The sequence below is a fragment of the Zea mays genome, chromosome 3 (assembly GCF_902167145.1).
Source record: "Zea mays cultivar B73 chromosome 3, Zm-B73-REFERENCE-NAM-5.0, whole genome shotgun sequence".
In the NCBI taxonomy this organism is placed as follows: Eukaryota; Viridiplantae; Streptophyta; class Magnoliopsida; order Poales; family Poaceae; genus Zea; species Zea mays.
In genome coordinates this window covers 147624195-147767161 of record NC_050098.1, presented here as the reverse complement: position 1 = coordinate 147767161, position 142967 = coordinate 147624195, and the positions used below count along the sequence as shown (strand labels likewise).

The following is a 142967-nucleotide window of genomic DNA, read 5'->3' as shown; positions in this document are numbered from 1 at the left end:
AAACATTGGCTGAAGTACAAGTATTGTGACAAGCTATGCAAAGCTGGGATTACAAGAATTAAGTGGCACCTTGCTAGTATTAAAGGGAATAATGTTACAAAGTGTTTGAAGGTTCCAAGTGATGTGAAAGAAGATATGATTGCTTTGCTTACAAAGAAGACGGAAGAAAAGGACCATAAAGCAAAAGAAAAGGAAAGAGAGAGAGATGAAATTAACTTAGACATCTCAGAAGCTGAAAGTTGTGAGCAAGAGGATATTGATCTTGGGAATGAAGTCCTTGTGGTGAAGCAAAAGCCAACAAAAGGTTCTAGTAGCCTTAGTTGTAGAACAGTGGTACATGGTGGCACTATTGAAAAATTTTATAAACCTCCTACTATTGAAGAATTTGTTTAGATGATGCATAAAGGAATTAACCTTAGCAACAAGGTTCAAACAACATTGTCAACTCAGAAAGAGAGAAGAGAGAAGGGATAAGGATTGTGAGTACATATGTCAGTTTTTCTATGAAGCTAGTATTGCACATAACACAGTCACCCTTCCTAGCTTTGCACTTATGCTTGAGTCCATTGGGCAATTTGGTAAAGGTTTGAGAGGGCCTAGTCCTTATGAGATGAGTGGACCATTATTGCATAAAAGGAAACAAAAGGTATTGGATGGTTTCAAGAACCACAAGGAATCATGGGAGCACATAGGATGTACAATCATGATAGATGCATGGACAGATAGGAAGGGTAGGGGAGTGATGAATTTAGTTGTCCATAGTGCTCATGGAGTTTGCTTCTTAGATTCAGTGGACTGCTCGGGTGAGAGAAAAGATGGTAAGTACATTTGACCTTGTGGACAGATGCATAGAGGAGATTGGGGAGGCAAATGTTGTCCAAGTGATGACTGATAATGCTAGTGTCAATACAGCAGCAGCAAGCCTATTGACAGCAAAGAGGCCCTCAATATTTTGGAATGGATGTGCTGCTCATTGCCTAGATCTCATGCTAGAGGATCTTGGGAAGCTTGAGCCAGTGGAGCAAACTATCACAAGTGCAAGGCAGGTCACTAATGTCTTGTATGCTCACACAAGGGTGTTAGAGTTGGGTTACTTGAAAAAGGACAAGAGAAAGAAAGCCAATAAAGTTGTGAGATCTGCAACCTTTTGGAAAAATGTTGATATAGCTGTAAATTTTTTTGAACCATTGGCAAATGTGTTGAGGAGACTGGACAGTGATGTACCAGCAATGGGATTCTTTCATGGATTAATGCTTGAGGCAAAGAAAGAAATTTCTGAGAGGTTTGACAATGATGAGAGCCGCTACAAAGTTGCTTGGGATATTATTGATAAGCGGTGGGATAGCAAGCTCAAAACTCCACTTCACTTAGTTGGGTACTACTTGAATCCTTACTTTTATTATCCAAAGATGTCTAAAATTGAGCATGATGGATCCTTTAGAGCTGGAGTGATTAATTGCATTACAAAGATGATTGGTGATGAAGAAACACAAGACAAAATAATTGAAGAACTCTACATGTACCAAGATCAACAAGGGACATTTGGACATGAAATTGCCATAAGGCAAAGGAGAAACAAGAACTTTAATCCAGGTGATTCTATTTTGAATACATGGTTTTAGAATTCAATTTGTTTCTTGCCTCTGTCACAATTATGTAATTATTAACTTGTTTATGCAGCAAAGTGGTGGCTAAACCATGGCACAAACACACCTAATCTGATGATATTGGCTTCAATAATTCTAAATCTAACCTGTAGTTCCTCAGCTTGTGAGAGAAATTGGTCCGTATTTGAATAGGTAAATATGTGTGTGCAATGTGCTTGATAACTACTGCAATATAGTTGTTTAGACTTTGTAGCAACTATTAGCATTGAATATTAGTAAATACACTTATGTGGGATTTGTTTGGCCACTTGTGAATATTTTAAGTAGTAAAACTGCAAGCTCTATTATCCAAATGCATAGAAAACCATATTTATTATACTGTTTCAAATCTTGTTTCAAACATGTTATCTTATGTTCACTATTTCACTCATAGGTCCATACAAAAAAGGAGAAACAAGCTACTTGATGATAGGATGAGAGGCCTTGTGTTTGTTAAATTTAACTCCAAGCTAAGGGGAAAGAAGGAGAGAACAGACAGAGATCCTTTACAGAGGGAAGTAGATGATGTTGTTGGTGATGATGAAAATGAATTCATTACTGGTATTGTACCTCTTCCGAATGATGTTGTTGAACCAGCGCAAGATGGAAGATCACATGAAGAACAAACATCACAAGCACAAGTTCAAGTACAAGCAAAAAGAAAGAGGTCTATGAAGCCTAGGAAGAAGTTAAGAAGCCTGCAGTCTCTGATGCGTGATGTTCAAGTTCAAGTGCAGCAGTCCTCATCGGATTCAGAAGATGGTGACATTGCAATGGAATCCTCTGAATCTGATAAGTCTCCACATGCCTTTGATTCTGATTGATGCTAGATTACAATGTTATATTTGACCTTGTGGACAATCATTATGGGTGAACTGTGAACTAAACTAATGGTCTCAATGTCTTGGAGTTCAGACATTTTGTTTTAAGTTAAGCTGAGCTCAGACATTTTGTTTTAAGTTAAGCTGCTCAGACATTTTACAGCAGTCATGTATGGAGCTGAACTCCTATATGTATGGCAATATGTATGACTATCAAATTTGTCGTCTATTCATCTATTCAGTTGTGTCAAGTTTATGCTCTGTTTTTTTTTAAATCCGCTAAAAGGCTTAGCTTCCGCTATACACTACCGGAATCCGAGACTTTGCCGAGTGTTGGCTTCTTTGCCGAGTGCCTTTTGTCGGGCACTCGGCAAAGAAAGCTTTGCCGAGTGCCGTACTCGGTAACGTTAGGCACTCGGCAAAACGTGCTTTGCCGAGCGCTGAACACTCGGCACAGAACGGCACTCGGCAAAGACAACTTTGCCGAGAGTCAAACACTCGGCAAAGGGGGCTCTCGGCAAACGGCCGTCAGCGGCCGTCCCAAAGCTGACGGCCGTTAGTCTTTGCCGAGTGTCATCCGTTGGCTCTCGGCAAAGAGGTTCTGTACCGAGTGCCACATAGTAGGCACTCGGCAAAGCATACTTTGCCGAGTGTCATCTCTGGACACTCGGCAAAGTATATTTTTATTTTTTTTATTTTGTCTCTCGAAATTTTTGTGGTATGTTCCTACACTATGTAGACCTACATGTATCATTTGTGGACAATTTTAACAGAGTTTTCAATCGTTAGTAGATTTAGTTCGTTTATTTGAATTTCTTCGGAAAATTTAGATTTGAACTGTAAGTCACTCGAAACTTGGAAAACCGTGCATGCAAAAATGATATTCATGTTACTTAGCATTAGTTACGACCGATTCCAGGAGCGGACCGGAAACTTCGAGCACCATGCTCACTCAACATGACCGTAAACTTGCCATCCAGGTGTTTAAAAATTGTATAAAACAGAAACAAAGTCAGAAAATCATGAAACCTGTCCACGTGTCATGATATCATATGTAGAGGCTGTGATAAAAATTTGAAAAAGTTTCGAGAAAGCTGTAACGCACTATGTGTACAAACCTAAGGGATCCACATTGAAACTCTATGATTTCATGTGTGGTTCTTTTAGGTTTCTACACATAATGTCTCACAACTTTCTCCAAACATTCTAAATTTTTTATCACAGACTCTACATATGATATCATGACATGTGGACAAGTTTCATGATTTTATAAGTTTGTTTGTGTTTTATACAATTTTTAAACAGTTGTGTGGCAAGTTTACGGTCATTTTGAGTGAGCATGGTGCTCGAAGTTTCCGGTCCGCTCCTGAAATCGGTCGTAACTTGTGCTAAGTAGTATGGATATCATTTTTGCATGCACGGTTTTCCAAGTTTCGAGTGACCTGCAGTTCAAATCTGAATTTTCCGAAGAAATTCAAATAAACAAACTAAATGTACTAGTTATAGAAAACCATGTTATAATTGTCCCAAAATGGTACATGTAGGTCTACATAGTGTAGGAACATACCACAAAAAGTTTGGCAGGGAAAATAAAAAAAATAAAAAAGTAATTTGCCGAGTGTCCACAAATGACACTCGGCAAAGGATGGTTTGCCGAGTGCCAGCTGGATGACACTCGGCAAAGTACTTGGGCACTCGGCAAAGTCTGTAGAACATATCTTTGCCGAGTGCTCTACATCTAGCACTCGGCAAAGGCGTCTTTGCCGAGTGCCCGCGATCCGGCACTCGGCAAAGTTTATTTTTAAATTTTAAAAAAATCTTTGCCGAGTGCCGGATCGCGGGCACTCGGCAAAGAAGGTAACTTAACAGCTCGACGGGCTTTCTTCTCTCTTTCTCTCCTTTCACTTTCCTCTCTTCTCCTACCCGCCCGCCACGCCGCCGCTCTCACCGCCGGCCGCGACCGCCGCCCGCCCCAGCCTCCCGGCTTGCCGCCGGCGCCGCCGCGCCTCCCCACGAGCCCCGCCGTCGCGGCCACCGCCGGCCGCGCCCACCGCCGAGCCCCGCCACCGCCACCGCCGTTACGGTCGTCGCGCCGCTGTGCCCCGCCACCGCCGGCCTCCCCACCGCCGTGCCCCGCCACCGTCGTCGCGCCGCCGGCCTCCCGCACCCGCGGCGAGCACCGCTGTCGCGCCCACCGCCGGCCGCGCCCACCGCCGTCGCACCACCGCCATCGTCGACCGTACATTAGTGAGTATAATAAATTTAATTAGTTTAGTATGTATTTATTGAGTTTATAGTATATGTGTTTAGTGGATTTAGTGATTTTCGTGAGTTTAATTAGTTTAGTATGTATTTATTGAGTTTATAGTATATGTGTTTAGTGGATTTAGTGAAATGCGTGTGATGGTGGATATGGATGCCACTTAGATGTGACTTGCATTCATCGTGTCGTTTGTATATGTGCGTGTCAGCCATCGTGCTGTTAGATCTATTTGCAGGTTTTGGAAACCTCCCCGTACAGGGGAAGTGCTGCCGATTTTTTTGACATGCTTGTTTATTTTTTATAGAGAAGATACTTGTCTTCCTAGCCACTGCGGGTCTGCCTGCACCGCGTCGCGTCGCCACTGCACCGACCCGCCACAGCCCCGCTAGCCTGATTCCACCGTCACCCTAGGTATAACCTCTACATCCGCATCATGGTCGTAGATCACGTAACCCAGTTAGGCGTCTCCCGTTCGAAAGAGATACAGTGTAGATATGCAGATCTTTGCATATCTACAAATGTATCAGTTTCGAATTGTCCACGTTTTTTGGACAGCCTGCGGTTGCGTAGATGGTGTTAGTTTCCATGCTCTACTCCGGTCCGAGATAGAGTTTCGGCGTCACCTCCCTGTTGTTCTCCGGACAGTACACTCTCCCTGTCAGGACGTGTATCCGGAGAACAGCGGGTAGGTGCTGCCGAAATTTTATCTCGGATCGGAGTAGAGCATGGAAACTAACTCCATCTACGCAACCGCGGGTGGGATTAGGACCTATCATCACCTATTAGAAGGTAGGAACGTAGTGTACATGCATTACATGTCTATATTAAACTATACTCGGTTATATATGTTAGAGGATGGAGGACCGTGAGTGGATGTACACGGGCCGCGTTCGACGTAATGATGTCACCCCAGAATGGATTAGGAAGACCGATGCTTTTGTGGAACGGGCATATGGCGAAGCTGCTAAAGGAGCTAGCCTAGTCCCTTGTCCGTGCAGCAAATGTGACAACCGGAAAAGAAAACCAAAGAAGGCCATGGTAGAACATATTTGGAAGAATGGATTTACGCCGGACTATACTCGGTGGATCTTCCATGGTGAAGCGCATCGCACGAGAGAGGAGGTGGTGAGACAACGCGTCGAGGATTACGATGCTGATGCCGGGGTAGCGGACATGTTGAACGACTATCACGAGGCACAGTTCGCCGAAGGATGTACAGAGGACGAGCCAGAGGCGACCGCAAAGGCATTCTACGACATGTTTGACGCGGCACAGAAACCCCTTCACGGCAAGACAAAGGTTTCTCAACTGGATGCCATTGGGCGTATAATGGCGTTCAAGTCGCAGTATAGCATGAGTCGAGACGCCTTCGATGGTTTGTTGACAGTTATTGGCAGCCTGCTTCCGGAGGATCACGTTCTCCCAAAGAGCATGTACGAGGCACAGAAACTCCTTCGTGCACTCAAGATGACGTATGAGCAGATACATGCTTGTCCGAAGGGCTGCGTCCTATTTAGGAAAGAACACACTGAGGCAAAGTACTGTCCGAAGTGTAAATCGTCTAGGTTCATGGAGGTAGACTCTGGTGATGGACAGAAGAGGCAGCTCGACATCCCCGTGACAATCCTACGCCACCTTCCGTTCATACCGAGGATCCAGCGTCTATACATGACAGAGGAATCCGCGAAACAGATGACATGGCACAAAAAAGGCAAACGATACAATCCTGACAAGATGGTTCACGCATCCGATGGTGAAGCATGGACCCACTTTGATGTCATTCACCATGAGAAAGCTAAAGAGGCTCGTAATGTTCGTGTTGCGCTGGCCACAGATGGGTTCAATCCCTATGGAATGACCGCTGCCCCATACACATGTTGGCCTGTGTTCGTTATCCCCATCAATCTCCCCCCCGGCGTATGCTTTCAAAGACAGAACATATTCGTGTCGTTGATAATTCCTGGACACCCGGGGAATAAAATGGGCGTGTACATGGAGCCTTTGATTGATGAATTGGTCCGTGCTTGGGAGGAAGGGGTATGGACGTACGACCGAGCTACGAAGACAAACTTCAAAATGCATGTTTGGTACCAGTACTCCATGCATGACTTTCCGGCGTACGGGCTATTTTGTGCCTGGTGTGTTCACGGTAAGTTCCCATGCCCAGTTTGCAAGGAAGCTCTTAGGTTCATTTGGTTGAAGAAGGGTGGCAAATATTCGTCATTCGATAAACATCGACAATTTCTCCCTCCTGACCATGCATTCCGACTAGACATCAAGAACTTTACGAAAGGTGTCGTGGTGACAGACCGCCCACCTGCAATGATGACTGGTGCCGAAGTTCGCGAAGAGATAGATGGTCTCGTGGCCAACCCAGAAGGTGGTTTTGTGGGATATGGTGAGCAACATATGTGGACACATAAGTCGGGATTGACTCGGCTCCCCTATTATGATGACCTGCTCCTTCCACACAACATTGACGTGATGCACACTGAAAAGAATGTCGCCGAGGCACTTTGGGCAACAATTATGGAGATTCCTGATAAGTCAAAGGATAACGTAAAGGCAAGAGTGGATCTGGCAGAGTTATGTGATAGACCAAACCAAGAGATGAAGCCGCCTAGTGGTGGTAAGACATGGAGAAGGCCTAAGGCCGATTTCGTCCTGAGCAGGGCCCAGAGGAAGGAAGTACTAGAGTGGATCAAGATGTTAATGTTCCCTGATGGGTATGTAGCTAACCTTAGTAGGGGGTGAACTTATCTACTCTGCGAGTCTTAGGGATGAAGAGTCATGACTTCCACATATGGATTGAACGAATTCTTCCGGCGATGGTTCGAGGCTATGTCCCTGAGCATGTCTGGCTAGCGCTTGCAGAGTTGAGCTATTTCTTCCGCCAGCTTTGTGCAAAAGAGTTAGCTCGGACCATGATTGCAGACTTGGAAAGGATGGCACCCGTGTTACTATGTAAGCTGGAGAAGATCTTTCCACCCGGCTTCTTCAATCCGATGCAGCATTTGATTATTCATCTCCCGTATGAGGCACGAATGGGGGGGCCCGTGCAGGGACGTTGGTGCTATCCAATCGAGAGATGTCTAAAGACTATCCGAAAGAAATGTAGAAATAAATGCAAAATCGAGGCTTCCATTGCAGAGGCATACATACTGGAGGAGGTGTCAAACTTCACAACAACTTACTATGGTGACAAACTGCCGAGCGTGCATAATCCACCCCCTCGTTACAATGATGGCGACAATGAATCGAACCTCAGCATTTTTCGAGGGCAACTCGGAAGCGCAAGTGGTTCGACCACCAAGACCCTGAGACATGAAGAGTGGCGCCATATCATGCTATATGTATTGACCAACCTTGAAGAGGTGACGCCATACATGGAGCAATTTCTTCATGAATTCTGGCGTCGATCAAGGGACCCAACTCCACAGGAATATGATACCCTTCTTCGAAAGGGTGCGGGAAATGGATTGCCCGATTTCATTTCCTGGTTTAAACGTAAGGTACGTGCTTAGTTTGTCATTTGAAGTTGCTCTTACGTGCGAATAATATAACAATCTAGCGTGTTTGAACTTGCAGGGCCAAAGAGAGCCGTCTATGAGTGCCGAGTTGAGACAAGTAGCCAATGGCTTTGCCTATAGGGTCAGGAAATTTTCTGGGTATGACGTCAATGGATACCGTTTTCGCACAACAAGCTACGACCAAAGCCGGCCCAATAGAAAAACCACGTGTTCTGGAGTCTATACGCCCGGGCTTGACGAGGTCGAGTATTATGGAAGAATTGAAGATATATATGAACTCAATTTTTATGGTTCCAAACCTCTTACTCCAGTGATATTCAAATGTCATTGGTTTGACCCTGAAGTTACGAGACGGACACATTCTAATCTTGGGCTAGTCGAAATTCGACAGGATTCCACCTTACTAGGAGACGATGTCTATATTGTGGCCCAACAGGCCACACAAGTGTATTATCTTCCATATGCGTGCCAAACGAAACAACATCTTAAGGGTTGGGATATTGTGTATAAGGTATCACCGCACGCTAAATTACCTATTCCAAACGATGAAGATTATAACTTAGACCCGGACACATATGACGGAGAGTTCTTCCAAGAAGATGGGCTCGAAGGGCAATTTGAGATAGACTTAACCGAAGCGATCGGAATGGAAGTAGATATTGAAATGGTTGTTGATGACGAGGATGATGAGGTGCAAAATGAGAATGACTTAGAAATACTTGAAGGCAATGCCAATGACGAAATTGTGCCTTCAGATGATGTCGACTATGAAATGGTTGATAGTGATGATGACACTTATGATCCGGCTAACCCGGACACATATGAAGATTATTTTTAATCGATGTAATGCTATATTTCATTTATTTTGCATATGTTTCTAAATACATATTTTTTATCTGTGCTTAATTGTTTACTCTTAATTGCAGGTTGTTGGACAAAGATGGTGGGCGGTGGGACGAGGACGAGGAGGGGGAGGGGGAGGGGGAGGGGGAGGAGGAGCACCCGTAGGACGGAGGAGCAGGCGCAGCAGGACGACGCCGTACAGCAGCAGGTGGAGCAGCAAGTCGCTGTCGATGCGGCACAGCAGGACGACGACGATGCGGCGCAGCAGGACGACGACGATGCCGCTCAGCAGGACGTCTCAGGTTCTGGCTCCTCAGGTTCGAGGAGTATCTACCTGCGAGGTCCCGCGAGCCTCCCTAAGCGACCCATACTTCGTGACAGACGTCCGCTGATACGACCCGATGGAGAGAGGTAGGTAACTTTAGATATTGTTGCTGCCTTTTCATATTATATGTTCAAATTAATAATAGAAACTAATACTTCATCTTAATCACTTGGACAGGTCTTGGATGGTTTTGGAGACTGCAGGGGGTCACGGCCGCAACCCCAATGGCATCCTGGGCCTTCTATGCCGGGAACACTTCCCTGGACTTGTCGAGTACGCCGGAGTGACGAGCCCAGCATACACCTTCGACCACTACGCCGTCGCCCCCGATGCAGTAGATCGGGACGGCAGACAATTCAACAACAAGGCGGAGCGGGTGAAGCAAGAGCTGTGGGTAAGTCTTCCTCGCACTATATTGTTTAATAAGTCGCATTTGTTGCATATTCTTGAAATAATGTATGGATACATCGTCTTTGTATGTAGGATTTCTTCAGGTGCGATGCTGGATACGAGGCCAGGGCGGATGTGGTGTCTACGACATGCTGTAAGAAGCTCGTCGTGGACATGCACTACGAGGCGCGCATCCAGGCCATCGTCACTTACCACGGCTCCGTCCTTGGGGAGAAGGTGAACAAGAAGGACGCCCGAACCATGTCGTTGACTCCGGACCAGTACTTGCAGGTAAATACAAAACTTTATTATTGGTACTAAATATGGTTATTTTTTTCTTCTGATATGTTGTGTACTTATATTTTTTTAGATGATTCCTCATTGGTGCGCCGCGCATCCTGAGTGCTGGGAGCAGATGGTGCAGAGGTGGTGCTCGGCTGAGTGGGATGAGGCGCACAACGCTAGCCGGGAACGGCGTTTGCTGATGCAAGGTCCCTCCCACCATCAAGGCAGCCGCAGCCTGGGCAAATACGCGGAAGCATGGGTACGCGCTCTTTTTTATTTAGGTATATAACTTTCGATTAGACATGATTTCTAACCATCTCGTTGGTTTTCTCGCAGTCGGCGGCACATGGTGGCGCGCCTTGCTCCACGTTCTCGGCATATGCCATGGCCCACAAGGGGAAGGCGACGTCCGACGTCACCTACAACCCGGATGACGGGCCCGAGGCGTACACCAACCCCGCCATCCACAGCCAACTCAGTGAGTACACCGCCATGGCCAAGGAGGTCCATGGGCCAGATTACGATCCGAGGACCGAGGACATCGACAGAGATGTCCTCATGAGGGTCGGAGGAGGCAAGAGGCATGGGCGGTACTGGATTGCCGACGGGGCAATCGACTCGTCCTCCACTCCCACTCTCTCTCAGGTGCGAGCAAGGAGCACGAGCGCGAGCCCAGCCATACGACCTCGGCAGGACACCTCACAGCATCGTATCCAGCAACTCCAGGTTATTCCTTATCTATTCATCGTTCATTGATTTTTATATATCTTCTCTTTGCATTATCGTAACATTAGGGCGAAATATTACAGACTCAGCTAGATGATGAGAGGAGGCAACGTGAGGAGCTAGAGAAGAGGATGGCGGAGATGTTCGCGTACATGCAGAGCCTTGGCGCCGCACAGGGTCATGCTCCACCACCTCCGTTGTTCCCTGCAGCTGACCCTACAGAGTTCACTACTCCTGTGAGTATCAAAATTTTAGTACTGCATGATATATATTCATATGTTCTCACACATACAATCTCTTCTCTGTGCAGGGTCAATCGGCGGCGTCGAACAACCCTCATGCTTCGTCCAGCCCTTCGCCGAACCAGTCCAGATGCCCACCTCGTTGATGATTTGTTTTGTGATGATCCAGACTTACCTTTATGAGTGTTGGTGATGTTTGTTACACTTTATCTTGTGAGATACTTGGTGATGTTAGTGATGATGCAGACTTGTATCTGTTTTGTGATGATCCTGACTTTAGTGAGACTTGTGATATGTTTTGTGAGACTTTGTGATATATATGGTGTTGATGATAAATGTGTTCATTCTGTGATGTGCTTGATATATAATGTGATGTGAATGATATATATCTTTTGTTTGTTTGGATGGAACAACAAAAGCAAATAAAAAAGGGACATCCTGGTCACTTTGCCGAGTGTAACACTCGGCAAAGGGTTGCTTTGTCGAGTGCAATGACCATGGCACTCGGCAAAGAAGGAAACCTGGGAACCGGTAAAGACATCTTTGCCGAGTGCTGACAGTGGCACTCGGCAAAGAAGGAAACCTGGGAACCGGCAAAGACATCTTTGCCGAGTGCTTTTGCCAAGGCACTCGGCAAAGATACTGGCAAAGGGGCCCACTGGAGGGTTCTTTGCCGAGCGCCGGTCCACCAGACACTCGGCAAAGAATCCTCCTTTGCCGAGTGCCTACAAGGGCTCTCGGCACAGGGACTGGCTGTGGGGTCCACTAGACCAGTCTTTGCCGAGTGTCGCCGTTGGCACTCGGTAAAGGATCCGTCACCGTTACTTGGCGCCGTGCCCGACAAAAAGTACTCGGCAAAGAAGCTGTTGCCGATGTACAGTTCGCCGAGCGTTCTTTGCCGAGTGTTACACTCGGCAAAGCCTTTGCCGAGTGTAAAATAGCGTTTGCCGTGTGTTTAGAACACACGGCAAAGAAGCTGATTCCGGTAGTGATAGCCGCTTATAGCTGGACTTAGCTCTTCTGAAACCCAGCCGCTAAACCTCGCCCGCGATTTAATAGACTGGCTCAAATTGAATGCAGAGGGATCCCCATTCTACACGTCAATATATATCAATATCAACACGACGAGGTAGTGTTGACGCAAAGCGTAGTTGTGCGCTAGCCTGGATATGTTTATTAGTCTTTCTTTTACTTGATGAGCGTTCTTACATTACTGTTGCCCAAGTCACTGCAAAAAAAATGACCATGGAAACTATTGATTCAGGTTTTCCGTTGAGCGGCTGCATGTCATCATGTTCATAATGCATGCATTGCTGTTGCTGTGTTGGTGCAAATGGGCTACAATTTACAACCATTATTGTTTTTGTAGCTAATGCCTTTTACTCGCTTCCTGTTTTGATTCTCATCTGAGGAAGCATGTATATTATTCGTTTCGTTTCGTTCTAATCCTGCGTCCTAGAATTTGTTCGACACCCGGAACCAGGTAGTAGTAGCAGCATGTCGCCATCGTCGCCGGTGCCGGCGAGGCCGGAGAATGTCGCCTCCGGCCCGGCCACTACGAGTAACGCATTCCACGTGCTTAACTCTGGCGGCGGCGCCGGAACGTACCTGGGGCCTCCCCATGCCGCCGCGTTGCGTTCGCCACAGGTGCGCCCCATCACCGGCTTCGGCTACCCAGCCACCGGCGTTGTTGCCCCCGCAAACGTGGCTCGTCCTCCCGGAGGACAGCTAGGGGCGCGAATGGAGATAGTGCAGCAGCTCATGCACTTAGCTGGATGGGGTAACCTCCCGTCACCGCCATCGCCATGGCTCCACAACTACGCGGCGTTCATGTCCCCGCGAGGCCAGCCATTGCTGCTGTCCCCCTCCGCGAGCGGTCCGCCAGGAGCCAGCGGGAGCAGCGTTGCCGTCCGTGGTGTCGCCCGCAGGTACGCCCCCGGTCCCGGAGGCCGCCGTAAACCACCGAACGTGAGGCCGCTTCAGATTACCGATGCCGCCACAGTCGCCGCCGGATCAGCCAGCAAGAAGAAGGCAGTTGGCGCGGCGCAACACCTGCCCCCTGTGCTCGCCATGCCGACCACGGTTGGAGGCGAGGTGGCCGCCGCGGCGAATGGCCGTGTCCGGAAGCGCGCACCCAAGGATAAGGACGGCAGCAAGCCGGAGCCGTCCAAGAAGCCCAGCCTGCCCAGGCAGAGGGCCGCCAGCAAGCAGCGAACGGCTGGAGACATGAACGCGGTCGCCGCCGACGCGAAAACCCCCGGTGTCGAGAACCAGACGCCCAGCAACGATCTTCAGATCGTCCCTGTTGTGCCGCCGCCAACGCCGACCAACAGAAGGAAGAGGAAGCAGAAGTCGCCGAGCAGCAGCGTGGTCGCCAGGAGGAGCAGCGCGGTCGCGGCGGCGAAGAGGCACACCATACTGGCATGGCTGATCGACGCCGGGTTCCTGTCCGACGGGGAGAAAGTGTTCTACGTTCCAGTGGACGGCAAGGTCGTCTCGGGCGCGGTGACCAGGACGGGAGTCCACTGCGGCTGCTGCGACGCCGTGGTGCCGCTGCCGTCGTTCGAGGCGCACGCCGGGCGCGACCCCGGGCGGCAGCGGCGGTCGTGGGAGAAGCTCCTGCTCGTGTCCGGGAGCTCCCTGCTGAGGCGCATGCAGGAAGCGTGGGAGAAGGAGCGGGTCAAGATGTTCCTGGTGCAGGAGAAGGCGAGGGCGGCGCTGGAGCAGGAGCAGGAGAGGAGCGCGCAGGCCAAGAGGAGGCTCCTCGCGAAGCAGAAGAAGGGCGCCGTCGAAGGGGTCGTGACGCCTCCTAGACCCAGAACGAAGATGAGGCCCGGCGCGAAGGATTCCAGCGACGACGCCTGCGGCGTCTGCGGCGACGGCGGCGAGCTGCTCTGCTGCGACAGCTGCCCGTCCACCTTCCACCCGGCGTGCCTCGCCATGAAGGTTCCACAAGGGTGGTGGGCTTGCCACTACTGCCGATGCGTGCTGTGCATGGCAAATGATGATCAGGGCTTGTCCACATGCCAACACTGTAGTCTCAAGTGTACGCGCATCTCACTCGCTGTCTCAATCAGTCTCGCTCCCTGAAAAGGAATAATAGCAATGCCGCTGCAGATCATGAGGTTTGCCGTCGTCCATCCCTAAGCAACGGGCGCGGCATCGGCGCATACTGTAGCGAAACCTGCAAGAAGGTGTATACCTGCTGAGTGCTGCCTAGTCTCTCCACTTCATTTGGTTTCTTGTTGGCCGTATCAGATCTGTTCTGTCTTTTTTTTCCAGGTGTCTGCTCGGTTATCAGACATGGTAGGCGTAACAAACCACACCGAAGATGGTTTCTCATGGGCTCTGCTGAAGATCCAGAAAGACGAGGCCGTCAGTTCACAGGACACTGCTGCTGTTCTTGAATGCAACGTGAAGCTTGCGGTGGCGCTTGGCGTGCTGAACGAGTGCTTCAACCCGGCCAAGGATCGCCGAACTAAGATCGATATGCTCCACCAAGCTGTCTACAGCCTCGGGTAAGTTCAGTCAGTCAGCACTGAAACATCTGCGTCTCTTTTCAGTTCTTCGATAGCAAAAAAGGTTTGTGCTTCAACAGATCAGAATTCAAACGGGTGAGCTACGAAGGATTCTACACCATGGTTCTGGACAAGGATGGGGAAACCATTGCAGCAGCCCTGCTGAGGTTTGGATTCAGGAGTACTTGTCAGTGTTCCTGGCCTAGTCGTTGTTGTATATTACTGTAAGCAAAGGTCTTCTTCTTCTTCTTTTTTACAGGATCCATGGCACAAAGGTCGCCGAGATGCCGTTCGCTGCCACGCTGCCAGCTTACCGGAAACAAGGGATGATGCGTCGGCTGGTGAACGCTGTCGAGCAGGTAGGAGGAGCACGACACTGTCTGCCTGCCTGCCTTTCTGTATGCCACTGTCACTGTTCACCAGGTGTGAGTGTGAAGCAGGTGCTGGCGTCAGTGCAAGTGGACAAGCTGGTGATACCGGCCATAGCTGCTCTGGTGGACACCTGGACGAGGTCCTTCTCCTTCAGGCCCCTGCTGGACCCCGAGTCGAGGGAGGAAATCAGGAGGCGGAGTCTGGTGGTCATCGCCGGCACCACCCTGCTCCACAAACCCGTGGCCGCCGCGCGGCCGCCGTCGCCACACAGACACGCTGAAGCAGCGGCGCCGAAGAATGCAGGGCTGCCGTGGTGGTGGAAGTACACGCAGCAGGCGCCGCCGCTCACGGACGACGAGCGGGCCTTCCTGGACACGGCGCCGCTCGCCTGCAGCTTCACCGACCTGCTGGTCACCGGCGAGCTGCGCCTGTGCGCGGGGAACTCGATCGCCTGCTGTTCCTCAGCCTCCGTGCGGTAAGGCGACCGCGACGGGCGCTTCAGCTCTGGGATTTGGAGACGACGCTCGCTCCTGCGTCCATGCCTGACTGTCACGGTGTCACCAGGCGAACCTCTCATTAGTGTCCCGAATCTCTCAGTAGTGTCCGGAGATCAAACTCCGGCGAACCTCTAGCTGCTGTCGGTGATCGGACAATGGAGTGTCCAAAAGTGTTGTGCACGCTATTTAATCACTCCGTTTTTCCTGAATAATTCATCCGTTACAATTTATAATTAGTTTGCCTTTTTATTATAAGTTAGAACGACCCGTCTTATTAAAAAAAATCATAGTTTATTATTATTTTTTGCCGTGATATTATTTAGCATATAATATATCTTAAATGTGACTTTGAATTTTTCGTTTTTTTAAAAAATTTTGAATAGTGTAACACAAAAAAGTCAAACGAATTTTAATTTTGAACAATAAGAGTATATAATAATATAAATAATATATCGTTGATGCATACGAAGACACTAGAGTTTTTCACGTGATTAGATTATACTCCATCAGTTCTAAAATAGTAGTATTTTTAACTTTTGATTTTTATGTCTATATTAAAATAGATGATAATAAGTATAGACACATATATAAACACATATATATTAACTATTGTATAGATCCACTATTTACCCAAAACAAATTTTATTTTATAACAGACGGAGTATAAGAAATGATATAGGAGTATGGCTACATTTGAGTGATGGCTCCCATCTATTGTCACTTCCCTACTACTCTATAAGATCCTATTGTAGGCGTCCACAAGTGCGTCATGTTCTGCCCCGACATCCTGCCCTCGCGCAATCTCAGGAATCACCGCCTCGCGCCATCATCGCCCCTCGGGCACCTTCAACCTTCCATCGGCGCAGTCACAGAATCCCAGGAATCATCCATCGCCTGCGCGCCCCCTCGCGCAATCCCAGGAAACGCTCCATCCCCGCCCAGTGCGACGTGCTCATGCCCCGCGCACCCGCCACCGACATCCTCCCCACCTCTGTCTCCATACACCGGCACCTGCCGACCGGGTCGAGGGCCCGGGCCTCCAACTCCGTCAGGTTCTCGCCGCGCGCCGTCCGCTCCGTGTCGCACGAGTGCCTCCAGGCGTCGTTCCACGCCGACCTGCCGGCGCCGTCCAAGAAGCCCACTGCCATTGCCGTCCCTAGGCACGCTGCGGCGCCGCGCAAGTCTAGCGGCGGCGGCAAGAAGCAGCTCAACCTGTTCCAGCGCGCGGCGGCGGTCGCGCTCGACGCGTTCGAGGAGGGGTTCGTGGCCAACGTTGATAGTCGCCTAGAGGGGGGGTGAATAGGGCGAAACTGAAATTTACAAATATAAACACAACTACAAGTCGGGTTAGCGTTAGAAATAAAAACGAGTCCGCGAGAGAGGGTGCAAAACAAATCTCAAGCAAATAAGAAGTGTGACACACAGATTTGTTTTACCGAGGTTCGGTTCTCGCAAACCTACTCCCCGTTGAGGTGGTCACAAAGACCGGGTCTCTTTCAACCCTTTCCCTCTCTCAAACGGTCCCTCCGACCGAGTGAGCTTCTCTTCTCAAATCAAAGCTGGGAACAAAACTTCCCCGCAAGGGCCACCACACAATTGGTGCCTCTTGCCTTGATTACAATGGAGTTTTGGTCACAAGAACAAGTGAGAAAGAAAGGAAGCAACCCAAGCGCAAGAGCTCAAAAGAACACGGCAGGTCTCTCTCGCTAATCACTAAAGTCTTGTGTGGAATTGGAGAGGATTTGATCTCTTTGGTGTGTCTAGAATTGAATACCTAGCTCTTGTAAGTGGTTGAGAAGTGGAAAACTTGGATGCAATGAATGGTGGGTGGTTGGGGGTATTTATAGCCCCAACCACCAAACTAGCCGTTTGGTGGGGCTGACTGTCGTATGGTGCACCGGACAGTCCGGTGTACACCGGACATGTCCGGTGCGCCAGCCACATCACCAAACCCGTTGGGATTCGACCGTTGGAGCTCTGACTTCTGGGCCCGCCTGGATGTCCGGTGGCGCACCGGACATGTACTGTAGAGTGTCCGGTGCGCCACAATGCGCGAGCCTGTCTTCTGCGCGCTCTGGCGCGCATTAAATGTCGTTGCAGGTGACCATTGGCGCGAAGTAGTCGTTGCCCCGCGGTTACACCGGACAGTCTGGTGTACACCGGACATGTCCGGTGAATTATAGCGGAGCAACCGTTGCAGATTCCCGAGGCTGCCAAGTTACAGAGCTGCGTCCTCTTGGAGCACCGGACACTGTCCGGTGTACACCGGACAGTCCGGTGAATTATAGCGCGTCGGCTTCTGAAAATTCCCGAGGCTGAGAAGTTCTGCGCGAAGTCCCTTGGTGCACCGGACACTGTCCGGTGCGCCAGACCAGGGAGCCTTTCGGGATGCCTTTAGCCTCTATTTTGAACCCAACATTGGTCTTTTTAATTGGCTTGTTGTGAACCTTTGACACCTGTATAACTTATACACTAGAGCAAACTAGTTAGTCCAATTATTTGTGTTGGGCAATTCAACCACCAAAATTACTTAGGAACTAGGTGTAAGCCTAATTCCCTTTCAATCTCCCCCTTTTTGGTGATTGATGCCAACACAAACCAAAGCAAATATAGAAATGCATAATTGAACTAGTTTACATAATGTAAGTGCAAAGGTTGCTTGCAATTGAGCCAATATTAATACTTACAAGATATGCATGGATTGTTTCTTCGTTTTTAACATTTTGGACCACGCTTGCACCACATGTTTTGTTTTTGCAAACTATTTTGTAAATCCTTTTCAAAGTTCGTTTGCAAATAGTCAAAGGTAAATGAATAGGATTTTGCAAAGCATTTTCAAGATTTGAAATTTTATCCCCCTGTTTCAAATGTTTTTCCTTTGACTAAACAAAACTCCCCCTAAATGAGATCCTCCTCTTAGTGTTCAAGAGGGTTTTGATATATCATTTTTGAAATACTACTTTCTCCCCCTTTTGAACACAATAAGATACCAATTTGGAATTTACCAAATGAAAATCCCCAAAGTTAAAATTAGGTGGTGGTGCGGTCCTTTTGCTTTGGGCTCATACTTTCTCCCCCTTTGGCATGAATCGCCAAAAACGGAATCATTAGAGCCCTCGAAGTACTTTCTTCCCCTTTGGTCATAAATAAATGAGTTAAGATTATACCAAAGACGAAGTCCTTTTGCTCTCTCCCCCAAAGATGGAGAGTGGCACGGAGCGACGGCGAAGGATGAGTTACGGAGTGGAAGCCTTTGTCTTCGCCGAAGACTCCAATTCCCTTTCAATACACCTATGACTTGGTTTGAAATAGACTTGAAAAACACATTAGTCATAGCATATGAAAGAGACATGATCAAAGGTATACAAATGAGCTATGTGAGCAAGTTAGCAAAAGAAATTGCGCGAATCAAGAATATTGAGCTCATGCCTAAGTTTGTTAAAAGTTTGTTCATCAAGAGGCTTGGTAAAGATATCGGCTAATTGATTTTTAGTGTTAATGTAAGAAATCTCGATATCTCCCTTTTGTTGGTGATCCCTAAGAAAATGATACTGAATGGCTATGTGTTTAGTGCGGCTATGCTCGACGAGATTATCTGCCATCTTGATTGCACTCTCATTATCACATAGCAAAGGGACTTTGGTTAATTTGTAACCGTAGTCCCGCAGGGTTTGCCTCATCCAAAGCAATTGCGCGCAACAGTGGCCTGCGGCAATGTACTCGGCTTCGGCGGTGGAAAGAGCGACCGAATTTTGTTTCTTTGAAGCCCAAGACACCAAGGATCTTCCCAAGAACTGGCAAGTCCCCGATGTGCTCTTCCTATTGATTTTACACCCCGCCCAATCAGCATCCGAATAACCAATCAAATCAAATGTGGATCCCCTAGGATACCAAAGCCCAAACTTAGGAGTGTAAGCCAAATATCTCAAGATTCGTTTTACGGCCGTAAGGTGAGCTTCCTTAGGGTCGGCTTGGAATCTTGCACACATGCATACGGAAAGCATAATATCCGGTCGAGATGCACATAAATAGAGTAAAGAACCTATCATCGACCGGTATACCTTTTGATCCACGGACTTACCTCCCGTGTCGAGGTCGAGATGCCCATTAGTTCCCATGGGTGTCTTGATGGGCTTGGCATCCTTCATCCCAAACTTGTTTAGAATGTCTTGAGTATACTTCGTTTGGCTAATGAAGGTGCCCTCTTGGAGTTGCTTCACTTGAAATCCCAAGAAGTACTTCAACTCCCCCATCATAGACATCTCGAATTTTTGTGTCATGATCCTACTAAATTCTTCACATGTAGACTCGTTAGTAGACCCAAATATAATATCATCAACATAAATTTGGCATACAAACAAGTCATTTTCAAGAGTTTTAGTGAATAGAGTAGGATCGGCCTTTCCGACTTTGAAGCCATTAGCGATAAGGAAATCTCTAAGGCATTCATACCATGCTCTTGGGGCTTGCTTGAGCCCATAAAGCGCCTTAGAGAGTTTATAGACATGGTTAGGGTACTCACTATCTTCAAAGCCGGGAGGTTGCTCAACATAGACCTCTTCCTTGATTGGACCATTGAGGAAGGCACTCTTCACGTCCATTTGGTAAAGCTTGAAGCCATGGTAGGTAGCATAGGCTAATAATATGCGAATTGACTCAAGCCTAGCTACGGGTGCATAGGTTTCACTGAAATCCAAACCTTCGACTTGGGAGTATCCCTTGGCCACAAGTCGAGCTTTGTTCCTTGTCACCACACCATGCTCATCTTGCTTGTTGCGGAAGACCCATTTGGTTCCTACAACATTTTGGTTAGGACGTGGAACTAAATGCCATACCTCATTCCTAGTGAAGTTGTTGAGCTCCTCTTGCATCGCCACCACCCAATCCGAATCTTGAAGTGCTTCCTCTAACCTGTGTGGCTCAATAGAGGAAACAAAAGAGTAATGCTCACAAAAATGTGCAACACGAGATCTAGTAGTTACCCCCTTATGAATGTCGCCGAGGATGGTGTCGACGGGGTGATCTCGTTGGATTGCTTGGTGAACTCTTGGGTGTGGCGGCCTTTGCTCTTTATCCTACTTGTCTTGATCATTTGCATCTCCCCCTTGATCATTGTCGTCATCTTGAGGTGGCTCATTTGCTTGCTCTTCTACTTCATCCTCATTTTGAGTTGGTGGAGATGCTTGCGTGGAGGAGGATGGATGATCTTGTGCATTTGGAGGCTCTTCAGATTCCTTAGGACACACATCCCCAATGGACATGTTCCTTAGCGCGATGCATGGAGCCTCTTCATTACCTATCTTATCAAGATCAACTTGCTCTATTTGAGAGTCGTTAGTCTCATCAAACACAACGTCACAAGAAACTTCAACTTGTCCAGTGGACTTGTTAAAGACTCTATATGCCCTTGTGTTTGAATCATATCCTAGTAAAAAGCCTTCTACAGTCTTAGGAGCAAATTTAGATTTTCTACCTCTTTTAACAAGAATAAAACATTTGCTACCAAAGACTCTAAAATATGAAATATTGGGCTTTTTACCGGTTAGGATGTCATAAGATGTCTTCTTGAGGATTCGGTGTAGATATAACCGGTTGATGGCGTAGCAAGCGGTGTTGACCGCCTCGGCCTAAAACCGATCCAAAGTCTTGTACTCATCAAGCATGGTTCTTGCCATGTCCAATAGAGTTCTATTCTTCCTCTCCACTACACCATTTTGTTGTGGGGTGTAGGGAGAAGAGAACTCATGCTTGATGCCCTCCTCCTCAAGGAAGCCTTCAATTTGAGAGTTCTTGAACTCTGTCCCGTTGTCGCTTCTAATTTTCTTGATCCTTAAGCCGAACTCGTTTTGAGCTCGTCTCAAGAATCCCTTTAAGGTTTCTTGGGTTTGAGATTTTTCCTGCAAAAAGAACACCCAAGTGAAGCGAGAATAATCATCCACAATTACTAGACAGTACTTACTCCCGCTGATGCTTATGTAAGCAATCGGGCCGAATAGATCCATGTGGAGTAGCTCAAGCGGCCTGTCAGTCGTCATGATGTTCTTGTGTGGATAATGGGCACCAACTTGCTTTCCTGCTTGGCATGCGCTACAAACCCTGTCTTTCTCAAAATGAACATTTGTTAGTCCTAAAATGTGTTCTCCCTTTAGAAGCTTGTGAAGATTCTTCATCCCAACATGGGCTAGTCGGCGGTGCCAGAGCCAACCCATGTTAGTCTTAGCAATTAAGCATGTGTCGAGTTCAGCTCTATCAAAATCTACTAAGTATAGCTGACCCTCTAGCACACCCTTAAATGCTATTGAATCATCACTTCTTCTAAAGACAGTGACACCAACATCAGTAAAGAGACAGTTGTAGCCCATTTTGCATAATTGAGATACGGAAAGCAAATTGTAATCTAATGAATCCACAAGAAAAACATTGGAAATGGAATGGTCAGGGGATATAGCTATTTTACCCAAACCTTTGACCAAACCTTGATTTCCATCCCCGAATGTGATAGCTCGTTGGGGATCCTGATTTTTCTCGTAGGAGGAGAACATCTTCTTCTCCCCTCTCATATGGTTTGTGCACCCACTGTTGAGTATCCAACTTGAGCCTCCGGATGCATAAACCTACAAAACAATTTTAGTTCTTGACTTTAGGTACCCAAACGGTTTTGGGTCCTTTGGCATTAGAAACAAGAACTTTGGGTACCCAAACACAAGTCTTGGAGCCCTTGTGTTTGCCCCCAACAAACTTGGCAACTACCTTGCCGGATTTGTTAGTTAAAACATATGATGCATCAAAAGTTTTGAATGAAATGTCATGATCATTTGATGCACTAGGAGTTTTCTTCTTAGGCAACTTAGCACGGGTTGGTTGCCTAGAGCTAGATGTCTCACCCTTATACATAAATGCATGATTAGGGCCAGAGTGAGACTTCCTAGAATGAATTCTCCTAATTTTGCTCTCAGGATAACCGGCAGGGTATAAAATGTAACCCACGTTATCCTGAGGCATGGGAGCCTTGCCCTTAACAAAGTTTGACAATTTCTTAGGAGGGGCACTAATTTTGACATTGTCTCCCCTTTGGAAGCCGATGCCATCCTTAATGCCAGGGTGTCTCCCACTATAGAGCATACTCCTAGCAAATTTAAAATTTTCATTTTCTAAGTTATGCTCGGCAATTTTAGCATCTAATTTTGCTATATGATCATTTTGTTGTTTAATTAAAGACATGTGATCATGAATAGCATTAATATCAACATCTCTACATCTAGTACAAATAGATACATGCTCAACGATAGATGTAGAGGGTTTGCAAGATTTTAATTCTATAACCTTAGCATGTAATATATCGTTTTCACTCCTAAGGTTAGAAATAGTAGCATTGCAAACATCAAAATCTTTAGCCTTAGCAAGCAATTTTTCATTCTCAATTCTAAGGCTAGCAAGAAAAATGTTCAATTCTTCAATCCTAGCAAGTAAATCATCATTATCATCTCTAGAATTGGAAGTTGAAACATTACAAACATGAGAATCAACCTTAGCTATCAAATTAGCATTTTCATTTCTAAGGTTGGCAATGGTGTCATGGCATGTGCTTAGCTCACTAGTTAATTTCCCACATTTTCTACCTCTAGAGCATAAGCATTTTTAACCTTAACATGTTTCTTATTTTCCTTAATTAGGAAGTCCTCTTGGGAATCCAAAAGGTCATCCTTTTCATGAATAGCACTATTTAATTCATTTAATTTTTCCTTTTGTTCCATGTTAAGGTTGGCAAAAAGGGTACGCAAATTATCTTCCTCATCACTAGCATTATCATCACTAGAAGATTCATATTTAGTGGAGGATTTTGATTTAACCTTCTTCCTTTTGCCGTCCTTTGCCATGAGGCACTTGTGGCCGACGTTGGGGAAGAGGAGTCCCTTGGTGACGGCGATGTTGGCGGCGTCCTCGTCGTCGGAGGACTCGGTGGAGCTCTCGTCGGAGTCCCACTCGCGGCACACGTGGGCATCGCCGCCCCTCTTCTTGTGGTACCTCCTTTTTTCTCTCCTCTTGCCCTTCTTGTCGTTATCCCTGTCACTGTCACTTGATAATGGACATTTAGCAATAAAGTGACCGGGCTTACCACACTTGTAGCAAACCTTCTTGGAACGGGATTTGTAATCCTTCCCCTTCCATTGCTTGAGGATTTGGCGAAAGCTTTTGATGATTAAAGCCATCTCCTCGTTGTCGAGCTTTGAAGCGTCGATTGGTTGTCTACTTGGTGTAGACTCCTCCTTCTTCTCCTCCGTCGCCTTGAATGCCACCGGTTGTGCTTCGGATGTGGAGGGATCATCAAGCTCGTTGATCTTCTTTGAGCCCTTGATCATACATTCAAAGCTCACAAAATTCCCGATAACTTCCTCGGGAGTCATTAGTGTGTATCTAGGATTACCACGAATTAATTGAACTTGAGTCGGTTTAAGGAAGATGAGTGATCTAAGAATAACCTTAACCACCTCGTGGTCATCCCATTTCTTGCTCCCGAGGTTGCGCACTTGGTTCACCAAGGTTTTGAGCCGGTTGTACATATCTTGTGGCTCCTCCCCTTGGCGAAGACGGAAGCGACCGAGCTCCCCCTCGATCGTTTCCCGCTTGGTGATCTTGGTGAGTTCATCACCCTCGTGCGCGGTCTTGAGTAGATCCCAAATCTCCTTTGCATTCTTCAACCCTTGCACTTTGTTATATTCCTCTCTACTTAGAGAGACAAGGAGTATGGTTGTAGTTTGGGAGTTGAAATGCTCGATTTGGCCCACTTCATCCACATCATAGTCTTCATCCCCTACGGATGGTACCTGTGCACCAAACTCAACAACATCCCATATCCTTTTGTGGAGTGAGGTTAGATGGAATCGCATTAAATCACTCCACCTAGCGTAATCTTCACCATCAAATGTTGGTGGTTTGCCTAATGGGACGGAAAGCAAAGGTGTATGTTTAGAAATGCGAGGGTAGCATAGGGGAATCTTACTATACTTCTTGCGCTCTTGGCGCTTAGAAGTGACAGACGTCGCGTCGGAGCCGGAGGTGGATGTTGACGAAGAATCGGTCTCGTAGTAGACCACTTTCCTCATCCTCTTTTTCTTGTCCCCACTCCGATGCGGCTTGTGGGAGGAGGATTTCTCCTTCTTCTCTTTGTGTGAAGACGATTTCTTCTCCTTCCCTTTGGAGGAGTCTTTCTTCTCCTTCCTCTTGTTGCGGGACTCTTCCGATGAAGTCTTCCTGTGGCTTGTAGTGGGCTTTTCGCCGGTCTCCATCTCCTTCTTGGCGTGATCTCCTGACATCACTTCGAGCGGTTAGGCTCTAATGAAGCACCGAGCTCTGATACCAATTGATAGTCGCCTAGAGGGGGGTGAATAGGGTGAAACTGAAATTTACAAATATAAACACAACTACAAGCCGGGTTAGCGTTAGAAATAAAAACGAGTCCGCGAGAGAGGGTGCAAAACAAATCTCAAGCAAATAAGAAGTGTGACACACGGATTTGTTTTACCGAGGTTCAGTTCTCGCAAACCTACTCCCCGTTGAGGTGGTCACAAAGACCGGGTCTCTTTCAACCCTTTCCCTCTCTCAAACGGTCCCTCCGACCGAGTGAGCTTCTCTTCTCAAATCAAAGCTGGGAACAAAACTTCCCCGCAAGGGCCACCACACAATTGGTGCCTCTTGCCTTGATTACAATGGAGTTTTGGTCACAAGAACAAGTGAGAAAGAAAGGAAGCAATCCAAGCGCAAGAGCTCAAAAGAACACGGCAGGTCTCTCTCGCTAATCACTAAAGTCTTGTGTGGAATTGGAGAGGATTTGATCTCTTTGGTGTGTCTAGAATTGAATGCCTAGCTCTTGTAAGTGGTTGAGAAGTGGAAAACTTGGATGCAATGAATGGTGGGTGGTTGGGGGTATTTATAGCCCCAACCACCAAACTAGCCGTTTGGTGGGGCTGACTGTCGTATGGTGCACCGGACAGTCCGGTGTACACCGGACATGTCCGGTGCGCCAGCCACATCACCAAACCCGTTGGGATTCGACCGTTGGAGCTCTGACTTCTGGGCCCGCCTGGATGTCCGGTGGCGCACCGTACATGTACTGTAGAGTGTCCGGTGCGCCACAATGCGCGTGCCTGACTTCTGCGCGCTCTGGCGCGCATTAAATGCCATTGCAGGTGACCGTTGGCGCGAAGTAGCCGTTGCCCCGCGGTTACACCGGACAGTCTGGTGTACACCGGACATGTCCGGTGAATTATAGCGGAGCAACCGTTGCAGATTCCCGAGGCTGCCAAGTTCCAGAGCCGCGTCCTCTTGGAGCACCGCACACTGTCTGGTGTACACCGGACGGTCCAGTGAATTATAGCGCGCCGGCTTCTGAAAATTCCCGAGGCTGAGAAGTTCTGCGCGAAGTCCCCTGGTGCACCGGACACTGTCCGGTGCGCCACTGGACAGTCCGGTGCGCCAGACCAGGGAGCCTTTCGGGATGCCTTTAGCCTCTATTTTGAACCCAACATTGGTCTTTTTAATTGGCTTGTTGTGAACCTTTGACACCTGTATAACTTATACACTAGAGCAAACTAGTTAGTCCAATTATTTGTGTTGGGCAATTCAACCACCAAAATTACTTAGGAACTAGGTGTAAGCCTAATTTCCTTTCAAACGTCCTCGAGCGGCTCCACGGGCTACCCAGCACGGCCAACCCGGCCGTGCAGATCGCCGGCAACTTAGCACCCATCGGGGAGAGGCCGCCCATGCGTGGGCTCCCCGTCTCCGGCCGCATCCCGCCCTTAATCAGCGGCTTCTGTACCTCCATCCACCGCTCAATGCGCTGCATGTAGCCCGCCTGCCGCCACCGCTCCAGGTCGAGCACCATGACACCCGTGTTGAAGTAGCACGGCCACCGCCCCACGAACATCCCGGCGAACCGCTGGTCCGACCAGATAACCGGCCCGTGAAGTACTTGGTGAAGTTGGTGTGTCAGTACTCGGGTGCGCCGACGGTGCGCCCACCGAGGTCAGTGTGCCACAGCTTGGCGACATCGTCCACGAGGACGAGGTCGGAGTCGAGGTAGATGGCGCAGCGCGAGGAGCTCGGCCAGGTAGTTGCGCGCGTAGTTGAGCGGCTGCTCCAGCGCCTGCCGCACCGACGTGGAGATGAGCTCGCGGACGCGCCCGAGGTCCAGGTAGCAGGCCTTGAACCAGAGCTGCAGGAAGAACGCGCGGACGACGCTCTCGGGGCACCTGGCGTGCTGCACCACCGAGTGGACCGCGGCGATGGAGCCCCTCAGGTACTCCTCGTTGAGCGTAATCACGATGTGGACGAGCCATGGGTCGTAGACATTGGCGGTGGTGCCGTTGTTCGCGCCGGCGCCGCAGTCGGCGGCATTGCGGAACGGCGGGGCACGGCGGAAGGCGACCCCCTGGCACCCCCTGCGATCTGTCCCGGGAAGCGGACACTGCCGTCGAACTGCAGCGACGGCGACACCACCACCACCACCATGGCGCGGATAAGAAGCCGGACAGGCGCGCCACCCACAGCATCGCGCTCCGCCGGCTCGGCCACCGCTTCCTCGCGCCAGGTCTCCCGAGCTGCGGCGGCCGCTGCTGCTTCGACCACCTCACCAAGACGCTGTGCAGGCGCGCGATGGTGTCCGGCGGTGGCGCGACCAGGCTTGGGTTGGAAACAAGGGGGAACACACGGACACGCGCAAGCACCCCCACCTCCTGGACCTCAATTGGATCGCGTCGCGCTCTCCTAGAGGTTGGAGGATCGGCGCGTGGAGTTGGGGAGAAGCAAGCATGAATACATGCGAGGTCAATGGGGGCGGACTGAGGAACAGAACAGCGGCACCGGATGCGGAGGTCTGACACTTTGTTAAACTTTGTTTTGTGGTACAATATCCAGGATGCTCTGGAACCTTACATGAGCAAGAGAACAGTTGAACTTCACTGGGGTAAGCACCATCAAGATTATGTGGATGGCTTGAATAAGCAGGTGGCTACCAGCCCTCTGTATGTATACACTCTGGATGATCTGATAAAAGAAGCCTACAACAATGGTAACACATTACCAGAGTATAACAATGCAGCACGGTTAACTCGTTTATGATACCCTGTCCATTCTATTTTGCTTGCATTACTCATCTTTTGTCTGTCATATGCTTTCTTTCAAAAAACTGCAATTTGTGCTCAAATGTTTGAATAAGGGTGGAGTATTATTCAAGGGAAATCTTCGTGGTCAAGCCAACCAAAAGTTATGACAAGATCACAGATCGGCTACAGGTAATAACTGATAAGATGATTGCCAAAGTGGCGCTCAAATGTCTACTATTATAGAATTTTGTTAATGTCTCATATATGCTCAACTCCTGGTTATCAGCAGAACAAAATTGGTGATGAATATAAGCCTTTTCTTCTCATCAACCCAGAGGATGAGAAGCCAGTTGTTGTGGTTATACCCAAGCAGACTTGGTTTATACACTTATTCTTTTCTGTTAGAACCTTGCTCAAGGTTGAACCTTGGTACCAGATGACGATGAAGAGGAAAACAAGGGAAAAACATGTACAAACTTGGTTTGTTGGGCATTTTCTCATCAACCCAGAAAATATGTGTGATAAACGATGCTAGATAGGTAGCATTTGAGAATTCTTTTTCTAATTGTTCGAGCAAACTGGATGTGCACACAGTAACTGCATTAGCAGACGTGATGCTTTCATTCTCTATGTGGTTCTTTTCAGAATTTTGAACACAACAACTTTACCAAAAATGAGGTTCAGTATCAGAGTGGTTAGATCAGCTCTGTTATCCTGGAAGAGATATTGTTAGTTACATCTATTTGATGCAGACAGATTCATAGAGTCGAGGCTCATGAAAAGAGAATCAGAAAGGAGCTTGAAGAGCAAGGTCTTCCTTAGTTATACTAAGAAAGTCCATGCATACCTTCCATGATGCATTGCTAATATTTTCATATTTATGCAGAGAGAAGAACAAATGCGGAGGGAAATGTAGAGACATGATGGTGAGAGACGCAAGGAAGAGGAGAGGTTGATGCGTGAAAGGAAAAGGGAAGAAGAGAAATTCCAAAGGGAACAAAAATGTGAACACAAGCATATGAATAAGTTTATGTATAAACAATCTATATGAGAACGAGTAGCCATTGTGGTAGATAAAAAAATAAATAATACAATGTTCCTCTTCTATGGAACCATTGTGGTATATCATGTGTCCATCAATCGTTAATTCGTTATATGATTGTGTGTCGTCGCAAAGCACGGGTATCGTACTATTTGGTAAGAAACACCTTTCAGATGTGTGCCATATATAATATAGATCAGTTTCATATTGATTTTGTTTTTTTAGGAAGGATACCAGTATACCACACATTCTGTGGAGGATTCTGCAATTATTTTAGCTTGGTAAGAGTTCTCTGTAGTCTACTTATTCTACCACTTTGAACCGTAAATTTTTTCCTAAGGAATGTTTGATGGTGTATGGACACTATAGTAGATGCAAACGTTTGTCATTTCTAATAGGGAATTATGATGTACCAGTGAATCCTTACGTATTCCTGCTTGAAGTATACATCGAAAAAGGTTAGTAACCATGATAGTCGTAATTTGAACATACTACAGGAATGGATGCACAAGTATCTTATGAAGAAGAATGAGAAACAGCAGGCGACGCACTATGGGCAGAGCCAGTCGGAGCCGACGCAGGAGCAGGGCAAGAAGCAGGACGCGAGGATGAGCAAGTCGAACTCGAGTGGCGTCGTGGCGGAGGCGGAGGCGCATCAGTGCGTGAACACACGCGCGGACGACTTCATCAACAAGTTCGGGCTGCAGCTACAGCTGCAGCAACTAAACTCGCTGCTCAACTACAAGGAGGTGCTCAACCGCGGCGGTGGCAAGCAGCAGCCGCAACGTTCCATGGATTCCAAGATTATGCATCTTAATTCAAAGGTAATCAACTAAAAGAATCAAATATGAGAGGGTCCTTAGTACCCCTTAATTATTTACACATATTTAACTACAAAAGTATTCGAGTTGCTGATGAGGCAGCAATGTTATTGCTCTTAGTATTTTTTTCGTGGATCATGGCTAATATTACACATTCCATGGATTCCAAACTTTTCTTTGTGAGTTCTATTATTCAAAAAATGTGAGTTTAAATGGCTATAAAGAATACCACAATACCATGTTAATACCTTATGCTTTGTGATTAACGTGTAATGTTGATAGCTAATGAGATCCTTCTACTGTTTCTTTTCACATGTCCTCTTTATTGTTTATGCATTTTGTCTTTACTCTTTAGTTAATCGCAGTCACTAACTCAGCTTATTTTCTATTGCCCATCAATGGCTTCTCACATAGAACTACTTTGGAGACCATCATGACGCTAGAAGTATACATGATGGAGGATCAAGAGATACTTCTTTTAGGAGAACAGATCATGGGTCTTCTGTATCTGTTATCAGTGGTAGTTCTCTCAGTTCAGCAAAGTGGAGGTCTCCTTTATCTATTAACAAAGTAGCCATAAACAATGCTGCAAATTTGCAACGGATGAAGACTGGTGATTGGCGTGTTGAGGTGTCAGTTCCAAAACAGAGTATGATACTGCTGGTTGATAATGACAAGAAGGGATCTAGTAAAGCCTCAGCCTAAAAGATACAAAGAGAAATGCATATGAAAGTGTTGATGTAGACAATAAGTTTGACTATGACATTGTAGATGATAAACGAGAATGCTCCTCTGTGTCAGAAGTAGCCAGCAGGAGTTTTGAGACAGCATGTCACTACTGCTCAGGAATGCACTGAAGATTGTGATTCAGCAGAAGTTACAGAACAATGTCCCAAGGGTCGAGAAAGTAAGAGCATAGGCTCAACAATTACAGATGTTACTACTCATGACACACATAGTTGTTGTCTGAATACTATGAATGAGTTGGCCCTTGTTAGGAAGCAACTTCAAGAGATGGAGAGGAAGCAAGCAAATTTTTTTGATTTGTTGCAGGTAACTGTCATGCTTTGAGTTGTGAAGATATCGTCAATTTGATTTGTGTCTATATTTACCTAATTATGAGTCGTATATATATCGATCAATGTGGTAATATTGTAAGTTATAATGCAAGGCTAACAACTCTAGCTATATGGATGCATAATACCATTTCAAATTAGTTGCAGTTCTTCATTGTGCACTTTATGTTCTTATGCTAGCATACAATATCGTTAAGCTTCTTGGTTATTTATGATTTTGTTGAACACTGGCACCCTGAACTGTGAATCTGTTGTCCTATTTTGTCATGTTGCTTTCCTCAAACTCTCCACTTGCCAATTTAAGTAAAAATGGCAGTGCTTATTGATAGTAAGGATGATTGTCATAAAATTCTGCCAAGTTTTACCTTTCCACTGCATCATGTAGGAAAATCTATGCACCATCTACAAATTCATATGAAGAGACCATGTATGTAAAGAAGTGAATTTATATTTTTTTTCTCAAATGATGTCCTTCATTGTAGGAATTTATGGCCAGCTCAGCAGAGAACATGCCAGTGCTAAATTTGAAGGTGCACAACTTGGAGAATGTTGTAGACGAAATTGTAAACGCCTTTGACCGTATGTGCCTCGATCCAAGCTCAAACCACGGGCAAGCAAACACATCGCATCTCCAACGTCCTTGTCCTCGGTTTGGTCGGCTACCCCAGATCGACAGCTTTCAGGTGTGTGTTCCCCTATTTTTTTATTTTTTGGATGAACACTAACTACATCTTATCTGTATATGACCCCGATGTGGCATGGCATTTTTGCCTCATCCCGAGACAAATACATTGTTGGTAGCTTCTGGATTTCCAGTAACGAGTAGAGTAGCTTCGATCTGGGTTTAGGGTCGCATGACATGGTGGCTATGTACATCTCTTTGTTATTAATCCCTACTACTCTATAAGATCCTATTGTAGGCGTCCACAAGTGCGCCATGTTCTGCCCCGACATCCTGCCCTCGCGCAATCTCAGGAATCACCGCCTCGCGCCATCATCGCCCCTCGGGCACCTTCAACCTTCCATCGGCGCAATCACAGAATCCTAGGAATCATCCATCGCCCGCGCGCCCCCTCGCGCAATCCCAGGAAACGCTCCATCCCCGCCCAGTGCGCCGTGCTCATGCCCCGCGCACCCGCCACCGACATCCTCCCCACCTCTGTCTCCATACACCGGCACCTGCCGACCGGGTCGAGGGCCCGGGCCTCCAACTCCGTCAGGTTCTCGCCGCGCGCCGTCCGCTCCGTGCCGCACGAGTGCCTCCAGGCGTCGTTCCACGCCGACCTGCCGGCGCCGTCCAAGAAGCCCACTGCCATTGTCGTCCCTAGGCACGCTGCGGCGCCGCGCAAGTCTGGCGGCGGCGGCAAGAAGCAGCTCAACCTGTTCCAGCGTGCGGCGGCGGTCGCGCTCGACGCGTTCGAGGAGGGGTTTGTGGCCAACGTCCTCGAGCGGCTCCACGGGCTACCCAGCACGGCCAACCCGGCCGTGCAGATCGCCGGCAACTTTGCACCCATCGGGGAGAGGCCGACCATGCGTGAGCTCCCCTTCTTCGGCCGCATCCCGCCCTTAATCAGCGGCTTCTGTACCTCCATCCACCGCTCAATGCGCCGCGTGTAGCCCGCCTGCCGCCACCGCTCCAGGTCGAGCACCATGACACCCGTGTTGAAGTAGCACGGCCACCGCCCCACGAACATCCCGACGAACCGCTGGTCCGACTAGATAACCGGCACGTGAAGTACTTGGCGAAGTTGGTGTGGCAGTACTCGGGTGCGCCGACGGTGCGCCCACCGAGGTCAGTGCGCCACAGCTTGGCGACGTCGTCCACGAGGACGAGGTCGGAGTCGAGGTAGATGGCGTGGCGTGAGGAGCTCGGCCAGGTAGTTGCGCGCGTAGTTGAGCGGCTGCTCCAGCGCCTGCCGCACCGACGTGGAGATGAGCTCGCAGACGCGCCCGAGGTCCAGGTAGCAGGCCTTGAACCAGAGCTGCAGGAAGACCGCGCGGACGACGCTCTCGGGGCACCTGGCGTGCTGCACCACCGAGTGGACCGCGGCGATGGAGACCCTCAGGTACTCCTCGTCGAGCGTAGTCGCGATGTGGACGAGCCATGGGTCGTAGACATTGGCGGTGGTGCCGTTGTCCGCGCCGGCGCCGCAGTCGGCGGCATTACGGAACGGCGGGGCACGGAGGAAGGCGACCCCCCTGGCGCCCCCTGCGATCTGTCCCGGGAAGCGGACGCTGCCGTCGAACTGCAGCGACACCACCACCACCACCATGGCGCGGATAAGAAGTCGGACAGGCACGCCACCCACAGCATCGCGCTCCGCCGGCTCGGCCACCGCTTCCTTGCGCCAGGTCTCCCGAGCTGCGGCGGCCGCTGCTACTTCGACCACCTCACCAAGACGTTGTGCAGGCGCGCGATGGCATCCGGCGGTGGCGCGACCAGGCTTGGGTTGGAAACAGGGGGGAACACACGGACAGCGCGCAAGCACCCCCACCTCCTGGACCTCAATTGGATCGTGTCGCGCTCTCCTAGAAGTTGGAGGATCGGCGCGTGGAGTTGGGGAGAAGCAAGCATGAATCCATGCGAGGTCAATGGGGCGGACTGAGGAACAGAACAGCGGCACCGGATGCGGAGGTCTGACACTTTGTTAAACTTTGTTTTGTGGTACAATATCCAGGATGCTCTGGAACCTTACATGAGCAAGAGAATAGTTGAACTTCACTGGGGTAAGCACCATCAAGATTATGTGGATGGCTTGAATAAGCAGGTGGCTACCAGCCCTCTGTATGTATACACTTTGGATGATCTGATAAAAGAAGCCTACAACAATGGTAACACATTACCAGAGTATAACAATGCAGCACAGTTAACTCGTTTATGATACCCTGTCCATTCTATTTTGCTTGCATTACTCATCTTTTGTCTGTCATATGCTTTCTTTCAAAAAAACTGCAATTTGTGCTCAAATGTTTGAATAAGGGTGGAGTATTATTCAAGGGAAATCTTCGTGGTCAAGCCAACCAAAAGTTATGACAAGATCACAGATCGGCTACAGGTAATAACTGATAAGATGATTGCCAAAGTGGCGCTCAAATGTCTACTATTATAGAATTTTGTTAATGTCTCATATATGCTCAACTCCTGGTTATCAGCAGAACAAAATTGGTGATGAATATAAGCCTTTTCTTCTCATCAACCCAGAGGATGAGAAGCCAGTTGTTGTGGTTATACCCAAGCAGACTTGGTTTATACACTTATTCTTTTCTGTTAGAACCTTGCTCAAGGTTGAACCTTGGTACCAGATGACGATGAAGAGGAAAACAAGGGAAAACATGTACAAACTTGGTTTGTTGGGCATTTTCTCATCAACCCAGAAAATATGTGTGATAAATGATGCTAGATAGGTAGCATTTGAGAATTCTTTTTCTAATTGTTCGAGCAAACTGGATGTGCACACAGTAACTGCATTAGCAGACGTGATGCTTTCATTCTCTATGTGGTTCTTTTCAGAATTTTGAACACAACAACTTTACCAAAAATGAGGTTTAGTATCAGAGTGGTTAGATCTGATCTGTTATCCTGGAAGAGATATTGTTAGTTACATCCATTTGATGCAGATAGATTCATAGAGTCGAGGCTCATGAAAAGAGAATCAGAAAGGAGCTTGAAGAGCAAGGTCTTCCTTAGTTATACTAAGAAAGTCCATGCATACCTTCCATGATGCATTGCTAATATTTTCATATTTATGCAGAGAGAAGAACAAATGCGAAGGGAAATGTAAAGACATGATGGTGAGAGACGCAAGGAAGAGGAGAGGTTGATGCGTGAAAGGAAAAGGGAAGAAGAGAAATTCCAAAGGGAACAAAAATGTGAACACAAGCATATGAATAAGTTTATGTATAAACAATCTATATGAGAACGAGTAACCATTGTGGTAGATAAAAAAATAAATAATACAATGTTCCTCTTCTATGGAACCATTGTGGTATATCATGTGTCCATCAATCGTTAATTCGTTATATGATTGTGTGTCGTCGCAAAGCACGGGTATCGTACTATTTGGTAAGAAACACCTTTCAGATGTGTGCCATATATAATATAGATCAGTTTCATATTGATTTTGTTTTTTTAGGAAGGATACCAGTATACCACACATTCTGTGGAGGATTCTGCAATTATTTTAGCTTGGTAAGAGTTCTCTGTAGTCTACTTATTCTACCACTTTGAACCGTAAATTTTTTCCTAAGGAATGTTTGATGGTGTATGGACACTATAGTAGATGCAAACGTTTGTCATTTCTAATAGGGAATTATGATGTACCAGTGAATCCTTACGTATTCCTGCTTGAAGTATACATCGGAAAAGGTTAGTAACCATGATAGTCGTAATTTGAACATACTACAGGAATGGATGCACAAGTATCTTATGAAGAAGAATGAGAAGCAGCAGGCGACGCACTATGGGCAGAGCCAGTCGGAGCCGGCGCAGGAGCAGGGCAAGAAGCAGGACGCGAGGATGAGCAAGTCGAACTCGAGTGGCGTCATGGCGGAGGCGGAGGCGCATCAGTGCGTGAACACACGCGCGGACGACTTCATCAACAAGTTCGGGCTGCATCTACAGCTGCAGCAACTAAACTCGCTGCTCAACTACAAGGAGGTGCTCAACCGCGGCGGTGGCAAGCAGCAGCCGCAACGTTCCATGAATTCCAAGATTATGCATCTTAATTCAAAGGTAATCAACTAAAAGAATCAAATATGAGAGGGTCCTTAGTACCCCTTATATTATTTACACATATTTAACTACAAAAGTATTCGAGTTGCTGATGAGGCAGCAATGTTATTGCTCTTAGTATTTTTTTCGTGGATCATGGCTAATATTACACATTCCATGGATTCCAAACTTTTCTTTGTGAGTTCTATTATTCAAAAAATGTGAGTTTAAATGGCTATAAAGAATACCATGTTAATACCTTATGCTTTGTGATTAACGTGTAATGTTGATAGCTAATGAGATCCTTCTACTGTTTCTTTTCACATGTCCTCTTTATTGTTTATGCATTTTGTCTTTACTCTTTAGTTAATCGCAGTCACTAACTCAGCTTATTTTCTATTGCCCATCAATGGCTTCTCACATAGAACTACTTTGGAGACCATCATGACGCTAGAAGTATACATGATGGAGGATCAAGAGATACTTCTTTTAGGAGAACAGATCATGGGCCTTCTGTATCTGTTATCAGTGGTAGTTCTCTCAGTTCAGCAAAGTGGAGGTCTCCTTTATCTATTAACAAAGTAGCCATAAACAATGCTGCAAATTTGCAACGGATGAAGACTGGTGATTGGCGTGTTGAGGTGTCAGTTCCAAAACAGAGTATGATACTGCTGGTTGATAATGACAAGAAGGGATCTAGTAAAGCCTGCAGCCTAAAAGATACAAAGAGAAATGCATATGAAAGTGTTGATGTAGACAATAAGTTTGACTATGACATTGTAGATGATAAACGAGAATGCTCCTCTGTGTCAGAAGTAGCCAGCAGGAGTTTTGAGACAGCATGTCACTACTGCTCAGGAATGCACTGAAGATTGTGATTCAGCAGAAGTTACAGAACAATGTCCCAAGGGTCGAGAAAGTAAGAGCATAGGTTCAACAATTACAGATGTTACTACTCATGACACACATAGTTGTTGTCTGAATACTATGAATGAGTTGGCCCTTGTTAGGAAGCAACTTCAAGAGATGGAGAGGAAGCAAGCAAATTTTTTTGATTTGTTGCAGGTAACTGTCATGCTTTGAGTTGTGAAGATATCGTCAATTTGATTTGTGTCTATATTTACCTAATTATGAGTCGTATATATATCGATCAATGTGGTAATATTGTAAGTTATAATGCAAGGCTAACAACTCTAGCTATATGGATGCATAATACCATTTCAAATTAGTTGCAGTTCTTCATTGTGCACTTTATGTTCTTATGCTAGCATACAATATCGTTAAGCTTCTTGGTTATTTATGATTTTGTTGAACACTGGCACCCTGAACTGTGAATCTGTTGTCCTATTTTGTCATGTTGCTTTCCTCAAACTCTCCACTTGCCAATTTAAGTAAAAATGGCAGTGCTTATTGATAGTAAGGATGATTGTCATAAAATTCTGCCAAGTTTTACCTTTCCACTGCATCATGTAGGAAAATCTATGCACCATCTACAAATTCATATGAAGAGACCATGTATGTAAAGAAGTGAATTTATATTTTTTCTCAAATGATCCCCCTCATTGTAGGAATTTATGGCCAGCTCAGCAGAGAACATGCCAGTGCTAAATTTGAAGGTGCACAACTTGGAGAATGTTGTAGACGAAATTGTAAACGCCTTTGACTGTTTGTGCCTCGATCCAAGCTCAAACCACGGGCAAGCAAACACATCGCATCTCCAACGTCCTTGTCCTCGGTTTGGTCGGCTACCCCAGATCGACAGCTTTCAGGTGTGTGTTCCCCTATTTTTTTATTTTTTGGATGAACACTAACTACATCTTATGTGTATATGACCCCGATGTGGCATGGCATTTTTGCCTCATCCCGAGACAAATACATTGTTGGTAGCTTCTGGATTTCCAGTAACGAGTAGAGTAGCTTCGATCTGGGTTTAGGGTCGCATGACATGGTGGCTATGTACATCTCTCTGTTATTAATAGATAATGAAGTCAAGATTTGTTGCGAGAACCAAAAAATTACGCTAATGGTTATGAGGTGAATAAAGTACCCTGCTATGAGTTTGAGATAATTCAATGTTGTGTGAGAAAGAGCAAAACCTTGATTGGATTCCCTTGTATGAGATAATTTCATGTGATTCTAAACTGAATGGTTATACTCTCTCTTCTTTTGATTTGGTCACTTCTATTTTCTCTGTTTTGTTATAGCACCAAGCTGATTTGTGTCTGATTTATAGGAACGATGTTAGCGAAAGTCAATTTAATCTGGTGCTGAACATTGAGTTGCAACAAATCATCGATGGAGACTGAGTCACCGCAACCAGAAACCACTGTCTCAAGGTGCTGAACATTGAGTTGCAACAAATCATCGATGGAGACCGAGTCACCGCAGCTAGAAACCACTGTCTCAATTTGAGGAGATTTTCCATCTATGTTTGTTAGAAGGCATAATGCCTATTTATCTCTTGTATTCGAATATTTGGCAATTAAGAAATAGAATATTACTTCCCCAATATCCCTTCTTCCTAATCTCACCTTTCATGGCTTCTGGGGAACAATCACTTGCTATTACTGACTGACATGTCCACTCCTCATATGTCAGATATTGGGGTTGATATATATGTGTTCGTTTCCATGTAATTGTTGTGCACTAACATTTATCGAATAATTTGTACACCGTCGCAACGCACGGGCACTCACCTAGTATATCATATAAGCAGGTTGAAAATGGGCGGATAAAATAACGTCTGGATTTGTACCGTTTTTTCATTTGACCCGTCTGTTTCTGAATTTGCAAAAAAAAAATAGAAAATGAGGCGGAAACATGAAAGGTTGTATCTTGCATTTTTAACTGGGTTGTTTTTGTATGCGAGAAATATGTGATCAGTCCAACATACACTAGTACATTAGCTAAAACCCTACATCCTTAGGTGACAAATTATAGCACAAGAGACCATTCTAATCACCTGCTATCTTCAATGAAAGGTGGTCTAAATACTCAAACAACATTGACCATAGCTATATGTACACCACTAGCAAGCAAACAATAATAGAGTGTTGTCTCTCTATATCTATTTGTTTCATGTTTATCGTGCTAGTCAATCACTAGTTAGTGAAAGTGCATTCATCCCTTTTGTGAGTTTTGTTGATTTGGATAACAACACATTTAAAGGTCTAACAAGTTTGCTAAATGTTGAACAGGAAATTTAGTATGATGAACATACTTGAATAGTGTATAATGATCAGTGAACAAGGTTCAACACAAGGTCAAATAACCAGTGAGACAATGCAAATGGATATAATATGGTCTCTATATTGGTTTGGATATATGGACAAGTCCTGAGAAATCACTATGCATAAATATGATCGTAATAGAGGTTGAAGTGATTAAGAGGATTGGTCAAGCCAAAGTGAATAAGATACGAGGAATCGTGAATTGGCTTGACTATATTACTATTAGTCCATATATGAATATATGAGAATCAAACTAGAGCTTGATTGATCTTAGCAGTTATATCTAGATGTCATTCAAGCAAGGTTCACAATATTGAAGAAATGATTCTCTCAATGGATGCTCAATAGGATGTGACTCAAGAATGGCTTGATAGGGTGAAGATAGCAAGGAAAGGGCTTCGAGGAACTAAGCGAAGGTGAAGGCCAAGCGACGGCTTGTAGATCGAGGTACCATGGCTAAGGTGAAGAAGAGAGTACTTGCACTAAGTCGATGAACTAATCAGTTATAAAGAGTTACAACATGTTGATGCATTAGTAAGGTGACTTGAAGCCATGATTTGAACTCATATATGGTGAAATGGCACAAGTCACAGGCTCGATTTGTGTTTTCTTCAAAAGGTGAGACAAGGATGTTAGTGATCCTTATGAAGCAACACCATGGAGAAATCACACATGAGACACCAATTACTCAAGGAGTTTACTTAATTATATTTTATTTAACTTGAGTATAGGAATCGTCGTACTATCAAGGGGGATCCAAAAAGAAGGTTGGTGTTGGTACTAAAGCTCAAAATCCTTGATCTAAAACTTCCATTTTACCCTGGTTTCACTTCGGTTTTCTCAAAATCTGTGCAACAGTTCAAAAACCGGTTCAACCGGACCTAAAACCGGTTCAACCGGTTTCTGCACTGTTCCTCTCTGTCACTGCCAGTCTGCCAGTCAGTCCTGTCAGAAAAAGTCATGTGCAGTTTTTTGGAAAACCGGTTCAACCGATTTTTGAATCCGGTTCAACCGAATTTGAAACCGGTTGAACCGAATTTGAAACCGGTTCAACCGAATTTGAGTCCGGTTCAGTCTCCGGCTGAGTCCGCCAGTGAACCGAAAACCGACTGGTGGAATCCGGTTCAACCGGTTTTAGAACCGGTTCAACCGAATTTCAGTCAGATTTCCCCAACGGCCACCAGCTTTTGGGGCACCTTTATATACACCTCCCACACTCTTCCCCACAGTAGAGCACGCACAAAACTTCATTCCTAACCTGAGAAACACCTCCCACTCTCTCTCACACACCTCTTGCCTCTCCCATTTCAAATCTTTGGAGAGAAATCTTTGAGTGAGTTTGAGAGCTGCAGTTTTTGTGCTTCATCTCCAAATCTCTCTTGCTCTTCTTGATTCGAGCTTTGGTACTACATCGAGTTCTTTGTGGATTCATTACTCTTGGAGCTTCTAGCTCCTAGACGACTAGGTGTCTCTTGTGAGTCTCCAAATCTTGTGGAAGACCACAAGAAAGTTTGTATTACCCGCTCGTTTGAGCAAAGATTATTGTGTGGGCTTGACCTCTGTGGCCGGCAAAGGGAGGATTAGGGTTGAAAGAGACCCGGCTCTTTGTGGGCGCCTCAACGAGGAAGTAGGGCACCTTGGTGGTGTGACCGAACCTCGGGATAAATCTTGTGTCTCTTGTGTTCTTGCTCATTGTGTTTGTTTGTGTTCTTCGTTCTCTCACCATTGCGTGGAAGATTTGTTTATATCTTTTTGGTGTGTGGATTTTGAGAAGTGCTCTTCTCAGATCTACTACTTCGAACCCTGTGGATCATTTAGAACATCTCATTTCCAAAGTTAACTGGGTGAATTTCGAGATCAATTCAATTTTACCCAGTTTGCTTCTAGTTTTTGTTGAAAAAGTTTTAACTTGCCTATTCACTCCCCCTCTAGGCAACTTTCAGTTAGCCATAAATATCATGTGTTTATATTAAATTACGAGTTTCAGCTCAATATTCTTGTTCCTGTTCGTTTTTTGTACATCTATTTATCCCGCTCTCGTTTTCGTTTTTGGCTATTCTGAACCCGGTCCCGTTTCTAGTGATAAATACGGAAACAAAAACAGGAGAGAGGTTTTCCGGCGCCCGCTTCATCTCTACATGCAAGGCAACTTTCACATCCACGATCAAATACATTGCTTCAATTATGTCTTGATCATTCCTTTGCAACACATGATAAAATAGTTGTCATGGTATATGTCGGTACCCTGAAACAGGGGTACCCCCTACTACGACGGTATGAAGGCGCAGTGTCCACGCGGCTATCTCTAGTCGCGTGGCAAGCAGCACCCGACCCCACCACGTGGACGGCTCCCGGGTCACCACGTGGCCAGAGAAGACAAAATCCTCCAAGGTATAAACAGTGGATCCGCACCTCCATGGGAAAGTGTCGGACCCCTGCATATACGGACCGGACCTCCGGGCAAGGTCCAGAGCCTCCACGGGTACAAACTGAACCCTTGGGACGGGTCTCGGACCCCTCTGTGTGGGGTCTGGGCCACTCACGGCAGGGTCCCGGGATTGTGGGACAAATAATTCCGAGGCCTTAGTCAAGGCCAGGCAGGGGTCCGGAGCCGACACGTGTCCGGACCATACCGTGTATGCTTCTGCTCCCCGCTCAGGCGGAGACCCGATGCTTCCACGTGGCCCACGGCCCATGACGTAAGCCAGCGGCGGAGCCTGACGTAAGGCCTCTGAGCCGCGCGTCCTCTGTATTTATTGCGGATAAGGCGTGCCGCCTGTGAAACTGGCAGGTGATGTGCCGCATCAGCATTTAATGAGCCCTGTCACTCCACTGACAGGCGATGTGTCGCCTCAGCATTAAATGTGCCCTGTCCACTCCGCTGACGGGCGGCGACCAAACCATCCTGCAGGTGGCGTGCCTATCCATTCCATTGGCAGGCAGTACGCCCGTGCTGCGGCATACACTATGCTCATCATGGCTCACGCGTTACCAAGGAGGCAGCCGCGAGATATTAACATTGTATGCGCTACGGACATTATGGAGCTCGGAGTTCACCCTGGCGTTACATGCATTAGTTGCTTCCTTCCATTTGTCCCTGGGCCCACATGTCAGGGCTCAGTATCCTTGTACGTGCCCCCTTGAGCTATAAAAGGGAGGGCACACGGCGTTACAGGGCAGGCCGACTTAGACCCAACTTAGGCTCAAGCTCACTTAGACTCTCGGGCTCACAAGTTCATACAAGCTCTCAAGTTCAATACATCACACAGTGGAGTAGGGTATTACGCTCCGGCGGCCCGAACCACTCTAAACCCTTGTGTGTTCTTGTGTTCTTCCCGACTCCATCTAACAGGCAAAACGCTTAGGCCCCTCCTCATCTTAGGATCTAGGGCGGGTGCGTTCCGCCACCCGGCCGAAGAATTTCCTCTCCGACAGTATATATTGTGTTACAACATCCTCTAGTACTTGGGCTAGTTACTGTCTAGAGTCCGCCTCTTACGATGATGTTGCCCAACGTGTCAAATTTTGGAGGTAAGCACCTTAACGTAGCCACAATGGTGTAGATAGTATACTCTCTGTATCAACATTCATGTCATATACAAATCATCCTATAGTGAATCTTTACAATGATGTATCTATATAGATATCCATAGCTATTTTTAATAATTACATACACTCTTTGTATCATCTCAGTTTCTGCGTATAGACTCACTACGGGTTCATAGATAGCAGCACTCTATATCTTCATTTAATTCCTTATCACATGTATAATAGATGCTAACATGGACTCCTTTGAGCTAACTTGATACCATTGCGGCTGCCCTTACAAACCAATGAAAAAATCCTCATCGTCCACCTTATGTCCTAAGTTTTTTATCCCAACTATAATGACATTAAGTCTACAAAACATTTCGTGCACACTCTCGTCTTCTTGGATCTTGAACCTTGCATGTTTGTATTTGAAGATGTATAATTTGGCTTTTTTACAGCTGGTGTGTTCTCATAAGAGTTTTCTAGAGTTACATACAAATTCTAAGTATTTGATTGATTCAAAGACTTTGGGATCGAAGGCTTCATATATGACGTTAAGGGCTTGATAATTTAATTGCAATTTCTCCTCTTCACTATGTGTTGGATCTTTTATGACAATCGCTACAAAAATATCCACAACACCATATATCTTTCTGCTCATAACTTTTAAATGTAAGCACATCATTTTTTCAAATAATTAGTACCATCAAAAGGAGGAGTTGTACCAATATGACTAAAAGTAATTTTTTCACCGTAAGATGTTAAGCCTAAAAACAATGGTTTTCTGGATTTGATACTACTTGATATGACTTAGTTGGCCAGAGGTGGTGAATAGCTCATAAACAATTATTTGACAAAACCTACGATTACAACTAGGACCAATATATTTGAATATGTGGACGAAATTACTTGTTCTAGCTTGCTCTAGGTTATCTCTTAATCAAATTAGTAGCTAGTAAAAGATACGTAGAAGAAGACTAGCTAATCACTAAGCAAAATAAACAACTAAAACACTACTTACATAAATAGTAAATGGACTAGTATGAACCAAGTCTTAATCCTAATTTTAAATAGATTGAAATTATTTAATAGACATTGTTAATCCACCATTAGATAATACTAAATGATTGCACCAGCATAAACTGACTCTAGAGAATTTTTGGAAGATAGGTCTAGAGAGAATTTTTGTATTTATAGAGCCAGACTATAGAGAATGACTAGACAACCAAACATGAAGATGGGATCTTGACTAATGGCCCGTTTGGAAGATAAATTTTACCGTGTCACATCAGATGTTTGATGTATTAAAAATAGTTTAATTATAAAACTAATTAGAACTAAAAGGTAAGACGAGTAAATTAATTAGACTTAATAAATTATCTAGTCGTTTAGTCTTTATCTCTATAATTAATTTTATAATTAAATTATATTTGATGGTCGTAATTGATATTTGCATGTCCACAATACTGAGAGTAGACAATCGGACAAACAATCAGACCTAGAGTACAAAAGCGGCGCTTGGTAATTTCACATGGAGTGCTCTTTATGTACACAAGGCTTTCACATGGCGGTGAGAAGCTGGAGAGGGAGACCGACCGTGGGGAGGAGGACCTGAGTACCTGACCAATCCGCGGTTCGTGTCCACACGGCACTTGCAACACACATGTCGTACCAGCGCGGAACAGGGCACGGAATCTGCTGCTCGTTTTCCCCTCTCCGTCCCCGTCTCCGTCTCCTTCTCCTCCTCCCCGTCGCCGTCTCCGAGTCTCCCTCTATTTCTCTCCGCCCTTGTTCTTCTCCTCTCTCCCTCTATCTTATTACCTCAAGTAGAAGTAGTATATATTTTTTGTCCGCCTTTTCAATTTTTCCTTTTATCTCCCTGCGTCTCTTCGTCGTCCTCCTGCTGTGGCGGCCGCCGGCGATCCCCGATCGGCGATACTCAGGTACCCATCGCTCTTCGACTCCCACCGATTTCCGCTGCGTGGACGCATACGCCGCTCGAACTCGATCGTCTCCCGTCCTGCCGGTGCCGCTGGTTCCGATTGAGTCTGTGCACACGCCCGCTTCGCGGGTCGCCCCCTCGCTTTTCGTATCTAGTACTAGTTCCTGCCCGTGCCGGTAGCGAAAAGCGTCTTTGGTTGTTTTTTTTGGGTGGGGGGACGGACAACGGACGGGGATTTTTTTTATCTCAGTCCTGCCTGCATGCTTGGTCTGCTACGGCGCCATTGCTGACGGCTGACCCCAAGTTTTAGCTCGTACTATTTCTGCGTCGCGTCGCCTCAAGTAGAGGGAGGGACACTCTCGTGCCCATCGAATCATTTCTGTTCACCTCCAATTGATTACTACTGGAATAGTGGGGGCTACTTGGAGCAGGGCGCAGCTAATGCTCCCCCCACAAACCCTTTACTTCTGCTTCTGCTGCATACTGGTTGTTGGGTGGGCGCTCCACTGCGAATCTATTTATGCAGTATTGCTTACTGCAGTGGGATCACTTCATTCAATCGAAAAACCGTGGTGCCGCATAGATCCTACCTTACCATGTTTCGTACTACAACTCCGTGCTATTGCTGCAGCTGGATGTTCCGTTGTCAGACTGGCTGTCCATGCAGTTGGTTGGTGGGAGGCAAGGCCAACCTCCTCCTTCTCCTGCGCTGACTGATTTTGCTAATGTTATAAGTGTGACCCGGGTCTATAGTTGGCTAGTCCTTATTACTTGTAGCATAGTACCGTTGATTTATGCGGACCAAGAGCTCTCGGAAGTATCATGACCTCAACTACGGGCCTGATGCTGTTCATGACTTGCTCTTTTGGATCCTCCAGTGTTCTGCTACTCATGTCATATCCTTCGCACTCTTGATGCAGGAACCGATTCATCTCATTGCTACTGTCCCCTTATCTTTGCTACTCTGTTAACTTATTATTACTGCCACTGATTTTATTTCCATACTGAATTGCCATTGTAACAGTGGTCTCTTCCATATTTGCAGATTCTAGTTGTCCATTGTGCTGCACTGCAGCAGTAGACAATCGTGTTTTTCGGTGTTTTGTCTGTCTCTCCTTGATCATTCAGATGCCTGTACAGCTCAACTGCTATAGCTAGCTGTATATATCTGGTTGAAGAGGACTAATCTAGCAACAATGTCATCGCTTCAGTTATTGCAACTAACAGAACGGGGGCGCAACCTTTTGTCTTCAAGAAGGTTTGCTGTTGAGCTGATCCAGCAGTAATTGTTTTTAAAAGATCGATGAGTTGACCCTTATGTAACTGTTAACAGTTAACCTGTCTTTCCTTCCCCCCTCCCTGTTTTTTTTTACAGGAGAACACTTGCAATTGTTTCTGGTGCAGTACTTGCTGGTGGAGCTTTAGCATATGCGCAGTCAGGTCGATGGAAAAAACACCAGGAAGCAAATTCTTGCAGTGATGCAAACTCACATAGCAGTAATAACGGAAGAACTAGTCAGAACGGCATTGATGGTAAATTGGTTAAAACAAGGAAAAAGAAAAGTGGACTGAAGTCCTTGCATTTTTTGGCTGCTATTTTACTTAAGAAGATTGGCCCGAATGGAACGAATTACCTTATTGGCTTGATACTAACAGCAGTAAGTTATACAGCCTCCATCATTGTGCTCGTTAGAGTTAATTTGTCATATTGATATTAATGCTCTGGATATCAAATCATGCATGCATTCTATGTGCTGTTTTGAAAGTTTCCATTGTTTTGTCATGTTTTTTCTGTTACCATTATTTGGCCTGGACCTTGATTTGTGGATTCTGTTGGGTTTCAGCTCTGGCCTACCCCAACTTGTTTTTGGGACAAAAAGACTTTGTTTGTTGCTTGTTGCTTGTTGCTGTACTTAGTGAGTCTTAAACTCTGCATCATTTTTGAGCTTGTCTTTCTGGACATGTATTTTCTGTTTTCTCTGGAACTATGTTGGGCATTTTTTCTTACCATTATGTGTACAATGTGACTTTGTATTTGCTTCTGTAGCAGTCTAGCAACATGTAAAGCCAAGGACTTTGTTATTCATATTTGCCTACCTATCATTCTAAAGCAGTAGGATGATGTGTCCTTCTATCTTTCTGCAGGTCTTGCGTACAGCTGTTGGCCACAGATTGGCAAAAGTACAAGGATATTTATTCAGATCTGCATTCCTTCGGCGTATTCCGACCTTTACACGTCTCATTATTGAAAATCTTCTTCTATGCTTTCTCCAATCCACGTTATATCAGACATCAAAGTACTTAACAGGGTCTTTAGGCCTGCGCTTCAAGAAAATCTTGACAGATCTTGTCCATGCTGATTATTTTGAGGTATGTTGGGTTATAAAGTTGGACCTCCCAATCCCATGCATTCTTTGTTCCTTGCTATTTCAAATTTTATTATTCTGTCTTCCCAAATGAAATAACTCACTTCTTATCTGGAGTTTAGTTACCCTGTAAAAATCATGTGGCTCTGTGTTTGAGTGATCACATAGAATTGATTGGTTCAACAGTGATGGTATCATCCCAGCATTTCTCATTTCTCTACTAGCCTTATGCTTATGTTAATATGCTGTATGTTGAAATTATGGACCAACCCATTATGTTTCCCAAACACAACAAGTTCGGTTCCTAGCTTGGATCTGATGAACTAAAAATTGCCAAATTCTGGAAAATAAATACATGATAATGGCCGTTTATCTCCCTGCACTTCTCATTCTGCATGTTTATCAGATCCTCCCCACCTCGCCCTCCTCCTTGCAGGATCATAGTAAATCTTCTATGATCAGATGAGTTGATTTTTTTCCTTATATTCAGAACATGGTGTACTACAAGATCTCACATGTTGATCATCGGATCACAAACCCAGAGCAAAGGATTGCAAGTGACATACCAAAGTTCTGCTCAGAATTAAGTGACCTTGTACAGGATGATCTGGCTGCAATTGTAGAAGGGTTAATATACATCTGGCGCCTCTGCTCTTACGCGAGTCCAAAATATGTGTTATGGATTCTGGTAATTCTTCTTTAGATCAACTGTTGCTCTTTATTAACTGCAAAAATGATGCAGTACTTACTGTTAGAAAATAAACTTGACCTAGTTTGCTTCATAATTTTTTTAGAAAAAATGTTCTTATTTTACAAAATACTGTTCCTTCTTAGTTACATTTTTAACATGTGTGTGCTTTCAGGCATATGTTATAGGTGCTGGTGGTACAATTAGAAAATTTTCTCCTGCTTTTGGCAAGCTGAAGTCTACAGAACAACAGCTAGAGGGGGAATATCGTCAACTCCATTCACGATTGAGAACCCATGCTGAGAGTGTGGCGTTTTATGGTGGTGAGAACAGAGAAGCATCACATATTAAGCAGCGGTTCCGGGCACTTGTTAAACACTTGAATGTTGTTCTTCATGAAAACTGGTGGTTTGGCATGATTCAAGATTTTCTTCTGAAGTATCTTGGCGCCACTGTGGGAGTTATCCTAATTATTGAACCTTTCTTTGCGGGGAATCTTAAACCCGAATCATCCACCTTAGGACGGGCAGAGATGTTGAGCAATCTCCGATACCACACCAGCGTGATAATATCACTATTTCAATCTCTTGGAACCATTTCTATTAGTTCAAGGCGCTTAAATATTCTCAGGTAACTGCTGAATTGCTGTGTCAAATACTGATGCAGCCTGTAGGTTAAGTACACACTGATATAGTAATCTAACCTGTATCCGGTCAATTACATACCTAAAGTGGATCCTGAAAAGTTCAGCTGCAAATGAAATATTTTGCCTGTAAAATTGAGCAATTTGCCCTAAGTACCCACTTTCACTTCCTGAGAACTGTATTGGTAATTCATGTTTTAAAAAATAAAGTAAAATCAACCAAACTAGGAGGGGGGAAACAGGAGGAACTAGGCGACTTTCTGAATAAGAATATGCACCCAAATTCGAGTCCAAGAGCACTTGAACCATGTGTGCTCAACCAACTGAACTGTAAATTCATGTCTTAGATCCTCAATTTATATGGTATTATATATGCTGCTAATTTGACTTTGGTTTCATCATGATGTGAGGTTTATTTAATGCCTTTCAAGTGTATACATGCTTCAAATTTCAAATGGTAGTTTTTGATGGTGATTGGCTATTTTTTGTGTGCAGTGGCTATGCTAATCGTATTCATGAATTACTGGATGTCTCGCGTGAGCTATCTGGTGGCCGTGATAGATTGATTACTCAAAATTCTTCTGATGGAAATTATATTAGCGAGGCAAATTATATAGAGTTTTCAGATGTTAAGGTAATAATATATCATAGTCATTTTTTATTTGTCTACCCTATGTGAAGATTCTAAAAAATAATTTGTTACAGGTGGTGACACCTTCTGGGAATGTCTTGGTTGATAATTTGAACCTTCATTTGGAGTCGGGCTCTAATCTGTTGATCACTGGTAATCCTCTATTTTATTTGCTCCCATTAAAACTAGACATGTGTTAGTTATTTGAACACTTTCTCTAAAGGAAACTGAATCAATTACTGAGTATTTGAATGTTCAAACTGCAATGAAAAGAGTGAGAAAAATCATACAATAATATTTTTTATTTCCTATTTTGTGCTCAAAAGTACTGGTTTCTTATGATACATTGTGTTGGTGGTGATTTGGTTTCCTCATCCAATAGTGTGTTCACCTTAATTACTTGGAATCAGTCTTGAAATATGCTCTTAGGCCTGGAATTGCCTGATCTGTTGCTACAGAAAAAGCAATTTGCATCTGTCTAACTTCAATGCTTATGTATTACTATTCAATTTTAGGCATGAAGCAGCCTCTCTCCATATTTGCGGGGGAAGGCTTGTCTCAGTTTATCCCTTCACCATATCCCACTCATGTGTGGGCCTTCGGCATTGAGTCTACTCTTTTTTCTCCCCTCTTGTTTTTCCTGATAACAGGGCAAGAGCTCTGCCATTCTTGCCCAGCACCTGCTGCATTGCTACAGTAGTATCAGAGAAGAAAGCAAAGGTCGCATCACCTGGAGAAATAACTAAAGAAAAGAAGCTAACCTGTAGAAAAGGGCTTGCAGCAACAGGAGGAGCAGGCAACCTGTGTTATATATTTTTTCTGAATATTATTTGTGTTCTTTCTGCCTGTTTAAGTACCCGTAGATATCCTGTTCAGCTTAAAAAGCAATTAAAACTATTAAACCAAGTAAGTGCAGGCTGTTTTCCCAGATGCATTGAGCTTGCTTGCTGGCCAGTCTTGCATAAATTTTCTCCATAATTTGTTTGGCTTATATAGCAACAATAAACGTCTGCTAATCTTAAAAAAAAGAAAGCTAATCTTCTTGAATGTGGGAAAGCTCTGTCAAGTAGATGTTCTTTCTTGACATTTTATGTGTATGCCTAATGCTGATTTATATCTATGTTCTTTTGCTTTATGGAAGTTGCAGCCATGGGAATTTTATGATGTGCCTTAACTTCTATTTCAGGTCCCAATGGTAGTGGAAAAAGCTCCCTTTTCCGTGTTCTTGGTGGTCTGTGGCCAATGGTATCTGGTCATATTGTCAAACCTGGTGTTGGTTCCAATCTCAACAAGGAAATATTTTATGTGCCCCAGAGACCATATACAGCTGTTGGAACGCTTCGCGACCAGTTAATCTATCCACTCACAGCAGACCAAGAGACTGAACCACTTAGCTATGGTGGCATGGTGGATCTTCTAAAGAATGTAATAGCAATCATATCTATGTAGTTAATAAATTAGCCTTTCAAAGCATTACCATCAACTTTTCACTTTGTTTTTGCAAGCAACTGAAAAGTAATAAACTAGGAAATCCTTAATGTCGCCTGTTGGTTGCAGGTTGATCTGGAATACTTGCTAGAACGCTATCCTCTTGATAAGGAAGTTAACTGGGGTGACGAATTGTCTCTTGGTGAGCAGCAAAGATTAGGAATGGCTAGACTGTTCTATCATAAGCCAAAGTTTGCTATCCTGGATGAATGCACTAGTGCTGTTACAACTGATATGGAAGAGCGCTTCTGCAAAAGGGTTCGAGCAATGGGCACATCTTGCATAACAATATCTCACCGTCCAGCATTAGTTGCGTTTCATGAAATTGTTTTATCCTTAGATGGTGAAGGAGGGTGGGATATTCAGGACAACAGGTTACAGAAATATACTTCTATTTTCTTTCTTTTTATTTTAAATTTTGAGCACTGAAAAAGCAATGTTGAATTTGATTTTATTCTTTTAGAAATGGTTCCTTCTCTCCCGAAGTTGAGTTTGATGTGCTGAAGGCATCAGAAAGTGATCGCAAGTCTGATGCACTTACCGTTCAAAGGGCTTTTATCACCAGCACAAAGGTACTTACTGTGTTTTTAGAATGTATCACCTATTATCTCCATGTGTTATTATTTGGTTCATCTTCTATCTTTAACTGGATTCTGTTTCCCAGGGAAATGCGTCAATGAAGCCCAAGAAACATTCTTATTCAACAGAGGTCATAGCATCTTCCCCCAGTATGGAGATAGAACATACAGTACAATCATCTATTGTCACACAATTGCAATGCTCTCCAAGACCTTTGCCTGTCAGAGTTGCTGCAATGTCTCAAATACTGGTCAGTTGTATTTCATAATCCATTGTAGTGTTAGGATACGTTCTGCTTCTTAACATTCATTGACTTCTTTCCTCCTGGACCTGATGTAACACGTGATTTTTGAAGATATCAGAAGATTAAATCTTTAATTGGATTAATATAAACATACCATGAATTTTGGATGTTATAAGTTCTTCAGTTCTAATATTGTTCCTAAATATTTGTTTGCCAGGTTCCAAAGCTATTTGATAAGCAAGGAGGGCAGCTGCTTGCAGTGGTACTTCTTGTATTCTCCCGCACTTGGATTTCAGACCGTATAGCTTCATTGAATGGTATGCTGTTTGATAGCAAGTAGGCAGTTGCTTGCATTGGCACCATTTGTATTCTCTGTGCTAACTACACAAATTAGAGCTGACAGCGTGCCCTATATACTAATACTAATATATTTGATTGTGACAGGAACAAGTGTCAAGTATGTCTTGGAGCAGGACAAAGCTGCCTTCATTCGTTTGGCTGGCACTAGTGTGCTGCAAAGTGCAGCAAATTCCATCGTGTCACCCTCACTGAGGTAATTTGTGGTTCCACTCATTTGAAGTATTTTCTAGATGCTAAATTTGGTTCCTGATAGAATCTTTACTGCATGAATGATGAATCCAATTTCATTCTTCCTGGCATACAGAGCTGTTTATGAAATTAACTAATTTATATAATCAGTTCCATGATCTGATTAATTGTTTCTTTACAGGAACCTTACTTCAAGAATCGCCCTTGGATGGCGGATTCGCATGACCAATCATTTGCTTCAATATTATTTGAAAAGAAATGCTTTTTACAAGGCGAGCTTTCCTCATTGAATACTCACCCAGGCTTTTATTGCACCACGTGGCAGTGTTTTTTCCCTTCCAGTGTTTGTATTTTTGCACGACATACATACATTCATCTATTGATCTTGTATTGATTTCTGGGTATTGTTACTTCAAATTACGTTTGGTTCATGTCACCATGTGCACTGTACAACCTCAGTCTGGTACTATCTTGTTTCTGTCACTGTCACATGTGTATATCTCGAGTAATTGAATAAACAGGGTCTTCAGAATGTGACGGTTTGACACTGATATTTTTACTCCGCATTTGACACTTAGTGCCTGATTAATCTGTTTGTAAACATTTCCTGGGCTATTTACTTTCCTGAAAGTTGATATTGAAAATGTATGGTGGTTGAATTCAAAGTTATGGTACTGAGTTTTGTACATCAATCAGGTTGTTTTATATTTATTAAGTGGGCTATAGATTTGATAGCTGAAGTTGGCATTGGTAATTGTTTTGAAATTTGGGTAGATTTCACATTGTGTGGAGCATAATATATATGTTTTCCACGAAACTGAGTAATCCTAGCTTACCTTGCAGGTATTCAACATTTCAGGTATGAGTATGGATGCAGATCAAAGAATGACACATGATGTAGAGAAGTTGACCAATGACCTTGCTGGCTTGCTTACTGGTATGGTGAAGCCATTAGTTGATATTATTTGGTGAGTCTCTCTCATGATCTCGTAGTCTTGGCCATGTGTTTCTTAGTATTGAGCTTTTGTTTCTAACCCTATTGGAATTCACCAGGTTTACATGGAGAATGAAGCTTTTGTCTGGGCGAAGAGGGGTTGCTATACTGTATGCTTACATGTTCCTAGGTCTTGGTTTTCTAAGAGCTGTGTCCCCTGACTTTGGGGATCTTGCAAACCAAGAACAAGAACTTGAAGGCACGTTCAGGTTAGTAATACTTCATCTAGCACTGGCAAAGTTTACTTTCATATCTTTTGAAAAGATTTAATTTGTTGGCCCTGTAACCTTTATCAAGGTTCATGCACTCAAGATTGCGGACACATGCTGAGTCAATAGCTTTCTTTGGTGGTGGATCAAGGGAGAAAGCTGTAAGTTTCTTCGTAGTACATGAATGCCGCACAAAATTATTACATGTCTGTATTGTGTCGCTTCTGAAATTTTGTTGTCTGGTAGTCTATGATACCTTATTTTAATCAGTCTTAAGGTTCATTCAAAATTCCAAAAATCATCACAACAACAAAGCCTTTTAGTCCCAAGCAAGTTGGTGTAGATTAGAGTTGAAACCCAATAGAAACCACAAGTCAAGGTTCAGATACATAGATAGTTGTTTCCATGCACTCCTTTTATGACTAAATCTTTGGGTATATTCTATCCTTTCAAGTCTCATTTTACTGCCTTTTCTCAAGTTAACTTCAGCCTTCCTCTGCCTCTCTTCCTATTGCAATCGCACCTTAGGAACTCACTACACAATGGTGTCTCTATAGGTCTCCATTGGACATGTCTTAAACCATCACAACCGGTATTGGACAAGCTTTTCTTCAATTGGTGTTACCCCTAGCCTATCACACACATCATCATTTTGGATTCGATCACTTTTTGAATGGCCATAAATCCAACGCAACATACACATTTCTGCAACACTTATCTCCTAAACATGTTCTATTTTTGTAGGCCAACATTGTGCACCATGCAACATAGCAGGTCTAATCGCCGTCCTATAGAACTTGCCTTTTCACTTCTTTAGTACCCTCTTGTCACATGGAGTGCCAAATGCTTGACGCCATTTTATCCATCCAGATTTGAGTCCAAATTACTTCGTTGGAACATTATATTTGTCTAAAGTCTACATAACATTCCTTGTTATTTTGTCATAAGCCTTCTCCAAATCAATGAAAACCATGTTTGGGTCCTTCTTTTGCTCCCTATACTGCTTCATCGCTGGTCTTATTAAGAAAATGACTTCCATGGGTGACCTTCTAGGCATGAAACCAAATTGGTTCATAGAGGTCCTCGATATTCCTCTTAGAAGATGCTTATTAACTCTGTCCCATAGCTTCATAGTATGTCTCATCAACTTAATTCTCCGACAATTAGTATAACTTTGAATATCTCTTTTATTCTTGTAGATCGGTACCAATGTACTTCTCCACTCGTTAGGCATCTTGTTTGACCAAAAAATATGGTTGAACAACGTGGTTAGTCATGCCATAGCTATGTTCCTGAGGCATCTTCGTGCCTTAATTGGGATACCATCAGGGTCCATCGTCTTACCCCTTTTATCCTTTTCAATGCATTGCTAAAAAACTTGGTCGGGGAGGGAATGACCGTCCTCCCAGTATTATATTAAGAAGAGATCGAAACAACGAGAAAATCCCTGAACCCTAGCCCCCATCACTAAAAGGCTGGCGTCAATCGTCCACTCTGCAACGGCCCACCGGAGGGTGGTACACAGGACATCGTAACCGAGAGCAGATGAGGCACAACGAGGGGATTTTTTAATCAAGCTGGAAAATTCGCCTCCGAGGGGAATCAAACTGTCACACCCGGTTTTTAGAAGGCAAACCGAATGCGAACCATGTACGTGCCAGGATCAGTTATTCACGTACACAGCAGTTACATAATATGGACATCATCACACATTGCTCAAAATAGTATTAATAAGGGAAATAGTCGATTACATCATACGTCTGAGACGTCCATATAGTTCTTACAATAAATCAAAGTGCGGAAAAGAAACGTAGATAACGCGGCCTTCACAGGCAGCCGACTGGGGGTTGCCGCTAACCCACACCTAGAACTCGTCGTAATCTTGGAACTCCTGGAAGTCTCCTTCCACAGCTTCATCTTCGCCTGAGCAGTGGTTGCAATGCTGACAACCTGGGGGGGGGTTTGGTGTGTAGAGCAAGGGTGAGTACACATCAACATACTCAGCAAGTATCCCGTTTGGCTGTAGTGGACTAGCTTTATGTGGGGGTAAGTCAAGCAGTTGCTTTTAGTTGGTCAGATTATTATTTACTAGTAGAAAGCCAAGTTTTAGCATTACCCAAGTTATTAACCCGATGTACCCTTTCCAAACGGAAAGAATACCACTTACCAGCACCATAGTCATAACCAAAACCATCAATCTCATAACCACCTGTACCACAATGTCTCTGATCAAGTACCACTAATCACTGGAGCTCCCTTGGCCGCTCATAACCGCGAGCACGGCTGATATATCAGTTTCATAACACTCTGCAGAGGTTGTGCACTTTACCCACAAGCCGTGATTCCCTCTTGCCTCGGGCCGATCAAACCCTTAAACACTACCAAGGTGAATAGGCAGGGTTTCACTACGTAGCCTTTACAAAGATTCCCCGGGGCTGTAGCCACCCGTTAGGTTTCCTAAATGCACCGCACTCCTCCCCAAGGGGCGAACCCAAACTTGGCAGAGCGAGCCGCATACACCGAGCCCCATTGACGGCACGACGGCTAAGTGAACTACACCCCGGATCCTCTAATTATTCAGCTAAGGGCACCCCATTCCACCCTCATGGTTGCACTGTTTTCCCGGGCGGTCATCCATAGAACAGGTCCTTACGGAGAGGCACTCGAGAAACCGCTCGAGTCCCCTTGAAAACCACAAGTATAATCATAAAGAAGAACGGGAAAACAGCGTATCATAGATAATCACATCATGTTCATTGATTAGAGTTGAGCAATAGCATCAGACTAAGTAGTAATAATCCGACCCAAATAGGTAAACAAGGACATGGATAACAAAAGCTAGTCAATCCTTAGGTATAAATGTGTAATGCGGGAGGTGAATTAAAGAATGAATAGGACAGAGATAGGTCAAAGGACACTTGCCTCCACCAAACGACTGCTGCTCAGGGGCTTCTCCTGCAAATTCCTCGGGCTCTTCGACCGGATCGTTCTCTATGCGAGCGCAAACATACATACATCCATCCACACATTTAATACAAAAGAACAGTACGCCATACAAGATAACAAATAAAGTGAATATGCACCAAGTATGACATTCGATAACGCATTTGTTATGGTTAGAAAGAAACGGGAAAGGTCTCGCAGGGGGTTAAATCTTATGCACTAATGACACAATTGGTTTTTAACAAAATAATTCTGTTATATATATTTATATATACTAATGGAAACCTAATCACTTTTAGTTGATCAACATTGCACAGGGTAAACAATTAACTACGTGAATCAATAACATAACGGAATTTCAAATTAAACTTCCTATTTTCCCATAGCATGAACAGTGATTAGCCTACTTAAAATACAGTAATTATGATCACAGAAAGTAAATAAAATAAAATAAAAAAATAAAAAAAAACAGGGGGGGGTTGAACCGGCCCTAGGGCGGTTGAACCGGCCCTAGGCGGGGCGCGCAGGGGGCGGCCGAGCAGCCGAGCAGGGGGGGGCGGGGCGGCCGAGCGGCCGAGCCGGCCGAGCCGGCCGAGCCGGCCATGGGGCGCGCGCGGGGGGGGGCCGGGGGCGCAGCCAAGGGGCCGAGCGGGCGGGGTGGGGCGGGCGGCCGAACCGGCCATGGGGCCGAGCGGCGAGAGGAAGGGGAGGGAGGAGAGGGGGAGGGAGGAGAGGGAGGAGGGGGGGGGCTCACCGGCGTCGGGGATCGACGGCGAGGGGCGGCCGGCGGCAGGGGGCGGCGCGGCGACCTAGGGCAGGGGGCGGGTAGGGGGGTAGGGGCGGCGGCCTAGGTGGGGAGGGAGAAAATGAGGGGGGAGAGGGAGAGGGTTAGGGGATAAGGGAAAGAGAGGGGGGGGCGGCTGGGCCTATTGGGCCCAAGGGGGGGGCGCCAGGGGGCGGCTGGGCCGGCCGGGGTCGGCCCAGGGCGCGGGAGAGAGAGAGAGAGGGGAGAGAGAAAGAGAGAGAGAAAAGAGAAAGAAAGATCTTCTCTTCATTTTCGAAATCCGATCTTTCTACATGCATGCATTTGCACTTTCAAAGCAATCGAAAGAAATGCAAGGTTCGGCATGGTGCATCAAACAATATAAAGTATTTAGGGTTTTCTTACACGGGAAATCCAAACCGAATCCCGCTAGAACTTTGGAAAAGGTCAAGGTTTAGCGAGGGAAAAAAGAAAAGGAAAAGGTAACGCCCGAATTTTGGCGAGTAAAGAAAAGAAAAAATTCGACTGCAAAATTCGGGGCGTTACAAACCTATCCCCCTTAAAAGAATCTCGCCCTCGAGATTCAGGGCTGGCTAGCAAAGAGCTCCGGGTACTTGGCCATCAGATCATCTTCACGCTCCCAGGTTGCTTCTTCCTCAGAGTGGTGACTCCATCTGACTTTGCACATTCTGACGGTCTTCCTTCGGGTGACTCTATCTGCAACCTCAAGGATCTGAGCTGGCTTCTCAACGTAGGTCAAGTCCTCCTGGACCTCAAGACCTTCCACTGGCAACTGCTCTTCTGGCACACGCAAGCACTTCTTCAACTGAGACACATGAAAGACATCATGCACAGCAGACAAATTCTCTGGCAAACTGAGCTGATAGGCCACTTCTCCACGTCTTGCAAGAATCTGATACGGACCAATGTAGCGGGGTGCTAGCTTGCCTTTCACTCCGAATCTTCTGACTCCTCTGATCGGTGACACTTTCAGATAGACAAAGTCTCCGACTTCGAAACTCAGCTCTCTTCTTCTTGTGTCTGCATAGCTTCGCTGCCTTGATTGCGCTATCTTCAGATTCTCTCGGACCATCTTGATGTTCTCTTCGGCTTCAAGCAAAATATCTGGCCCAAACACCTGCTTCTCTCCAGGCTGATCCCATTGCAACGGAGTTCTGCAACTCCTTCCATACAGCGCTTGAAACGGTGACATCTTCAAACTGGCCTGGTAACTGTTGTTATAGGAAAACTCCGCATAAGGCAATCTCTTGTCCCATCCGGACTGATCTTGCAACGCACAGGCTCTCAACATATCTTCAAGAATTTGATTGGTTCTTTCAGTCTGACCATCTGTCTGCGGGTGATAAGCTGAACTGAAATTCAGATGCGTGCCCAAGGCTTCATGCAACTGCTGCCAGAAATGAGAGGTGAACTGCGTTCCTCTGTCTGACACTATCTTCTTTGGCACACCATGAAGACAGACGATCCGAGACATATACAATTCTGCCAATACTGCACTGTTGTAGTTGGTCTTGACAGGTATGAAGTGGGCTGACTTGGTCAAACGGTCCACTACTACCCAAATGGAATCGTAGCCGGCTCGAGTGCGAGGCAATCCGACTATGAAATCCATACCAATTTCATCCCATTTCCACTGAGGGATCTGCAACGGTTGCAACAATCCAGCTGGTCTCTGGTGTTCTGCCTTAATTCTTCGACAACTATCGCACATAGCCACATGCTCTGCGATTTCTCTTTTCATTCCGTACCACCAGAATTTCTTCTTCAGATCCTGATACATCTTCTCACTGCCAGGGTGAATCGAATAAGCTGTCTCATGAGCTTCCTTAAGAATCAACTCCCGAATAGACTGGACATTGGGAACACACAAGCGGTCTTTGAACCATACCACACCTTCTGCATCTTCTCGAAAGTCTTTGCCTCTGCCATCTAGAATCAATCGCCGAATCTCACTGATCTTCTCATCATTTTTCTGCGCTTCTTTGATTTCGCGCTCCAAGGTAGGTTCCAATTCAACTGTGACTCCTCGCGAATTGTTCAGAAATCCGAGACTCAACCTGTCAAACTCTTTGGCCAACTCATAAGGCATCGGGCGAGCAACCATCAGATTGACTTGACTCTTTCTGCTCAAAGCATCTGCCACTACGTTTGCTTTGCCTGGATGGTAATGAATCTCCAACTCATAGTCTTTGATCAATTCTAACCATCTTCGTTGCCTCATGTTCAATTCTGACTGAGTGAATATGTACTTCAGACTCTTGTGGTCTGTGTAAACATCACATTTCTGTCCATACAGATAGTGCCTCCATGTCTTCAGTGCGTGAACCACTGCTGCCAACTCTAGATCATGGATTGGGTAGTTCTTCTCATGAACCTTCAGCTGTCGGGACGAGTAAGCCACAACTCTTCCCTCTTGCATCAACACACATCCCAAACCTGTGTAACAAGCATCGCAATACACCGAGAAGGGCTTGTGCACATCAGGCAAGACTAGGACAGGCGCTGTTGTCAACTTCTCTTTCAGCGCTTCAAAGGCCTCTTGGCATTTCTGGGTCCACTTGAACTCAACTTTGTTGCCTAGCAACGCTGTCATTGGCTTCGCAATCTTCGAAAACCCTTCAATGAATCGCCGATAATATCCGGCCATTCCAATGAAACTCTTGATTCCTCTAGCATCCGTTGGCGCTTTCCAGTTTAGAATGTCTGCCACTTTCTTCGGATCCACAGCCAATCCTTCTTTGTTGATTATGTGACCCAAAAACAGGACCTCACTGATCCAGAACTCACACTTGCTCAACTTTGCATACAACTGGTGCTCTCGCAATCTCTGCAATACCATCCTCAAATGATCTGCATGCTCTTCTTCACTTTGAGAATAAACCAGAATGTCATCAATGAATACCACCACGAACTTGTCAAGATAATCCATGAATACACTGTTCATCAAGTTCATGAAGAATGCTGGCGCATTGGTCAAACCAAAAGACATCACTGTGAACTCATATAAACCATACTTGGTAATGAATGCTGTCTTCGGAATGTCCGAAGGTCGGATCCTGAGCTGATGATAACCTGACCTTAGATCGATCTTGGAGAACACACTGGCTCCTCTCAACTGGTCGAACAGATCTTCTATTCTGGGCAAAGGATACTTGTTCTTGATCGTGACTTCATTCAAAGCTCGATAATCGATACACATCCTCTTGGTGCCATCTTTCTTCTCCACAAACAAGACAGGAGCGGCCCAAGGCGAGGTGCTTGGCCGAATGTAACCTTTCTCTGACAGCTCATCAATTTGCTTCTTAAGTTCATCCAACTCTGGTCCAGATATTCTGTAAGCCCTCTTGAAGATAGGGGCGGTTCCAGGAAGAAGCTCTATAGCAAATTCAACTTTCCGCTCTGGTGGCATACCCGGTAAATCCTTTGGAAACACATCTGGGAATTCAGACACAACCTTGATACTCTCGATTGGGTCTGCTTCACTGCTATCCACAGCCATCTGATAACAACTTCCTTTCTTCGGCTCAGGTGAGACTAACTCGGTCACCACTTTCTCTCCTAGTGGGGACACCAACTTGATTGTCCTTTTATCACAACTGATAACTGCCTGATACTTATCTAGCCAATTCATCCCTAGGATGACATCTATTCCCTGAGTACCCATTACTATAAGGTTGGCGGGAAACGCTATCCCCCTTATTTCCACACTTACATTCAAACAAATGCTATCGGCTCGAATTCTACCACCGGCTGAGTCAATTTGAATAGGGGTTGACATGGTAGTAATTGGAAGATTATGTGCTTCTACCCATGATGCAGTAATGAAAGAATGCGTTGCTCCAGTATCAAATAACACTTCTGCAATATGAGAGTCGACTGGGAACATACCTACTATCATGCCGGGGGTCTCCTGAACTGCTTCAGCTTCCAAGTGATTCAATCTTCCATGATTATAGCGCGGCTGAGAGCGATTGCCTGCTCCAGGTTGAGGCACATTCTGCTTTGCTGGGGCATTGGGGCCTGACTGCTGCTGGGCTGCCTTCTTCGGACATTGCATCACCCAGTGGCCTTGCTCTCCACAGTGGAAACACGCCCTGTTTCCAACCTGAGCTGGTGCTGCCTGACTGTTCTGCTGATTTGCTGGGGCAGGAAGACGAGGTGCTTGCTGATTCTGCTTCTGAAACTGACCTCCTGACTGATTGCTCTGACGGTTCTGGTACTGATGCTGAGGATACTGCCTTTGGAACTGCTGATACTGCTGACGCTGCTGATGCTGCTGAGGTGGACGCTGGTTCTGCCTGAACTGCTGAGGTTGATTGCCTGAGAAACGGGGACGGCTGCTGCTTCCAGGCTGGGGTCCACTGATCTTGCGCTTACGATCTTCCATCTCCTTACGCTTCCTTTCTGTCATGATTGCTCTGTCAATCAGGTGCTGGAATGTCGGGAAGGTGTGATTCATCAGCTGATACTGCAGAGGGTCAACCAAGCCTCTCAGAAAACGGTATTGTCGCTTGGCGTCGGTGTTGACATCTTCAGGAGCATAGCGAGACAATTGCAGAAACCTGTCTCGATACTCACTGACAGACAATGGCCCTTGCTTGAGAGCCAGGAACTCCTCCTTCTTCACTGTCATCAGACCTGCAGGGACATGGTACTGACGAAAGCTACCTCTGAATTCTTCCCAGGTGATGGTGTCGGGGTTGGCATGGGTGGCGAGGTAAGACTCCCACCATGACTGGGCTGCTCCTCTCAACAGACGGGGACCATACAAGACTTTCTCCCTGTCATCGCACTGAGCGGTATGCAACTCCCGCTCCACAGTGCGCAGCCAATCTTCAGCATCCATGGGGTCAGAAGAGTGAGCGAACGTTGGTGGATGACCTCTCATGAATTCAGCACGCTTGTCTCTAGGCATCTGAGGCATCTGAGGCTGGGGTGGTGCTTGCTGCTGTTGCTGCTGCTGCTGCTGCTGAATGGCGGCCAGAGTCTGACCGATGGCTTGAACTGCCTGAGTCTGCATCAGAAACATCTGCTCGATCGACATCGGGGGCGGGGGCGGCAGGTGCTGCTGCTGGGGCACCTCATCCTGCGGAGCGGCTCGCTCCTGCTGAGCACGCCTTCCTCCTCTGCGCCTGTTCTCTGACATCTGCAGAACGCAACCACACATCAGAACTGATCTGGCAAAGCTTGCAGCATAAGAAAAGAGTATAGAATTCTCCAACAGCACTGAACAGATGAGCATCTTCACTGATCTCCAACACAGACCACACAGCTTCTCAGATAAAGAGGAAAGGAGAATAATGGGTTTCCCAACTATATAACTAACTTTATTGACATAGTATGTAAACCAAAATGCAGGGGGTACCCACACTCTGGTGACAATCATTACAAAGATCCAAATCAAACATAGTTCATCATGACAAACATAGATGCACAGGAGATAGCAAACTACCCTGTCTAACTAAGACTAACTAAGACCGAGACCAACGCTAAGACTGAAGCTTCTATGTATATATTTATTTCGTATTAATTACAAGATCCAACTCTAGCGATCTATGGTTCTAGATTTATCTTGGTCTTGCAGGCGGGATTGCCATAAGACTGGTGTCCACGCTGAGGTGAGCGGTACGGGTGCTGAGTCCCAACGGGAGCGGGGGAACCACCGTCCAGATAACGACGTTCCGCGCGCTCAGCCCGCAGCAGGGCGATCTCAGCACGAGCCCTACTCAGCTCGTCTAATGCATGGTCCAGCTCCGTGTTTAGCACGGCGGCTAGGTTGACTGTGCTGCTCAACCTAGGATTGCCCTCACCGACAGGTGAGACAATCACGCCTCCTGTGCTGCCAGATGAACGGCGGGGGTAATACTTCAGGTCAAGACCGTCAGCTGCCCCACCGAAAACCGAGCAGTAGTGCGAAAGCGCACGCCGTGCAGCATCTTGCATGGCTGCCTCAGCTGAGTCCCGCTCAGAGATAGAATAGTGCTCTGAACAGGCCTCTGCACCCTGGAGACTGTCCTCCGGGCAGCGCACCAAGCAAGTTGCCTCCCAGCGGTCCGGGTAGACCCCGCGACTATGCTGGTAGACCACACAGCGATACTCGACGGACCAAGTATGCCGGTCAAATGCCCGACGTAGCAGGGTGTCGAGCGCATCATGGAAGTGACACCCGCGAGCAGCGTCGCGAGTGATGGGTCGAGCAACCCATCCTTCCGGCTCAGGGTTAGCAGAGAAGTCGGTGTCGTGGCTCGAGCTGTCGTCGCCATCTCCGTCGTCTGGGTCTCCTCCAGCAGCTACTCCAGAGGCTGGGGCGCCCAGTGGTGGTGCAGGGGGCGGCTCCAGAGGAAGCACAGGGGAGCAGCTCCTCACAGACTCTATCTCCTGGTGGAGCGAGAGGGAAGAGCTCTGCTGCTCCTGTCGTCGACGCTCCTGCTCCTCACGCAGGCGGTGGTGTAGTCTCTCCAAGTGGCTGGACTGTCCGGCCACGGGACGGCGAAGCGGACGCTCAGCAAGGCGGGAGGGTAAGAAGGGGATGACTGACTTTCGTGCAGTGTGTCTAAGTCGAGCCATCTACAAAAGACATCGCAAGCAAAAGGGTGAGAACAGAATTAATATGACCAGCAAGTAATGAATCATAAGTAAATGAAGGATTGGAATAAAACATAATTTTCAGCAAGGTATAATATATAGTAGAACATAGGTTTGGTCAGTAGGACCAACTTTTGAAGGGGTACCAAAGTCAAGGCAGGGACAGAGGTCTATAATCCTTAGAACGACCATTCTACTCTAGGTTAGCGGTCCTACAGTCAGCACGGCTTTGATACCACTTATGTCACACCCGGTTTTTAGAAGGCAAACCGAATGCGAACCATGTACGTGCCAGGATCAGTTATTCACGTACACAGCAGTTACATAATATGGACATCATCACACATTGCTCAAAATAGTATTAATAAGGGAAATAGTCGATTACATCATACGTCTGAGACGTCCATATAGTTCTTACAATAAATCAAAGTGCGGAAAAGAAACGTAGATAACGCGGCCTTCACAGGCAGCCGACTGGGGGTTGCCGCTAACCCACACCTAGAACTCGTCGTAATCTTGGAACTCCTGGAAGTCTCCTTCCACAGCTTCATCTTCGCCTGAGCAGTGGTTGCAATGCTGACAACCTGGGGGGGGGGGGTTTGGTGTGTAGAGCAAGGGTGAGTACACATCAACATACTCAGCAAGTATCCCGTTTGGCTGTAGTGGACTAGCTTTATGTGGGGGTAAGTCAAGCAGTTGCTTTTAGTTGGTCAGATTATTATTTACTAGTAGAAAGCCAAGTTTTAGCATTACCCAAGTTATTAACCCGATGTACCCTTTCCAAACGGAAAGAATACCACTTACCAGCACCATAGTCATAACCAAAACCATCAATCTCATAACCACCTGTACCACAATGTCTCTGATCAAGTACCACTAATCACTGGAGCTCCCTTGGCCGCTCATAACCGCGAGCACGGCTGATATATCAGTTTCATAACACTCTGCAGAGGTTGTGCACTTTACCCACAAGCCGTGATTCCCTCTTGCCTCGGGCCGATCAAACCCTTAAACACTACCAAGGTGAATAGGCAGGGTTTCACTACGTAGCCTTTACAAAGATTCCCCGGGGCTGTAGCCACCCGTTAGGTTTCCTAAATGCACCGCACTCCTCCCCAAGGGGCGAACCCAAACTTGGCAGAGCGAGCCGCATACACCGAGCCCCATTGACGGCACGACGGCTAAGTGAACTACACCCCGGATCCTCTAATTATTCAGCTAAGGGCACCCCATTCCACCCTCATGGTTGCACTGTTTTCCCGGGCGGTCATCCATAGAACAGGTCCTTACGGAGAGGCACTCGAGAAACCGCTCGAGTCCCCTTGAAAACCACAAGTATAATCATAAAGAAGAACGGGAAAACAGCGTATCATAGATAATCACATCATGTTCATTGATTAGAGTTGAGCAATAGCATCAGACTAAGTAGTAATAATCCGACCCAAATAGGTAAACAAGGACATGGATAACAAAAGCTAGTCAATCCTTAGGTATAAATGTGTAATGCGGGAGGTGAATTAAAGAATGAATAGGACAGAGATAGGTCAAAGGACACTTGCCTCCACCAAACGACTGCTGCTCAGGGGCTTCTCCTGCAAATTCCTCGGGCTCTTCGACCGGATCGTTCTCTATGCGAGCGCAAACATACATACATCCATCCACACATTTAATACAAAAGAACAGTACGCCATACAAGATAACAAATAAAGTGAATATGCACCAAGTATGACATTCGATAACGCATTTGTTATGGTTAGAAAGAAACGGGAAAGGTCTCGCAGGGGGTTAAATCTTATGCACTAATGACACAATTGGTTTTTAACAAAATAATTCTGTTATATATATTTATATATACTAATGGAAACCTAATCACTTTTAGTTGATCAACATTGCACAGGGTAAACAATTAACTACGTGAATCAATAACATAACGGAATTTCAAATTAAACTTCCTATTTTCCCATAGCATGAACAGTGATTAGCCTACTTAAAATACAGTAATTATGATCACAGAAAGTAAATAAAATAAAATAAAAAAAATAAAAAAAAAACAGGGGGGGGGGCGGTTGAACCGGCCCTAGGGCGGTTGAACCGGCCCTAGGCGGGGCGCGCAGGGGGCGGCCGAGCAGCCGAGCAGGGGGGGGCGGGGCGGCCGAGCGGCCGAGCCGGCCGAGCCGGCCGAGCCGGCCATGGGGCGCGCGCGGGGGGGGCCGGGGGCGCAGCCAAGGGGCCGAGCGGGCGGGGTGGGGCGGGCGGCCGAACCGGCCATGGGGCCGAGCGGCGAGAGGAAGGGGAGGGAGGAGAGGGGGAGGGAGGAGAGGGAGGAGGGGGGGGGGCTCACCGGCGTCGGGGATCGACGGCGAGGGGCGGCCGGCGGCAGGGGGCGGCGCGGCGACCTAGGGCAGGGGGCGGGTAGGGGGGTAGGGGCGGCGGCCTAGGTGGGGAGGGAGAAAATGAGGGGGGAGAGGGAGAGGGTTAGGGGATAAGGGAAAGAGAGGGGGGGGGCGGCTGGGCCTATTGGGCCCAAGGGGGGGCGCCAGGGGGCGGCTGGGCCGGCCGGGGTCGGCCCAGGGCGCGGGAGAGAGAGAGAGAGGGGAGAGAGAAAGAGAGAGAGAAAAGAGAAAGAAAGATCTTCTCTTCATTTTCGAAATCCGATCTTTCTACATGCATGCATTTGCACTTTCAAAGCAATCGAAAGAAATGCAAGGTTCGGCATGGTGCATCAAACAATATAAAGTATTTAGGGTTTTCTTACACGGGAAATCCAAACCGAATCCCGCTAGAACTTTGGAAAAGGTCAAGGTTTAGCGAGGGAAAAAAGAAAAGGAAAAGGTAACGCCCGAATTTTGGCGAGTAAAGAAAAGAAAAAATTCGACTGCAAAATTCGGGGCGTTACACAAACCCAGGACTGGAGGTGCTAATCGGAAGCCTTTAACCACTAGGCTAGAGGCCCTTTCGCTTTTCAATGCATTCCTAACCTCAAATTCTTGGATCCTACACACAAAGCACCTATTGGTGCCATTAAAAGAGTCATCCATCTGAAAGGCGTCAAGATACTCTTGTCCATAGTCACAAAGTTCTCGGGTCGATAGGGTTGAGGAACGGGGTCGAGGAACGTGGCGCGCTACCTGTGAGAGGTTTTTACATGGTGGTAATGAAAATGACCCTGCGTTTCCGGGTCGGGGACGACGTTTCCGGGTCGAGGGTCGATACCACCGTACACGTTTCTTGTGACTATGCTTTGTCATCTATGTTTGATCTCATCCTTCACCAAGAGGTGCTTTGTTTCAACCTTAAGGGCATGTACAACCCATTTAATATGAGGTCTCTTGAAGGGTCTTTAGGAAGTTACTTGAAAAAAATACAAGAGATTCTCCACACTATGTGTCTTAACTGCATTTATGATCTAGGGGCTCAGTGTTGTATCATGGAGTCTTTTAGCTGTCTTTAGTACTTGGAAAACCGATACACTGTCCCAGGGTTGTACATGCCCTAGCCCTAATGCACTTAACTTGGTTGAAGTCCCTTGTCTTCCTCTCACGGATCCTAGGTTTCCTAGCCATCTTATATATGTCTTCTCTCCTTTCTTCGTACTCAAATGTTGGTAAAGATCCTCGCCTGTCCTACTCTTTGCGACACTTACAACTTGTTTTGCAGTATTCTTTGCTATCTTGTACTTCTCTATGTTGTCCACACTCTTGTCATGGTACAAACGTCTGTAGCATTCTTTTTTCTCCTTAATAGCTCTTTGGACTTCTCGTTCTACCACCAAGTATCTTTAGCTTCGCCTTCACTCCCTTTGGTTGCTCCACACACCCCTTAGTGCTGCAACTTGGGCCGTGCCGTGCCGGCCCGGCACGAGCACGTCGTGCTTCGGGCCTAGGTTAGTCGGGCCTAGATAGCACGAAAAAGAGTCGGGCCGTGCCTTACCGGGCCAGATGAGTTGAAGTAAGGCCCAGCACGGCCCTAAAGCACGACGGGCTTCTGTCGGGCCGTGCTGGCCCAAGCACGGCACGCAATCAGTGAACACAATAAGATTTGAGCACTAGATATCACCATCATCATTCACTAAATCTGTGAACGCAACAAGATTTGAATAGAATGCGGACTCCGCGCGGCCGCTAACGCACATCGGGCTGCTAACATTGAATCGAAGCATCAATCGGCAGTAGGCACATACGGCCATACGGGCTCGCGGCGGAGACGACGAGTGCAGAAAAGAAAGCCAATCGGACGGCAAGCAGGAGCAGGAAGCCTGGGTGGCTGGGCGTGCTGTGCTCCAGCTCGTGGACGCATGCTCCATGCGGACGTGCGGTGAAGGAAGCCAAGCAGGAGCAGGAAGCCTGGGCGGCTGGACGTGTTGTGCTCTCCTCGACTCCTCCGACCTCCATGCTGCGTGCTCCCCGAGAGACCGAGACGGACGAGGTCGAGATCAACAGCAAGATCCGAATGGATGGCGGCGGCGGGCAGAGGGAAGTTGGAGAAAACCCTAACCGAGTGCGGTAGATGAAACAGGTGCGGACGTGCGGTGACTGAGTGAGCCGGCCTGCGTGACTGCATCCACCGTGTTGTTTCCGTACCGGGCCGGCACGAGCACGACCCACAGCGACGTACCGGGCCTTATAGCACGACGGGCTGATAATTAGAGCACGGCCCAGCCCGCGATTCGTGTCGTGCTAGCCCGATTTTAAATCAGCCGTGTCGGGCCGTGCTTTGTTCTTTTTTTCACGGGCCGTGCTCGGGCCGGCCCATTGGGCACGGCCCAGACCTTCAGGACTAACACCCCTGAGGTCACCTTCCAAATGCACGTTGTTTGTGTCATCTCCTTTCAAGTGCCCTCTTTGATGGTCTTTCTTTGAAGATTTCTGATGTCTCCCCTTTTCGTTTTGACCACTTAATTCTTGTATTCTGGCTTGTTTATCCCTACAGGCATGCACCTGAAAACAAAAGACCCACATCACAAGCTTATGTTGAGAGAAAATACACTCCTTAGGTATCACCTTGCAATCCAAGCACGCTTATTTATTCTCTCTTCTTGTGAAGATACAATCAATCTGAGAGTGTTGGCCAGTATAGGTCACTAAATGATACTCTCTTTTCCTAAAGAATGTGTTGGCTATCAATTGGTCAAAAGCTACCGCAAATTCCAAGACTTCCTTTTCCTCTCAATTCCTACTATCATACCCAAAACCTCCATGAATCGCCTCGAAACCTGCATTTGGTCTACCTACATGTCCATTAAGATATCCTATGAAAAGCTTCTTACTAATAGATATAGCTCTATTCATGCCATCTAAGTCTTCATAGAAAAGTGTCTTAGCACTTTCATCGTGGCCTACTTGGGTCATAAGCATTACGTTCAAGACCAAATCACCCACGACAAGCTTGACTAAGGTAAGTCTATCCCCTTACCTTCTCACATTCACCACACCGTTCTTGAGGCTCTTGTCAATCAAACTTCCTACTTTGTTTCTATTTGCAGTTGTCTCATTGCATCAAAGGTTAAAGCCGCTATTGTCTACCTCTTTCACTTTCCGACCTTTTTATTTAATCTGTTATACACATAAGATATTTTACACGTCTCCTAGTCACTATTTCAACTAACTCCCTTACTTTACCTATGACCCTATATTCCAACTATCTTGTCACAGTCCAACTACCTAAACAGATCCTAGTTGGTTTGACTAGCTTCCTTACCCTTCTCACTTATCGATATGTGAAGGACTAATTGTTGTATATGTTGCTAATTCACAAGTTTATCTGTTGATTAACTCATAATGCTAAAGATACAATTTTGTATTTTCTTTCGTCATCTGATACGTGATCTATTGCTGGTAATATTTTGTGCCCTCACATTCCACTTTCCCCCTCCAAAAAACAGATGATTGACGCTAAATTCATGACATTGCTCAACCACTCGAAGGTTCTATTGAGAAAGAAGTGGCTTTATGGTATTTTTGATGATTTTGTGACGAAACAGCTTCCTCATAACGTGACATGGGGGCTGAGTATGTTATATGCTTTGGAGCACAAGGGAGACCGAGCTTTGACTTCAACTCAAGGTTGGCATTAATCTTGAAAGTTCCATTATTAAAAAAAAACAAAATCTTGGCAGCGCTTCCATTTCTGTGCGGTGTTCCTTTTGGCATAGAGTTTATGCTCTCATGTTTTCGGAATTACAGGAGAGTTGGCACATGCTCTGAGGTTCTTGGCATCTGTGGTGTCACAAAGCTTCATAGCGTTTGGTGATATTCTTGAGTTACACAAGAAGTTCCTTGAACTCTCTGGTGGTATTAACAGGATATTTGAGCTTGAGGAGCTTCTACAGGCATCACAAAGCAGTAAGTGCTAGTCCATACTGAAACTTGGTAGTAAATAGTAAGCATAGCAGGTTGGTTGTTAACTGAATATTTGGGTAGTTCACGAATGGTAAGTTTGGGTTTATATCTTTCTCTTTTGACGTTATCACTTGCTTGCGCCTGAATATGGATGGTCTGCTGTTCATCTAGATCCTGTCATGCCTTCTGATGCCACAAATGCCGGTTCCGAAGAAATAATTTCCTTCCGTGGCGTGAACATTGTGACACCATCGCAAAAGCTATTGGCTAGCCAACTGTCTTGTGATGTATCTCAAGGGAAAAGCCTTCTTGTGACTGGTAATATCATGCTGCAGCGTTTGTCGGGTTTAAATCTACCTGCGCCCTGCTGACATGGTTTCTCTAATCTCTGTTATGGTTTTTGTTCCTTGAAGGTCCAAATGGTAGCGGAAAGAGTTCCATCTTTAGGGTGCTTCGAGGCTTGTGGCCCATTGCTTCTGGTAGTCTTAGCAAGCCATCTGAAGGAATTTTTAATGTTCCTCAACGTCCATATACTTGTCTTGGAACCTTGAGGGATCAGATCATATACCCTCTCTCTCACGAGGAGGCAAAGTTGAAGATGCTCTCAGGCGAAACAAGTAGGTGCCCCGCCTACCTTTCTTTCTTGCTCTTACTTTGAACTTGGTATATAATTTAGCGAACGATTGATGTCGTAGGTGACAAGTCTACAGCTTCCGAGCTGTTGGATGATCACCTGAGGACGATTCTAGAGAATGTTCGCTTGCTGTATCTTCTGGAGAGAGAAGGTTGGGATGCTACCACTAACTGGGAAGATACTCTATCCTTGGGAGAGCAGCAGAGGCTGGGGATGGTCAGTGATTAATAAGGCCTATTATGTATTTACTGGCTTACCTAAACAAATTGATCTCTCTCTACCTCTGTGCTAAGTGGGAGGACCTGCTTTCTTTTCAGGCTCGTCTGTTCTTTCACTGTCCCAAGTATGGCATCCTCGACGAGTGCACCAAGTATGTCTCAAGTGTAAAGTGTTGTTCGTATTTTCGTTTCATTTCTTGGGCACACACTGTGTGCGGTACTTAGCAAGCTATACTCCTCTTTGCAGTGCCACAAGCGTGGACGTTGAGGAGCATCTGTACAGGCTAGCAACCAACATGGGCATAACAGTCATCACATCCTCACAAGTAAGTATGCATGATACTCTTGTTGTTTCTCGCCTATGCCTCTCCTGCTCACTTCTTGTTTGCTTCATTGCAGAGGCCTGCTCTGATTCCCTTCCATTCGTTGGAACTGAAACTCATTGACGGCGAAGGAAAGTGGGAGCTATGTTCCATCCACCAATAACCGATTGCCATCAACCAGTTTATTTATGTTCACCGGAGTAGGGTATTTACAAGTTGCAACGCACAGAGGAAAAAAAACTCGTCCACTCGGGTGTAGAGTGTGTGACGGAGTCTTTTTTTTTTTTGGTTTCCCTTTTCTTTTCTTTTTCTCTCCCCTTTGATGGAAATCTTGCGATACGGAAAGGGAGGGAGGAAGGAAATATACGGCAGGAAAGGAAAGTATTAGGAGAGGTTATAGATGCAGGCTTCGTCATTTGGGATAGCATAGTACATGTTCCTGGCATGATATGCCAGCCTGATTGATTTTTATACGAGATACAGAATAAGTTAAAATAAAAATGGATATGGCACAAAGTGTGCCCTTGTAAATTAAATGGGAAACTAATCTATAGGAAATTCATCCTCTCTGTGTCGCCCTTGCATCGAACGTATCCCAATCCATATGTAATGGCCTAATGGGAAGATACCGTATGCAATCACTCATATTTGCGAGAAAAGGAATCGGCAATTAAAATACTACACATTCTGTGAGGTTGTGGTGTTTGGAATTCTAGTTTATGCTATTTTAGTGGTAATTATCTACAATGTTCTAGAAGCAAGTCACTTTTATGATGCGCCCGCTAACAAGGCAAGGGTATTTTATAGTTAGAATCTAATTGACGGATACCGTACGACACCCTAACTAAATTTAATACTCATAAAAAATAAATTTAATATCAAAGTACTCATAAAAATAAATTTAATATCAAAGTGCTCGTGGGGCGTGGAATCACGTGGGCGCGGAGCCGCATGGGAGGAGGGCGTGCGCCATGATTAGAGATGACGATGCGTACCCGACTATCCGACGGGTTTTACCCGATATAAAGTCGGGTACGGATGATTTCTCTACCCGCGAGTATGTTAATGAATAAGAACCTCTATCGCGGATATGTTAATAAGCAAAAATCTCTATCTGTTGGGTAGACGGGTACGGGTTGGTACTACCCGTACCCGTCTACACATGGATAAAATATATCCGCATCAATACCACTATAACCATCTAATAGAGCTCATCTTAGCTAAAATAAAACGCTCTCTAGCTATCATTTATCTAGCTACCAAGTTATGTAATCATATGATTTGTATGTGAAGTTGAACTTGTTTTTTATGTTTATTTAATATTTTGAGTGATTGATATATTGGAATTTAAGACTTTCCTATCGGGTACGGGTTACCTGACGAGTAAAATTATCTGTGTGGATACATGCATATGTAAGATTTTATACCGCGACCTTATATGGGTAACCCAACAGGTAAATTATTTTTATGGATACGGATATAAAATGACACTATCCGACGGATATGTACATGTTGCCATTCCTAACTATGATGGTTAAGATAGGTAATAAATAGAGTATATATATATATATATATATATATATATATATATATATATATATATATATATATATATATATATATATATATATATTTAAGTGTGAATCTTCCTTCGTGTCTCGCGTCCGCCCACCCTCCCCCACTCCAAACAATTGCCGCTTACCACTGGACCACACATTTGTTTGTGTTTATAAAGAAACATATATTAATATTTGAAAACATTAAAAATATAATCATGTTTAAATTATTATTCCATTTAAATAAGGTATAGACATATAAAAACCGTAACACGGACAATTGACTAGTGTAATTTGGTCTGAAACTGCAGAGCGAGTGCTCTTTGTACTGGGCAAAAGCCCAACCGAATAGAAAAAAAAAAGGCGAAGGCCCATTAGAAAAGAAAACCCAAAGCCAACCCTACGGCCCAACAATCCAAACACCTCCCACTTCGTCTCTCCCCGTCCCTTCACGTCTTCACGAGTCCCCACGACTTTGGCGGCGAAACTCCACCGCCGTCGCCTCCGATGGCGATGCTCTGCAGAGCCACGCGCGTCCTCCGCAAGGTAAGCCACCCTCCGGTTCTCCTCTCTTTCTCGCCTGTTACAGAAAACCAATGCTCCTTTGGCTCACGCTTCGCTGCTCCCGTTCCATCGCGCCGCAGGTGTGCGGACTGGGACCCGCGGCGGCGGCGCGACGGCTCTCCGCCGCTGAAGCCTTCGCCGCGTGTGAGGGCTCACTCCTGCGCCCTCTACCCGGGCTGGACCTCCCGCCGTGCCTCCCTGACAACCTGAGCCGCAGCCCCACCCGGATCACCACGCTCCCTAACGGCCTCAGAGTCGCCACCGAGGACGTCCCGGTAACGCGCAGCACACAGCCGCTGAACCGCCCGAAAATACCTTCTCTCTCTCCCGCCGTTCCTTGCATTTTTTTTTCTTCTCCAGTGCGGATTGATTCTGAAGCTTATTTACGGAGCTCGTCTCCGGCAGGGTCCTTCTGCGTGCATCGGTTTCTTCGTCGACTCCGGCTCCATCTACGAGTCCGGGGAGACCACCGGCGTATCGCACCTGCTGGAGAGGATGGCCTTCAAGGACACCAAGCACCGGAGCCACCTCAACATAGTGAGCGAGCTCGAGCTTGCCGGGGGCAACGTCGGCGCTTCAGCCTCCAGGGAGCAGATGGTCTACAGCTATGACACGCTCAAGGGATACATGCCAGAGGCTCTCGAGATCCTCATCGACTGCATGCGCAACCCGCTCTTCCTCCAGGAAGAAGTCGAACGGCAGGTGACCCGTAATGGACTTCTTCCTCAGTAGATGCTCCCTTGGGGTGCTTTAGTGTTTGGTCACTAACTGACCATCTTGCTGTATTGTCAGCTGGTTCTTGCTCGAGAAGAAGTAAATGAGCTACAAAAGAACCCTGAGAAGTTTCTTCATGAACAGCTTAACCTTGTTGGATATTCGGGTGCTCTTGCAAATCCGCTAATAGCTCCTGAGGATGCCCTTGCTAGAATCAATGACAAAATTATTCAAAAGTTCTATCATGTAAGGTCCCCTTTTCTTTCTTTATTCATTTGATTTCTGCATTCCTCATAAGAATCAACTTACTGCTAATAAGTACATAGTTCGAAGTGACCACACCTCAGCAGTATCAGATTAAACTTGTCAGCATGGAACATCTATATATCTAAGCTATGGTAGGTACTTTGTCATTTAGTATTATCGCACATATACTGCATAATGGTTCAAGTTGTCTAATTTTGAAATGCTGGAATGCAATTCTTGCTACTGTCAGATTACACGCAAGAACCTGAATTCGTCTATAACTTACAGCAGTATGTGTCAATGCTTTGAATGCAATGGTAGTAAGACTAAGAGAATGCTGCAACCATTTGTTGCTAATGTGATATTGCACATGATACCATAGATAGCAAAAATTACTAAGCACACCTCTGTTCTCATATGGTTATTTTCCGTTTTTTCAAAAAATTGTTGAAGCAATGTTATACCAATTTTTTTAGAATAATGATATGCATGTAACAGGAAAATTTTACTGCTGATCGCGTGGTTCTAGCAGCATCAGGTGTTGATCACGAACACTTGCTAGGCTATGCAGATTTGTTGTTGAAAGATTGGCACAAGGGGACCCCAATGGAAAAGCCAAAGTCTACATATGTTGGTGGAGATTCCAGACACAGAGCAGATTCAGATGTAATATGGTCTTTCCACTCTTTGGACTATATATACCCTTTTTCAGTTGGTGTTTTTCTTTTGTTCTACTTTGACGTAACGGATATAGTCTTTGCTTATCTTGTTGTCTTATGCAGATGACACATGTTGCATTAGCTTTTGAAGTGCCAGGGGGCTGGCTTCAAGAGAGAGACGCTACAATTATGACTGTCATACAGGTGGAGCTAATGGCCCAGATTTTTCTATTGATTAGCTAGGGGTACATTGATTGCAACTTCCTATCTAATTGTTAATCTGTGAATGTCCATACACAATAATTACATCTGGCAGACTTTAATGGGTGGTGGTGGTTCATTCTCATCTGGCGGTCCTGGAAAAGGAATGCATTCACGGCTTTGTAAGTCTTGAGCTCTTGATGATTGTTTAACTCTTTGGATTGCTATAGAAAATGTACTTAGATTGCATAAAATCTCAAAAACTGTGTTACACTTTAGAATTATGTCACATGATGCAGTATCTATATTTCAGTTTCTTTGTTTTGCTGTATTAGAGACTTAGGTTTTTTGGTGGGTGAAATATTTCTGATGAAGGCTATGCTCAATTGCTGTTTCTTTGCAGATCGACGTGTCCTAAATAAATATCACTTGGTTGATTCTTTTTCTGCATTTAACAATGTATATGACAGCAGTGGCCTCTTTGGTATCTACTTGACCACAGTGAGCTAATCTTTTCTAAATGGTTCTGTGTCTCATATGTTTTTTTTAATATAACTTGTTTCTTCTTTCAACTAAAGATAAAGATATTTTTGTATGATTGTGTTCCATGATTATGAATTTTTGAGTGGGATTAAAGTTCGGGATGAAAATTGAAATGGGGCGTTTCAGGAACTGTTTCTGTAAAAATGATATCATTTATGACCGTTTCAGACCATAACCGTATTTAAACTTTTGATCTTCTATTTTTTGTACCATACATTGTTAAATTGAAAATCTGGCGAGCTTCTGACCGACCAGGGAATCGATTCTGTATAGAAAATATATTTACTGACCATTTTCATCCCTAATTGAGGCCAGCTCTTTACTGACCATTTTCATCCCTAATTAAGGCCAGCTCTTGCATCCTGCTTGTCTCTACACAACTTCCAGTGGGCACTCATTGGCCTTGGTGCATCTTTGTTGTCCTGGGTCTTCCTGCTAGTGTTAGGACTTAGGATGGCCCATCAGCCTAAAGAAAATGCATAATATGAATAAGAACAGTAGTGATTGAACGCGTTCAACATGATCATCACATGTTACCCTACTATTTAGCATGGTGGGTATACTTGTTTAGCTTTCTCACTGAAAAGTACTGCTGGAGATATGTTTCACATCATAGAGCAATCAACAGTAATATGAACAACAACGGTTTGGTTCATGCTGCAATATGCTTTTGTTGAGCATGACTCTTCTTTGTATGGGGCTCTGATATGTGTATTTTTGTTTGCCTATTTTGACTAGTCCAGCCATCAGATTTTGTGGCAAAGGCTGTCGACATCGCAGTAAGTGAATTAATTGCTGTCGCAACTCCTGGAGAAGGTATGAATGATGCACTACTTGGTTGGAAAGCTTGGCTAATGGCTATTCATTTTCACTGTCTGTTCTAAAACTGCTGGTCTGTGTTTGCTCAGTGACAGAGGTTGAACTGCAACGAGCAAAAAATTCAACGATTTCATCTGTATTAATGAATCTTGAATCTAGGGTAATCATGAATTCCTGGTCTATTTTCTGTCAGGTGTTTCTTAATAAGACGTGTCATTCTCTGTTAACATTGCTGCAGGTAGTTGTTGCCGAAGATATTGGAAGGCAGCTGTTATCTTATGGTTGCAGGTAAGTCTGTATTCTAGGTACTTCAGTGTTAGTTTTGCATTTGTAGTAAATTAGTGATCCTTTTTTCTGCTTTGTTGCCATAACAACAGGAAGCCTATTGACTACTTCCTTCAATGTATGGAAGAAATTACTCTAGATGATGTTGCAACATTTGCCAGGAAGATGCTAGCTACGCAACCCACAATGGCTAGCTGGGGAAATGGTACGTTTGTTATTACTCTCGTCCTAGGTTTGAAGTATAGTTGATCATCTTGAGCATGTAGCTTATGACTTAATGTGATTTGTTGTCTTACCCTTGTTGCAGTTGACAAAGTTCCCCCATATGAATTTATTTGCAAGCGGCTACAATAGTACCCCTACACAATGACCTCTGGACTCTGGTGGTCTTGAAGGATCCTTTCGTGGAAAACTAAACAATCACTTGTATGAAGTGCCCTAGCTTAGAAACTGCTTTTCTTTCAGACATGCAGTTTAGTGAGTTTAGGATTTCAACAGCTATGTTCAATTGTAACTGTTCAAGCAACACATAGTAAATGAGAGGCTGATGAATGGCAAATATCAACAGTTTCTCCATGGCCCATTAGCATTTTATTGTCATGTTCAGTGTTTTTATGTACATTTTCTGCGATTATGGATAGCAGGAGTATTCTGTTGCCCTTAATTTCATGTATAATTGGCTTCTGGAGCATTGAATCATTGATGCATTAATACCATGTTTGGTTTTGTTTGGGGAACGGAGTGATCCGTTCCTCATTTTGATTTGTTTTTGGTAATGGAACGAAGTTTGAAGGGTAGGCTCGGTGCAACGATGAGACGAGCTGTCTTATCGAGTCACTGGGACCAGCCTTTCCATATTTATAAGGAGAGACTTGTCTGGTTTGTCTATCTCGATTTATCTGTCTCAAGAGTACCTGACATTGGGGACAACGGGAAATTCTCTGCTGGGAAATAGTTCCCTGTCACGGAAATCCGGGATTAGTGACCCGGAGGATTGGATCCTCCTAGGATTTCCTTGTCATCAAATTAACCCGACTATGGGGTAAATCCCCGCCCCGTTTAAATTATGTAGTCCTTTGTTATTAAATGCAAGAAATTATTATGTGTACATCAAATAAATATATATTATATTATGAGTGATGTTTTAACTAAATAATTATTTATTTTTATCATTAACTATTATACGAAAATATTGTCACATGCGAATTTAATAGGTTCCGTTTTATCTCCATTCTGTTTACTCGACGACAAGACTACATAATTATTATTTTATCATTAACTATTATACGAAAACATTAAACATTGTCACGTGCACGTTAATAGGTTCCGTTTTATCTCCATTCTGTTTACTCGACGACAAGACTACATAATTATTATTTTATCATTAACTATTATACGAAAACATTAAACATTGTCACGTGCACGTTTAATAGGTCCCACCTTATCCCCCATTTTGTTTACTCGTCGAAAGAGTCGTCGACAGAATTTTCTTAGTGGAAAAAAAACTTTTTCATCTACATCCTCTAATGAAAGAATTCCACACGAGTGTTTGGTTCGGCTTTTTTCTGACCAGCTTATCTGAAAAGCTGGCTGTGGGGTAAAGCTGGCTGTTGGGAAAAGCTGGTGGTTAGAATTTAGGTGTTTGGTTCGCCAGCTGTGCAGAAAAGCTGTTCATCAGAATCTACGTGTTTGGATACAGATTCTCAAATTGCAGATTCTGTTCGAACAAACGATTAAATGAAACCCATAACGCAGATAAAGTTCATTACAAACTAATTAGTAGAGTTGATTACATCATAAGTACCGTTACAATTGCACTAAGTTAACTACGACACTAATGCATTTGCAATTGCATCTCGAAAATCACTCATGTCTAACTCATCAGATGTGCTAGTACTACTCTCACCTGCAGGTAGATCATGACTTAGGCTATTAGGTCTTACTTCATCAAAATCTCTATCGTGTAGAGCACTATCTCTAATGAAGTTATGCAGTGTCATACATGCAATAATTATCTTCGATTGTTTCTCAAGCGAAAATGAAGGGAGACTTAATAGAATTCTCCACTTCATTTTTAGCACCCCAAATGATCGCTCAATAACATTTCGTAGGGATGAGTGCGCATAGTTGAAAACTTCTTTACTCCCAATAGGTTGCCTCGCATTTTGCCATTCCGTAATGTGGTACTTCTGACCCTTATAAGGTGCAAGGTACCCCTTTCTATTTGGATAACCCGAATCGACAAGATAGTATTTACCTGCACAAACTCAAAATACAAATGTTACGTACATATGACATAAAATAGTACTGTATTATACTAATGAACAAAATATTTATATACCTTCCGGTGGATGGGGGAACCTGTCCGCATAAGTTATTAAAGTATCCTGTAGTACTCTTGTGTCATGTACGGAACCTGGCCATCCTGTCACCACAAATGTGAACCTCATATCGAAGTCACATACGGCCATTACATTCTGCGACGTGTAACCGTGTCAGCCAATATATTTCGCTTGTTCCGAAGCCGGGACTGCCGCTGGGAAGTGACTACCATCTATTGCGCCTATGCAATCCTTGAAGTGTGGCCAAAACCTCGCCTCTCGCAAACGATGATGAATCTCGACAAAATGTGGGTCTTTTGGCTTGATTGTGTCAGATGACATCTTATAAAGCGCATTAAGGACATCACTATACTTGCGGCTAATTGTTTCCAATGAGTGACCAAATTTATTTCTGATCTGCCTAAACGATTGTGGACCACCACATGCCCACAAGAATATGCCAAGAGCTTCCATAGTACTGACACCCCTGCTTGGAAGCAGACCATAATTTTGTACCAACGTGTCATGCAATCGACGAAAAACAGTTCTTCGCATCCGAAACATGTCAAAACAGTCGTTACTAATCTCCAACGTTCTTTGAACCCATTGAATACCAGATTCGACCAATGTTCTTCTAGGAGCCCGACTGAAATGCCTGCCCCAAATGTCAACAGCATAAAGAGCAACAAGCATTTCTGCATCTGTTTCGTCATTAGATGTGTGTGCATCCATTTCATCATCAGAAGTGTGTGCATCCATTTCATCATCATATGTGTGTTCATAAGGGTCACACATCTGCATGGAGACAACCAAGAGCCACAATTTCATATGCAACCACAGTTTATAAAACACATATTAAAGAAGCCGAACAATTTACAGGCATATGAAGTTCACAGATTCACATAGCTCACAAAGTTACAACTCTGATTATTCTGATACATGTTCAACTCGAATATGTGGAAAATTGTTTGAAAGGGAAAATGATACTAACGAAAACTGACACGACATGACTCATTAAGCAGACACAACTAACATACTGAACACATAAGAATCAGTTGTCCGAGCAGCAGCATGTAGGTGGACTTTTTTAACATCTAATGAAACGACATGCCTGATGAAAAACACAACCAACGATAATAGTAAACATGTACGACTCTGTTGTCGGACGTCCACCAGCTAAGTGCTCTTTTTAGTTTCTAACTCGTAAGCATTGCGAAGCCAAGCGATTCTTCCTTCTTTTGTCTCCAAGTTTGCAAAAACATCTCTATACTTCTTATGAATCAGAAGATGCGTCGCAAACAAATGTAGTTCGCTCCCTTCAGGTGATCCATCTTCCTTCACTTGTAGCAACTGGTTTTTAATCTCTAATCGAACCGGGTCATTGTCAGAAGAGGTAATGGACTTGTTTGTGGTCAAGGAGCGGGACTCAAAAGCCTCCACAAGTCTTTTCATGTACTCTTCCCTCGAATCTTTTTTCTTCTTTGGTTTTGGGGAATCATGGCGCATCTTACGCTTCCCAGTAGCATTTGTGCAGGGGTCAGGTGTGCTGTTTTCACCCCCACCTAAAGTGTAATCCAAATGATCATCAGAAGATGAATTAGCATCCTCCACGCCAGGAACCAGGGTTCTTTCATTTGTGCAGACAATGGGTCCAAACATAACCTTTAGCTCGTCCTCATTCTCGAGGGGGGCTGTTTTGAACATAATACAACCTGGCATTGCCTGCACCAATTCGTAGTCCTACTTTTAGATGGCCAATACGAATGTTAGTCTACGAAAAAAAAGTTGAACTTACTTCATTTTGCTTGGCCCACCACTCATCTGGCGCACTGATTGAACCAGTATGAGGGTCTCGACCAAGACCTGTAGCCCTTTCATTAAGAGTTTTCCACTGGGTGAACATTCTCTTCAACGAATCCCACCTATTCTTCATTTGATCCCTGGTGTAAGTGCGACCAGTGCGTTCCTTAAACTTCCTTATGAGGTTAGCATACCCTTCTGCATTTAGGAATTGTTGTGGCCTGTTCCGAGCATTGACCTCTTCTACACAAATTTCTGTGTAAATTTTTGTTGCTCTACTATCCCACTTTGCAATCACTTTGCCGGACTTGTCCATCTAGTGCATAACAAGTATATAGTTTTCAACATACGTAGTAGTGTTCCCGAATTAAAAACAACAAAAAAGATGAAGAATATACTGGCCATATTATGTTGAGATAATACCGTAAGTACTAAGATTGCAATTTCATTAATTACACAACGAGAACCTTAAATAAACTGGTACTGGACACAAAATGTCAGGGAACACATTTACAGCAGCCCATGAACCAAAAGAACAAACTGATTCCCTGTTTCCCTACGCCCTTAGTACAGAAAAGCTAAGGGACTTGAACCCTGTTATTCAAACACCTAACTCCAAGGTTGACTCCCTTCTACCTTAAACATCATTGTCACTAAACGAAGGCATCTGATCGGAGTCATATTCAACTCCCCAAAAGTTTTGGAAATGCTCCGCAAAGTCCCAATGTGGAGTCAGGTCGTCGTCAGATGGGGGTGGTGACGACAAGGTAGAAGGTTCATAGCTGCTGTCAACTGGGATGTTAAAGTTGTTCACGATGTCCAAATGCTCTTGCAACACCAGAGAGTCTTGCTCCAGCATGCAAGCTATCTCCTCCAAAGCTACACGAAGTTTGGTAGCATCAAATGAGGTCAATCCGCGTCCAGGACGGATTGTTTCCCTCGCTACGGAAAATATCTTGTCCGAAATCTCTTGCATCCGTCCAATTGCCTTGTCGGCTATGGAGTCTGCTGAATCCATCTGATGTGGATTAGGTCGTTAGTATACCAGACATGGGGACTATCTACAAAAATTTGGCGTAGTCACATGTCCTGTGCATAGGCTGCTAACAAAGTAGGGGACAAGTACCACTATTTACTAGGCACATGTGTACTAATAATAGTACTACCAGACTGTCAATGTATTACCCAAATAACGTCAAAATATTTGGTACTCCATCTTCTAATACATACACAGGCAGTAACTAACAAATTATGACCAAAACCTTGAACATAGAAAAGTTTGTGACAAACAAAGTAATAAAGACCCCGAGTACACCATAGAAACAACAGGTACTAACTACTAAAGTATGAACTAATCAGTCAACAAATAATAGTGACACAACAGATGAATGGTATCCGAAGAAAACCATAATCAAAAATTGGGGCAGCACCTGTTTAGTATAGTGCGCATCAAATTGAGGAGCACATTACCTTGCTTGCACTGGATCTTGGAACCGAAGACAGACCTCCGACGTGATACGGGTATCTGAAGGCGACAATGCACCAAAAATTAGTTTAGTACGTGGATCCATAACACTAATGATTAACTGAATAAACAGGAGATCAGTCGGCAGTGGTTCAAGGCTAAACAAATACCAAACGGGGCAGGACAAACCCTACAAACACGTGATGACGCTCAGGATCGAGGCAAGGTACACCCTACCTGGGAAGATGACGACACGACGTGGGGGAGCAGAGGAACCTTGCCGACGAGAAGCAGCGGCGCCGATGTGGGTGCGGTAACCCTAGCGATAGTAAATGGGTCAACCAACCGTGGCGGCGGCGGTGAATGAGAGGGTCCGGATGGAGGACAGAGCCCGTACCTTCGAAGACGAAGAAGACAGGGGGAGAAGGTGGGGCTGCGGCGAAGAGGTTGCGCGAACCCTACAAATGACGGGAAGGAGACGCCGCTGAGGGAAACAGACGGTTGGGATGGAGGAGTTCGCGGATGGAGGTCGGGCGTACCTGCGAAGACGACGGCGGTGGCGCGTTGGGTGCGCTGCGGCGGCGGCGACAACCCTAACCCAACGCGAAGTGGACAGACTTCTATCCGAAGCCAAGTGAAGGCCGCTTCCAGCGGAGCGTGCGCGGGTGGCTTCTTACCGAAGCGTGTCGGCCAGAATCCACGCCAAAAGCTGAGCGTTTGGTTCCAGCCTCGGCTTCTGGCGGCCAGAAGCCGAGCAAAAGCTGAACCAAACAGCCACATCATGGATCAGGACCCATTGCTATTTGTAATTGGGTCTGTCCGTTTTAGAATGGAACAAAGTGTCCATCGTTCTTATTTCTGATAAAATTAACTCACTCCATTTTGAATTAAAAACATTTGTTCTCTACTATATATCTAGATATAGTGCATATCTAAGTGAATAATAAAACCTATGTATCAAGAAAAGTAAAATATTTTATAATTTAGAATGGACGGAGTAGTTTATAATTCATGCAAGCGTGAGAAAAGTAGTTATTCCACTAAATTATTGGTTGAACCGAAGATGCACCACTCATCTAGAGGGGCTTGGTTCCTCAAATCACACATCATAAATGCACTTGATGGGAAGAGAAGAAAATGCTGCTCAGTTCACATAAAATTGAGGTTTTCACCAAAAAACGATATTCATCAGGCAGCAAACTTATGGTACTAGAGAGCTAGACGCTACTCATCCCATCCTGACAGGCCAAGCCCTCCTGCTCCTACCTCTGGCATTGAGGAAAACATCTTAAGAGCTGAGGAGTCAGTGATGGTGACAACACCTTTTGGTTTCTTTCTCTTCTTTGTGTGATCAATTACCAGACCTCCAACAGATTTTCCATCAGGAGCTGCTTCCAGGGTTGAGATGTTCTTTAGCTTAGTCTCTGGATTGCCCACATTGGAAAACATTAAATCTGCAAACGAGATTTCTGTATTGTCAATTCCTTCAGCATCTACATCTTCTTCGTCAACAAATTTCTTCCTCTTGGCTTCCTTCTTGTCCTTCGTGCTGGTATCATAGACAAAAGATTGAACTTCTTTGTTCTTTAAGCTACTGTTATTGGCATGGTACGGCTCTTCAGATTTCTTCGTCTTAGCTTCCTTGACCTTTTTCTTTTCCTTACTGTCTGGCACTTCAAGTTTACCAGGGTTCGAAGTGGTGATACCTGTAGAAACACTCTGGACTTCAAGCTCTTCAAGGCCCTTTACCTCTTGTTTAGATCCCTTCCTTTTATCCTTCTTCTTCGCATCAATCCCAATGAGGTCTTCATCTTTGCTCGGAGGATTCTCTTTTGTAGACCTCTTATCACTCTTGGAGGTGGCCTCTAGGGGCTTTGCGTTCAGTATGCGCAAGGTTGGCACAGATTTCTTAACCTGAGAGTACACTGGAATTACTACAGAATTGCAGTACATACAAAAAAAAAATTCAAACTGGTCAGGGGGGATCACCTTTTTGACAAGACTGTCTTTCTTGGAAACAGGATTTCCCTGCAAATTAAGGTTCCTCAAGTAGCGCAATTCAGAAAGTACCTAGCAATGCAACAAGTGACTGTTACAGTCAGAAATAATTCATGACAGATTCATTGGCAAACAGTGATAGGTGCAAACCTTCAAATCTGAACTCCTCTCAATAAAGTTATTCCCCAAATCAAGGCTCAAGATCTTCACATTTTTGGCCAAATCTGAAGGGATTGTCTGTGGATTAAAACCAGAAGTCACAGTCATCAAGTGCAATAGACAAATATACACTAGGACACTGATCAAAATACAAAAAGGACCACAAACGAAATCATACACTGATCTTGTTGTGAGAAAGCCTAAGTTCCTTCAGTTCCACACACTTAACAAGAGAAGATCCAATATTTTCTATTTGGCAGTGAGACAAGGATAGCTATGGGAAAAAGTAACAGTGAAACATTAGTCATACAGAGTTAGAAATAGGCTCCATACAGAAGAAAAGAAACGACACATTCTTTTCTATAGTCATGTACGAAGGATAAAGAAATTAATAATACCTTTTTCATAGACTTAGCCTTGACCAAAGCATTGCCAATGGTAAAGACAGGGTTCTTAGAGAGAACTGCAGCAGAGTAAATGTTACAAGTAAGTGAAGGAAACATAGTTATCTATTGTCTCATAGCTCCTATATGAAAAGAACATATAATTTTTTATTAGGTGATTGGTTTGAAATATAAATATAAAAGGAGAAGCAAGACAAATGTCATGTGCACAAAGACTATTATTTACCCTGCAAAATTCTATAGTTGTAACAACAAAGTTGTGAACAGCATTGTATTGTATATCATGATCTCTTAATGAAAAAGCTGTTGATCATCTTATTTTAGGAAAAGGATGCATCAGCAGGGTAAAGTAATCCAGTTCAAGCTACTATGCATGTGTGGTTTTGATTTGCATACCAAGTGTATTCAACTGTTGCAACTGATCAAGCTTGCAGATGGAAGAAATATTGTTATCTGCATTAGAAATTGTAAAGGTTCTATAATCAAGCATATTACCAACAAGAGAAATAAGAGTAATGGACAGTCTAGAATATTCATCAGTTGTGTTACCATTAAGAATCAATGCTCCCAGGCTTGTTAAAGATGTGACCTCGTCCATTTTTGTAAGTTCGTTCTTGCCAGCATTCAGTACCTGTACAACAACTCCGAAGTGAGGTGAGTCAAAGTAACGTGGTAAAATTCAGTACTTTAGGGGGGTGACTCACCTGCAGCTTTGAGAGCCCCTCAACACCTTTTAAGCTCACAAGCTTGTTTTCCTTAACCGAAAGCCACTTCAAATTGGCACAGGAGGACAAACCCTTGGTAACATACAACCAAAAAAAAAATATTGAGGCGAAAATAGAGGGGTATAAGCAGACCAGTTGAGGTTCAAGCGGTAGCAGGCTATATGAACCACTATATGTTTCCATGAACCAAAATCGCCGGTCACCAGTTCATGAAAACGATTGCATAGCTGATAATCTTTTGAACCATGTCTGAGCTTGTATAAAACTACTGAGAGATTGTGAGACCAGATAATGTGGTCAAAGAGATAACAATAACAATAACAATAACAATAACAATAACAATAACAACAACAACAACAACAACAACAATAATAATAATAATAATAATAATAATAATAAGAATAAGAGCATGATATACCAACGACAATGAGATTTCCGCAGAAACATAGTATATATTTAACTTGTGTACCCCCCAAATCCTCATTAGCTTAGGAGGACTTTGCGTGACAGCATTGCTCATTTACCACTAGACTAGAGTAGTTGTTTATTTATGCAGTAACAAGAGGTACCTCGAGGGTGACGAGGCAGTTGAAGCCGAGGTCGAGGTGCTCCAGGTTCTTGAAGCTGCTCAGGCACGACACCTGCTCACCACCAGCCACCACACAGCAGCAGCAGCACAAAGGATTGTGAGTATCAGAGCAGCACGCGGCAGCCGATGAGACTTCACTCCACTTACGTCGGAGAGAGCGCGGTGTGTGAGCTTGAGGGACATAGCGTTGGTCCCCGCCGAGCCCGCCTCGCGCGCCGCCTGCTCCTCGGTCAGCCGCCCCATCGCCGCCGCCGCCGCCGCCAAGTGATTGGCCGCTATGGCGTTTGCCTCCCTTTGATTGGTCTTCCTTCTGATACCCTAACGGCGCCCCGTTGACGGTCTCTTACTGGTGGGACCCACGTGCCAGTCTTGGCATTGGACTTATCGCGTTGGCTCCTTCACGTGCCTCGTCAGCGATGAAACGGAACGGGACGAATATTATCTCAAAAAAAAAAAGTCTTGAGTCCCCCCTCTCCTTCCCCTTCCCAACGCTCTCGCTGCAGAGGAAAGGCGAAGATGGCGATGACCGTCGAAGGTGAGTGCGCCTAGACCCTTCTCCCCCCGAACTTCCAACATTTTCCTGTAGTCCAGCTTCGATTCCCGTCGTTTGGGACGCCGATTCGTGCATGGAGTCAGGCCGATTGGGTTGTTGCTAGGGTTCCGTTCCAGTCCGATGGATGGACTCGGTTGCTCTCTTCGGAATCAGGGCTTTGGAGATCCCGAATAGATTAAGGATGGTGCGCTGTAAGTTACCTCTGGCAGCGCCAGCGCCAGCACTGGATTGCTCGTTCGGTCGAGGTTGGTTTGCAGGTGCTCATTTTGGATCAGAGGCGGAGCTTGTGTTGCCACTTTGCAGCAGTTTTTGAATCCGATTTCTGCAAAAACCTCGTGAAATGCACGCAGTTAGCTCATAGTGCTTTCGTCGTGATTTTCACCTTCTGTTTTGACGAGTTCATTTTTTCCGAAAGAGATTATGTTTAGATTAAAGTGCTCCGATTGGCTCGTACCGTATTAGACTACCAATACCTTTCTTCTTCAAATAGCTTCAGGAGTTCCTTTTACTGATTCTGTTTATCTGTTACTTGTCTGCTTGCCCTCCGTGCCGCTGTGCTGGATGCTGCTGCTCACGTACTGCTGATGTTTCTCTCTACAGTGTAAGCTCATTGTCCTCAGTATTTTCTAACTTTGGCTTTCTAGTTTTGTTCGACTGATTTCTCCTGTTGCAGGCTTGCTGCACTCGCGTTCATGTTCTCCACGAGTATTCTACTGCAGATACTGGTACGATGTGCTCGCTTATGTAATGCTCCTCTTAGCCTCTTATTCTAGGAACTAATTAAGATCACTGGAAGCTTTCTGTGGTACCAGTTAATCGTTACTTATGTGGTGTATGCATTGGTAGTTTTGAGAAGCTACAAATTAGCTGTTTTCATGTTTTCTTGAGCTCTTCCCGCAATGTATGCCCATTAGTTTTGTCCTGTGACTCATGGCATAAGCATGATACACGCAATATAAAACGGAAAAGCACAAAGAGGCACTAGCTGCTTACCAGGGTTATAGCATAAGCATCATATCTGTGTGAGAATCAAATGTGCTGGAGAAAGCACTTCTGCAGTCACTGCACACAAAAACTGTGTAGACACCCCCACACCATGAACTATGTGTCCTAAGTGTAGCATATTCATGCAGAAGGCAGCATGAAGTTGCCATGCTATTATTGTTTGTCGCTTCTTCAATGTTGGATTTCATTTTATGGTACAGGCATGCGCTTTGTACAGCAACTGGTGGCCCATGTTAGCAGGTTATTGTTACTTCATCACCCTCCTCAGTTTAATGAGAATGTTTCCATAGTTGTTCTACTGACATTTTCTACATGTTTATGATTCGGCAGCTCTCATGTACGTCCTTGTACCAATGCCATGCCTGTTTTTTGGTGGTGGATCCACACACTTCTTGACCAGCAGAGAAGGTGGAGGGTAAGTTTGTTAGAAATAAAATCCAGCACTGTGTCCGTAGTGCTGGGGTGTACGCGTGTGTGCTTGCATGTGTCATGTGTGTGCATGCAGCCGTTAGATGCTCTTGGGTGAGTCTATTAAGCCGACGCGAGAAGGCCGCTGTCCGTGTGTGCACGTCGTGTGCATGGGGCCGGGTCGTACGCCCAACGTGGCAGGAAGTTTAGGCGTGAGGGCGCGAGTCTTCAGAGTTGCGTGCGTCCATCTTATGCGGATCAAAGTCCGTCTTATGCGGATCAAAGGCTTCGTGCCATGCAAGCAACTTAGGCTATTTAAACTCCTGTAAGCATCGGCAAGCATTTTAACAAGAGAAAACTGGTGTTCTAGCACCAGGGTGTTTGTGCGCCAAATTCTTGCGTTTAGCTACTGTGCTTCTTCTACCTACAGTTCTCTTCCTGTTCTTCACATCTGAGTGGGGGTAGTAGATTCCAACAAAGTTCAGTGTCCGATGCTCTTGGTTACCTATGGAAATGTACAATTCACAGATATAAATAATAGACCACTGAGTGAATATTACTTCGTATATATACTCAACAGTTTCATTCATATGATCATATCCTGTGCTATATCACAGTGTGATACTGATCAGCTGTGGTGGTAATAATTTCAGGTGGATTAATGCTGCAAAATTCTTGACTGGTGCATCGGCCATGGGAAGCCTTGCTATTCCAGCAATTCTGAGGCATGCTGGCTTAATCGAGACCGGGGCCATGTTCATCGAGTTCACGTCCTTCTTCATCCTTGTATGCACAGTGCTGTGCTTCCATAGGGCGACTCTGGATGAAGACTGGTAAATGCGCATTTCACCGACACCCTGAACCCTAGCGGTTCTTGGCTGCTTCTGTCCATGCTAAGAAATATTCCTGTTGGAAGCTAACATGGATCTGTACAAAGAAGCGTATTTCGAGCGTAGCCGTAGCTGATGTCTTATGTAGACACTTGTGAAGATTATGTGGTCATGTGGCAATGCAGATGTTATTACCTTCACTTTGACTTTGTCGTCACATGTTCTATGGTGAAGGAAGGAATCATCCGTGTAAACCATGGCCAGGGCACGCCCTACTTGGCTCCTAATTCTATCGCAGGCTTTGGGGTTAACCTATTATGAATGGAATAATAGGATCTTGATGACCGAAAGAAAAGGGAGAGCTAATTAGTCACATGGCTCGGCCGATGTATTTTTTTTTCATGTTTGCATTCATGAATCTGTCTAGGATATTACATATTGTGGTCTGAATCTTTATAAATCACTTGTTTTGCGGTCTGAATCTTTATAAATTTCTACCTGTGCTCCTGGTTCTATCTCTAGTTTCATGATCTTGTGAGAGGGACCTTAGTGTTGTTGTGCGACAATATTTTCTAGGTGGATATAAAACTCATCAAATCGTGAAAATTAGTTCAACCCTAACATCAGTTTATTTCCCGCTTCCCTTCGTTTTTCATGTTGAAGAAATCCGCGAGTCATCAGTTCGACATCATTTTGCCGTGCTATTTGGAAACCCATCAGCCATGGAATCGCAACCCGCTTCCATTCACTCATTTCCCTTTCCCACATGGAAGAAATTTGCGAGTCATCACACCGAGAGCATTTTCCCTTCCCTGACTCCAAGTCAAGATTAAACTCAGAATAACTCAATGAGTTTTACCCGATATAAAAGCGGGATAAGATGATTTCTTAACTCGCGGGTATGCTAATACACAAGAACCTGTACCCATCGGGTAGACGGGTACGAGTATAAGTGGGTACTACACATGCCTGTATACTCATGAGTAAAATATACCTGTGTCATATCACTATTTACCATGTAATTAAAGTTGTCTTAGCTAAAATAAAATACTTCTTCGCTTATTGTTTGTTTACCTATCAAGGATATAATCATCTGGTTTGTTGTATTTCAGGTGAACTTATTTTTATGTGTTTGTTTGACATTTTAAGTGATTGACACATTAGTATTTTAGACTTTTCTAGCGAGTACGAGTAACTCGTCGGGTAAAATTACCCGTGTGGGTACTAGTATGAGTAAGTTTCTATACTCGTGACCTTATATGGGTAATCCAACTGATAAGATTTTTTTTGACGGGCATAGGTATAGGATGATACTACCCGACGAATATATACTCGTTGCCATAACCAAACCTTTCTCTCCACCCGACCTTCCTCTCTGTCATCCTATCTCCTTGCTCATCCTCGCTCTCTCTGGTGTCCCCTCCCTGCTCAAACTCTCTATCCTTTGTGGTGGCTGTAAGCATCTGCCCTATCTAGTGTTTTGGTTTAACAAAAATAAATATAGACTAAAAGTTTCATTTGAGGACATGAGATTTAGGTTAATCCATGATAAAGATGGAGTGTATTAGATTACATGGAGTTATCACTAGTTTATATAAGGTGGATAGCTTAAGACAAAGGTATTTATAGGGTTTTAGATATAACCAGTCAAGAGGTGATTAGAAATCATATTAACCAGGTTAATATGATAGATAGTCGTGCTATCAAGATGTACTATCAAGATGGAACAAAGTATTTTACTTGGTCGATCTATAGTGTCTCATGGATCACTCAATTGAGACTTGCAATTTTCAAAGAAAAAGTGTGACAATAATGCTTCTTTGAAAGAGAGATGAATTGTGAGCTATGTATTGTCCGACTCATAGGGCATATTTCCCACTGGTCTAACTAGATGATGGCCAAAAATATAAGTTTCTGTCTTAAATAGAGTTGATTATGATAAACTCTCTGATTTTGATCGGTGGACAGTCCTCCGATCTATTGTAGTGGAATACATAAACTTAGAAGTTCCTATGTTAGAATTTTTCTTTGTTGGAAGACTGTTCGAGACCTTGGGTGGATTATTCGTCATACTTATTCTGGTGGTAGACTTAAACTTGAAAGTTTATATATGGAAATGTTGATTTGTTGGTGCACTATCCAGGCCCATGGATTGGATTATCTGGGCCACTTGGGGTGGATTGTCGGCCATACTTTATATAGTGGACGACAAAACTTGGAAGTTAGTGTGTTGGAAAGTTTCTTCGCTAGCAAACTATCCGGGACTAGAGATGGCATTGGGAAATTTTATGTCGGAAGTTAACTACCCATCCCCATCCTCGTCCCCATCAACTTCAATGGGGGAGAAATTTCCCCATCTCTGTCCCCGTTTGGGATTTTTTCCCGTGGGTCTCCTCCTCGGCTTAAAATAGCATGTATTGAGCCACTTGTCTTTAGACCATTGCATGACATCACATTATAAAATAGCAATTATAACATAATATATAAGTCCTAAACTGTTTACCCACATGACATGCACACACACTTTCTGGTCTTTACATAGAACATACCAAATCACCAAACACACATACACATGCACACATCAGTCACCACTCACTAGAAGCTTAGTATGGCAACAACAATAAGCTAATAACATATTACATAAGTTTATGTCCAGCAATAACATAACCAAATTGCCATATGATAGTACTTAAAAGGTCATAACATGCAACAATGAACCATACACGTCTCGCTAGACTCGATGGGGATGATTCTTTCCCTATTTAATCCCTCGTGGGGAGTACATTGCAATTATCCATGTCCCCTAATGGATGAATTCCCCGCGGGGAATCGGAGAACAGGGTCCATTGCCATCCCTATCTGGTACCCTAAGACAAATTGTCTGTTTCAGTTGGTAGATAATGTGTATGCTAATATTTGGCAAGTGGATTGTCCGAGCCTTTGACGCGGACTGTTAGCCGTGCATTCTCGAGAGGAGCCAAAAACTTGGAAGTTTTCTGTATGTGCTAATAATTGGTTGATAGACTGGTCGCGCTGGTGGCGTACTATTCGCTTGCATTGTTGGCTGACATGTATTTAATTGAAATTATAGACGTTGGATTTCAAATGTGAGTTGTTCGTGAGTTGTACTAGGATTGACCGTGAGTGCCTATAATTCTCGAAAAAAGTAATCTAACATCTACTTATGGGAAGTGGGGCTATAAATAGTGGGTGCTCGGGTGTGTGCATCCCGGCTTGAGCATTTGGATCACTTGTTGATCATTTTGAGCATTCATAGACTTCTTACTCACATTCACTTGGGGTTGATTTCTAGTGAGATCAAGAGAAATTTAGTATATTGCACCAGTTGTGTAGTTTTGAGGCTTTAGGGAGATCATCAAGCAAGGTTTTTGGTTTATTACTCTTGGAGGTTGTTGCTCATTAGACGATTTGGTAGTGATACACCGTGAAGCTATTCAAGAAGATTGTGAAGAGGCTCTAGTAAAGTTGTGAGAAGTTGTGCTTGCGTCGCTAGAGCGGTGAAAAACAACTCTAGCGGAATTAAGGCTAGAGATGTTATTTGATAGAAGACGACTCATAAACGAATTGGACTATTGGTAGATGAGTGACTAAAAGACAATGAATCCACCTTAAAATGGATTAAGGGTGACCAACAAGCCATCGATATCACGAACAATTCCTATCTCTCGTTGCGACGAATTATTCTCTATCTTAATTTAACGTTGTAACGGTTTTTTGTTCATTTACATTTACAAATCTTATGGTTTATTTTGTAGTCGTAAAACAATTTTAGCATATTCTAATTGCTAAATTGAGTCGCTCGATGCTTTTAAGTTAAAACCATCTATCCACCCATCTAGCTGATACATTGATCCTATAAAAAAATAGAGGTCACGACGGCTGTGTGCAGCCGAGATGCCGTGGCAATGCACTCCGAGATGTGGCAGCCTAGATGTGGTGGTGCAAGGCCGAAATGTGATATTGCAGGCGACATAGGTGAATCGAGACTGAGCAGTGTCATAGACAAGGGGGCTGGCGGGGCCCATGGCCCTCTAACAAAAAAAAATTGTTTTCTAGTTATATATATATGGCTAAAATAAATAAGTTAGCTAATAACAAATTAGTATTTATTATATACTTAGCACATATATGTATTAATTGTTATGACTAGTGACTATAGTATATATATATATATTCTATTATTTATAATTATAACTATAGTTATATATATGTGTTGGTCCTCTCTAAAGGAAAATCCTACACGTTGCAGTGGCAGCCAGGATCGTGAATCGTGATGCTACATGCTCTGGTGGCCATCGTCGACCAGTGGTACTCCAGGGTCCACACACGTCGGCAGCTTCTGTGTATGCTCCCGAAATGGTGGATTTGAAATGATCCATCGAACATTTATTTATTCATATAAAAAACAGTAAAACATATACATCAAAGACAGTTTGGCCGAGTGGTCTAAGGCGCCAGATTTAGGCTCTGGTCCGAAAGGGCGTGGGTTCAAATCCCACAGCTGTCAAATATTTTTGAATTTTTTTGGCTCATTCCCTTCTGATTATTTTTCACTGATTCTCTTCTGATGAAATATATACTTACACCAAGGTGTACTAATATTTTAATTTTAAGATAAAAGAACTTCCCCGTTGTGTATGGCATAACGGCGAATAGTCCATCCATCATCAGCTTGAGACGGAGACGACAAGAACGACGCTACCTCACCATCTTAATCTTATTAGCAGCAAATAGCAGATGCAGATCAATAAACCCTTACCAAGCCCAATGCAGGGAGCAGATTCTCTCTCTCTCTCTTTCTCACACACACACAACCCCAATGATCCATACACACATTTTCATTTTTGAGCTGATATGTTGCCACAAAGCGAGGTTCTGGATGCAAAGTGAGCAGCCACAGGCCACAGCAGGTCAGCAGCCAATTGGAAGTCACTGTCTTCCTCTGAATATTCTGAGACCCTCCTCTCAACACTTTGTCGAGTTAACAAAGTCACCTCATCCAATCTTGCATCCCCATCTCTGTCTTTGCTCCTCCATGGCCATGGCCATGGCCCGACCTTGTGCTTTCCTTCTCTTCTTCCTAGTTCTTTTCTCCTACGACGGATCCGGTCCTGGGAGCAGCAGGAGGACTAGGAGGAGTGGCGTCGCGCAGGCCACGCAGAGAGTCTTCCTGTATCCACAGGCTCCCAAGGTCTCCTCCATCGTGAGCAGCAAGTACAGGACCGCGTACCACTTCCAGCCTCCCAAGAACTGGATCAACGGTACTCATCTCTTCTCTTCTCTTCTCTTCTCTTCTCTTCTCTTCTGTTGACTTTCCGTATGCCTTGTAATCCGAGGTTCTTTTACTGGATCAAGGAAAAGGAAGTTCGTCTGATTTTTTTTTTGCCTAACTGGAGGGAGTTTGACCTCCCTTCTCTTTCTGAATAAAAATTACTGGCGAGGTTAATTTCCCTAGTTGCCTAGCTCTGTGTTCATGGTATACATGTGAAAGGGAAGGTAGGTAGGCTACACAATACTTGTGCTGCACAGAGCCAAATTTTCTGTTGGTTCTTGCCGAATGCTGCACAGAGCCAAGATACATATTAGTGAAGGCTCACATTCATGGCACTGCTTTTACATTTTAGTGAAGTCATAGCAATGTTTTACCTAAAGGGATCGATGCTATTCCCTTTTCGCACTACATTGGCATAGTCTGAAGTATTGTGTTAAAGTTTTCAGTTAGGCAATGCATTCAGGCCAACTGAAAATTTGTCTGGAAATGCACTTTGCCCCCGTTTGGTCTTATATATGCTGATTATATTTTCATTTCAAGTTCCTGATACCATCTGAAAAGCATGTTTTGGACTCAGGGTCTTTGCCCTATCAAGTTTCTGATATCATCTTTTATTCTTTTCCCGTCCTTGAAAAATCCAAATGAATCGGGGACCGTTTCAAACAACGACTCAAAAAAAAAAGATCCAAATGGTATGTTATGCATCTCAAATTAAACACCAACCGCTTGCTTCCATACATACCAAACTGCAGTAGAAGAAGCTCCTCTTGATTTTCAGGACCAATGTACTACAATGGTATCTACCACCAGTTCTACCAGTACAACCCAAACGGCTCGCTCTGGGGCAACATAGTCTGGGCGCACTCGGTCTCCACAGATCTCGTGAACTGGATCCGGCTCGCGCCGGCGATAGAGCGGACGACTCCGAGCGACATCAATGGCTGCTGGACAGGTTCAGCCACCATCCTAAAGAGCGGCCGGCCTGCCATCATATACACCGGCGCCGACACCGAGAAGCGTCAGGTCCAGAACGTGGCGTTCCCCAAGAACCTGTCCGATCCGTACCTGCGGGAGTGGGTGAAGCCACACGACAACCCGGTGATCCAGCCGGTCGGACGAGGGCTGAACCCAGGCCAGTTCAGAGACCCGACGACCGGCTGGATCGGCCCGGACGGGCTGTGGAGGATAGCCGTCGGGGCCGAGGTCGACGGCCACAGCGCGGCGCTTCTGTACGAGAGCGAGGACTTCGTGCGCTGGGACAGAGTGGACCACCCGCTCTACTCCTCCAACGCCTCCGCCATGTGGGAGTGCCCGGACTTCTTCGCGGCGATGCCGGGCGAGAACTCCGGGCTGGACATGTCGGCTGCGGTCCCGGATGGCGCCAAGCACGTCCTCAAGATGAGCCTTGACGGCTCTGACAAGTACATGGTCGGCGTCTATGATCTGAAAGGTGACGCCTTTGTGCCGGATACCGTGATCGAGGACCGGAGGCTGTGGTCAAGGATTGACTACGGCAACTACTACGCTTCCAAGTCGTTCTTCGACTCGAAGAAAGGGAGGAGGGTCATATGGGGCTGGACGAATGAGACGGACAGTTCGTCAGACGACGTCGCCAAAGGATGGGCTGGAATCCATGTAAGCTTCTGACTATACTGTAGTTTTGTAATTTAACACGCACGCATGTAATTTTTTGATTTGGTTTAGGCAATTCCCAGGACTATATGGTTGGATAAAGACAGCAAGCAGCTGCTGCAATGGCCGGTCGAAGAGATCGAGTCGCTCCGAGGAAAACAAGTCAGACACCAAGGCCTGGAGCTCAGGAAGGGGGATCTGTTTGAGATTAAGGAAATTGACACTCTGCAGGTTAGTTTCAGTCATTATTCTCATGTAGATAGATAGATAGATAGATAGATAGATAATCTGGCACACTTTTGTTCTTGTTGGAACAGGCAGATGTGGAGATAGATTTCGAGCTCACATCCATAGGCAGTGCCGACCCTTTTGACCCTTCCTGGCTCTTGGACATCGAGAAGCAGTGCCGGGAAGCGGGCGCGTCGGCTCATGGCCCGTTCGGGCTCGTGGTTCTTGCTTCTGAGAGCATGGAAGAGCACACCTCCGTGCACTTCAGAGTGTACTACAGATCACAGGAGAAGCACATGGTTCTTATGTGCGCCGATCTGAGGAAGTCAGTACAGTACACATGCACATTTAATCTAGGAACGGCCTGCTTCATGTTCGTCGGTTCATTAAGCAGCAGAGCCTTTTCTCTCATTATTGCAGATCGTCCTTGAGACCGGAGCTGTACACGCCAGCCTACGGAGGCTTCTTTGAGCTGGACCTGGAGAAGGAAAAGACGGTGGTATCTCTGAGAACTTTGGTGAGTGGAGCTGAGCAAACACCTCAAGCGTTTGTTCTTCATGTCGTCGTCGTCATCGTCGTCGTCGTAGGAAATGGAATAACAGCAGCACCTCTGCAGATCGATCGCTCTGCGGTGGAGAGCTTCGGTGGAGGCGGCAGGGTGTGCATCATGGCCAGGGTCTATCCGGCGGCGCTCGTCGACGACGGCGGCACTCGCATGTACGCGTTCAACAATGGCACTAGCACCGTCAGAGTGCCCCGGCTAGAAGCGTGGAGCATGAGGAGGGCACAGGTTAACAAGGGATGAGGAGGAACACAAGGCCATTTGATAGCTAGAGGAGAGGAACAGAGCATGGGCACATGAATTAAACACACACTGCTGGTTTAATTTGCTGGAATTAATCAATCAATCAATCAACAAACACACGAAGATTAAATCAAAACACTCTCTACTCCTACACTAAATTTCAGTACAACGACCTTGCATTGCTACTTAATCAGATCCGGCGATCGGTCGGCATCGTCATGGCTACTGCGCATCTCTGACTCTGAATGTGGCCGAGTCGGTGCTCGTGCAGAGGAGGAGGAAGAAGACGAGGCCAGCCGGTGGTGCTCGTGCTTGAGCGCCCTCTCGACGAGCATGTTGAGGAAGTTCATGAGCTGCACGGCGTGCGCGAGCGCCGTGAGCGGGTCGTCGGCGCGCGTCATGTTGGGCGCGAACACCATGGCCACGTTGCGCGTGCCCATCTTGTTAGCCTTCTCCTCCCGCGCCACGTCCGCCATCAGGTTCACCGCCCAGTCCAGCAGCGCCGCCCTGGGCGCCGGCAGCCTGGCGCCGCAGAGCCGCGCGCAGTCCTCCTCCGTCTGGCACCGCGTCACCTCATCCGCCGGCAGCGCGTCCAGCAGCCCGCCAGGGAGCTCACGGAACCACGCCTGCTTGCACGTCGTGCCGTGCGTGCGTGCGTGCGTTGTCAGATCATCAGATACGCAATGCAACAAATGCAATGGCGGTACCGTACCTTGATGAGGCCTGCGATGCAGTGCACGTCCACGCCGTCTGGCACGACGCCCGAGTTGTTGAGCTGGTCCCTGGCGTACTGCTCCTGGGCGCCGTCGGCGGCCACCCTGAAGATGCCCTCCGCCCTGAGGCCGCCCTGGTCGACGAGGCGGCGCTGCAGGTGGAGGAGCACGGTGGGGACGCTGTTGCCCCGCCCGTCGTAGGAGCACTGCATCGACTCCGTGGACACGCCGAACACCGTCTTGCTGGCGCTGGGCGCCCGGACGATGCCGTCCACGACGTCCACCACCACCGCCGCCGCCGCCTGCTGCTGCAGTAGCTCCTCGGGCACGCCGCGGAAGCCGTGGAACCGGTCGAACGTCACGTGCGCCACGTGCCGGACGTCCGTCGGCCACCCGATCTCCATTTTCTCGTCGTCGCCACCACCGCGCGGAGGCCGCCGCCCGGCGAGGGCATCCTCCTCGTCACCGCCGCCGCCCTGCATTGTCCTGAGAGGAGAGTCGTCGTGGTCTCGTGGACGTGATGATATGAGAACGAGAAGGGATGACAAGGAGTGCACTGCAATGCAAGCAGAACAGAAGCTAGGGAGGGCAGAGGCGGTTGGGTTGGGTTGGTGGATCCATGCTTGCTGCCGCACCACTACCTTTCCAGGACGTGGGCGGCACCACTACGTACGCCAACTCACCACCAGTTCGTCACTGTATTTTCAATGCTCGATCTACCTCGTATCTTCAAATTATTTACTAGTTTAGTATCCATGCGTTACTACGACACATAAATTATTCGATTAAATATTAGTGCATGTCGATTATATTGTTGAATATCTGATGGTAATATAGATACCAGTTAGTTATGCCCTCACATCAGGTGTTCCTTTTTCAACAACAGCTTGTCAGCTGCTTTTATTATGTTCTCCTACTTCTATTTTCTTAAATGTTCTTCCTCTGCCTTCTCTATAAATCTCTTTTGCTCCACATGGATGCAAAGACTTATTTCAATAACAAAGCTATAAATACCAAGCATTTGTTTCATATACCGCTCTTTGACAAATGGCTCAATACCATTGGATACAAAGACCACACCTTTGAGTTAAGTCTTTGGAGTATTTTCTCTTCATCTTTCAATTTTGCAAACTCCACTTCATCTTTAGTACACAACTACAAACGATGCTTTGTCGATGGAGAAAATGGTGGCAGCCCAACCAAAGAACCTAAATGAGATCATTTTCCCCATTCAGTAGACAAAAAAGAAGCTCTCAACACCACCATACCTTAGCCCCTCGGTGTGAATTTTTGAGTTAAGAAATAAACACTCTATTATTGTGCAGCCATAGATCATGTTGTTGTAGGTTTGTAAGTGCAATCAACTCTAATTGAGGGTTTTTGTGATTAATGACAAAACAAACAGAGATTCTAACAAGTTTGCTCCTAGCATGTACACAGTAATTCTACAGACAGGAGAAGCACATATCTTATGAGCATAAAAATGTAAAGCACAGAGGATTTAAATTCTACATCATATGACGTGCTCCAAGTGCTTGGAAACAACGACAGTGTTCATTTTATAATTCTTGAGTTAAAGGAATCGTCGTTCAATTAAGAGGGATCCGAAATGGTTAAGTAAGTAATGCAATGAGCTAAGTTCAAAATCCTTCAAAATCATCTTAGAGAACACTTTTCCAGATCAGAATGCCTTTGTGAAAAATCATTTTTACTTCCCACAAGAGTTCCACCTTTGTTCACTTCAAAATGTTCAAAACTTTCTTTTCAGCCTTTGAAACCGGTTCAACCGGACCTAAAACCGGTTCAACCGGTTTCTGGACTGCTCCTCTGCCATCCCTGCTCTGACGTGTCTGACAGTCAGGGCTGTCAGAAAAATCGTTGCAGATATTTTTGAGAAACCGGTTCAACCAGAATTTTTCCCGGCTCAACCGGTTTTGGATCCGGTCGAGTCTCCGGCTGAGTAGGTCTGTGAACCGAGATCTTCCTGGTGGAAACCGGTTCAACCGGTGTGTAAACCGGTTCAACCGGTTTTTGGCTCTATTCTCCCAACAGCTGCCAGCTTTTGGGGGATCCTTTAAATACCCCCAACACTCTCTCTCTTCATTACTTCTGCTCTCTCCATGATTTCTCAGCTGACCAAACCCCAAACAAAGGCATTCAATTCACATCTCACACCCGAAATCACATCTCCTTCAATCACTTGAAGGATCCTTGGTGTGAGGTGAAGTCGATCTAACGCGCTGTCAATTTTATCTTGATTCTCCCATTCTCTTTGTTCTTGAGCTCATTGCAAACTTGACCTTGTGCGGATTTGTTACTCTTGGAGCCTTGTGTTCCTTGACGGTTAGAGGTTGCTTGGGAGTCTCCAAATTTGTGGACGACCCCAAGAAGTTTGTATTACCCGCTCTTTGAGCAAATTTGAGACGAGATTGCCTTGACCTTTGTGGTCGGCTTGTGGAGGATTAGGGTTGGAAAAGACCCGGCCCTTTGTGGGCTCCTCAACGAGGAGTAGGACACCTTTTGTGGTGGTTGCCGAACCTCGGGATAAATCGCGTGTTCTTGTGCTTTCTTGTTAAGTGCCTTAAATTGTTGGTTGGTTCATATTCATCTATTTGAGTGGATTTTTCTGTAGGGCAAGTCATTAGCAAAATCTTTCACTACTTCGTAATATTTGTTTAACTGATTATTTAATCTAAGTTGAGCAGGTTCAAATTTGTTCAGTTGTAAACAAAATCAACTGAACCGGTTTGCACTAGTGCAACTTTAATTTGATCTATCTCGAAGTTTTTAGTGAAAAATTTCAGGTGTAGCCTATTCACCCCCCTCTAGGCTACTTTCAATTGGTATCAGAGCTTCGTACCTCGTTTTATGCTTAACCGCGTGAGGAAACGATCATGTCTACTCAACGGGACCATGTGGATCCTCTCCTCGAGGAAATCCCCGTCACATCTTCCGGCGAGGAAGTGGACCCCAAGGTCCTCGACCTCGCCATGAAGATTGCCGAGAAGATGTTCCTCAAAATGAAAGAGGAATATGCTAAGAAAAAGGCCGAAGAAGAAGAATCAAGAAAAAAGACCGAAGAAGATAAAGGTAAGGGAAAATTTGAATACAATGACGACCTAGTGGAACTTTTGGTGTCCAAGGTGATGAGCAAGGTAAGTCTCAACACCGAAGGATCATCTACCAAAAGTAAAGGTAACGAATTCAATAAAGTTCAATTTGATTATTCTAGAAATTTTATTCCCAACTTCTCTTCCGCCCCACTTGGAAAGTTACCAACTCTTAGTGAGTTGAACTATGACGAGTGGGCCGATAAGATGAAGTCGCATTTAATCGGTGTACATCCTAGTCTTTGGGAGATTGTCAATGTAGGTATGTATAAGCCCGCCCAAGGAGAAGAGATGACTTCGGAAATGATGCAAGAGGTTCACCGCAATGCTCAAGCGGTGAGCATAATTAAAGGAAGTCTTTGTCCGGAAGAATACCGAAAAGTTCAAGGAAGAGAAGATGCCCATGACATTTGGAATATTCTTAAAATGTCACATGAAGGAGATCCCAAAGCTAAGAGACATAGAATTGAAGCTTTGGAGAGTGAGCTTGCTAGATATGATTGGACTAAGGGTGAGTCACTTCAATCACTCTTTGATCAGTTAATGGTGTTAGTAAACAAAATAAGAGTGCTTGGAAGCGAAGATTGGAGTGACTCCAAGGTCACGAGACTATTCATGAGAGCATACAAAGAAAAGGACAAGAGTCTAGCAAGGATGATAAGGGACCGTGATGACTATGAGGAAATGACGCCTCATCAATTATTTGCAAAGATTCAACAACATGAATCCGAAGAAGCCCCAATCAAGACAAGAGACTCTCATGCCTTGATCACAAATGAACAAGACACACCCAAGAAGAACAAAGACCACAAGGCAAAGAAAGTGGTCGAGACATCAAGTGATGAAGATAGCTCAAGTGATGAAGACACAGCTATGTTCATCAAAACATTCAAGAAATTTGTAAGGAAAAATGACAAGTTTCAAAGGAAAGGAAAGAAGAGGGCATGCTATGAATGTGGCCAAACCGGTCATTTCATAGCGGATTGTCCTAACAAAAGGGAACAAGAAGCCAAGAAGGAATACAAGAAGGACAAGTTCAAAAAGGGAGGCAAGAACAAGGGATATTTCAAGAAGAAGAAATATGGTCAAGCCCATATTTTTGAAGAATGGAACTCCGATGAAGAGAGTTCTAGCTCTAAAGAAGAGGAAGTGGTGGCAAACGTTGCCATCCAATCTACTTCAAGCTCGCAACTCTTCACCAACCTACAAGACGACTCCTACACTCCAACTTGCCTCATGGCAAAAGGAGATAAGGTAACTTTATTTAGTAATGATTTTCCAAATGATGATGATGATGAACAAATTGCCATGAAAAACAAAATGATTAAAGAATTTGGCTTGAATGGATATAATGTTATCACCAAATTAATGGAGAAGCTAGATAAAAGAAAAGCAACTCTTGATGCTCAAGAAGACTTGCTTATCCTTGAAAAGGAGAGAACCTAGAGCTTCAAGAATTGCTACTCAATAAAGATGAAATGCTAGATGCCTTGACTAAGGAAGTATCCTTAGTCAAGATAACTATAGAGGATAAAGAAAAAGAAGTAACAAATATGAAAACCTCTATAGCTAATCTTGCAAATGAAAAGGATGCACTTGAATCAAGCATGTTAAGCTTGAATGTCCAAAATCAAGAACTTCAAGTGCAACTTGAAAATTGCAAGAACATCAATGCCTCATCTTTATTGATTGAATCTAAGTCTATCTCCTCAAATAATACCTTTTGCAAACATTGTGCCAAATACCATGCTTCTTGTTGTTTAACTAACCATGCAAGGAAGAAAATCCCACAGGTGAAGGTCAAAGAAATATTGAAGAGATGCTCTAGCAATGATGGGTTAAAGAAAATTGAACCCAAGTACAAGTCCCTAAAGCCCAACAATGGAAAAAGGGGGCTTGGGTTCAACTCATCCAAGGAAAACCCTAGCATAGTGCATAAGGGGTGGAGATCCCCCAAGTTCATAGAGGGAACCACCCTATATGATGCCTTGGGGAGGATTCACTCCTCAAATGACAAGTCAACTCAAGTAAAGGTAAACTTGAGTTCCACAAAGAGTAAGATGAAGGAAGTGGGATCCACAAGTGGAGAAAAATTTAATGCTCCCATTTCTCACTCTTATCTTTGTGATTATATGTTGACTTGGGATTTAGGGAAATTGGTTGTTAAATTTGTGGGTGCCTACACTAAAAGAAAAGTCATGAAAAGAAGTGTGTGGGTACCCAAGGCTATAACTAACACTGCAGGACCCAATTCAATTTGGGTACCTAAAAGCATAGCCTAAATTTGTTTTGCAGGTCTACTCCTCTGGTCGGTCAAGTTGGGTGCTTGACAGTGGATGTACAAATCACATGACCGGGGAGGAAGACATGTTTCATTCCTTGCAACTAACTCAAGAAGCACAAGAAATTGTGTTTGGAGATAGTGGCAAGAGTAAGGTGATTGGTATTGGTAAAATTCCTATCTCTGACCAACAATCACTTTCAAATGTTTACTAGTAGATTCTTTAAGCTACAATTTGATGTCTGTTTCACAACTTTGTGGAATGGATTATAATTGCTTATTTTTTGATGTGGATGTGAAGATCCTTAGAAGGGAGGATTCCTCAGTTGCCTTTACGGGTCGCTTGAAGGGCAAACTTTATCTTGTTGATTTCACAACAAGTAAAGTGACGCCTGAGACTTGTTTAGTGGCAAAGTCCGACAAGGGTTGGCTATGGCATCGCCGGCTAGCTCATGTCGGTATGAGGAATTTGGCCAAACTTCAAAAGGATAGTCACATCATTGGACTAACAAATGTTGTATTTGAGAAAGATAGGGTTTGTGGCGCATGCCAAGCAGGAAAGCAACATGGAGTCCCACATCAATCAAAGAATGTGGTCACAACAAAGAGGCCATTGGAGCTTCTTCACATGGACCTCTTTGGACCTGTGGCTTACATCAGTATTGGTGGTAGTAAGTATGGCTTAGTTATTGTTGATGATTTTTCTCGCTTCACCTGAGTTTTCTTTTTGAGTGACAAAGGTGAAACCCAAGAGACCTTGAAGAAATTCATGAGAAGAGCTCAAAATGAGTTTGAGCTTAAAATCAAGAAAGTGAGAAGTGATAATGGGACAGAATTCAAGAACATAGGTGTCGAAGAATTCTTAGGCGAAGAAGGAATCAAACATGAGTTCTCGGTTCCCTATACTCCACAATAAAATGGTGTTGTGGAAAGGAAGAACCGAACTCTAATTGAAGCCGCTAAAACCATGTTGGATGAGTACAAGACTCCTGACAACTTTTGGGCAGAGGCGGTCAACACCGCCTGTCATGCAATCAACCGCCTTTATCTTCACAAGATCTACAAGAAGACTGCCTACGAGCTTCTCACTGGTAACAAACCTAAAGTTGATTATTTTAGAGTATTTGGTTGTAAATGCTTTATTCTTAACAAGAAAGTCAAGAGCTCAAAGTTTGCTCCTAGAGTGGACGAGGGTTTCTTGCTTGGTTATGCATCAAATGCGCATGGATATCGTGTTTTCAACAATACCACCGGTCTTGTTGAAATAGCGATAGACGTGACATTTGACGAGTCTAATGGCTTGCAAGGGCATGTTTCTAATGGCACTGCAGGAAATGAAGAACCACCTTGTAAGACCATAAAAAAACTTGCAATAGGTGAAGTGAGACCTCAAGAAAAGGGTGATGAGGAAGGAACTTTGTGGATGGCCAATGAGGTTTTTGATGTGGGTGCAAAGGTGGTGGGTGACAAATCCTTCACCCAAGCAAACCCATCAACCTCAAGTCATCCAAGTCTTGAAGAAAATCATCAACCCCAAAGGATGCCAACCGTGGTAGAAGATGAACACGAAAGTGTTAATGGTGAAGTGCCTCATGATCAAGTGGATGATGAGGAGGAGCAAATTCAAAGACAACCATCATTGCCCCATCCTCGAGTCCATCATACCATTCAAAGAGATCATCCAGTGGACAACATCCTGGGTAGCATCAGGAGAGGGGTAACAACTCGATCCCGTTTAGCAAATTTTTGTGAATTTTACTCGTTTGTTTCCTCTCTTGAGCCACTTAAGGTTGAAGAAGCGTTGGGTGATCCGGATTGGATAATTGCCATGCAAGAGGAATTGAACAACTTCACCCGGAATGAAGTCTGGTCCTTGGTTCAAAGACCCAAGCAAAATGTGATTGGGACAAAATGGGTCTTTAGGAACAAACAAGATGAACATGGCATTGTTACAAGAAATAAAGCACGGTTGGTTGCCCAAGGCTACACTCAAGTGGAAGGACTTGATTTTGGTGAAACATATGCGCCGGTAGCAAGGTTAGAGTCAATTAGAATATTAATTGCCTATGCTACTAACCATGATTTCAAGTTATATCAAATAGACGTCAAGAGCGCATTTCTAAATGGACCACTACAAGAGAGGGTCTATGTGGAGCAACCACCGGGCTTTGAAGATCCAAGGAAGCCAAACCACGTCTATCTACTTCACAAGGCGCTCTACGGGCTTAAACAAGTCCCTAGAGCTTGGTATGACTGTCTTAAAGATTTTTTAATTAAGAATGGATTTACTATAGGAAAAGCTGACTCTACATTATTTACTCGCAAAGTTGACAATGAGTTATTTGTGTGCCAAATATATGTCGATGACATTATATTTGGTAGTACTAATGAAAAATTTTGTGAAGAATTTAGCAAAGTAATGACGAACAGGTTTGAGATGTCTATGATGGGCGAGCTCAAATACTTCCTAGGATTTCAAGTCAAACAACTCAAGGAAGGTACCTTTCTATGCCAAACCAAATATACACAAGACATGCTCAAGAAGTTTGGCATGGAAAAGGCAAAGCACGCCAAGACTCCAATGTCATCAAATGGACATCTCGACCTAAATGAAGAAGGTAAACCCGTAGATCAAAAGTTATATAGATCAATGATAGGGTCACTGCTTTACTTATGTGCATCTAGACCTGACATCATGTTAAGTGTTTGCATGTGTGCATGCTTTCAAGCTAATCCTAAAGATTGCCATCTTGTTGCCGTTAAGAGAATCCTAAGATACTTAGTCCACACCCAAAACCTAGGATTATGGTATCCTAAAGGCTCCCTTTTCAATTTACTTGGCTACTCTGACTCAGATTATGCCGGTTGCAAAGTAGATCGAAAAAGCACTACTGGGACTTGCCAATTCCTTGGGCGGTCCTTAGTGTCATGGAGTTCCAAGAAACAAAATTGTGTTGCACTTTCCACTGCAGAAGCTGAGTACATAGCAGCTGGGGCATGTTGTGCATAGTTGTTATGGATGAAGCAAACCCTTAGAGATTTTGGTTGTGAGTTTAATAAGATTCCACTATTGTGTGACAATGAGAGTGCCATAAAACTTGCAAACAATCATGTGCAACACTCTAGAACCAAACACATTGACATTAGACATCATTTCTTGAGAGACCATGAAGCCAAAGGAGATATTGAATTGTTTCATGTGAGCACCGAAAATCAACTAGCCGATATCTTCACAAAACACCTTGATGAGACTAGGTTTTGCTTTCTTAGGAGTGAGCTAAATATCTTGGATTCTCGAAACGTGTCATAAAACTAAAATTTTGAACACATGATTGATGGATATAAAATGGTTGTATGCACAAAATGTCATGAGAAATACTGTTTTTATTATTAAAATTACTCATGTCATATATGTTAAGTGTTGTTAAAGCCTTACCAGGCAATATCTCAAAATAGGTTGAGTAAATCGGCTGAGTAGGCCACTCAACCGGTTTTCCCCTGGTGAAAACCGGTTGAACCGGTTTTGGCCGCCTCTGCGTCTGTGCTGTCAGTCAGCGCCGTAGTCTGCACCGTCAGTCTCGCAGACTGCGCTGTCAATCTGGCAGAAATTCCGCACAGTCAGCAACTTTTTCTGCGCGCTTTAACTGTTCACTCTGACGCAAAACCGGTTGAACCGGTTTTGGTCCGCTGACCAGCCGACGCCGCCTCCTTTTTCTCCTCCCCTTCCTCCTTTCACTTCTTACCCATTCATTTCTTCCAGCCGCTGTTGCCTACACTTTTCCTCTCTCTCCTTCACACTCTCACCACTCCAAAGTCCATTTGTGCCATCAAATCCTTGGGAGTTTTTGTTGGAGATTTGTTCCTCTTGGCTTCCTCCATCAACTCCCTCACTTTTGTTGGGATTTATGTGGTTCAATCTTCAGATCAAGGTATTACCTTATTTCCTCATGTTTTTACTCGATCTCACCTGTTCTTGATTATCTAGTGTATCGTTTCAAGGATACACTTTAGTTTAGGTGCTTGCAACACTTAGACTATCTTCTTTTGTCTCGAACATTGTTTGAGTTTAGTAGTTTGGTATTGTTCGTTGTAGTTGAACCGCTCGCATGAATGGTTGAAGTGCATGCTCAATATCATACGCGTCTCTACTCAAACGTGTTTGTTAAAATCCTTGAACATCGATCTCCTCGCTCACCATAGGTTCTACTTTTTATCTTAAGGATGGTGCGTCAGAGGAACTGTCACACCCGGTTTTAGAAGGCAAACCGAATGCAAACCATGTACGTGCCAGGATCAGTTATTCACGTACACAGCAGTTACGTAATATGGACATCATCACACAGTGCTCAAAATAGTATTAATAAGGGAAATAGTCGATTACATCATACGTCTGAGACGTCCATATAGTTCTTACAATAAATCAAAGTGCGGAAAAGAAACGTAGATAACACGGCCTTCACAGGCAGCCGACTGGGGGTTGCCGCTAACCCACACCTAGAACTCGTCGTAATCTTGGAACTCCTGGAAGTCTCCTTCCACAGCTTCATCTTCTCCTGAGCAGTGGTTGCAATGCTGACAACCTGGGGGGGGGGGGTTTGGTGTGTAGAGCAAGGGTGAGTACACATCAACATACTCAGCAAGTATCCTGTTTGGCTGTAGTGGACTAGCTTTATGTGGGGATAAGTCAAGCAGTTGCTTTTAGTTGGTCAGGTTATTACTTACTAGTAGAAAGCCAAGTTTTAGCATTAACCCAAGTTATTAACCCGATGTACCCTTTCCAAACGGAAAGAATACCACTTACCAGCACCATAATCATAACCAGAACCATCAATCTCATAACCACCTGTACCACAATATCTCTGATCAAGTACCACTAATCACTGGAGCTCCCTTGGCCGCTCATAACCGCGAGCACGGCTGATATATCAGTTTCATAACACTCTGCAGAGGTTGTGCACTTTACCCACAAGCCGTGATTCCCTCTCTGGCCCGGGCTTGCAAGACCCTTATTCACTCCCGAGGTGAATGGCCAGGGATTCACTACGAAGCCTTTACAAAGATTCCCCGGGGCTGTAGCCACCCGTTAGGTTTCCTAAATGCACCGCACTCCTCCCCAAGGGGCGAACCCAAACTTGGCAGAGCGAGCCGCATACACCGAGCCCCATTGACGGCACGACGGCTAAGTGAACTACACCCCGGATCCTCTAATTATTCAGCTAAGGGCACCCCATTCCACCCTCATGGTTGCACTGTTTTCCCGGGCGGTCATCCATAGAACAGGTCCTTACGGAGAGGCACTCGAGAAACCGCTCGAGTCCCCTTGAAAACCACAAGTATAATCATAAAGAAGAACGGGAAAACAGCGTATCATAGATAATCACATCATGTTCATTGATTAGAGTTGAGCAATAGCATCAGACTAAGTAATAATAATCCGACCCAAGTAGGTAAACAAGGACATGGATAACAAAAGCTAGTCAATCCTTAGGTATAAATGTGTAATGCGGGAGGTGAATTAAAGAATGAATAGGACATAGATAGGTCAAAGGACACTTGCCTCCACCAAACGACTGCTGCTCAGGGGCTTCTCCTGCGAATTCCTCGGGCTCTTCGACCGGATCGTTCTCTATGCGAGCGCAAACATACATACATACATCCACATATTTAATACAAAAGAACAGTACACCATACAAGATAACAAATAAAGCGAATATGCATCAAGTATGACATTCGATAACGCATTTGTTGTGGATAGAAAGAAACGGGAAAGGTCTCGCAGGGGGTTAAATCTTATGCACTAATGACACAATTGGTTTTTAACAAAATAATTCTGTTATACATATTTATATCTACTAATGGAAACCTAATCACTTTTAGTTGATCAACATTGCACAGGGTAAACAATTAACTACGTGAATCAATAGCATAACGGAATTTTAAATTAAACTTCCTATTTCCCATAGCATAAACAGTGATTAGACTACTTAAAATACAGTAATTATAATCACAGAAAGTAAATAAAATAAAATAAAAAAAATAAAAAAAAACAGAAGGGGGGGGGGCGGTTGAACCGGCCCTAGGGCGGTTGAACCGGCCCTAGGCGGGGCGCGCAGGGGCGGCCGAGCTGGCGAGGGCGGGGCGGCCGAACCGGCGGGGCAGGGAGGCGGCCGAACCGGCCATGGGGAAAGGGGAGAGGGGATGGGGGAGGGAGGAGAGGGGGAGGGGGGAGCTCACCGGGGAGGGGCGCGACGGCGAGGGGCGGCCGGCGGCAGGGGCGGCCGAGGGCGGCGGTTGGGCAGGGGGCGGCGGCGGCTTAGGGCAGGGGTAGGGGCGGCGGCTTAGGGAGAGGGAGAGAAAATGAGAGAGAGGGAGAGGGATTGGGGGGTTTTGGGGAAAATAAAGGGAGGGGGGGGCGGCATGGGCTTTTTGGGCCCAAAGGGGGCGCCAGGGGCGGCTGGGCCGGCCGGGGTCGGCCCACGGCGCGGGAGAGAGAGAAAAAGAAAGGAGAGAAAAAGAGAGGGAGAAAAAAGAAAGAAAAGATCTTCTCCACATTTTCGAAATCCGATCTTTCTACATGAATGCAATTGCGCTTTCAAAGCAATCAAAAGAAATGCAAGGGCGGCATGGTGCATCAAACAACATAAAGTATTTAGGGTTTTTATACGTACGGGAATTCCAAACCGAATCCCGCTAGAACTTTGGAAAAGGTCAAGGTTTAGCGAGGGGAAAAAGAAAAGGAAAAGGTAACGCCCGAATTTTGGCGAGTAAAGAAAAGAAAAAATTCAACTGCAAAATTCGGGGCGTTACAAACCTATCCCCCTTAAAAGAATCTCGCCCTCGAGATTCAGGGCTGGCTAGCAAAGAGCTCCGGGTACTTGGCCATCAGATCATCTTCACGCTCCCAGGTTGCTTCTTCCTCAGAGTGGTGATTCCATCTGACTTTGCACATTCTGATGGTCTTCCTTCGGGTGACTCTGTCTGCAACCTCAAGGATCTGAGCTGGCTTCTCAACATAGGTCAAGTCCTCCTGGACTTCCAGACCTTCCACTGGCAACTGCTCTTCTGGCACACGCAAGCACTTCTTCAATTGAGACACATGAAAGACATTATGCACAGCAGACAAATTCTCTGGCAAACTGAGCTGATAAGCCACTTCTCCACGCTTTGAGAGAATTTGATACGGACCAATGTAGCGGGGTGCTAGCTTGCCTTTGACTCCGAATCTTCTGACTCCTCTGATCGGTGACACTTTCAGATAGACAAAGTCTCCGACTTCGAAACTCAGCTCTCTTCTTCTTGTGTCTGCATAGCTTCGCTGCCTTGATTGCACTATCTTCAGATTCTCTCGGACCATCTTGATGTTCTCTTCGGCTTCAAGCAGAATGTCTGGCCCAAACACTTGCTTCTCTCCAGGCTGATCCCATTGCAACGGAGTTCTGCAACTCCTTCCATACAGCGCTTGAAACGGTGACATCTTCAAACTGGCCTGGTAACTGTTGTTATAGGAAAACTCTGCATAAGGCAATCGCTTGTCCCATCCGGACTGATCTTGCAACGCACAGGCTCTCAACATGTCTTCAAGAATTTGATTGGTTCTTTCGGTCTGGCCATCTGTCTGCGGGTGATAAGCTGAACTGAAATTCAGATGCGTGCCCAAGGCTTCATGCAACTGCTGCCAGAAATGAGAGGTGAACTGCGTTCCTCTGTCTGACACTATCTTCTTTGGCACACCATGAAGACAAACGATCCGAGACATATACAATTCTGCCAATACTGCACTGTTGTAGTTGGTCTTGACAGGTATGAAGTGGGCTGACTTGGTCAAGCGATCCACTACTACCCAAATGGAATCGTAGCCGGCTCGAGTGCGAGGCAATCCGACTATGAAATCCATACCAATTTCATCCCATTTCCACTGAGGGATCTGCAACGGTTGCAACAATCCAGCAGGTCTCTGGTGTTCTGCCTTAATTCTTCGACAACTATCGCACATAGCCACATGCTCTGCGATTTCTCTTTTCATTCCGTACCACCAGAATTTCTTCTTCAGATCCTGATACATCTTCTCACTGCCAGGGTGAATCGAATAAGCTGTCTCATGAGCTTCCTTAAGAATCAACTCCCGAATAGACTGGACATTGGGAACACACAAGCGGTCTTTGAACCATATCACACCTTCTGCATCTTCTCGAAAATCTTTGCCTTTGCCTTCTAGAATCAATCGCCGAATCTCACTGATCTTTTCATCATTCTTCTGCGCTTCTTTGATTTCGCGCTCCAAGGTAGGTTCCAATTCAACTGTGACTCCTCGCGAATTGTTCAGAAATCCGAGACTCAACCTGTCAAACTCTTTGGCCAACTCATAAGGCATCGGACGAGCGACCATCAGATTGACTTGACTCTTTCTGCTCAAAGCATCTGCCACTACGTTTGCTTTGCCTGGATGGTAATGAATCTCCAACTCATAGTCTTTGATCAATTCTAACCATCTTCGTTGCCTCATGTTCAACTCTGACTGAGTGAATATGTACTTCAGACTCTTATGGTCTGTGTAAACATCGCATTTCTGTCCATACAGATAGTGCCTCCATGTCTTCAGTGCGTGAACCACTGCTGCCAACTCTAGATCATGGATTGGGTAGTTCTTCTCATGAACCTTCAGCTGTCGGGACGAGTAAGCCACAACTCTTCCCTCTTGCATCAACACACATCCCAAACCTGTGTAACAAGCATCACAGTACACAGAGAAGGGCTTGTGCACATCGGGCAAGACTAGGACGGGCGCTGTAGTCAACTTCTCTTTCAGCGCTTCAAAGGCCTCTTGGCACTTCTGGGTCCACTTGAACTCAACTTTGTTGCCTAGCAACGCTGTCATTGGCTTCGCAATCTTCGAAAACCCTTCAATGAATCGCCGATAATATCCGGCCATTCCAATGAAACTCTTGATTCCTCTAGCATCTGTTGGCGCTTTCCAGTTTAGAATGTCTGCCACTTTCTTCGGATCCACAGCCAATCCTTCTTTGTTGATTATGTGACCCAAGAACAGGACTTCACTGATCCAGAACTCACACTTGCTCAACTTTGCATACAACTGGTGCTCTCGCAATCTCTGCAATACCATCCTCAAATGATCTGCATGCTCTTCTTCGCTTTGAGAATAAACCAGAATGTCATCAATGAATACCACCACAAACTTATCAAGATAATCCATGAATACACTGTTCATCAAGTTCATGAAGAATGCTGGTGCATTGGTCAAACCAAAAGACATCACGGTGAACTCATATAAACCATACTTGGTAATGAATGCCGTCTTCGGAATGTCCGAAGGTCGGATCCTGAGCTGATGATAACCTGACCTCAGATCGATCTTGGAGAACACACTGGCTCCTCTCAACTGGTCGAACAGATCTTCTATTCTGGGCAAAGGATACTTGTTCTTGATCGTGACTTCATTCAAAGCTCGATAATCGATACACATCCTCTTGGTGCCATCTTTCTTCTCCACGAACAAGACAGGGGCGGCCCAAGGCGAGGTGCTTGGCCGGATGTAACCTTTCTCTGACAGCTCATCAATTTGCTTCTTAAGTTCATCCAACTCTGGTCCAGATATTCTGTAAGCTCTCTTAGAGATGGGGGCGGTTCCAGGAAGAAGCTCTATAGCAAATTCAACTTTCCGCTCTGGTGGCATACCCGGTAAATCCTTTGGAAACACATCTGGGAATTCAGACACAACCTTGATACTCTCAATTGGGTCTGCTTCACTGCTATCAACAGCCATCTGATAACAACTTCCTTTCCTTGGCTCAGGCGGGACTAACTCGGTCACCACTTCCTCTCCTAGTGGGGACACCAACTTGATTGTCCTTTTATCACAACTGATAACTGCCTGATACTTATCTAACCAATTCATCCCTAGGATGACATCTATTCCCTGAGTACCCATTACTATAAGGTTGGCGGGAAATGCTATCCCCCTTATTTCCACACTTACATTTAAACAAATGCTATCAGCTCGAATTCTACCACCGGCTGAGTCAATTTGAATGGGGGTTAACATGGTAGTAGTTGGAAGATTATGTGCTTCTACCCATGATGCAGTAATGAAAGAATGTGTTGCTCCAGTATCAAATAACACTTCTGCAATATGGGAATCGACTGGGAACATACCTACTGTCATGTCGGGGGTCTCCTGAACTGCTTCAGCCTCCAAGTGATTCAATCTTCCATGATTATAGCGCTGCTGAGAGCGATTGCCTGCTCCAGGCTGAGGCACATTCTGCTTTGCTGGGGCATTGGGGCCTGACTGTTGCTGGGCTGCCTTCTTCGGACATTGCATCACCCAGTGGCCTTGCTCTCCACAGTGGAAACATGCCCTGTTTCCAACCTGAGCTGTTGCTGCCTGACTGTCCTGCTGATTTGCTGGGGCAGGAAGACGAGGTGCTTGCTGATTCTGCTTTTGGAACTGACCTCCTGACTGATTGCTCTGACGGTTCTGGTACTGATTCTGAGGGTACTGCCTTTGGAACTGCTGATACTGCTGACGCTGCTGAGGTGGACGCTGGTTCTGCCTGAACTGCTGAGGTTGATTGCCTGAGAAACGAGGACGGCTGCTGCTTCCAGGCTGGGGTCCACTGATCTTGCGCTTACGATCTTCCATCTCCTTGCGCTTCCTTTCTGTCATGATTGCTCTGTCAATCAGGTGCTGGAATGTCGGGAAGGTGTGGTTCATCAGCTGATACTGCAGAGGGTCAACCAAGCCTCTCAGAAAACGGTACTGTCGCTTGGCGTCGGTGTTGACATCTTCAGGAGCATAGCGAGACAATTGCAGAAACCTGTCTCGATTCTCACTGACAGACGATGACCCTTGCTTAAGGGCCAGGAACTCCTCCTTCTTCACTGTCATCAGACCTGCAGGAACATGGTACTGACGAAAGCTACCTCGGAATTCTTCCCAGGTGATGGTGTCGGGGTTGGCATGGGTGGCGAGGTAAGACTCCCACCATGACTGGGCTGCTCCTCTCAACAGACGGGGACCATACAAGACTTTCTCCCTGTCATCGCACTGAGCGGTATGCAACTCCCGCTCCACAGTGCGCAGCCAATCTTCAGCATCCATGGGGTCAGAAGAGTGAGCGAACGTTGGTGGATGACCTCTCATGAATTCAGCACGCTTGTCTCTAGGCATCTGAGGCATCTGAGGCTGGGGTGGTGCTTGCTGCTGTTGCTGCTGCTGCTGCTGCTGAATGGCGGCCAGAGTCTGACCGATGGCTTGAACTGCCTGAGTCTGCATCAGAAACATCTGCTCAATCGACATCGGGGGCGGGGGCGGCAGGTGCTGCTGCTGGGGCACCTCATCCTGCGGAGCGGCTCGCTCCTGCTGAGCACGCCTTCCTCCTCTACGCCTGTTCTCTGACATCTGCAGAACGCAACCACACATCAGAACTGATCTGGCAAAGCTTGCAGCATAAGAAAAGAGTATAGAATTCTCCAACAGCACTGAACAGATGAGCATCTTCACTGATCTCCAACACAGACCACACAGCTTCTCAGATAAAGAGGAAAGGAGAATAATGGGTTTCCCAACTATATAACTAACTTTATTGACATAGTATGCAAACCAAAATGCAGGGGATACCCACACTCTGGTGACAATCATTACAAAGATCCAAACCAAACATAGTTCATCATGACAAACATAAATGCACAGGATATAGCAAACTACCCTGTCTAACTAAAACTAACTAAGACCGAGACTAACGCTAAGACTGAAGCTTCTATGTATATATTTATTTCGTATTAATTACAAGATCCAACTCTAACGATCTATGGTTCTAGGTTTATCTTGGTCTTGCAGGCGGGATTGCCATAAGACTGGTGTCCACGCTGAGGTGAGCGGTACGGGTGCTGAGTCCCAACGGGAGCGGGGGAACCACCGTCCAGAAAACGACGTTCCGCGCGCTCAGCCCGCAGCAGGGCGATCTCAGCACGAGCCCTACTCAGCTCGTCTAGTGCATGGTCCAGCTCCGTGTTTAGCACGGCGGCTAGGTTGACTGTGCTGCTCAACCTAGGATTGCCCTCACCGACGGGTGAGACAATCACGCCTCCTGTGCTGCCAGATGAACGGCGGGGGTAATACTTCAGGTCGAGACCGTCAGCTGCCCCACCGAAAACCGAGCAGTAGTGCGAAAGCGCACGCCGTGCAGCATCTTGCATGGCTGCCTCAGCTGAGTCCCGCTCAGAGATAGAATAGTGCTCTGAACAGGCCTCTGCACCCTGGAGACTGTCCTCCGGGCAGCGCACCAAGCAAGTTGCCTCCCAGCGGTCCGGGTAGACCCCGCGACTATGCTGGTAGACCACACAGCGATACTCGACGGACCAAGTATGCCGGTCAAATGCCCGACGTAGCAGGGTGTCGAGCGCATCATGGAAGTGACACCCGCGAGCAGCGTCGCGAGTGATGGGTCGAGCAACCCATCCTTCCGGCTCAGGGTTAGCAGAGAAGTCGGTGTCGTGGCTCGAGCTGTCGTCGCCTCCTCCGTCGTCTGGGTCTCCTCCAGCAGCTACTCCAGAAGCTGGGGCGCCCAGTGGTGGTGCAGGGGGCGGCTCCAGAGGAAGCACAGGGGAGCAGCTCCTCACAGACTCTATCTCCTGGTGGAGCGAGAAGGAAGAGCTCTGCTGCTCCTGTCGTCGACGCTCCTGCTCCTCACGCAGGCGGTGGTGTAGTCTCTCCAAGTGGCTGGACTGTCCGGCCACGGGACGGCGAAGCGGACGCTCAGCAAGGCGGGAAGGTAAGAAGGGGATGACTGACTTTCGTGCAGTGTGTCTAAGTCGAGCCATCTACAAAAGACATCGCAAGCAAAAGGGTGAGAACAGAATTAATATGACCAGCAAGTAATAAGTAAATGAAGGATCAGAATAAAACACAATTTTTAGCAAGGTATAATATATAGTAGAACATAGGTTTGGTCAGTAGGACCAACTTTTGAAGGGATATCAAAGTCAAGGAAGAGACAGAGGTCTATAATCCTTAGAACGACCATTCTACTCTAGGTTAGCGGTCCTACAGTCAGCACGGCTTTGATACCACTTATGTCACACCCGGTTTTAGAAGGCAAACCGAATGCAAACCATGTACGTGCCAGGATCAGTTATTCACGTACACAGCAGTTACATAATATGGACATCATCACACAGTGCTCAAAATAGTATTAATAAGGGAAATAGTCGATTACATCATACGTCTGAGACGTCCATATAGTTCTTACAATAAATCAAAGTGCGGAAAAGAAACGTAGATAACACGGCCTTCACAGGCAGCCGACTGGGGGTTGCCGCTAACCCACACCTAGAACTCGTCGTAATCTTGGAACTCCTGGAAGTCTCCTTCCACAGCTTCATCTTCTCCTGAGCAGTGGTTGCAATGCTGACAACCTGGGGGGGGGGGGGGGTTTGGTGTGTAGAGCAAGGGTGAGTACACATCAACATACTCAGCAAGTATCCTGTTTGGCTGTAGTGGACTAGCTTTATGTGGGGATAAGTCAAGCAGTTGCTTTTAGTTGGTCAGGTTATTACTTACTAGTAGAAAGCCAAGTTTTAGCATTAACCCAAGTTATTAACCCGATGTACCCTTTCCAAACGGAAAGAATACCACTTACCAGCACCATAATCATAACCAGAACCATCAATCTCATAACCACCTGTACCACAATATCTCTGATCAAGTACCACTAATCACTGGAGCTCCCTTGGCCGCTCATAACCGCGAGCACGGCTGATATATCAGTTTCATAACACTCTGCAGAGGTTGTGCACTTTACCCACAAGCCGTGATTCCCTCTCTGGCCCGGGCTTGCAAGACCCTTATTCACTCCCGAGGTGAATGGCCAGGGATTCACTACGAAGCCTTTACAAAGATTCCCCGGGGCTGTAGCCACCCGTTAGGTTTCCTAAATGCACCGCACTCCTCCCCAAGGGGCGAACCCAAACTTGGCAGAGCGAGCCGCATACACCGAGCCCCATTGACGGCACGACGGCTAAGTGAACTACACCCCGGATCCTCTAATTATTCAGCTAAGGGCACCCCATTCCACCCTCATGGTTGCACTGTTTTCCCGGGCGGTCATCCATAGAACAGGTCCTTACGGAGAGGCACTCGAGAAACCGCTCGAGTCCCCTTGAAAACCACAAGTATAATCATAAAGAAGAACGGGAAAACAGCGTATCATAGATAATCACATCATGTTCATTGATTAGAGTTGAGCAATAGCATCAGACTAAGTAATAATAATCCGACCCAAGTAGGTAAACAAGGACATGGATAACAAAAGCTAGTCAATCCTTAGGTATAAATGTGTAATGCGGGAGGTGAATTAAAGAATGAATAGGACATAGATAGGTCAAAGGACACTTGCCTCCACCAAACGACTGCTGCTCAGGGGCTTCTCCTGCGAATTCCTCGGGCTCTTCGACCGGATCGTTCTCTATGCGAGCGCAAACATACATACATACATCCACATATTTAATACAAAAGAACAGTACACCATACAAGATAACAAATAAAGCGAATATGCATCAAGTATGACATTCGATAACGCATTTGTTGTGGATAGAAAGAAACGGGAAAGGTCTCGCAGGGGGTTAAATCTTATGCACTAATGACACAATTGGTTTTTAACAAAATAATTCTGTTATACATATTTATATCTACTAATGGAAACCTAATCACTTTTAGTTGATCAACATTGCACAGGGTAAACAATTAACTACGTGAATCAATAGCATAACGGAATTTTAAATTAAACTTCCTATTTCCCATAGCATAAACAGTGATTAGACTACTTAAAATACAGTAATTATAATCACAGAAAGTAAATAAAATAAAATAAAAAAAATAAAAAAAAACAGAAGGGGGGGGGGGGCGGTTGAACCGGCCCTAGGGCGGTTGAACCGGCCCTAGGCGGGGCGCGCAGGGGCGGCCGAGCTGGCGAGGGCGGGGCGGCCGAACCGGCGGGGCAGGGAGGCGGCCGAACCGGCCATGGGGAAAGGGGAGAGGGGATGGGGGAGGGAGGAGAGGGGGAGGGGGGAGCTCACCGGGGAGGGGCGCGACGGCGAGGGGCGGCCGGCGGCAGGGGCGGCCGAGGGCGGCGGTTGGGCAGGGGGCGGCGGCGGCTTAGGGCAGGGGTAGGGGCGGCGGCTTAGGGAGAGGGAGAGAAAATGAGAGAGAGGGAGAGGGATTGGGGGGTTTTGGGGAAAATAAAGGGAGGGGGGGGGGCGGCATGGGCTTTTTGGGCCCAAAGGGGGCGCCAGGGGCGGCTGGGCCGGCCGGGGTCGGCCCACGGCGCGGGAGAGAGAGAAAAAGAAAGGAGAGAAAAAGAGAGGGAGAAAAAAGAAAGAAAAGATCTTCTCCACATTTTCGAAATCCGATCTTTCTACATGAATGCAATTGCGCTTTCAAAGCAATCAAAAGAAATGCAAGGGCGGCATGGTGCATCAAACAACATAAAGTATTTAGGGTTTTTATACGTACGGGAATTCCAAACCGAATCCCGCTAGAACTTTGGAAAAGGTCAAGGTTTAGCGAGGGGAAAAAGAAAAGGAAAAGGTAACGCCCGAATTTTGGCGAGTAAAGAAAAGAAAAAATTCAACTGCAAAATTCGGGGCGTTACAGGAACCCATCTGACAATGATCAAGAAATTCATGAAGTGAAAGTTGCCTAGAGGGGGGGTGAATAGGCAAGTTAAAACTTTTTCAACAAAAACTAGAAGCAAACTGGGTAAAACTGAATTGATCTTGAAATTCACCCAGTTAACTTTGGAAATGAGATGATCTAAATGATCCACAGGGTTCAAAGTAGTAGATCTGAGAAAGGCACTTCTCAAAATCCACACACCAAAAAGGTATAAACAAATCTTTCATGGAATGGTGAGAGAATGAAGAACACAAACAAACATAATGAGCAAGAACACAAGAGACACAAGATTTATCCCGAGGTTCGGTCACACCACCAAGGTGCCCTACTTCCTCGTTGAGGCGCCCACAAAGAGCCGAGTCTCTTTCAACCCTAATCCTCCCTTTGCCGACCACAAAGGTCAAGCCCACACAATAATCTTTGCTCAAACGAGTGGGTAATACAAACTTTCTTGTGGTCTTCCACAAGATTTGGAGACTCACAAGAGACACCTAGTCGTCTAGGAGCTAGAAGCTCCAAGAGTAATGAATCCACAAAGAACTCGATGTAGTACCAAAGCTCGAATCAAGAAGAGCAAGAGAGATTTGGAGATGAAGCACAAAAACTGCAGCTCTCAAACTCACTCAAAGATTTATCTCCAAAGATTTGAAATGGGAGAGGCAAGAGGTGTGTGAGAGAGAGTGGGAGGTGTTTCTCAGGTTAGGAATGGAGTCCAAGTCGTGCTCTTCTGTGGAGGAGAGAGGTGGGAGTGAGTATATATAGGTGGGGCTCCAAAACTAGCCGTTTTTTACTTTTCTGCCCAAAAACCGGTTGAACCGGTCCCAAAACCGGTTGAACCGGTTTTTCAAAAAGCTGCGCACAGCTTTTTGGCTGACACAGCAGACTGGCAGAAAAAAGTGAATAGTGCAAAAACCGGTTGAACCTGTTTTAAAACCGGTTGAACCTGTTTTAAAACCGGTTGAACCTGTTTCCACCAGACAAAAATTGATTGAGTGTCCGGTTGAGTGTCCGGCTGAACCGGTATTTTCCAAAAAGGTGAACAGTGCAAAAACCGGTTGAACCTGTTTTAAAACCGGTTGAACCTGTATTTTCCAAAAAGCAATTTTGGCCAAGATAGACTTAAAAAGGTTGTAGTACATACTTTCACTAAGGATTTACAAGGGTAAAATGGAAGTTTTAGATCAAGGATTTTGAGCTTTAGTACCAACACCAACCTTCTTTATGGATCCCCCTTGATAGTACGACGATTCTTATACTCAAGTCAAATAAAATATAATTAAGTAAACTCCTTGAGTCATTGGTGTCTCAAGTGTGATTTCTCCATGATGTTGCTTCATAAGGATCACAAACATCTTTGTCTCACCTTTTGAAGCAAACACAAATCGAGCCTGTGACTTGTGCCATTTCACCATATATGAGTTCAAATCATGGCTTCAAGTCACCTTACTGATGCATCAACATGTTGTAACTCTTCATAGCTGATTAGTTCATCGACTTAGTGCAAGTACTCTCTTCTTCACCTTAGCCATGGTACCTCGGTCTACAAGCCGTCGCTTGGCCTTCACCTTCGCTTAGTTCCTCGAAGCCCTTTCCTTGCTATCTTCACCCTATCAAGCCATTCTTGAGTCACATCCTATTGAGCATCCATTGAGAGAATCATTTCTTCAATATTATGAACCTTGCTTGAATGTCATCTAGATATAACTGCTAAGATCAATCAAGCTCTAGTTTGATTCTCATATATTCATATATGGACTAATAGTAATATGGTCAAGCCAATTCACGATTCCTCATATCTTATTCACTTTGGCTTGACCAATCCTCTTAATCACTTCAACCTCTATTATGATCATATTTATGCATAGTGATTTCTCAGGACTTGTCCATATATTCAAACCAATATAGAGACCATATTATATCCATTTGCATTGTCTCACTGGTTATTTGACCTTGTGTTGAACCTTGTTCACTGATCATTATACACTATTCAAGTATGTTCATCATACTGAATTTCCTGTTCAACACTTAGCAAACTTGTTAGACCTTTAAATGTGTTGTTATCCAAATCACCAAAACTCACAAAAGGGATGAATGCACTTTCAATCTCCCCCTTTTTGGTGATTGATGACAACACATTTAAAGCTTACATAAGATTTGATAAATAAGATTTTGAATCCTATGATATAGTTTCCTCCCCCTAAATATGTGCATTTCAGAAAATACCAATTTTGTACTCAAATGCCAAAATGCCAAAACCACATATTTGGGTCAAAGAGTGAAGACAACATATATCATACTATTCATAGGGTGCTTTGTGTCATAAATAAACGTGATGCTCATGACATATTATGCACTCATCAATTTCCTTCATCTTATGTTTTACTTATGATTCAAAATTCAACCCCCTTTTGTCAATTATTTCTCCCCCTTTTCAAAAGTCTTCTTACACTTAGTTACATAAGACTAAAGGTAAGCTTTAATGCACAATTTCTCCCCCTTTGTCATAAATCTCCAAAAAAGATATAAAGAATATAAAGGGTAGAAATTATGATTAATCAAGATTTGAACACACTATCATGAAAAGGGTCCTTATATGGCACAAAGGTAATGGAGAAGTGTCATAAGTGATGTACCTTTGCGTTTTACCTTTTCAAAGGGGTGTTCCACACTTGTGTTGTATTTAGAGTTCATTTTGCAATCTCTTGTTGGCATAATTGTGACATAGGTCCAAGATATCAAATGAATATTGTCATACTAATTGAAAGATAAATCTTGATACCTGGAGTCTAGATGTCACCTAGCATTTTCTTATCATAACAAGAGGCAGCATGAAAATTGCACTAGTATGAATTATACAACTAGTGATCATGTACGAAAAATATCAATTGAAAACCACCAATTGGTACAATTTGATAGATAATCAGATCACTAATTGCATATTACACTAAGTTCTCCTCAAGTTTTAGTGCACACATATATATGAATTCAATTGATACCTGTTGAGAGTACTTATTTGCAACTTAAAGTACCATTGGCATAAAAGGAGTATCAATTGAACATAATCATGCAACATAAGAAACATGTGCACTATTTAATCAATTAAGTTCTAGACAGGAGAATCTATAAGCTATGCTACTTCAGATATTTGTAATCCAAAAAGATGTGATACATATTTACCAATTTTAGATGACGTTGGAGTGGCATATACAAGAGAAACTCATTCTCTTATGAAATGTATAGAAGATACATTTATTGGAGCAAAGAATCTTTGATACCCATCAAAATTTGCAGTGGAAGCGATTGTCTTTGCTTGAAGATTCTGTTGGGGACTTGTTCTCAAATGCTATGAATCAAGAATAAGGCAACATAAAATGTTAAATATCGAAAGCCCTTCGTCCTTCAAATCATTATTTCCCTTCGGATATAACGAATTCAGGACGAAGGTCATGAAGGACGTACCTTCATGATCATGATAAAAAATGGAGAACATTCAAACAAAATACAGAAAGTAACATAATTTCTGTAAACATTATTATTAATATATTTCTATTTGTATTACTTGTGTAGATAAAGATAAATTACAAATGTACCTTCGGCTTGAAGGAAAGGAAATACAGGCGTGACGCAAAAGTGAATGCCAAGTCAGCGTGAACAGTACGGGAATACTGTTCACCTATTTATAGGCACGGGTCGCAGCCCATGCAAAATTACATTAATGCCCTTTAAATTTATCAATAACTCTATGATAATTCTTCGAGGTCTAATCTGGTTTTTCATCTTTAAGTCGGTTTCCCTTTCCGCCGTTATTCCGAAGCTCTTCTGCGCACAGCTTCGTGATCGTCTTATCCTTCGTCGTGATTGCCGGCTCAGTTGAGCTTCGTCTTAACCATGCTTTTGTATACTCGCAACTTGACTTCGAAGGTACCTGTTCACATATTTCTTTTGGAGAACATAGTCAATTATATTTTTGAGGACCTTCGGAAGCCGAAGGCCCCCAACAGTAGCCCCTCGCAATATTAATTTGCTGTAAAGATAAATTTATATTGCGAAATGGACGAAGGCTATGAGCCGAAGGTCCGAAAAAACACCTTCCTTTTGCTAGAATAGCAACAACCATTGACAAGTGGGACCCTCCAGTTTCCGACATAATGGGTGTATAAATAGGGGCTCGTCACAATTTATTTGGCACGCTCTCTTGCCATCTGTTTTGCCTGCTCAAATAGCTTTCTGCCCACAAATATTTGGTTGCCTCCCTAGTTCTAAGCTTCGGAAGCGAGAGGCAGGAATTCCGAAGGGATGTCTGAGGAGAAGAAGGTTGCTGCCGAGATGAAGCTGAGCCTTTCTGAGGAGAAAAATCTGGGCTTCATTGAATCAATAACAAAAACAAATACAGAGAAAATCACTAGGGAGATTTTGGAAGGCTTATCTGAAGATACTGGTGAAAGTGATAGTTACGATGCGGACAGTGGGGGTGAGGATTCCGAAGATCGACCATGGCGACCAAGCCATTCAGTCTTCGGAAAATCAACTATTGGGCAAAGTCACCTTGAAAACATGAGGGGGAGATATTTTCGAGATATGTCCATCGTGAGGGCAGATGACAGAGAGAGAACTGTGCCGACTCCCGAAGCTAATGAAGTCGTTATCTTCCGAAGCTTTTTTAAAGCTGGGCTACGATTCCCTATAAGCAAGTTTGTGGTAGAAGTTCTGAAAATATATCAGGTTTACCTTCATCAACTTACCCCTGAAGCAATAATAAGAATGGGAATCTTCGTCTGGGCTGTGAAGAGCCAGGGCCTAGAGCCAAGTGCGAAAAACTTTTGCAATATACATGAATTATTATACGAGACGAAGCCCTGGGGTAAAGAGCAATATCATAACAACTTTGGTTGCTACAGCTTCGGTGCTCGCTCTGGATCAAGCTGTCCCGTGCCAACCTTCCAGAAAAGATGGCCCGGAGAATGGATGAAAGAATGGTTCTATGTAAAAAACGATTTGGAGGTTCGAGAAGATATTAAGGATATCATCATGTGCCCCATCTGGCAGCGCTTCGGACTCCGGAAACCGAAGGTAGAAATGGATGAAGTAGCCGAAGAATGCCAACGGGCCTTCGGCGTAGTCTGCTCTTTTATTGGGACAAGAGATCTAATACAAGAACACATTGCCTTCAGAGTGTGGCCTCTTGCAGATAATTGGGAAATGCCAAAAGAAACTGTTAAAGAAACTGACGAAGGTGGGCTAGTCAGGCTGAAGTATACATTCAAATACGGAGACAAATTCGTTGAGCCAGATGATGATTGGTTAAAGAGCATTGAGACTGTAAGTGATGAATTGCTTGGGGTATATTCGAAGGCCGAAGACACTGCATTGTCAGCGGCCTTCGGAGGCCGAAAAAAGAAAAGACTCAACCGAGTGTTTGATGCAGTCGGGTTTGTCTACCCCGACTACCGCTATCCAGTGCGAGGGCAAAAAATAAAAGGTACAACTTCTACGAAAGAAACAGCTGCAGCTGCTCCTAGCGAGCCAGCGCCGAAGAGAAAAAGGGTAAAAGTTCTCACACACCGGCCACGCTATATTGAACCAGCCACGGTGCCTGAGTTCACCGGTGAGACCTCTTCGGCCGTCGAGGCTAAAGAGCCAACCCTGCTGCCAGAAGTCAAAGAAATGGCCGAAGTGCCAGCGACAGAAAAGATGGAAGAACCAAAGACGGAAGAAGCGAAAGCATCAGTTGAGGGAGTGAAGATATCAGAAATTTTAAGTCCTTTAGAAGAAATTGAAGCAGCAAAAATTAAAAAGGGGCCAACAGTGACCCCAAAAAGAAAAAGAATGGTTAATGTGTTAGATGTTTTGGAAACAATTAAACTTCCAAGCACAACCCCAAAGAAGACTGCTGAAACTTCTGAGGCGCCTGCTGAAGTATCCATTGCTGAAGCTCCGAAGCAACAGACTGGAGTTGAAACAGGGCCTTCAGAACCAACCAAGGTAATGCCTTTGGAAGCAGAAGAAACAAAAATTGCAAAGGCAACCGAAAAAATGAAAATGACAGAGCCAACTTTGGTTGAAGAAATTGATACCGCTGCCCCCGAAGCATCTTCCAAAATGTACGATTATATCGTGCGACATGCTTCGGGGAAAAAGTTATTGGAAGAAGAAGTTTTTGAAGCTAATCACTATGCCAAAGAATTGAAATATCCGAAGGGAGCACTAGTGTTCAATGGGACGAACGAAGAAGATTTCCTATACTGCCTCCCAGACAACAAAGAATTATCCGTCTGTCAGGAGATGGCTAGAAGTATGGGATTTCCGAAGCTTGAAGCTGGATTATGCGCTATGACGAAGGACGATCTTGCAGATAGTCTTGCGTACAATAGCCTGAAGGTATGAGAACTGCACATTTGGAAATTTTATGATTTGAAAACCATTCTTTTATTCTTATACCAACTCTTTTACATATAGGGTTTAATACTAAGCAACACGTTGAGAGCGCAAAAGAATGCCGAAGACGAGAGCTATGAAATTGCTTTCAACAACCTACGATCAGAGGTTATTAAACTGAGAAACGAAGCTCTGGAAAAGGATAAAATTCTGCTTACATTGGTGGACAAGGTAAAAAAGGACGAAGCTGCCTCAATGGCCCAGGCCGAAGCCCAAAAACGCGAAATTAAAGGTCTTCAGAAACAGCTAGCTAGAGCCAAAGAAGAACGTATACTTGAAGAGACAAAACGAGAGCTTAGTGATCAATTGGCCAATCATTTAGAGATAAGTGTTAAGGAGCTTCGTGCATCCCAGAGAAAATGCTATGTTAAATCCATAGAGTGCGTTAAGAAGATAAAATCCAGCTTCGCCAACGTTGGCGCATTCTCTAGTGAAGAGAATTTCTCAAGAGACAATTCTGAAGGTCCAATGGAATGGATTAGTCACGAAGCAGAAGCCTTCGAGGAAATCCTGAATAGCCGCGGTGACATCTGCGCTTTTTCGGGTGCTAGAGGGATTGCTACTGTTTTGGAGAGGAAAGGTTGCGAGCATGTAAAATCCTTAGCGCAGTCCGAATCTACCTTGTCCTCTGAAGACATTAAAGACCCCTCACCTGAAGCGAGCATGGTCGGCGGGAAATTCTTCACCAATATCTGGGACAACGGCGGTCGAGAAATGGCGCAAGAAATTATTCAAAAGAGTGAAAAAGGTATCCACGATGCTAGAAAAGTAGCAGAAGCTGCCGAGAAAAGTACAGAGCCTGAAGGGCAGATAGGTACTAGTTAGTGGTTTTTATTATGCTGTAATTTTTAACTCCAGACTTTGTTCGCAGTTTGTAATAGTAATATAGCCGTATCTTTTCTTCCCTCAGAACCTGCTGAAGCATCTCCGGGCCCCCACCCGAAGGGGGACGATGAAATTAGAAAAATGGCCGAAGCCATTATGGACAAGGTTGTCGACCAACTATTGAATGAAGCTGCAGAAATAGTGCTTAAGGAGGATTGAATGCTATTGTAGAAACATTTGAAACGTAAAATGTGTAATATATTGTAACTTTGAATGTAATATATAATCTATTTACAGTTTAATTCTTTACGATGCATGAAATTTTGCATACATACCATTTTTTGAGCCTTCGGCGAAAAAAAACACCTTCCCTTCTTTTCATGCTTCGTGAAGAAAATCTTTTCTATATCACAAGAATTTGTTTACTTCTCTGATGAAGAACATCCAAGCTTCATGAAATATTCTCCGAAGCTATAAAAAAGTTGTGTTGCCTCTCTAATGAGGCTACTCTTCGTCTCGATTCGTCTTGTGCCTTAGCACGATTTTCTCTTTTCCAAAATATTCTCCGAAGGTCAACACTGTATCCCCTTCTTGTTCCACATGCAATATGCTGTATGATGCTTATGTTATGCAAAAATGATGTGATGATGTTATGTTATGAAAAATGATATTTGTGCCACAGATATAAGTCCCTGTAATAGAGCACACATACTTTTTATATCAGCGCTGACTTTTCGCTGTAAGCCTCCCTTAGGAGCTTCTTCGCCTTTTACTTTCAGCGGAATCAGCGTTTATTTTTCGCTGTAAGCCTCCCTTAGGAGCTTCTTCGCCTTTTACTTTCAGCGGAATCAGCGTTTATTTTTCGCTGTAAGCCTCCCTTAGGAGCTTCTTCGCCTTTTACTTTCAGCGGAATCAACGTTTATTTTTCGCTGTAGGTTCAGAAAACTTACACTGCGCTCCCTTAGGAATGACTTTTCACTATTTTGCAGAATTTGCACTGTGTCCGTTAGAACAAATTTTTGATAATACAAAGGTCCTTCATGCCACCATAAATTCGTATGCTTCAGCAACTCAAGCCTATGGAAAGGACATATTTTTATTATGGTAAAAAAGACGAAAGTGTTACAAGAAATTAAAAAACGATAAAAGACACTTAAACTTCTCATAATTGTTCCTTATTAACAAAAAGATAGTACTGAATGTAAAAATATGAAAAAATTGCTGTTGAGGTAGGATATTTATCAATAAATGTGCTTTGACTCTGGCACAGTGCTATTGACTGTGCGAGCTTCGGACTCCTCTCTGAAGTCTCTCTGAAGATGATTGTTCTGACTCCCTTCTGGCTGCTGTCCTCGCTGCGTCGGCGGTGGTGGTGGAGGGTGCTGCCAAGATGCTTGGGGTTGGCTTGCCGAAGCAACAGAAGCTGCGGGGTGGTTGCCTACATATCCTGGAATATAAGGCGAATGATACGAAGCAGTATGCATGACCTGCTTCGGCTGACTTTGTTGCGCAGCTGCTTCTGCTATCTCCTTCTGCTTCTGGATGGTAACGTGACACATCCTGGTGGTATGGCCCTTGTCTTCACCACAGAATAGGCAATAAATTTTTCTTGGCTGATCTCCAAACCTTCCCCCGAAGCCCCTGGCGCCTCTGCCCCTTGGCGCTGGCGGCCGAAAAGAACTTTGCTGCTGGCCCGAAGCTTGTGAAGAGTATTGTGGCCTTTGCTGCTAACTCCCTCGATCATCAGTTTGAGCAGAGTTATGAATTGACCTAACGTGCCTCGGGTGAAATCTTCCTCCGAAGCCCCTGGTCATTTCAGAGAACCTGAATGCTTCCTCCCTTCTTTGGCGGAAGTCATTGTCAGCTCGAATGTATTCATCCATCTTCTGGAGCAGCTTCTCCAACGTTTGTGGTGGCTTCCTGGCAAAGTACTGCGCTGAAGGTCCCGGCCGAAGCCCCTTAATCATGGCCTCAATGACAATTTCATTGGGCACTGTTGGGGCTTGTGCCCTCAGACGTAGAAACCTTCGGACGTACGCCTGGAGGTATTCTTCGTGATCCTGGGTACACTGAAATAAAGCTTGAGCAGTGACTGGCTTCGTCTGAAACCCTTGGAAGCTAGTTATCAGCATATCCTTCAACTTCTGCCAAGAAGTAATTGTCCCTGGCCGAAGAGAAGAGTACCAGGTCTGAGCAACGCTCTTGACGGCCATGACAAAAGATTTTGCCATAACTGCAGTATTGCCACCATACGAAGATATAGTTGCTTCATAGCTCATCAAGAATTGCTTCGGGTCTGTATGACCGTCATACATGGGGAGCTGGGGTGGCTTGTAAGACTGGGGCCATGGTGTAGCCTGCAATTCTGTTGAGAGAGGAGAAGCATCATCGAAAGCAAAGTTTCCATGATGGAAATCTTCATACCAGTCGTCTTCATTGTGGAAGCCTTCCTGATGGAGCTCTCTGCGTGGAGGCCTTCGGCTCTGATCATCTTGAACAAGATGACGAACCTCTTCGGAAGCTTCGTCTATCTACCTCTGAAGGTCAGCTAGACGAGCCATCTTATCCTTCTTGCGCTGCACCTGTTGCTGAAGGATCTCCAGGTTTTGGATCTCCTGATCCAAGTCATCCTCCAGAGGTGTTGGACTAACAGCCTTCCTCTTCTGGCTTCGGGCCTCTCTAAGAGAAAGAACGTCCTGATTGGGATCCAGCGGCTGTAAAGTACCAGCCCCTGTCGCTGAAGCTTTTTTCGGCGGCATGACGAAGGTGATGCTTGCCGAAAGTGTTCAAGACTCAAAAAAATGGAAGTGAGTTCACCGGAGGTGGGCGCCAATGTTGGGGACTTGTTCTCAAATGCTATGAATCAAGAACAAGGCAACATAAAATGTTAAATATCGAAAGCCCTTCGTCCTTCAAATCATTATTTCCCTTCGGATATAACGAATTCAGGACAAAGGTCATGAAGGACGTACCTTCATGATCATGATAAAAAATGTAGAACATTCAAACAAAATACAGAAAGTAACATAATTTCTGTAAACATTATTATTAATATATTTCTATTTGTATTACTTGTGTAGATAAAGATAAATTACAAATGTACCTTCGGCTTGAAGGAAAGGAAATACAGGCGTGACGCAAAAGTGAATGTCAAGTCAGCGTGAACAGTACGGGAATACTGTTCACCTATTTATAGGCACGGGTCGCAGCCCATGCAAAATTACATTAATGCCCTTTACATTTATCAATAACTCTATGATAATTCTTCGAGGTCTAATCTGGTTTTTCATCTTTAAGTCGGTTTCCCTTTCCGCCGTTATTCCGAAGCTCTTCTGCGCACAGCTTCATGATCGTCTTATCCTTCGTCGTGATTGCCGGCTCAGTTGAGCTTCGTCTTAACCATGCTTTTGTATACTCGCAACTTGACTTCGAAGGTACCTGTTCACATATTTCTTTTGGAGAACATAGTCAATTATATTTTTGAGGACCTTCGGAAGCCGAAGGCCCCCAACAGATTCCTTTCTAATTTGAGACTACACACATAATAGACTTGAAAATGAAGTTAGTCTCAAATATTCAAATTATAGACCATTCTCCCCCTAAATGTGTGCATACAAGTGATGAATACTTGTTTAGCTTATGCACTTGGACTTGTGAGGCCAGGTGATTAAGTTCTACAATTTGAACCTTGGTACAAATAAAGTATGAAAATATGAAATTGCACCAATTTAAGGAATTACTCATAATCAAATGGTATACTAATAGACATGATATCCAATATTTTAAGCCAAGATTCAAGTGCAACCTTATGATGTGACTTAAGATATTGCATATACATGCATACACTAACTTGTAAGAGCCTAGATACACAAATGTAATACAATAGTTCATGGAGTGACACACCTTTGTTCCATGCCATATGGTCTTCATTATAATCATGAATTTCTATCTTAGCTTTTGATAGGCTTGACATTTCAAAGAGAAACTTATCCTCTTTAAATGATCAAGAGAAACTCATTCTCTTCAAAGAACTACACAAATTCACTAAAAGAAAATGTTAGTCTTTAAGGACACAAGATATAGAATGAGCTCCCCCTAAATGTATGCATCAAGTACTCGAATTACTTGTAACATGCACTTGATTCAATTAAGATTCTTAGAGGAGTTCATCATATATCTTGGTCAAGGCATAATATATTTGAAACAATTGAATTTATGCTAGAGAACACATATCGTTCCCCAATAGAACTAATCCATGGGGTGACATGTGGTAAATATTTGATCATTTCCTTGGAACCACTCATCCTCATTTGATGTTCTCCAAGGTGTGAGACTACAAAACATGAACTTGAAGAAATCATTAGCCTCACAAGATATAAGCTAAACTCTTCCTCAATTTGTGCATGCAAGAGTACACAAAGTACACTTATGCACATTAACAATATGAGGTTAAAGGATATGTTTGCACTATATCTTGGTTTAACATAACATGCTTTACATAGATGATGAAAATTAAACCAATTAAAAGTTTAAGAACTAAAAGTATATCAATTGAAATCTTGGAGGGTAAAGCATGCTAATATGAACCTCAACCTCATAATGAAGGATATCATATAAATATGTCACTACATCTTCATTATTTGGTTGACAAAAAAAATATAACTCCCTTCTTGATTCACTGTGATCTCTTTTCTCTTTGTGATTTCATCCAACCAAGTGATCTTGAACTTCATTTATTTTTTGTAGATTTTGAATCCATCTTGAAAGCACTTGGAAAGACCTTATTGAGACACTTAGAAAAGAGAGCATTAGAAACACAAGGGAGGGTTTCACAAATGATGATCCTTATATATGGATGGCAAATGAATCATCATTATTGAAACCCAAAAGGATAGACTAAATTCCTTTAAATAAGTGCACACATATAGTTGATGTCAAAGTTATATGCACTATTGAACATTTTATATTGCGAGGAATTTAACCTATACTATGGTACATTCCACTAAGGATAAAATACTAAAACAACTGAAGGAGAGGAAGTTTTCATACCTTGGCCTCTTATCAACTTCATCTTACTTTAGTTGAATAGTATCCTTTAAGATTGTGATTTATCCAATTTAATAATAAGCACCATATCTCAACATAGATTTTCTTATGGATAAACTCAACACAAGTGATGACATTAGTAGCACAAGCACTAGTTTCTTATTTAGCAACCCTTTTATATGTGGAAGGCAAGTGTGTTGCTAAAATAAAGAAACCTCATAATATGGACCAAATTTCCCTTGAGCCCTTATGCACAATATATTTTGAATGACATGGATAATATGCATGGTTATTCAATGAAGTCTAAATGGCTGACTTAATCCATATTATGGTGAGTGTCTAATATGGAAGAATAAAATCCAAATTAACTAGATAGAAAATACGTCACATAATTTTGGATTGTTGACCATATGATAATATTCATTCATCTTCCAATTGGACCTTTATTTCATAATCAACAACTGATGTGTATCCTCAAGTGCTTCTTCTTCCTTAGTGGCTACACAAGTCACAAAAGATATAAGATTTGAAAATAATATGCACTTGAGATTCAGTTGTTACCACCCTTGCTACTATCTCCAAATATGATTTATACATCCATTATCGAGCACCCGACTTGATTCATTTAAGGAGTGATCCTGCAAAACAAGTTTAAGCTTCGTATTTTGGTACCCAATTTGAATTGGGTCCTTTGAGATTAGTAGTAAGAGCCTTGGATACCCACACATTCCTTATTGTGGCCTTTCTCTTTGTGTAGGCATCCAAATATACTTGACAACCATCTTACTATGGTTCCAAGTTAATATGTAAACTCATAGATAAGAGTTAGAGTTAAGAATAGGAGCATTTTCTCCTTTTCTTGCTACATCATTGTGTTGCCTTCTTGATGATGAACCTAGCTTGACCTTGGGTGCACCTAGCTTATCAAGGTTAGTCGCACAAGCATTCATATCATAAAGACAAGTTATACATGGAATTTACAACTTAGTGATCCAATCCTAGTGTGAAGCATATGGATACCGATTGAAGTAGATTCCTAAGATATCAATTTGTAGGTTTCCAAAATTTAGAGAGTATGGATCACTAATTGTACCTTTTACAGTTTCAAATTCATATCCATGTTAGTGCATATGCATATGATGAATATCAACAAAAAGGATTATTATGCACTTGATACACGATAAAGGAAATTTTAAACTACATCAAGAGTAGCTATTTGGAAAACGAAGATTGCAATCCATATGAATGAGATACAAATTTACCATTTTTGATTGTCTTAGTATAGCTTACTCAAGTGAAACTTATTCTCTATGACACAAGATATATAATGTTCTCCCACTAGATATGTGCATCAAGTATTTGAATGACTTGCCACATGCACTTTCAATTCAGTTAAGAGTCTCATGAGGAGTATATTACATATCATGGTCAAGGCATGACAAATTTGCAATGAATTAACTTATGCCTAAGAATACTTACCACCATATAGAATGTACCTTTTGTTATACCAATTTGACAGATCTTACTATCTGTGGTGGTGTCACCTTAGTATTCTTCTTTTCATCATTTGTGGAGACTTCCTTCTTTGTTATCTCTTTTCCTTTTAAAACTAGTCGATAAAACACTTTGAATAGAGGTATTAGTAGTACAAGGAAGTATTTAATGAATGATATATATATATATATATATATATATATATATATATATATGGCAAACAAATCATCATTTATGAGGCGTAAAGGCATAAATTAAATTCCTTTTAAGTTAATGCACATGGAGCAGTGAATTCACAATATGCACTAATTTACAAATTTAAGCCAAAAGGAATTTAACCTTCATATTGACATTCCTTTCCATAGAATATATTATTACCAATTGAAAGAATGCCACTTGGAAGGAACTACTATTGATCAACTACCAATTGAAGCAATTTGTTCCATACCTTTGCCTTGAGCATTCCTAATCTTTCTTTTAGGTGAAGATTAACCTTTAAAGCTTGTGATTTTATCAATTTGAAGAGCACAATCTCTACTTATGAATTTCCACGAAATATCTTAAAAGAGATTGTATTAGTAACACAAGCAATAGTTTCCTATTTAGCAACCTCTAGTATATGAATGACAAGAAGGTTACTAAAACAAGGAAACCTCATGATATGAACTAAATTACCCTTACAAGCATCATGCATAACATCAATTGTAAAAAAGATGAAAGTAGTATGATTATTTAATTAAGTTTTACATGGCAAGTTTAATTCATAGCATGGTGAGTGATTAATGTAGAAGACTCAAAACCAATTTAAACAAGAATGAATACATCACATAGTATTGGTTCGATCTTCTTTGAATGTTGAATGGCGCACTCCATTTGGGAAACACATTCTCATGTTGTGAGACTACATAAACACTTGGATAGAAACATTAGTCTCACAACTCTAGTCATATAGAGAATTACCTTTTGGTAAGTGCTTTAAGAATTTGAATTTCTTACTTAGCACTCTGTTCATTTAAGAACATGGGATAATACTCTTTATGTCTAGGTCATGGCAATAATATGATGATTAACTTGAAATATGCCACAAGATACATACAATAAATTTAAAGCATGTAGATTGTCACAATATAAAAATATGAACTTGCAATCTACCATATAATTAGATCCTTTCCAAAGCAAGGTAAAATCTTTTAAGTTCATTCTCAAGTGCTTCATTTTTCCTATGTGGCTACAAAAGACACAAAGGAATATACCAATTAAAAGCAATATGCACTTAAGATTTAATTGTTACCATCCTTTGGATATCACTTGGTTGTAGGCCTTTTGCTTGATTCCCACAAAGGTTAATCCTTATTCCCTACAACACAAGTTCTTGCTAGAGATGAATATGAAGTTAGTGATATAACAACTCAATTCATCTTTGAGTCAATCTTAAAGGATAGAAAATGTAAGATTGATAGCTTGAGATAAGAATTTAGTTAAACCACTCAAGCACCCCCAAAGCTTCATATCATCTCTGGGTACCTGCAAAACTTATTAAGTACATTTTGGTACCCATTTTTGGATGGGTCCACCAAGGTTAGCTAATAAATACTTAGGCACCCAAATGGCCTTTGTGCTAGTTTTAGGTGAACTTCTTACCTTTCTAGCACAAGTGTCATTTTTGGGTCTCCTAAGTGAATATGAATGAATTGACATGGTAGGCTTAAGAGTTTTACCCTTTGGACAAACCTTGAATAGATGTCCTTTTTCACGGCAATTGTAGCAAATGCGGTGCTTATCCTTGCAATGCGTTTGCCTTTTGTTTTCATCCTTTTTGATGGTCATCTTTCTTGATCGTGCAAGATCTTGGTTCTTCATGTGGGGGCATGAATCAATTTCATGACCCTTCTCCTTGCATCCATAGCACCTTCTATCGCTTCTCTTTGATCTTTCTTTGTTGAAGCACATAGGTACATTGTTAGAGCAAATAGTATGAGCATTAATTTTCTTACCATGAATTTTGCTCATGCCCTTCTTGGAAAGCTTGGTATTCTTTTGAAGGGGTTTTGTGCATGCTACGGTTGTCCCCTTCTCAAGCTTTTTCACCATATTATCACGGTTATCTTGAGAAGGTTGAGCATGACACTTTCCCTTCAAAAGAGTTAAGCTCCTTCTTAGCCTTCCAACTTCTTCCTTGAGCTCTTTATTTTCTTGTGTCATAGAAATATCACTAATTCCTGAAATTTCTAGCTCAATGGAAGATTGGCTTTCTTGAGAGCAACATTTGTTAGCACATGATAATATAGTTTCTACTTGAGTACATGTGCATATGTGAGGTTGGTATGATTTCAAATTAGTTAACACAACCTCATGAGCCATTTCTAACATGATATGTGAATCCATAAATTTATTATGAGAGCACACAAGCATATCATGTTTTTCTTGCAAAGCTAGATTTTCAATATTTAGCCTTTCTATCGTGTTCTTGAACATAGCATTTTTATTTTCTAATTGAGCAATATATGATGAATGATTAACAACTTTAATTTGCTCAATTGAAATGTCTTCATACCTTTGGACCAAATCATCATGAGAGCACTTTAGCTTCTCATGCTCTTTGGTCAACTTCTCCAAGTCTTCGATTTTTCTGATGAGGAAGTCTTCTTGCTTATGAAGCATTTCTTTTTGTTCTTCCGCTCTTTTCATGAGTTTGAGCATGCTCATCCGATGTTTCTTGCTTAGCTGAGCGAAGAATTGTTGAAGATCATCCTCATCTTCACTATCACTTTCTTGCTCCTCCTCATCCTCACTTTCGTTTCTTAGTCCCCCCCGACATGATCTTTACCTCACGCGGTTAAGCGTTAGAACAAGGATTAGGCTCTTGTTGGGGACTTGTTCTCAAGTGCTATGAATTAAGAACAAGGCAACATAGAAAACGTTAATCGTTAAAGTCCTTCGTCCTCCGAAGAATTATTTCCCTTAGGACATAATTGCTTACGGACGAAGGTTATGAAGGACGCACCTTCATAAATTCATCAGACAATAATGAAGGATGAAATATAAAGAATATAAAAGACCACACGAACGATTATATATTATTATTATGTATAAACAGAAATATCGTTGAATTACAAGTGTACCTTCAATCGGAAGGAGATGATAGTACAAGAGTGACGCAGAAAGCGAATGTCCAGTCAGCGTGAACGGTACGGGAGTACTGTTCACCTATTTATAGGCACGGGACGCAGCCCGTGCAAAATTACATTAATGCCCTTTACACTCGATAATAATTCTATAGTAATCTGTCGAGGTCTAAATAGCCTTTTCATCTTTAAGTCGGTTTCTCCTGCTGCTGTCACGCCGAAGCTTTCCTGCTTACACCTTCGGCGCTTCATCAACCTTCGTATTATCCCGGTCTATTGTGATGCCTGACTTGAGTCCGAAGGTACCTGTTCACACGTTATCCTCCAGAAACACTATTAAATCCTGTTTTTGAGGACCTTCGGAGGCCGAAGGTCCCCAACAGTAGCCCCTCGCAATATTAATTTGTTCAAAATAATAAATTTAGATTGCGATCTGGACGAAGGCTTTATGCCGAAGGTCCGAAAAAACACCTTCCCTTTGCTAGAATAGCAACATTCACTGACAAGCGGGGTCTTTCAACTTTCAACACACTTGGCGTATAAATACGGCCATACCGCAAACGCATTCGACACGCTCTCTGGCCAACTGCTCCCGCTCACTCAATTTTTAGCTCTTGTATACTACAATTTGCTAAGCTTTTAGTTTTGAAGCTTCGGCTTTGAAAATAGTTTTTTAGTGTCTCCGAAGATGTCCGAGGATAAGAAGACTGCTGCTGAGACGAAGCTGAGCCTCGACGAAGAGAAAAATTTGGGGTTTCTTATAGCGATGTCAAAGACCAACACAGAAAAAATCACCAAGGAGATTCTGGAAGGTTTGTCTGAGGATACTGGTGACAGTGACAGCTACGATGTGGACAGTGGTGGTGAAGACTCCGAAGATCGTCCATGGCGACCAAGCCATTCAGTTTATGGTAAATCAACTATCAAAGAAAGTCATCTTGTCAATATGAGAGGAAGGTATTTCCGGGATTTGTCCATTGTGAGGGCCGACGAAGGGGAAAAAACTTGCCCACACCCTGAAGAGAATGAAGTCGTAGTGTACCGAAGCTTTTTGAAAGATGGACTGCGATTTCCTTTGAGCAGCTTCGTTGTGGAGGTGCTGAAAATGTTCGAAATCTATCTCCATCAACTTACTCCGGAGGCAATTATAAAGCTGAATATCTTCGTGTGGGCCGTGAGAAGCCAAGGTCTGAAGCCTGACGCAAAAAGCTTCTGCAATATACATGAATTATCATATGAAACAAAACCTTGGGGTAAGGAACAGTATCACAACAATTTTGGCTGCTACAGTTTCGTTTCTCGGTCCGGGTCAAGCTGCCCCGTGCCAACTTTTCGGAAGAGGTGGCCCGGAGACTGGATGACAGAATGGTTCTATGTGAAGAATGATCTGACAATACGAGAAGATATCAAAGGTATAATCATGCGCCCTATTTGGCAAAGCTTCGACCTTCGGAGGCCGAAGGTTGAAATGAATGAAACTGCCGAAGAATGCTAGAGGGCCTTCGGCGCAGTCTGCTCTTTCATTGGAACAAGAGACTTAGTTCAAGAGCATATTGCCTTCAGGGTATGGCCACTTGCGGAAAAATGGGAAATGCCACAAGAGACCGTAAAAGAAGCCGACGAAGGTGGACTTATCAGGTTGAAGTACACTTTTAAATTTGGAGATAAATTCGTCGAGCCAGATGATGACTGGTTAAAAAGTATCGAAAATTTAAGTGATGAACTGCTTGGGGCTTATTCGAAGGCTGAAGACACTGCAATGTCAGCAGCCTTCGGAGGCCGAAAGAAGAAGAGGCTGAATCGGGTATTCGATGCAATCGGGTTTGTCTACCCTGACTATTGCTATCCCATTCGAAGGCAAAAGAGAAAAAACACAACCTCTGCAAAAGAAGAAGCTACAATTGCTCCTAGCGAGCCAGAACCGAAGAGAAAGAAGATAAAGGTCCTCACACATCGGCCGCGCTATATTGAACCAGCTTCGGTGCCTGAGTTTACCGGAGAAACTCCTTCGGCCACCGAAGCTGAAAAACCAACCGAGCCAACTTTGCTGCCAGAAGTCGCAGAAACGGCCGAGGTGCCAACAAAGATAGAATTGGAGCAATCAAAGATTTTGTTATCAGAAACGAAAGAGAAGGCCGAAGCGCCGTCCACAGAAAAAATGGAAGAGGTAAAGGAAGCAACTGAGGGCTCCAAAACATCAGAAGTTTTGAGTCCTGCAGCAAACATTGAGACAGCAAAAATTCAAAAAGTGCCAGCCGTAACTCCGAAAAGAAAGAGAATGGCTAATGTGCTAGATGTACTGGAAACGATCAAATCTTCAAGCACACCTCCGAAGAAGGCTGCTGTCACTCCTGAAACAACAACTGAAATTTCTGATTCTAAAGCTCCAGGGCGAGAGACTGAAGCCGAAGCTGGGCCCTCAGAGCCCGCAATGATAAAACCCTTGGAAAGTGAGGCAGAAAAAATAACAAAGCCAACTTTTGTTGAAGAAACCGATGTTATTGCCCCCGAAGCATCCCCCAAAATTTGTGATTATATTATTCGTCATGCTTCGGGGAAAAAACTATCAGAAAAAGAAGAGCAAGAGACCCAGCACTACGCCCAAAAACTGAAATATCCAAGGGGGGCGTTAATATTCAATGGCAGTGGAGAAGAAGACTTCTTGTATTGTCTTCCCGACAGCAAGGAAATTTCAGTCTGTCGGGAGATGAGCAAGAGCTTCGGATTTCCAACTTTAGAAGACGGGCTCTCGGTGCTGTCGAAGAACGACCTGGCCGACAGCCTGGCTTACAATAGCTTAAAGGTGGGACAAATGAAATCCTTGTATTTTTTGTTGAGTCCAAAATTTTTCGTTTGTTTAAACCTTTTGACGCACACATATTTCTCTTTGCAGGGCCTGATACTTAGCAATGCCCTCCGAGCACAGAAAGATGCTGAAGACGAAGGGTGTTCTATAGCCCTGAGCAACCTTCGTTCCGAAGTTATTGAACTGAGGAACGAAGGTCTTGAAAAAGATAAAATATTACACTCATTGATAAATAAAATAAAAGAAGACGAAGCTGCTTTTAAAGGTCAAGCTGAAGCTCAGAAGCGCGAAATCGAAGATCTTCGGAAACAACTGGCTAGAGCCAAGGAAGAACGCATACTTGAAGAAACAAAGCGAGAACTCAGCGACCAATGGGCCGATCACCTAGAAATAACTGTTGAAGAGCTTCGTTCATCCAGAAAAAGATGCTATAACAAATCTATAGAGTGTGTTAAGAAGTTAAAAGCTAGCTTCGCCAGGGTCGGCGCCTTCTCGAGCGAAGAAAATTTTACGAGAGGGAATCCCGAAGGTCCCATCGAATGGATCGACCACGAAGCTGAAGCCTTCGAAGAAATTTTAACTAGCCGAGGAGATATATGTGCCTTCTCTGGTGCCAGAGGGATTGCCACCATCTTAGATAAGAAGGGCTGCGAACATGTAAAAATCTTAGCACAATCCGAAGCTGCTTTGTCTTTTGAAGATGCAAGAGATCCCTCGGCCGAAGCTAGTATAATTGGTGGGAAATTTTTTACCGATATCTGGGATAATGGTGGCCGAGAAATGGCCGGAGAAATTATTCGAAGAAGTGAAAAGGGCATTCACGATGCTAGAGAAGTAGCTGAGGCTGCTGAAAAGAGCGCAGAGGCCGAAGGTCAATTAGGTATTAACTAATAGTTTTTATTATTTTGTAATCTTCGGTTTTAAGATTTGTTTGCGATTTGTAATAGCAATGTAGCCGTATCCTATCTTGCTTCAGATCCTGCTAAAGCGTCTTCGGGCCCTCAGCCGAAAGGAGACGATGAAATTAAAAAGATGGCTGAAGATATTATGGACGAAGTCGTTAATCGGCTCCTGAACGAGGCTGCAGAAGTCGTTTTGAGAGATGATTAAATATTCTTGTGAAAACTTATGAAATGTAATATACTGCAACATTTTGTAACTCAAATGTAATATACCTATTTTTGTTAGTCAAGTCTTTACGATGCATGAAACTTTACACGTACCGCTTTTGAGTCTTTGACGAAAAAACACCTTCCCTTCTTTTCATGCTTCGTGAAGAAGGATTCTTCTTTGTCACGACAATATCCAATGTTCTGATGAATAATATCCAGGCTGCGTGAAAATATTTTCCGAAGCTACACTTCCGAAGTTCAATGATGTATCTTTTTGTGACTATGATTTCTCCCCTTTTTTCAAAGCGTTCTTCTGTAGATTGATAATGTGTCCATCTCTTGTGCCATGTGCAAAATGATGTATGATGCTTATGCTATGCGAAATGATGTGATGATGTTATGTTATGTGTGAGATGATGTTTATTCCGAAGATACATACGCATCCCTGCAATAAAACACAATCTTTTATAAGCCTCCCTTAGGAGCTTCTTCGCCTTTTACTTCAGCGGGATCAGCGTTTATTTTTCGCTGTAAGCCTCCCTTAGGAGCTTCTTCGCCTTTTACTTTCAGCGGTATTCGTGTTGACTTTTCGCGCTTCGCCTTTTACTTAGGCGGTATCAGCGTTGACTTTTCGCTGTATGCTCTGCATTCCCTTTGGAACGACTTTGGAGCAGAAAACTTACACTGCGCTCCCTTTGGAACGACTTTTTTATGACTTCGGAAAACTTACTCTGCGTTCCTTAGAACGACTTGTTGTTGCTTCGAAGAATTTTCGATAGTTCGAAGGTCGTCCTTGTTACCACAAGTCTTTGAACTTTAATCAATATGAGCCTGTGAAGAAAATATATTTTCCTTGTAGGAATCAGCAAAACTAATTATATGAAACCTAAACAATGTCCTTTACTACAGAAAATAAAACTGAATGAAAAAGATTGCTACTAAGGTAGGATATTTGTCAATAGATGTGCTTTGACTCTGGCACAGTGCTATTGACTGTACGAGCTTCGGACTGCTCTCTGAAATCCCTTTGATGTGAAGCATACTGGCTCCCTTCTGGCTGCTGGCCTTGTTGCAACGGAGGTGGGGGCGGAGGCTGTTGCCAGGAAGCTTGTGGCTGACTTGCCGAAGCAACAGAAACTGCAGGATGATTGCCCACATATTCTGGGATGTAGGGCGAATGATACGAAGCTGTATGCATGACCTGCTTCGGCTGAGCTTGTTGTGCTGCTGCTTCAGCTATTTCCTTTTGCTTCTGAATAGTAACATGGCACATTCTGGTAGTATGACCTTTGTTCTCACCGCAGAATAAGCAAAAGATCCTTCTCGGTTGATCGCCAAATCTTCCTCCAAAGCCCCTGGCGCCTCTGCCTCTTGGAGCTGGTGGTCGGAAGGAGCTTTGTTGTTGCCCCGAAGCCTGTGAGGAACATTGTGGCCTTTGCTGTTGGCTTCCTCTATCATCATTTTGTGTAGAGTTATGAATCGATCTCACGTGCCTCGGGTAGAACCTCCCTCCGAAGCCCCTGGTCATTTCAGAAAACCTGAAAGCCTCCTCCCTTCTTTGGCGAAAATCATTATCGGCCCGAATGTACTCGTCCATCTTCTGGAGCAGCTTCTCCAAAGTTTGAGGAGGCTTCCTAGCGAAATACTGAGCTGACGGTCCTGGCCGAAGCCCTTTGATCATGGCCTCAATGACAATTTCATTGGGCACCGTTGGTGCCTGTGCCCTCAAACGCAAGAACCTTCGGACATACGCCTGAAGGTATTCTTCGTGATCCTGGGTGCACTGGAACAGAGCCTGAGCAGTGACCGGCTTCGTCTGAAATCCTTGGAAGCTAGTTAATAATAAGTCCTTCAGCTTCTGCTATGAAGTGATCGTTCCTGGTCGAAGGGAGGAGTACCAGGTTTGAGCAACACTTCTGACAGCCATAACGAAAGATGTGGCCATAACTGAAGCATTGCCACCATACGAAGATACTGTTGCTTCATAGCTCATCAAAAACTGCTTCGGGTCTGAGTGGCCATCGAATACGGGAAGCTGAGGCGGCTTGTAGGATGGAGGCCAAGGTGTAGCCTGCAGCTCAGCGGACAAAGGAGAAGCATCATCAAAAACAAAATTCCCATGATGGAAATTGTCATACCAGTCATCCTCGTTGGGAAAACCCTCCTGATGAAGGTCTTGGTGCTGAGGCCTTCGGTGTTGCTCATCTTGAGCAAGATGACGAACTTCTTCAGAGGCTTTGTCTATCTGCCTCTGCAGTTCAGCTAACCTGGCCATCTTTTCTTTCTTCCTCTGTACTATTTGATGAAGCATCTCCATGTCTCTGATTTCTTGATCTATTTCGTCCTCTGGTGGTGTCGGACTGACAGCCTTCCTTTTCTGGCTTCGGGCCTCCCGCAGGGAGACTGTCTCCTGATTGTGGTCCAGTGGTTGCAGAGCTGCAGCCCCAGTCGCTGAAGCTTTCTTCGGCGCCATAACGAAGATCTATGACCGCCGAAGGTGTTCAAAAAACTTCAAAGAGTGGAAGTGAGTTCACCGGAGGTGGGCGCCAATGTTGGGGACTTGTTCTCAAGTGCTATGAATTAAGAACAAGGCAACATAGAAAACGTTAATCGTTAAAGTCCTTCGTCCTCCGAAGAATTATTTCCCTTAGGACATAATTGCTTACGGACGAAGGTTATGAAGGACGCACCTTCATAAATTCATCAGACAATAATGAAGGATGAAATATAAAGAATATAAAAGACCACACGAACGATTATATATTATTATTATGTATAAACAGAAATATCGTTGAATTACAAGTGTACCTTCAATCGGAAGGAGATGATAGTACAAGAGTGACGCAGAAAGTGAATGTCCAGTCAGCGTGAACGGTACGGGAGTACTGTTCACCTATTTATAGGCACGGGACGCAGCCCGTGCAAAATTACATTAATGCCCTTTACACTCGATAATAATTCTATAGTAATCTGTCGAGGTCTAAATAGCCTTTTCATCTTTAAGTCGGTTTCTCCTGCTGCTGTCACGCCGAAGCTTTCCTGCTTACACCTTCGGCGCTTCATCAACCTTCGTATTATCCTGGTCTATTGTGATGCCTGACTTGAGTCCGAAGGTACCTGTTCACATGTTATCCTCCAGAAACACTATTAAATCCTGTTTTTGAGGACCTTTGGAGGCCGAAGGTCCCCAACAGCTCTGATACCAATTGAAAGTTGCCTAGAGGGGGGGTGAATAGGCAAGTTAAAACTTTTTCAACAAAAACTAGAAGCAAACTGGGTAAAACTGAATTGATCTTGAAATTCACCCAGTTAACTTTGGAAATGAGATGATCTAAATGATCCACAGGGTTCAAAGTAGTAGATCTGAGAAAGGCACTTCTCAAAATCCACACACCAAAAAGGTATAAACAAATCTTTCACGGAATGGTGAGAGAACGAAGAACACAAACAAACACAATGAGCAAGAACACAAGAGACACAAGATTTATCCCGAGGTTCGGTCACACCACCAAGGTGCCCTACTTCCTCGTTGAGGCGCCCACAAAGAGCCGGGTCTCTTTCAACCCTAATCCTCCCTTTGCCGACCACAAAGGTCAAGCCCACACAATAATCTTTGCTCAAACGAGCGGGTAATACAAACTTTCTTGTGGTCTTCCACAAGATTTGGAGACTCACAAGAGACACCTAGTCGTCTAGGAGCTAGAAGCTCCAAGAGTAATGAATCCACAAAGAACTCGATGTAGTACCAAAGCTCAAATCAAGAAGAGCAAGAGAGATTTGGAGATGAAGCACAAAAACTGCAGCTCTCAAACTCACTCAAAGATTTCTCTCCAAAGATTTGAAATGGGAGAGGCAAGAGGTGTGTGAGAGAGAGTGGGAGGTGTTTCTCAGGTTAGGAATGGAGTCCAAGTCGTGCTCTTCTGTGGAGGAGAGAGGTGGGAGTGAGTATATATAGGTGGGGCTCCAAAACTAGCCGTTTTTGACTTTTCTGCCCAAAAACCGGTTGAACCGGTCCCAAAACCGGTTGAACCAGTTTTCAAAAAGCTGCGCACAACTTTTTGGCTGACACAGCAGACTGGCAGAAAAAAGTGAACAGTGCAAAAACCGGTTGAACCTGTTTCCACCAGACAAAAACCGATTGAGTGTCCGGTTGAGTGTCCGGCTGAACCGGTATTTTCCAAAAAGGTGAACAGTGCAAAAACCGGTTGAACCTGTTTTAAAACCGGTTGAACCTGTATTTTCCAAAAAGCAATTTTGGCCAAGATAGACTTAAAAAGGTTGTAGTACATACTTTCACTAAGGATTAATAACAAGGGTAAAATGGAAGTTTTAGATCAAGGATTTTGAGCTTTAGTACCAACACCAACCTTCTTTATGGACCCCCCTTGATAGTACG

At 44.5% G+C, this 142967-nt stretch overlaps 7 protein-coding genes, 1 long non-coding RNA gene, 1 other non-coding gene and 2 pseudogenes across 11 annotated transcripts; 6 read left to right on the top strand and 5 right to left on the bottom strand.

The window, feature by feature from the left end:
* The first annotated feature begins 12568 nt into the window (after positions 1–12568).
* LOC111591166 (increased DNA methylation 1) lies at positions 12569–15694 on the top strand. Its single transcript, XM_023302097.1, has 7 exons — positions 12569–14117; positions 14189–14265; positions 14354–14589; positions 14670–14756; positions 14849–14948; positions 15030–15200; positions 15294–15694. The coding sequence occupies exons 1-7, from the start codon at positions 12569–12571 to the stop codon at positions 15438–15440; spliced, it is 2367 nt and encodes a 788-aa protein (XP_023157865.1). The 3' UTR covers positions 15441–15694.
* A 630-nt stretch (positions 15695–16324) lies between these two features.
* LOC103652251 (probable galacturonosyltransferase-like 7) lies at positions 16325–27010 on the bottom strand (annotated as a pseudogene).
* Positions 27011–31535: 4525 nt separating this feature from the next.
* Positions 31536–32815, bottom strand: LOC103652250 (probable galacturonosyltransferase-like 7; annotated as a pseudogene).
* Positions 32816–43697: 10882 nt separating this feature from the next.
* On the top strand, positions 43698–70664 carry LOC100502226 (uncharacterized). The gene is made up of 26 exons (NM_001348470.1): positions 43698–43916; positions 44961–45173; positions 45291–45573; positions 46061–46285; positions 46772–46969; positions 47145–47599; positions 48108–48246; positions 48318–48396; positions 49430–49668; positions 49801–50105; positions 50195–50303; positions 50396–50560; positions 50772–50871; positions 50999–51107; positions 51285–51375; positions 51947–52071; positions 52157–52306; positions 52395–52467; positions 68500–68680; positions 68801–68959; positions 69128–69274; positions 69370–69573; positions 69652–69806; positions 69908–69960; positions 70056–70134; positions 70208–70664. The coding sequence occupies exons 2-26, from the start codon at positions 45112–45114 to the stop codon at positions 70292–70294; spliced, it is 3972 nt and encodes a 1323-aa protein (NP_001335399.1). The 5' UTR covers positions 43698–43916; positions 44961–45111; the 3' UTR covers positions 70295–70664.
* A 1095-nt stretch (positions 70665–71759) lies between these two features.
* On the top strand, positions 71760–76429 carry LOC100381415 (putative mitochondrial processing peptidase alpha subunit family protein). 3 transcript variants are annotated; one of them, XM_035965936.1, is made up of 13 exons: positions 71760–72233; positions 72332–72526; positions 72657–72953; positions 73044–73211; positions 73710–73877; positions 73994–74074; positions 74187–74253; positions 74475–74572; positions 75358–75430; positions 75529–75593; positions 75672–75721; positions 75811–75923; positions 76026–76429. In XM_035965936.1, the coding sequence occupies exons 1-13, from the start codon at positions 72195–72197 to the stop codon at positions 76070–76072; spliced, it is 1461 nt and encodes a 486-aa protein (XP_035821829.1). In that variant the 5' UTR covers positions 71760–72194; the 3' UTR covers positions 76073–76429. The 3 variants fall into 3 exon arrangements, with proteins under 3 accessions (XP_035821829.1, NP_001167727.1, XP_035821828.1); NM_001174256.1 differs by having other exon boundaries at positions 72123–72233; positions 75523–75593; positions 76026–76427; XM_035965935.1 differs by lacking the exon at positions 71760–72233 and having other exon boundaries at positions 72284–72526.
* A 1027-nt stretch (positions 76430–77456) lies between these two features.
* On the bottom strand, positions 77457–78901 carry LOC109945294 (uncharacterized). The gene is made up of 2 exons (XR_002268424.2): positions 78060–78901; positions 77457–77975 (listed from the first exon to the last, which is right to left on the bottom strand). It is a non-coding gene; the product is annotated as an uncharacterized lncRNA (long non-coding RNA).
* A 3424-nt stretch (positions 78902–82325) lies between these two features.
* LOC100382293 (leucine Rich Repeat family protein) lies at positions 82326–85453 on the bottom strand. The gene is made up of 10 exons (NM_001175043.1): positions 85327–85453; positions 85160–85231; positions 84570–84662; positions 84415–84496; positions 84262–84318; positions 83860–83924; positions 83640–83735; positions 83453–83539; positions 83294–83374; positions 82326–83218 (listed from the first exon to the last, which is right to left on the bottom strand). The coding sequence occupies exons 1-10, from the start codon at positions 85420–85422 to the stop codon at positions 82529–82531; spliced, it is 1419 nt and encodes a 472-aa protein (NP_001168514.1). The 5' UTR covers positions 85423–85453; the 3' UTR covers positions 82326–82528.
* Positions 85454–85654: 201 nt separating this feature from the next.
* Positions 85655–88466, top strand: LOC100282432 (uncharacterized). The gene is given in 6 exon segments (NM_001155343.2): positions 85655–85714; position 86406; positions 86409–86457; positions 86938–86977; positions 87068–87152; positions 87799–88466. Coding segments are annotated over 6 exon segments (378 nt in total). The 5' UTR covers positions 85655–85695; the 3' UTR covers positions 87983–88466.
* Positions 88467–92423: 3957 nt separating this feature from the next.
* On the top strand, positions 92424–92503 carry TRNAL-UAG (transfer RNA leucine (anticodon UAG)). The gene has a single exon. It is a non-coding gene; the product is annotated as a tRNA-Leu (tRNA).
* A 397-nt stretch (positions 92504–92900) lies between these two features.
* Positions 92901–96065, top strand: LOC100279267 (uncharacterized). The gene is made up of 7 exons (NM_001360957.1): positions 92901–93257; positions 93952–93960; positions 94047–94903; positions 94973–95131; positions 95218–95453; positions 95549–95645; positions 95745–96065. Exons 1-7 carry the CDS (start codon positions 93032–93034, stop codon positions 95931–95933), a joined length of 1773 nt encoding a protein of 590 aa, NP_001347886.1. The 5' UTR covers positions 92901–93031; the 3' UTR covers positions 95934–96065.
* Positions 96009–97134, bottom strand: LOC103650696 (rho GTPase-activating protein 3). The gene is made up of 2 exons (NM_001360955.1): positions 96646–97134; positions 96009–96559 (listed from the first exon to the last, which is right to left on the bottom strand). Exons 1-2 carry the CDS (start codon positions 97126–97128, stop codon positions 96116–96118), a joined length of 927 nt encoding a protein of 308 aa, NP_001347884.1. The 5' UTR covers positions 97129–97134; the 3' UTR covers positions 96009–96115.
* Between the last annotated feature and the right edge of the window lie 45833 nt (positions 97135–142967).

Coding starts and splice junctions, on each gene's coding strand:
- LOC103650696 (NM_001360955.1), bottom strand. CDS start 97,128: ATGCAGGGCGGCGGCGGTGACGAGGAGGATGCCCTCGCCGGGCGGCGG. Junction 96,560..96,645: donor GCATCGCAGGCCTCATCAAG/GTACGGTACCGC, acceptor ACGTGCAAGCAG/GCGTGGTTCCGTGAGCTCCC.
- LOC100381415 (XM_035965935.1), top strand. CDS start 72,284: ATGCTCCTTTGGCTCACGCTTCGCTGCTCCCGTTCCATCGCGCCGCAG. Junction 72,527..72,656: donor TCGCCACCGAGGACGTCCCG/GTAACGCGCAGC, acceptor CGTCTCCGGCAG/GGTCCTTCTGCGTGCATCGG. Junction 75,722..75,810: donor CTGTTATCTTATGGTTGCAG/GTAAGTCTGTAT, acceptor CCATAACAACAG/GAAGCCTATTGACTACTTCC.
- LOC100382293 (NM_001175043.1), bottom strand. CDS start 85,422: ATGGGGCGGCTGACCGAGGAGCAGGCGGCGCGCGAGGCGGGCTCGGCG. Junction 83,736..83,859: donor AGGCTAAGTCTATGAAAAAG/GTATTATTAATT, acceptor TTTTTCCCATAG/CTATCCTTGTCTCACTGCCA. Junction 83,375..83,452: donor AGAGGAGTTCAGATTTGAAG/GTTTGCACCTAT, acceptor TTGCATTGCTAG/GTACTTTCTGAATTGCGCTA.
- LOC100502226 (NM_001348470.1), top strand. CDS start 45,112: ATGTCATCGCTTCAGTTATTGCAACTAACAGAACGGGGGCGCAACCTT. Junction 47,600..48,107: donor AGGCGCTTAAATATTCTCAG/GTAACTGCTGAA, acceptor TTTTGTGTGCAG/TGGCTATGCTAATCGTATTC. Junction 50,304..50,395: donor CTTTTATCACCAGCACAAAG/GTACTTACTGTG, acceptor TCTGTTTCCCAG/GGAAATGCGTCAATGAAGCC.
- LOC111591166 (XM_023302097.1), top strand. CDS start 12,569: ATGTCGCCATCGTCGCCGGTGCCGGCGAGGCCGGAGAATGTCGCCTCC. Junction 14,118..14,188: donor CCAACACTGTAGTCTCAAGT/GTACGCGCATCT, acceptor ATGCCGCTGCAG/ATCATGAGGTTTGCCGTCGT. Junction 14,949..15,029: donor TGGTGAACGCTGTCGAGCAG/GTAGGAGGAGCA, acceptor AGTGTGAAGCAG/GTGCTGGCGTCAGTGCAAGT.
- LOC100279267 (NM_001360957.1), top strand. CDS start 93,032: ATGGCCATGGCCATGGCCCGACCTTGTGCTTTCCTTCTCTTCTTCCTA. Junction 95,132..95,217: donor AGGAAATTGACACTCTGCAG/GTTAGTTTCAGT, acceptor TTGTTGGAACAG/GCAGATGTGGAGATAGATTT. Junction 95,454..95,548: donor ATGTGCGCCGATCTGAGGAA/GTCAGTACAGTA, acceptor TCATTATTGCAG/ATCGTCCTTGAGACCGGAGC.